At 42.9% G+C, this 117,519-nt stretch overlaps 5 protein-coding genes across 12 annotated transcripts; 1 reads left to right on the top strand and 4 right to left on the bottom strand.

Annotated features, from left to right (window-relative positions):
- Positions 1 to 30,846: 30,846 nt before the first annotated feature.
- On the top strand, positions 30,847 to 33,193 carry hdac12 (histone deacetylase 12). The gene is made up of 8 exons (XM_070970931.1): positions 30,847 to 31,072; positions 31,166 to 31,309; positions 31,536 to 31,695; positions 31,783 to 31,973; positions 32,073 to 32,223; positions 32,380 to 32,496; positions 32,567 to 32,709; positions 32,814 to 33,193. Exons 1-8 carry the CDS (start codon positions 30,971 to 30,973, stop codon positions 32,835 to 32,837), a joined length of 1,032 nt encoding a protein of 343 aa, XP_070827032.1. The 5' UTR covers positions 30,847 to 30,970; the 3' UTR covers positions 32,838 to 33,193.
- A 78-nt stretch (positions 33,194 to 33,271) lies between these two features.
- trmt9b (tRNA methyltransferase 9B) lies at positions 33,272 to 39,933 on the bottom strand. Of its 2 annotated transcripts, none has more exons than XM_070970929.1 (4): positions 39,641 to 39,933; positions 36,051 to 36,250; positions 35,713 to 35,886; positions 33,272 to 35,311 (listed from the first exon to the last, which is right to left on the bottom strand). In XM_070970929.1, exons 2-4 carry the CDS (start codon positions 36,205 to 36,207, stop codon positions 34,359 to 34,361), a joined length of 1,284 nt encoding a protein of 427 aa, XP_070827030.1. In that variant the 5' UTR covers positions 36,208 to 36,250; positions 39,641 to 39,933; the 3' UTR covers positions 33,272 to 34,358. The 2 variants fall into 2 exon arrangements, with proteins under 2 accessions (XP_070827030.1, XP_070827031.1); XM_070970930.1 differs by lacking the exon at positions 39,641 to 39,933 and adding an exon at positions 38,489 to 38,745.
- Positions 39,934 to 44,185: 4,252 nt separating this feature from the next.
- On the bottom strand, positions 44,186 to 47,902 carry n4bp2l2 (NEDD4 binding protein 2-like 2). Its single transcript, XM_070970642.1, has 6 exons — positions 47,795 to 47,902; positions 46,505 to 47,505; positions 46,287 to 46,411; positions 45,485 to 45,573; positions 45,310 to 45,386; positions 44,186 to 45,220 (listed from the first exon to the last, which is right to left on the bottom strand). Exons 1-6 carry the CDS (start codon positions 47,801 to 47,803, stop codon positions 45,061 to 45,063), a joined length of 1,461 nt encoding a protein of 486 aa, XP_070826743.1. The 5' UTR covers positions 47,804 to 47,902; the 3' UTR covers positions 44,186 to 45,060.
- A 646-nt stretch (positions 47,903 to 48,548) lies between these two features.
- brca2 (BRCA2 DNA repair associated) lies at positions 48,549 to 61,399 on the bottom strand. Its single transcript, XM_070971259.1, has 27 exons — positions 61,197 to 61,399; positions 60,805 to 60,903; positions 60,371 to 60,604; positions 60,096 to 60,159; positions 59,908 to 59,960; positions 59,770 to 59,798; positions 59,532 to 59,643; positions 59,393 to 59,448; positions 59,078 to 59,168; positions 58,267 to 58,920; positions 53,929 to 58,143; positions 53,601 to 53,699; positions 53,445 to 53,514; positions 52,893 to 53,356; positions 52,621 to 52,802; positions 52,325 to 52,512; positions 51,985 to 52,155; positions 51,429 to 51,798; positions 51,192 to 51,347; positions 50,912 to 51,059; positions 50,730 to 50,839; positions 50,450 to 50,648; positions 50,194 to 50,360; positions 49,937 to 50,075; positions 49,602 to 49,858; positions 49,154 to 49,297; positions 48,549 to 49,053 (listed from the first exon to the last, which is right to left on the bottom strand). Exons 2-27 carry the CDS (start codon positions 60,857 to 60,859, stop codon positions 48,697 to 48,699), a joined length of 8,784 nt encoding a protein of 2,927 aa, XP_070827360.1. The 5' UTR covers positions 60,860 to 60,903; positions 61,197 to 61,399; the 3' UTR covers positions 48,549 to 48,696.
- Positions 61,400 to 61,871: 472 nt separating this feature from the next.
- Positions 61,872 to 107,814, bottom strand: frya (furry homolog a (Drosophila)). Of its 7 annotated transcripts, none has more exons than XM_070969786.1 (62): positions 107,541 to 107,814; positions 97,910 to 98,109; positions 93,569 to 93,622; positions 92,530 to 92,669; positions 92,310 to 92,400; positions 92,043 to 92,122; positions 91,877 to 91,957; positions 90,741 to 90,909; positions 90,244 to 90,336; positions 90,052 to 90,150; positions 89,314 to 89,415; positions 88,889 to 88,992; positions 88,195 to 88,303; positions 87,984 to 88,070; positions 87,628 to 87,799; positions 87,386 to 87,518; positions 87,143 to 87,250; positions 86,203 to 86,458; positions 85,657 to 85,839; positions 85,491 to 85,577; positions 84,626 to 84,885; positions 84,269 to 84,458; positions 83,882 to 84,006; positions 83,305 to 83,362; positions 83,031 to 83,122; positions 82,654 to 82,826; positions 81,798 to 81,958; positions 81,403 to 81,513; positions 80,757 to 80,911; positions 80,255 to 80,357; positions 79,991 to 80,162; positions 79,380 to 79,636; positions 79,144 to 79,290; positions 78,876 to 79,044; positions 78,546 to 78,636; positions 78,375 to 78,457; positions 77,791 to 77,941; positions 77,466 to 77,569; positions 76,893 to 77,078; positions 75,806 to 76,007; positions 75,249 to 75,370; positions 74,945 to 75,132; positions 74,359 to 74,453; positions 73,696 to 74,276; positions 73,374 to 73,471; positions 73,121 to 73,291; positions 72,886 to 73,026; positions 72,208 to 72,387; positions 71,232 to 71,396; positions 70,910 to 70,984; positions 70,630 to 70,800; positions 68,625 to 68,825; positions 67,303 to 67,443; positions 66,315 to 66,466; positions 66,024 to 66,231; positions 65,532 to 65,681; positions 65,348 to 65,446; positions 65,166 to 65,249; positions 64,049 to 64,066; positions 63,692 to 63,802; positions 63,387 to 63,592; positions 61,872 to 63,311 (listed from the first exon to the last, which is right to left on the bottom strand). In XM_070969786.1, the coding sequence occupies exons 1-62, from the start codon at positions 107,755 to 107,757 to the stop codon at positions 63,053 to 63,055; spliced, it is 9,171 nt and encodes a 3,056-aa protein (XP_070825887.1). In that variant the 5' UTR covers positions 107,758 to 107,814; the 3' UTR covers positions 61,872 to 63,052. The 7 variants fall into 7 exon arrangements, with proteins under 7 accessions (XP_070825887.1, XP_070825890.1, XP_070825893.1 ...); XM_070969789.1 differs by lacking the exon at positions 107,541 to 107,814 and adding an exon at positions 103,133 to 103,478 and having other exon boundaries at positions 80,255 to 80,360; XM_070969792.1 differs by lacking the exons at positions 64,049 to 64,066; positions 107,541 to 107,814 and adding exons at positions 70,413 to 70,421; positions 103,133 to 103,478.
- Positions 107,815 to 117,519: the final 9,705 nt, after the last annotated feature.

The following is a 117,519-nucleotide window of genomic DNA, read 5'->3' as shown; positions in this document are numbered from 1 at the left end:
TGGTGCAGGGTCCTGAAGGAGTGTGGCCCTTCCTGGCTCATTACTTCCTAAATCTTGTTTCTGCCTTTCTTCTCAGTTGGCAGCTGAGTGCTGGACCAACCTGTTAGCTTTTGTGTTGCGCTACACGCACACACACACGCACACACACACACACACTGAGGGCCTGTCCTCAAGCGACTGGCCTGCATCCTGACACGGCTGCCCACGTCTCCTTCCACTTACTTTACAAAACCCAGGCCTAAATTCCTCAAGACACACACTCACAGCACACACAGAAAGACTCTCACCTTGGTCATTTTCAGGATGTTGTTCTCCAAAGGATTTACTGACTGTTTCTTTTCTAATTGGCAGTGTGGATATAATTGAGAATCAGAGCAATAAACCTGTTTCCTCTCACTGAAGAACATAAAACTGCCAGATGATACAGTTTCTGTTCAAACACCTCTGTGAACACACACACACTGCACAAAATGACAGGATCAAAGAGGATATTTGGCAATAAATAATTCCAAAACATGATGGGAATCGTTGAACATGATGATCTCATTCAGCACAAGGGCCTTGAAGGCATTGTTAAATGATATTATGTGCTATTTTATGTATGATAGCTGCAATAATTGTAATGAAAATGGTGAAATTGCAATAAAAACGTTAAAAGATTTCAGAGCGGGTTAACCAAATAGTTTCTCTAATGTTTTCACAACCTTGACAAATTACTGTATATACAAGGAAAAGTCCAGAAATACTACCAGGCTTTTTTTCCCCTCTGGTTCCTTGTCAAACAGCCGAGCTGGCCTCTGCACTCAGGAAACCACAAGTCATTTTCCATCTTTCCATGTGTGGAATTTTTCATGCTCTCGTCATGCCAGCAGCACCCTTTATAGTCTGAGCTGGATCTGCAAATGACGACTTGCTTATAAATTTAGCGCATGATGTCACTGATTTGGCACCTGTCAGGCAACGGATAGACGGGGAGCAAAAATAACGGTACAATCTCATGAAAATGGATTTTCCTGCAGCATTTAGAAGCCTGCATGTGCTTTAAATCAAGACGTTTCACAATGTCCAGGTTTGTCTTTAAATAGTCACAGAGCAGATGAAAATGCTTCGCCATATTCAAACTCCGCTGTGGAAAAAATGTGCTACGTTGCCTTTTCTTCTCAATAGCGAAGCCACTTCTAACACACCACACATTTTCTTTGAGGCGACACAGAGGTAGTATGGATTAATTGATACGTCTCCTTTTTCACCAAGTTTAAAAAGTCCTGTGTTGTGATGACTACATGTCACAGCTCTTGTTGTATTCCCTTCTCCATCAGTACATTCAAGCTAATCCACATTGTTTTCTAGGCCTTCAAAGATTCATTGCTTCTTGTCATGTTTCCATGTCTATCAAGAATTATACAGACCTGTTAATGTCTTATTGATGTATTTGCATTGGAGTACAAGTAAAGAAGTATTTGGCCTGGAAGAAGCCACAGAGCCCTGAAGTTCAAACCCCATCCAGCACCTCTGGGATTAACTGGAACACTGACCGCAAGCCAGACCTTATCGCTCAACATCAGCGGCCGACCTCACCTCGCTTGCAGCTAAATGGGCACAAATCCCAGCAGACAAGCTCAAAAATCTGTTGGAAAGTCTTCCCAGAAGAGTGGAGGGCTGATAATTCTAGACAAATAGGAAAGATGGTACAATTCTTCTGAAATGATCTATTCCTAAAAATCCCCATGGCCTCCCCTTGGGAACTACAGTATGTGACTTTTAGCTAAGTTTGGATCTTTTCTGTCACAACAAAAAAGATTTCATAATAATAACAGTGCTGAGGTCACAATCCAATAGAGGCAAGTTTATAACAACGGAGTTAATGATCCTGCTTGCAGCTCAAAACATCTAAAGTCACATATGATTTCAATATTCAGCCTGCCAGCCCTGGTCACTAGTCGCACATGTTCTGATTACAACCAAATGGCTATTTCATACTATGTCCTCATTTGTTGCTGTAAAGTTCTTGTAATGTGTATATTATGGTCCCTAACAGTGAGTTAGAAGGAGAGGGGGTGCAGCTGTCTGAGGTCACAGTCAGCCTGCACCAGCAGGGTGACCCTGGGTGAGACTGAAGGCCTGGGCTCAGGGAACAGCTGAGGAACATGCAGGGGTCAAAAACAAATAAGACAACCCTGCTGTAATGCATTAGCAGCATCAGGCATTATATAATCGTACTGGTGCTTCATCTATAGCTGGACAGATGATTTATATAGCAGCGTGTATTCACCGGGGACCCACAGAGGAGTCATTTGACACTAAGATGGATGCTGGCCAGTCTCATGTTGTGGGAGGCACAAGTAAAAGGCTGGTAAATGATTGTAGCTCTGTGAGGATGTTTCACACAAATGAATAAATGTTTTACTTCCCGATTAAAACACCTGAGGAAAAATCCTCAAGATGAGCTGTGGTTTGAGTTTCTGGAAGCAGCAACAGCAGAAAGCCTGACCTGGGACACCCACTGTGGGTAAACACAACACAAAGAAACACAGCTCTTACAGACGCGCTAACTTCATCAACAGGTAGTTCAAGGAAAAGTACGTCACAGCACTGTTGACACCATCCAACTGACCTCTGATATGCACAGCACATGCCAAAACACTACTGCCCAGATTACTGCTCAAAACAAAAATCTCACCAATCATTTTTATATAATTAGAAACATTTGCTGCCAAAGAGTTGTAGATTAATACATTTCCTTAGCTTTACAATGGCAACGTTTACTAGTCTAGAGCACAAAGACATTTTCCCAGTCTGCAGCTTGATCAGACGACCCTGAAATCAGAATCAATGAAAGCAGCAAAGGCTGCGTTTTGCAATCCATCACCAGGTGACATTTAACACCACCGATAAAGGAAAACTGGCCAGACTGAAATGCTCAAAACATCCTTTTCCCCTCTTTTCTGCAGCTTTTCTCTGGGAGTCATTCACACCAACGTGTGAGGGACACAGGGCTGTACGTTACTTTCCCTACAAATAAGAGAAGTCTCCAAGGGATTCACAAAGTTTCCTCTTTGTTGGTTCTTATAATCAGTAGCAGGAGATTTCCACATTGAAAGTAGATTAGCATACTCATTCAGAGAGAGGATCTGTGTAAATGCACAGAGTCTGTGTGAGTGGGAAGCTTCGGACTGACAGCTCTGCACCAGAAAGTGTTGTTTAAGCCTCACTTGTCATTTTACTGGCGTTTGGAAAGGTGGTGTTTATCATAACAAAGTACATGGCCAGTTATTTATACAAGTTAAAAGTCACTGAGTTCTGCATAACTGCTTCTCCTTGGACCCTGTCAATCTTTGTGTTTGTCTACTTTCTCCAATGCAATCTTTATTTTTCGGTTAAACACAAATATGTTTGCAAAATATATATATGTAAATTACCTGTGCACAAAATCATAACCCTATCCATTACAAAATCTCATGTCTGCCCCCTAAATACATGTTTGAGGCTAGACAGATAATTGCAGCTTCATCCTCCTTATCTGTATTGTATCTCTGACAGAAACCTGGCTGGATATGGAGCTCTCAGCTTGCAGTGTCACTGCAGATTCATTAATTCCATGATTAACGTCAGTTAAGGCAGCGGGGGTTTAGAGGATGAACATAGTTGCCTCCTCTCACCAGAGGAAGCCATTAATATCCACAGTGCAATTAAAGAGACTGTAGGGAATAGATTTCCATACAAATTACGCTGTGTGAGAGGGAATAAGGCACTTTTGGCCCATCATCTACTCAAGACTTGAAAAATGCTCTATAAACGTTGAGTAATGCCTTCAGAAAATAAACATTTGAGAAGGATTACGTTTTTTTTCTCTCCATAGACCAAATGTTCTCTGAGCACATCCATATGCAGTTTAAGGATGGAGCTCTGGGTTTTGTTTTTTTGCCTCAGGAAAAACAAAACAAGTCAAGAGGGCTAAAAGACCCAGTGTGTTTTTTTTCTCCATAAATACATGTACATAAATAAATATAAACAAGTAGGAAATATGAAATTCCCTAAACTATTTTGAGCATCTCTGGTCACTATCTCGATCTTGAATCCTCTTATTATCAGTGTTGACCATGATAAACAAGCCGGCCATTGTTCAATAGAATTCAAGTCTGTTAACAGCACTTAAGAGATGAGTGAAATGTAAACGAATGACAGTTAGAAAAAATCCACTGGCAGCTCCTGCAAGCTGCTCCTTGAATGTTTAATGATGGGCTGCTCGCCTTTGTGACTGCATAACCAACATTCATAGAGCTCTCGCTAGAAGGATTCAAGTGCTACATAATGTGGGAAATCCTCTATAAATGTTCCATAACGTCATTGCAATTATTTAATAAAGATGACACAATAAAGTGATCAAAACAAGCCCATAATACTTTGACAATAATGCAAAGTGCATGCAACACTGTGCATGTTTGCAGTAGATGGATGTAATCATGCAAACATTTCAAACATGTTTCCAGATGCAAAACATCACTTATCTTAAAGACAAATTGGAGGCTTCTGTTTTTGGTTTTATGAATATATGATCGACTTATTACACAGCTTCCTTAATAGCTTGTTATTTATAACCGCAATGTTTTGGTTACATGCAGCTATTGTCGAAAGTGGCAAACATATTGACTGTGTTGATCATGTGCATATGAGAGCAATAAAAAGACACACTTAGAACACAAATGCCAACTGTTTTCTCATTGCTGCTTTGCTATTTTGGATGTGGACCCAAAGAATGTGCTTTCCTCTCCTGCACAATGTCATTTTAATGAGGTGGACAGTGTTGTTCTGGTCGATTCTGAGAACCATCTGGCCACCTCGTATCCGTGTCATAAAAAAGGTCTCCTCAACCCAGCTGTAAAATACAAACAGGGAATATCGCACCTAATGTGTCTGACTCTCTGCCAGCTTTGTCCTTTTTACAACATTATCATTTTACAAGTGGTTTTATCATTAGATTCCAAGTGAAACCATGTGTTGACTTCATTTGCTTGATGACTAAATAGAGCTGACAGGGACGCTGTCTCTGGGATGGTTTATTTCAGTCAAGATTAGCACCTACAAGAGAAAGGCTAAATGCACAGCTTGAAAATCACATGCTGGAAAAATATAATGATAAATGCATTTGAAGAGAACCTCAGAGCCGTGTTGACAAAATTGTTGATGTTATTCACGGTGGTCTCACACTCAGGTTTCATGGAGTTACAGTTCAGAATGACCAGCGATCGGTCACAGTGCATATCTCATACGCAGCAGCAGACCACACATTAGTTAACTGCTGCATAAAAGTGACATGGAATTTTTCCAGACCATAATGTCCACTTGTGCGGTTCCATCATGGACAACAGAGGTCATGTGAGAGTGCAACCTGAGCCTAAAATGGCATCTACCCAAATCCTGCAGCTGCCCCCCAAGGGCCACATCACACCGGGCCAAATATTTCCCCTCAGCAAAACAGCAACAATGATCTGGCATGCTGCCTAATTTTAACTGCATCCCGCCAAGTGACCAATATATAGAAGACTTTTAAAATAAGGGGCATTGCTCTTGGACATTCTCGAGACACCGGCTGGGGGGGAGCCTGCAGACACCTGTGGCCGTCAGTCTTATTAACATTGTCTGAGTCCTGAGCGATGCCACCGTGCAAGCCAGGACACAGTGCAGGATCAACTTGCAGGGGGATTTTCCTGATGTGCCAGACAGCAGTGCAGCACTGTTTCAACAGCAGCACAGTAGTGAGTGTGGAGTGAGACTGAACAGATTCCCTGACAGATCTGATTCAGACATAAACTTCTGCCATGAACACAGAGAATGCTTTGACTTGCTTTCTGCAATACATATAAGTATTCACCCATTTAGTCAATACTGTTAACATATTGACTTTGACTGCTTAACCTTTATGGGGTCACTGGGTGCTATCCCAGCATGCACAGCCAAACAAACAAACGCCCTGCACGGGTTGTCAGTCCATCACAGGCTCAAGATGGGCAGAAAGACACACACACATCTTAGTCTGTCCTCTCTACCTGAAATACATGTTTGAGGAAATAATTTCTTACCTGCCCCTGCTGCAGTGGTCATCTTATTGAGCATCTACAAGACAAAAGAAACAAGGAACGATCAGTCACTGCAGCACAGTAAATTTCTACATGTCATGATTGAACTCTGAGAGGAGGCTTCTCAAAAAAGTCATGATTTTAGCTTTGCTTGAATTAGCTCCATACTGAAAGCCAAGACAAGCATTTCACACAATTTGGCTGTGAAAACCATCACAGACACACACATAGAGGCTGTCTCCCTGCATTTTTCGATTACTGCCGTAATGACAAGGTCAATAAAGAGTATTGAGAGTACCCCAATTATGTGATGACAGTGCAGTGCTGACAAGTCAGGAAATGAAAAAAGAAAAGAAAGGAAGCACCAGAAGCTTTAAAGTTTTAGCTAAAGATTGAGAGGAATTTTATTGAGCCGTATACTGTTTCCCATGAATGCCGTTACATTGTTCATATTGGAAAAGCGTTGTTGAATGGAAATGGAAAGAGGAGATGATATGTGTTACCTTGGAGTAGGAGTGTCCCTTAAAACATTGGGTGATACAGATCCAGAGAGTGATGACAAAATGACTGCCAAAGGCCAGAGGACTCAGAGCGCCTTCCTGATCAGGACCAGTCAGGATTGCTTCCTCTCTCTTGCCAAACTCTCTCCTCCATTTCCCCTCTGTGCCCCACTGGTCTGATTTACACTCTTGTTTGCTTGCCCCGTTTTCACATTTCTCCCCTGACAGAGACAAAACGCTGCAAAAACTCCCAGCCTGCCTGTTTGCCATACTGTTGATTCTCAGTCGTGACAGTCAGTTGGCAATCAGCCCACATGGTGCCGATTCAAACTTCTTTCAACATATCTGCAAAGGTTTTAATGTTAAGTTGAGCTCGACACAATAAGTCAGCCGTGTATTGCATGTTTCATGAAGCCACGTCCCCCCGATGTTGTCATGGCAGCAGAAACGCTCACAGTGTATGGAAGCAGTTAGCTGGATGGGCGACCTATATGGTTGTCACTTTGCTGTGACAACAAAAAAGACCAAACTAGCTGGATTAACCAGGACAGGTGGTTTTGTTTGTGCACTATCTGTCTTCGTTACATGGTCTTTGACACTTTTAGGCCACAGTGCAAATGAGGTCGGAGGACAGCGGGCACCTGGCAGTCCATTTTTTGATTCTACTGAGAACAAGAGGAAGATTTAAAGCAAAGAGAGTCACAGCCAAGAAATTGCTGGCAAGTGTCTGCCCTGAACCACCAGGGGTGTCCATGTGGCTCCAGGGTTATCTACGGGCACAAAATCCCGAATCTCTGGCTCTTACACCACAAAGAAACAAGAAAAGAGAAAAGCAGGTCATAAAAGTATGACTCATACACACATGTATGTATCTTTACCTCTGTTTACACACAAGAGGAGAGAGGGGCCTCTGAGAGCTCTGAGGTGCAGCCACTGATGTATCCCTCATTATTGACTGTGAGATTTGGCACAGTCTGGCAGAATTCCATCACATATCTGAACGCAGTTCAAAGGCTGGTTTTGATGGACAGAAACACGGAGGATCATTATCTCTGCACTCTCAAAGTGACATACTATATGTGCCTTTGAAAGGAGGGAGATAGGATTGTCTTCTGTAAATGAGATGGACCTGAGAAGTTAGTCTCCAAGGACGAGCTTTAGACCCAGTTTCAGAAATAAATGCCTGAAAATTAGCACTCCAAAAACCAGATGCTGGGCCCCAGCGGAGATGTGCCGATTTGACAAGGCTTCAAAGCCTTGAACGCATCACTCTCTCTTTTTCAACAGCCAAGAGAAAGTATTTCATTCTGGCATATCTCGAGTGCTGACCCACTTTAAACACACGCCGCCCCAGTTCAGTCCAGTCGCAGTCAGATGGTGGACACATGTCAGGTCAGGAAAAGTGACATCGTCCACGCAGGAGCAGCACGGAGTCCCTTTCAGAGCTGTTGTCAGAGGGAAAACTTTCCTTTGCTTACACCAACAAGGATGTTTATATGGAGTGACAGCTCTGTGTGGGTGAATGATGGCTGCTGTCCCAGCACAAATGACACCCAGGCTGAGAGTCAACAGGGCAGTTACAGGACCGGTCAGTCTGAAGCAGCGCGTCCTCTGTTCTGCCCGTCTCTGTCAACACCAATTAAAAGTAGGAATCCTCAACCCAAATACGTCTCCATCCACCAATAATAGAGCATAGAGCATGCAGCTGGTCTCAACCAGACTTTGTGCTGAACAGCAAGGTCAAGAGAACTTCTTCAAACATAAATACAATTAGGGCTGCTACCAGCAACTACATTATCAATTAATCACTTAATTCTATTAGTTAGTTAATTGTTTAGTCTGTAACATGCTAGAAAATATGGGAAATACATTTTCCAGAGTCCAGGATTATATTTTCTTTTATTTGTCTGGTTCAACAAACAGCTCAAAACTCAAAGGTCTTTAATTTATAGTGATAAAGAACAAAGAAAAGCAGCAAATCCTCACATTTGAGAGACTCTAAACTGTGAACGCTGAGCATTGTTGCTTGATAAATGACTCAATATAATTGTTTTGGATTATTTTCCTATCAGTCAACAATTCAATTAATCAACAAATCACTTCTGCTGTACAGAGTATGAGACTGGTTCTGAAAAAAATTAAAACACTTGATAAATAAGACGAAGTAGCATTTTTAGACCAACGTTTGAACTAATTGAAGTGGTCAAATCTTCTCCTGCAAGACTTTGAATAACTTCTTTTATTTCCACAGGAAAAGAGCAAAGCTGGACAGACAGGTAAAGTTTATCTCTGCTGCTTTAATATGAACTTAAATATTAAAGATTAAGACTATGAACCTAAAGGCTGGAGATTAAAAATCAGCACTAATCAGTAGATTTTTTGACATTATAAATTGTATAATTGAAGAACTTTCCTGAAATTATCATAATTACAAATACTGGCTTGTTTACTGTTGTGTTTAGAAACCTTTCTGATATAAATCAACCTTTATAGCCTCAGATAACTTGAGTCAGACTCATCTCATGTCAGTCTGCATTAAAAGTCAGGTCTGGGAATGAATTTTGGGCACAGTAGAGTCAGAAAAAGGCTTTCATCATGTACGACAGAGCAGTCGGTAGCTTTAGGAGGTTAATAGTTAAAAATCTGGAAATTCCTTACTCGGCTCTTTGCTATTGGAAGGACTTTTTAGGTCAATGGCTGTTATGAATTCTGCTGACAAAAGGTGCATACCATCTTCTGATAGTCATTGTGTTAAAAATGATATGAAGGATAAGCAAGAAAATAATAAATATTATCCCTCACTCCCGAAATCTTAGTCAACACCCGACACATTCCAGCCAAGATTAGCTCTGCCTGCATGATGTGCACAAGATTGAGCGAGATATGAGATGCATTCCAGCTTCTAGAGATCATACAGAGGCAGGGGGGAGTCAAAGGTTGTCAGGTAGGTGCCAAAACCCTTTACCAGATGCTCCTATAAAACATCTCTCAGTAAAGCAGTAACTGTCTATTCGAGCAAGGTGTGCCGGCTCACACGTTCGGCCTGTTTATATTGACACAGAGAGTCTGTATCCCATTCTCGCTCGCTGCTGTCAGAAGTTTCATATTGACTCCAGAGCTCTTATGTAAGACTCAGAGGGGACCGAGGAGGTGGAATCTCTCTGCATGTGCGATGCTGCTGAGATGTCATCTAGTTTGTTCTTGGAGGCTTTGGGAAGTCACACTTAAGCCAGTGGACAAACTTAAAGGAATAGTTGGAGAGTTAGAGTTGCTGGTTGGGGGGTTTTGCTCCCTTTGGACAGAGCCAGATGAGCCATTTCCCACTGTTTCCAAGCTAATTTAACTGACTGCTGGCTGTAGCCTTATATTTACAGTAGAGACATGTAAGTGGTATCTATCTTCTCATATGCAGTAATTATCTGCCAGAAGTGTATTTCCCAAAATGTCAAACTATAAACTTTAAACTTCAACTTTTCTTAAGCTGATAAGCTGATAAGATGCTATTTCACTCTCCTAATGTTCAACCTTCAGAGCACACAGTTCTCCAAGCAGAAAACGGTCAGTTTTCAGACATCACCTGCCAGTCTTATTGACAATAGCTGTGTAGTATACATGAAAGTCATTCTTTTATTCAGAAAAATGATCATTTACATACATACCCTAAAACATGTCACTGAAGACATACTGAAGGTTTCACTGCAGCCAAAACACTCTTGTGCTTTAACACATGCGGACATTCTCAGCTGTCCTCAAGCTGAGTTTTAACCCACGCTGCTGTCATTTTCAAGAGGCAGATTTGGCTTTCACAAAAAAAGGCCAGGTGGCAACACCTCTGAGAACTAAACTTCATCTCATTTCAAGTACCAAGACTGCAGACAAAACAATCTTTCTGGATCCTCCACTCTGTCTCACCCTCTCTTTCCATCAAGTCCACAAATCATACTGATAACTCTCATATCGCAAGGTAACGTGGTGCCATAAGTGATATTGTTGAATGAAACTGGAAAGTGTTGGCCACAGTTTGCTCTTATAAGCAGGTTGCTTGCCATCATGTTGCAGCAGAGCCATCAAGACAGCACAAAGCACAAGCTGAAAGGCTTTGAATTTAAACCCGCCCCGCAGTCTGCAAATCTCTCACTTGTCTGTTCCTTTTAGGGTCGCTGAATAGTGACATTTATATACTTTGTCCAGCAGAAGTGAGTCCTGCTTGTTTAAGAATGCCTAAGCTGACCTTATTCTCAACGCAAACCTCAAATATTTACAGATGTAGAGGGAAGAGCAGCTGTGCAGAAGGGAATGCCAGAATTTCAGCTGACTGGTGATGGATTCATCTTAAAAAAAGTCCACTTCAGCAGTGTTATTTGTGTTTTCTTTCTTTTTTTTATTGCTTCTGTCAACACAGTGATCATGACATCGGGTTCAAATATGTGATTGTGAAATGTAGGTTTCAAAGAGTGCGATTTTATTCATGAAGGAAACTGATAAGAAAGCTTATGAAAATATTTTTGTAAGAGGATAAATCACTTCTTTCCCTGCAGTCGTTTTGATTTTTCACCCTCACTTTATTATTATTAAAAAAACACACACACACACACACACACACACACACACACACACACATATCCTATGAATAAAACTAGAACATCTTTCCAGGAGCATAAACCACTATTGCTAAAACAGGACTGACAGCTCAGTTCAACAACAAAGACTAAAAGGTCCAATGGAGTTTCATTTGATTTGTTTTAGATAAAATAATCCAGACGGACAAGCGCTTTGAATTATCAGAGAGATACTTGATGCAGCGCAGGAACTAAACAGATCATGGCAGTCACCCAAAAATTCAAAAGCCAGATTTGAGCGGAAAAAACCAAAACATATGCAACCGGTTGTGGAGACTCAAAGCTGTTTAGTTGCCCATAGCCTTAAATATGAGGAGTGGACAGCAGTACTTTATGTAGCAGGTTTGCATGAACACTGCCTGCATGATTTCTCACTGGCTCAGACAAACAGAGGGACGCCTGCAGGAAGCTGTCCTCCTCAGAGAAACTTACCGTCCTCTTGGTCACTGCTCTTGAGGCACTGCGAGGGGATGAAGACCTGTCCCGGCTTGGACATTCCCCTCCGTCTGGTCTTTGGAGATCGTCGTTCCGTTGGTTTAACGTGGACTTTGAAAGAGCGCCCCACTGCAAAAACATCACAACAACAATCAAGACTTTGGTCCGTCTCTGTGTGGCCGAATGAGCTAGGACAGGATGGTCTCAACGGTGGCCAGGGGAAAAGAAAACAAGAGGCTGAGGTCAACTGCCGGGGAAGTGAAATCTCCACTCTCAATTCAGCTTGACAGAGGTACACAAAGGAGCCTGTATGTGTGGATCTTCTTTTGAGAGAACAGAGATTATGACCTTGTCAAATATCCCAGTAAAGATGTCTTGTCTTGCCCAGTCGCCTGTCATTAGTTAAAGCAAGTAATAGTGAATGCCTGGAATGGTTATGCAGATGCCTGGGAGGCATGTGAGCCTCTCTCAACCATTCCTAATGGACCAAATCATACAAACTCCCTTCAATACAATAGCTCCTCTGTGCAGTACATACATATGGACCCCGAAAGAGCACTTTTGTTCCTGAATGCTAACTCTAGTGGGATATTTCATGAAACATGCCACCATGAGAGGAGCCCTTTTTAGGAACAGACTTGCATGGTCCCAGTCGCAACCTCAAAAGCACAATAGCTGTCTGTTCCTGCCACACCATTCTGACCCCACTAAAGCACTGTACGCTGCAGTATCACATCTAAGGGCTGCAGACGTTCAAGTCAGACGGACACTATAAGACGGCCTGACAAAGCCCATAGTATCGCAACTATATCTCACAAGTCAGAGACACAGTTAGGACTTGCAGGAGATCAACACACTGAATCTCATAGATCACAGCTGCTTGATTTGAGAGAGTTTGTTTGAATTTAGACTGAATTAAAAAAAAAAACTGACCGGTACATAATGCTGATGCTGATGAGCACCTGTTGCTCACAGGTCTGAATAATCCACTGGCATTTTCTCTCCACAGAGCAAAGTAAATTGATTTAAGGGACTTTACAGGCATGACCAAGTATGCAGCATACGCTTGACAGGAATGTGTACAGTATCGAGCGTGACAGTGCCCCATGCTGCAATGCTGCTTTATAAGGAGCACATACGGATAATTCAGTGTTTGTATCTTAGTGTGTGGGACAAAACTGCTGTCAAACACACTCACCTGTTTCTTGCGGGTGGTGCTGGGTGTGTTGGAGGGGGAGGAGCTCGCACTCAGAGCCTCCTCTATGTCTTGATTAAGCTGGTCCAGTTTCCTCATCAGCTGGCTCATGGACTCGGACCAGGGAGACTCGACCTGCAGAGGTTCCTGTGGGTGAAAAGGGAAGTCGTGGTATTAGAGAATCGAATCAAAGACTGAGCCAATATCAGCATGTTGATACACGGCTTCATCTGGATTTTCTGGGTTTTGTTTGCTAGATTTGTGTATTTGAGCAGCTGTGTTTTTTTTTTAAGCATTTTGACAGAACTTTTCTATTTTATTTTAACCAAAACTTTTCATTTTCTGCCCCAGTTGTGTCTAATTTTACCTTGGTTTGCAGATATGTTGTGAAATGTTTGTATTTTTAACAGAATTTCTGCACTGTTCTATGCACATTTCTAGATTTTTTCTGCATTTTTCCACATAATTTTTCCAGTAATCAAACAAGAAAAATGACTTCCTTCTTCAACCACATCAGCTACATATGGCGCACACACATATTTTCACACAGGCTACATACATTCACCGTATTAAACCCAGAAGTTTTCAGGCATTAATTTGAGGTTAATGTCAAGTTGAGCTGCTGACACTTCATCAAAACTGCCTGGTATCTTAATTATACGCTCCAGCTAAACTTCATCAAAATCAAAAATAATGTGACTTTCAAACCTGCACTAAAAGTAATTGAAATCAGGAGTAAAATCAGGTTCATTAGTTAGTCAAGTAATTGCCTGTCATCTTTGCCAGACTTATTTAACACATGAGAGCTTTTTCGGGTAAGGTGAGAGCATCTGTCAATTTACCACACCGCCCTAAACTCAAAAGGAGTTACAAGCAAACCCAAAAAAGTATCCTGTAAATCGCAGACGCTACATCAGTGGACTGCACTGCTGCCACACATGGAAATGTGATCTCCTCGTCCATGGCTCAGGGTGAAAGAGCAAAGGAGGAGGACTCCAGACATGTGTGCCATACAGAGCATGAAGGAATTCCCTGCAATGGCTTTCACTACTCCCCAGACACAGCGTGAATATAAATAGACCATCCTCACGCAGACAGGAGCTGTGTCTGAGGATCTGGAGGTCTGGCCTCATAAATCAGCAGGATACACCTCAGCCACTAAAGCATAAATTAACATTGTTGTTCTGCAATCTGAGCGGTATGTCGGGCTGATGGAGGGGAGAGATATCCGTGTGTGTTTCATGCCTGGTCCTGGAGAGGGTCACATACACTACATGCTCAGCATCACTCTGGACCCTTTTCAAGAATCCCAGTATGAAATCCCAGAACCACAGAGTGGACTTTCTGGAGGATTTCCCTTGTGGATCGTTCATCGTAACATCATGTTCTTCTTCGGAGGCTCCTCCTGGAATATGGTTGATTTTTATTGCTTAGCAGTGAGAGCCAAAGGAGAAATCTGGCCAAAATAGGTTTGACTCTTTGGATTAATAGAGATTCATCCTCAGTTCATCCAACAAGTTAAAGGACAGTAACACTTTCCCCTTTATAACACACTGTAATGTAGTTGTATGCAGATATAGGGACATTTTAAAGTCTTTATTAATATACAGTTCATGCTAATTATAATTTCTATGAGGAAACACTTTACTTTATTACAACTGTGTCTTATTATAATCATTATGTGTTTATACACCAATTATATCTACTTGAAGCCGCATTACATTTTGCTATAAACCATTTATTAAATGTTTATGAAGGCTAAGTAAGTGTCTAGCTTAAGAAGAAGATTGCATCAGAAGACAAAGTGTACAATATTTCTGATCCTCCTTTTGATCACAAGATCAAAATATAAAAAAAAAAGTATGTGAGCACAAAACGAAAGAGCTGCAGGACAGAGATAACAGCACAACATAACAGTCTCAATGTTCCTGAGCGCTGTTTGCTGCCGTCACTTCTAAATCAAGCCATGTTTCCATTTATAACATTAAGTCTCTCAACGCACAATCATTTCATTGAAGGGACTCGTCAATAAAGGCTCTGATGGGAAACCCCCACAGCGTTGGACAGGGCGTGGTTTTTGCATTTTGGAAAATAACTTGTTTGGTAGTTCCACTGATTCGCTGTGGTGAAAAATATTCTGAGAGAGAAAAGAGAAAGTGGACAGCAGAACATATTTTGAGTGTTTGTACATTTATATTTATCACAATACTCAAAGCGCTTCAGTGAAGGGGGAAACTCATCTGGACCACCACCAATGTGTGGCACGGCAGCCATATTTCCTCACCAAGCATTAGCTTGAGGTGGAGAGGGAAGGAAACATTGAGCCAAGTACACAGAGGGATGATTAGGTGGCAGGATGGAGACAGCCAGCAGAAAATCAGCTACTCGTTGTGATAAGTGCAATGGGATCTTTAACGCACCCCAGGACTGTGGTTTAATGTCTCACCCGAAGGACAGAGACTCCTACAGCACAGCATCCTCATCATTACACAGAGGGTATTTTAATTTTATTAGGACCAGGGGGAAGACTGCCCCCTACTGGCCCACCACTGCCAACTAAGTTTTATTGTCAACTAAGTTTTCCCTCAGGGGTCTCCCATCCACATCCTCACCAAGCCCACACCTGCTAAGCTTGTCATTCAGCAGGAACAGGGTACACGCTGATGTGGGAAGCAGGACTTTCTCCTCCTCTATTTTGAGTGTTTACAATCATTGCAGCTCATATTAAGCGTTCAAAATAACAGCTCAGATCAAGAAATCACGAACAGACTTTGCCATAATTTGGCATGTCAGTAAAATGCCTTTCGACACCTTCCCACAGGCTGCAAAATCTGAAGTATTCTTACAAATAAAGGCACTGACGAACTGATGTAGCATTCCACCTAATTTGTGAGGAATTACGGGACCAGACACCGGATGGTCCATTCACCCTGCTGACCACCCAGTGTCAGCTGACTGACCCAGCAGTGGGAGAAAGTGCCTTTTTCCACTCAATCCCAAAGGAATGACCTAAATCTGGCCAATCCCCTGCTGACCCCTGAGGCCAGAGGGGTCACCTGGGGTCACAGAGAGGAAAAAATAAAACTACTGACCAGGGATTATAAAAGGATCACTATGTTTAGACAGCTCAATCTTCAGTGTCTGCTCAACAAATACAAGGCCTTTACATACATTTATACCTTACTGGTGTAAAGACAGAGAACATGATCCAGACATCACAAACTCCATCCTGTAATGGAAAGCTGATGCGACATGAAAGTAATAAGTGAGACAAGAATAATGTCGATGAACCTTTGCTCAAACTTCCCTCCCTGTGTAGGTTTTATAATATGATGTCAGTTCAAAGAAATGAGCAGTTTCTTGTAGTTTCTGTCTCCATCTTTATCAGAGGGTGCATCAGAGTGTCATCACAGATTAGAGACGAGATGCTCTCCTGTACTCAGGGGCATAAAGTTTAAATAGTTTGAACATTCATCTGATTTGGACGAGGCTCAGAGTGAAATGCATTTTATATTCTACTCTCCAGCCTGTCGTCTTTGAGTTAAGCTCACTTTTTTATTAAAGCCTTATCATTAAAAGAGGAGAGAAAACATGGAAAGCTTCCTGTTGTTTTCTCCGGCCTCTGTTGTAATGTAAGTAGTGTCTTTGGGCGTATAACACTTGAATGGAATATTCATTCATTCATGCTGTTATTTTAAAACGTGTGGTTCACTAAATGAGTATTTAATTGGGATACATGTATTCATTTCTCTTGATTGAGACTGACATTAAGGTTTCAGTCAGAATACGTGATGGAGCTGCGGAGACTCTAAGCTGTAATTTGATGTTTTTTTGGAAATCACAACAAGACTATTTCCTCACTTATGATATTTAACATACTCCAGCTAAAGATAAGACCAAACTGACCAAACTGCTCTGAAGTGAATCTATGGATTAAGCTGTTATGATGACACCAATCCTGCAGAAATGTCCATGAGCAATAAGCTGACTTCAGTCGTCGGTGTGTTTGTGTGTGACAAGAAGATTATACTTCAAAGAGCAAAAAGTTCGACTTCAATAGCCTTTAAAGATAATTTTTTTGGGGGGGGGGAAGCCAAATGCTGAAAAGTGTATTCTGTACGAGAAAAGGAAATGAAAGAAGATGAAGATCTTGTGAGCTCGACTAATTAACCCCAGGAGTCAGACAAACACAAATGCAAGAAACAGATGCCTCATTCTGGCACATGCTCGAGCCAAATGTGGAACACATTCACACTGTCTCCTTTCAGTGGCATCCCCACAAGGTGCTGTGTAGGAATGTGGGCACTTCTACTTAGAATGAGACAAATTCCAGAGAGGGCCTGACGCTCGAGCGAGACACTACCCTTGATTCATCTCTTCGTGCCTTTCCCCTCGATCCGGCCCCGGCAATTGTGTGAAGTCCTCACACCATGGCAACTGAGCTGGTATGAGTCAATCCTTTAGATAAATGCATTAATGTTATCTTCTGGGGACAGCAAAATGTGAGCTGACTATAACTTTATCAGCGCAAATTGGCCACATTGTGAACCCCAACACAGCGGCTTTGACATGGAAATGAGGAGTTAAGTGTGCGAGCTCTGGGCTTGGTGCCTAGTCTGCGCCACCCACAGAGAGTGCCAGAGATCACCATGGAGGTGTCCAAATGCAGCAGCCGGTCATGTGAAAGGGCAACGGCTACCTGGCTACTTGGAGGAATAAATTACATTCTTAATATCCTGCTTTGCAAAACACCAAGTGAACACAGCCACCGCCATGTATGCAGAGGAAGAAGGATCGGCGAAGAAATGTGTATTTTTGGAGGTTTTTAGTCACAGCTGAGCTAAATGATGCCAGCAGGGGAGCCATGAGATGACACAGAGAGGAAACACTATGCATACAGTGCCCTCATATGGTTAATGTTAACAACTGCATCTATGTGCTATTCCAGCAACTTTACGTCCTCTTTCCATATTTTAGCTCAGGTATGTATATGTGCAACAAGTCCAACATGATGGCAAACAGTTGGATGTCTGAAATATCAGGTAATATCATGGTCATATTCACAGTTACCTTTTAGTGGTTGCTCCATTAACAATAAAACCACATGCATGCATTACAGGTTTGGATATTGGTCTTAATGTTGTCCTTATTTTGCCTTTTTTAGAAATGTTTGACTTTTGAACAGTGTGGGTTTGTTATTTGGATGCAGTTCAAGAGTTATTTTTATGCAAATAAGACTCCCATTCATGATATTGATTTTGGCATTTTGCTCTGATATAGCCTTTGGCTGTTTTGAAGCATTTGTCGTAATGTAGTTTCTAAGAGAAGAATCCTTTTTGACCTTTTTAAGTGGATGGTTATTTTAGTTCTTTCATGCACCAATTGGCCTAATTTAGTTTAAAAAGCAGCTTGTTTTCACTCCAGGCTTTTTTCTTCCCAGCCTGTTGTGGCCTGACAGCACGAGAAGCGGTGACCTGCCATCCTTCCACTCTTCTCATTCTGCTCGTAAAGCTGGTGTTACCTCAACATCCTACCTGACCAACAGACAGAGAAGGGAATCTCTACATAGCCGTGCACTCTGGCCTGTTTTACATGTGTGCTGTGATCTGAAGGCTGTTTGGAAAAGGGAGACGGTTATGTCATATCTTTATGAATGTCCATATGAGACTTTAAAAGGGCAATAAAAAAGCAGGGATGAGGGGTTATGGGATAGTTACAACCAAGGTCAGGGAAGAGGTTGTGTGAAAAAAGAGACTCCAATGTGCCTTGACTTGTTAAAGATAAAGAGAGCTGTTAAGTGATGGAAGGCTAAGTTCAGTGCTAATACAGCCTGCTATGGGCTCTGTCAAAACACCGCTGCCCGCTGAGGGAGTGGAGAGAAAGCAGAAGCTGTTTGCGTTCCTTCACAATCTGCATTTCACAAATGTGAAGTCAGTGTACTCCTACACACTTAAACCAACTATGCATTATCTCACAGTGTAATGATGTCAGCTGCTGGGATCTGACACTGTGGCCTTTTCCTTGAATGGGCCGACAAAATGAAGCAAGCGAGACATCACGTGAAAAAATCAGCTTCACATGTAATAAATTGCTGTGTTGTGTGCATATTTGTTGTTCTGAATAATTTACATCTATAACTGTGGCATCATGTATTGTGGTGTTGATGAATTATTATACTTTTTCTTCTCTCTGTTGATCAATAAACACTGTTCTGTTAAATAACCAATCCTGTCAACGTAACCTGGAGCACCTAACATCTCTTCCAAATTCTTAGTTAATATTTGATTTACACTACAATGCAAGGTCAACCCTGAACACTTGTGGGTGATTTTAAACCAATGGCAGCATACCTCCTTACTGCTGCTTTCCCCCTCCACTTCAGAACCACAGTTCCTGGCCGTGTGATCCTTCTCTGCTCGGACAATCACAGCGCTTCTCCTCTTCTGTTTGTCTTTGCTCCTTTGTCTCTGATTGACAAGGTGATCTCTGTTCTGAGGCAGCTCTGGGAACACATCATCGTCGTCATCATCATCATCATCATCATCATCATCATCATCATCACTATCGTCCTGATCGCCATCCTCCTTCTCCTCCCCCAGTGAAGACTCTCCATCATCAGAGCTCTCATTGATAAATGTATGGCCGTCGGCTCTGAGGGGACAGGTGTAGTGTGAGAAGGTGATGGAGCTCAGTTTGTGCTTCACGATGCGTGGGAGATCCAGCACTCTGCAGCAGGAAGCATGAACAGTTGTAGGGACGATGAGGGTGGTACTGGAGTCCAGAATGAGGGTGGGACACTGGTACTCAGGAGGATTAAAGACATCACCATTTGAGATTGGCTCTGACCTTTCAAAGTCTGGTTTTCCACAGTCCACTGTCTGACCTGCATGATTCAGAACCACCTGGTCTGACTGGCTTTCTGCGACAGGAACGGGAAGTGAACTGCTATCACAGCAGTCGTCATTTGACACAGGTAATGTTGAGACAATGCCTGCTTCAGGAAGCTGAGCTGAGGCCAGCTGGCTCGGGTCCAGGTGCGCTTCACCAGGAATGACTGACACTTGTTCAGGCTCCTGTAAGCACACAGCTTCCAAGAATTCAGTGTTGTTTTGATTGACAAAAACAAAACTCTTCTTCAGCTTGTGCATGCCGTCAGCTGGCTCCAACAGCGAGCTTTGGGTTTCAGGGAGACAGTCATCCCCTCTGTGATCTGCTGAGCCGTCAGAACTCTCTGAAGTCAACTCCTGTGTTGAGAAGGCTAATTTTTGTAATCCTGAAGCTGTCCAAGATTGATGTTCCTCCCTCTCCATTATTCCTTTATTCTACAGTTTCTCATAATTCAGAACATAAATCCACAGGTATTTGTGCTTGATGTATCGGATGGCCATTTTTTATCCAAGATGCTCAGTCAAACCACAGAGCAGACCACCTGAAAAAGCAGAAGTGAAAACACATGAATGGCACGTAACACATCTGACAAGCACAGAAGGATATTTCCAAAGGCAGGTACAACAAGCTGGACTACACGCACTTCTGGGAGTGTCTCTGTTCTGTGATGATCAAAGTCTCAGTATACAACCCAAAGCTTTTAAATGCAGCTCTGAACAACTCTGACTACGTGCCATCCAGCAAGACGTTCGCTGTGAAATTCAACATCTGGCTCAGGCTGGGCTGTTCAAGTCTGGATCTGTTTCACACACGATCGTAGTGACATCACTGCACAGAGGAATCCGGCTGCTCTTCCCCAGTCAGTGATTTACTACACACTACACCATTCATCAGGGCAGAAGATGCCCCTGGTCGACCGTGGTTAACGTCCCGCTCACCCCGTCATTAAGCTCTTCTTTAAAACGCACCTTGGACAGGTTTGAGACATCTGAAGTACACACGGAAAAACAAACAATTGCATAATTATAGACTTTCCTCAGAAGACACTTTTTTTAAGATGGGATTACCAGGAAGCTTCCAAAAGAAACATAACCCGCACAAGACCTCAACATGGTTTTCCTCTCATGTTTTAACAGTAAAACATTTAAGTGGAAAGGAGAAAGGAGATTTTTCTACAAAACAATCAGTTAGTTCAGTGGATTTTCTAGATGCAGACCCTTTGCAGCTGCACAAAGTTAACTTATGTAAATTGTGCACACATGGGTCTCTGCTGTTTCTGTGAGAAAGCTGCAGTTGCCAGTGCCTTTACCGTGGCCTTGAGACACTTAACACACACCCACACACACACACACACACACACACACACACACACACACACACACACACACACACACACACACACACACACACACACACAGAAATATGCATCGTCGCTCTTTTGTTTTTTGGACACAAGCAGATAAAGCAACCCCAGACAAGGACAAAATCCAACTCTGAAAATACTTTTTATGAATCAGGCACAACGGTGGAAAAGTGGGAAATCCTGCGATTCCATCCAGCAACATTAAATACTAAGTCAATCAAATGCTGAATAGTGCCTCCTGAAAAACCTGTCCCTACATGGCGAATGTGAAGTGAGTGTACAGGAGATTAGGGTTCCTTCCAAGAAACCCCTCTTTAAAAAACACTATGCAAGGGGGTCTCATTATTCTCAAATGAATGCAGAGCAGATTTAAATAGAGGGAAGAAGTCATAGAGTGAAATGAACTGGGAGGGTTGACTGGCAAGGCAAGACCACAACTTATTTAGAAGTCAGCATTGGACAATTTTCAAGAAAAAGGTCCCGAACAAGTCCTCTCACGTAGAGACATCCTTGGCCTATATCATAAGTTTCTCAACTCAGCCTAGGAGGATTTGTGAGGAGGGAAATTGACTTGTCAAGCTGTTATTTGTTTCTCCATCATGAGCAGATGCCCGTCATCAGAGTTAGATTCAGAGCAAAACAGAAAACAAAAGACTCACCTGCTGCATGGAAAAAAGATCCTGTGTTGCCTAAACAGTGTCACTGAGATCATGGCAAAGCAGTGGCACTGAGCCGTGTTCCTGTAAGAGCAGCGAGGGTTGGACAGCCCCTCGCAGAGCCACACTTGTGTCCCCATAGGCTTATTCTGCTAAAAGGCAAGCTTGTCATCACAACTATCACCCCCTACTCCTCCTCCTTGTGTTTCCCTGGGGGGCTGCAGGAGTGTTCAGTTAGCAGCAGCTAAACCATTCAGAATATGCCTAAACGCAAGGAGAATGTGTACTTGTTGGGAGATGGAAAGAGGGAGGGAAGGGGGTGGGGGTGGCTTAAAAGAGGGAGGGAGGGAGAGGGGGTGCGGTGGAGGGAGCAGCATGGGTTGGCACTGGAAAAGAACAAGGTGAAATGGGTTTTTAGCCCTCACAAACAGGCTGTGAGGAATGGCTAACTTCGCTGGCTCGAGCTGTGCAGGAGCAAGATGTACCGCAGCCGTGACCTATGGCTTCAAAACACCGGGCTGAGGAATGCTTTCAAGTCAAAGGGGAGAGCTGCGAAGCGCCATGACTTACTGGAGCATATTGTACATTAGATTAGGACGATATCTCCATGAGAGGATTTGATGCTGATCTGAAACCAAAAGCGTGTTTCCTCAAGTTTGTATTTGACACTTGATGCAGAGAAACTGCCAGTTAGGTGTCTGTATAAGACAATTAGTGGTGTGGGACTCATTATAAATCATGATGTGACAGGATGCCTGATTGTATGTAAGGGCAAAGCACTCAAACTATTCATACTGTTGTTGATTCACATTTCACAAGCGTCTAAACAAGCAAAAATTTACTTCAACAACCAGGTAATATCAAAATAATCGAAGCCACACATTGTACTCTTCATACTCACATATTGCATTAATCTGTCAATATCTTTGCAGCAATTACATACTTTCTATTTCATGTTTAGTGCTCATTATTAATGAAATGTGGAGTGGAAGCTACAAGTGAATCCCGTTTGACTTGTGTGATAAATAAAAGCAAAACCCCAGTGCACAAAATTGAGCCAAGGCATTCCTGAGTAAACAGTAATCCTCCTGAGATTCAGAATGAGTTAAAAACGCATGTAGGGAGTGACCACATATAGGAATTGTGGGTGAAAGCGAGTGAAAGTGAGAGATGAGCATAGAGAGTAAACATGGAAGGGGCATGTCTGAGCGTTTGCTTGTTCACTGGCTGAGGACCTGTTGTTTATACTGCTCTTGGGCTCCCTGATAGGACGGGAGCGTTGCAGAAAGAATGCCTGAGCTCACACTCAGGGAGCGCTCCTTGACTTTATGCCATTCATTTGTTTATTTACCCATTCATTCAGTGTCCTGGCCAGGAGTGAGGAGGTGAACCCACGGCCACAAATCAACACTTGGACTCAGTTTGACCTCTGGCCGGTGGTGGTGGTGGTGATGGTGGTGGTGGGGGGGGGGGGGGTGGGGGGGGGGGGGGGGTTGAGCACTGACTGACTTCCCTCATTCATAAAATACTTTACAATTTGCAGGTGGCTGTCATTCTCTCTCAAAGGTTCCTCCTGTTTTCCTTTTTTTTGTTGTTTTTTACAGGTCTTCAGCCTCTGCCCTCTGTGGTGAATGGAGGCCTTGTCTCTCTTTAAACTGTACTGACTTATGTACTCAACAATGTCCAGAAATGAGAGTATTTTGCTGACTAAATATTTATATTCATATACATTCATATTTAAGTCATGAAAGACAAAAGTAGATATATTCTGTTCTACACCTGGGAATATGTAACAAGCTATGCTCGACACAGCAGCCATGAAACAGCACAAAATCCACTGTTTGAGCGGTGAGATAAGGTATGTGTGCAAACTTTGAATGTTTCCTGATCTTTTGCTCACAGTGAGTGACATTCCTGGTGTCCTTGTTGGGTATCTGTATTTGCATTGCCTCTACTGTCTGAACAGTTACACAGAAAGGTTACAGGAAGTACACAAGAGGTTTGGCTTTTTCCAACTAACCAGAAAAGTAAAGTGGCAAAACTCAATCAGAGTCATTCCTGAAAACAACTCTCCTTCAGTCTGGATGTCTGGGTTGTGTGCACATTGATACAGACCAGGCGTGGCAGACAATGTGCTGTGGTCTCGCTTACCCTGTCTGAGTTTGCATATGTGTGCAGGTGCATGCGAACGAGAGAAAAAGAGCAGGAGAGAGACATAAAGAGCGAAACAGGGACAGGAAGAAAATGCATCTGCTCACTCCGTCGACGTACAGTATGAAACATTTAGGAAACACCAACTTGATTAACAGCCGCCTTTTCTCTGTCTGGTCTATCAGAGCTGTGGAGGTGAACAGTCCAAGGCCAGTGGGAGTGAGAACAGCTGGGCTCAAACACAGCTGGATGTTCTCACAAGCTAACCTGGGAGGCCCTGTCTGCCCGTGGCTGAAGTGGAAATAAGAAGAAAAAAACAGCCTTGTTTGTAGCGCTGCGAGAAAAACACTGACTTTGCCTCCGCGGGGGACGATAAGCAGAATCAGCACCTGGAGCAGGAGGGAAGAAATAAAAGAGAGCAAAGTCTCTGTGTATTTAACATGGTTTGCACTGGCCAAACACCAGCCACTGTCTCTGTGATTGCTAAAATCGCTGCAGCTGTGACTTTTAAAGATTTGCTTGAGACAACTTGGCCACTAACAAGGATAAGAGTCTACAACCATGCAAGTGGCTCTGTGAGGCTGAACTTGGACAGAGGGCGCAGCAGTGCTTTGAGATGAATGCTAATGTCAGCATGCTAACAGGCTCACAATGACAATCATGTTCACCATCTAGCATGTTAGCGCGCTAGTTTTCTGTCTGCTGTGTTTATATAATATCTGTTGAATGTCTGTCTGCCTGGGAAGAAGGATCCAAGGGGGATCTTTTGATTGAGGGTGTAAGGAAAGAGGCTGTTGTATGTTGAAGCATATTTGTGATTTGTAATTTTGAGGCATACATATAAAACTGACTTGACATGACATCCACTATAAAGTATGTTCAGATTTAAATTGCGTTACCCTAAAAAGTCCTAGAATAACATGTTGGGTCCCTCATGCCCATTTAGCTTGCGTTTTCTTCATTCTAGTGGTTGAAATGAAAACTCACACCTCGTCAGTATCAAAGCTAAATGTACCTTTTAACTACATGTAAAGCTGTGCTGAATTAAAGGAAACAAGACAAGACTTCCTGCTGCAGATCACCGCTATGACAGCTATGTCAGACAGCACTGGGGGGACGTGGACTGGCTGCCAAAGCAAACTGCCAGAGATGGCAGGCATACCAAGGGCCGGATGCAAATCCTGAGCAGGCAGAGCAGCTCAGTGCCAAACCCTCCAGAAAGAAGCAAATGCGAGTGTAAGAGGATATTACTGTTTGTTTTTTTACTGATTTACAGAGCAGTAAGAATGATGGTTTCCCAGTCTGTTCACCAGCCACTTCAGCTGGAAGAGTGAAAGAGACTGACACTGACAGAGTTCAAGACCCATTCACTAAAGAACTGTAACACCCGAGGGTACGAAATACATCAATGAAATATTAATCTCAAACCACACTAGAAATGTACTCTTTTTAAAGTAAGACTTGAACATATTAGACACATTTGTTTTTCTTAGCGTCATGGATGAAAGGTTTATCTTTTAGTCTCAAACCTGACTGTGTTAAATTGACTTTTGAAGACATTATGCTTCAATAATATTTACTCCAAGTAATTAATATAAAAATATATTATTTGAACATCCAGTATAATTTAACAGCCAGCCAATATATCTATTTTTTAAGTGTAATAAAGTATAGGTGAGCGATTCAATAGCTCTCGGATAAATGTGTAAATCACAGCGTTCACGGGGCACAGAGGTGCCAAAATATTTCATTCTTGAGCATTAAGTTACCTGAAACTTTCTTTTTCACTCAAAGCAGTTAATGTACATGCAGCCTTGTTTGTGAGCAAGTCTTAGTGTCTGAGGAAAAACACATTCTGCACTGTCATTTCACTTGCTGTCTCCTCTCTCCCTCTTCCCCTTATCAGCGGTATCAACACGGCTGTCAAGACGGGGCAGACGTTCTGAAGTACCTGTGGTCTCCTCATGGCATAGCGAGATGAAAGTGGGCGGGAATGGAGCCAGCCGTGTTGATGAAACATGTGACTGTTTGGTCGCAGGTTTGCCTGCCAGCAGTGCAGCATGTTACTGCTGCACAGAGCAGGAGCGAGTCTGTCAAGACAGCAGAGACTGACGGGGTTGAACCACATCTACAGTATGAAGAACGATCACATTTCACCTGCTCTGATAACAGTCACATCACGCTGCGTTTACATCTACAGACAGCATGTGTAGACGCAAAAAAATCTATTGGAGTGTTTTTTTATGCTGTTGCACGCCGCACTTATGTAACATGAGTCATATCCAGCTGTGGAAGACAGACGAGTACAACACTAAAGGTAAACAGCATTAGAAAACATTCCAGCAATGCCACAGTCTGACTCAATATCTCTGCAGCTTTTCGACTCCCCTACGGATTCCCAGCATACCACAGATCACGGGCAGATGTTCTGCATTATCACTTCTCTCTGCAGTCTCGCTTGTCTTTATCCCAAGAGCCGATCAAATCACCACAGGGTTGTTGTGCATGCAAAGATAATGTCCCTCTGTTCCCACCGCATCAGAGGCTGTTAGGGTTTAAATTCAGTTTTTGTCACAAACAAACATTCATTTAATGCTTGAAACATTTTTTTCATGTAACCAAATGTAGAACTTCTTTAGGGTATGGGTGTGATCTCACACTTTGGTCTGGCATATAAACACAGTGAGCATATTTTCCCTCATCATAAGTAGTGGTTAATAATTAGAAAAATAGAATGAATAATTAAGCAGTCCCCTGCACATCATCCTGTTTTTCAGAGCAGCTGCTAGATAAAAAAAACAAAACAAAAACAAAAACGAAAAAACAACTTAGGCTGATAAAACAAGCAACTTGAGGAAAAAAGGTGAAGAAATGAGACAATCTGTCAGATGAGAAAAGTATGTTTTCACTCAGCGAGTGACGACACCCATGACGAAGCCGAGATTTCACCTCCGAACAATTACGAGCACATTAGTGTGAAAACTTTCCTGGAAAATGTCTAATTTGGGTATTTGTATGTAATGAAAGTTACATGTGCAAAAGCAGTGACTAAATCATTAGCGTTGACGTGCTATAGTCTTGAAAATGCTGGTTTACTACTTTATTTCAAACACTAATTAAGTGGTTTTCTTCCATTATCCATTTATTCAGACAGAATTCTCTCAAACTTGAGCTGAAATGCTGATTAAAAACTAAACTTTATAACTTCTAAACTTCTAAACTACAGTGGTACATTTGTTATATTGTGAGGAAATATCTGATTGGCTTCATTGACTCACACCTTAAACCAAGACTTTGTTAGATGCGAGCTACAGTGAAATCACTGGAAGTAAACATGGACTAAAATGATGGCAAATTAAACTGCTGCCCAGTGATTTCACAGCGCCAGCATGCGTGTGATTATAGGAGGACAGGGATGCATGAGAGGTGAATCAGCTCTGCCTTTCATGTGACCGGGGGGATTGCCTTGGAGGGATGAGGCGGCGGGCCGTCACCATCGCACAAAGAGAGCAGCTACAAATTAATTCACTCCAACAACAACCCCTGTCCACACCTGCTGCAACACGCTCTGCCAGCACTCGCAATCAACCAGCGAATTCCTTCCGCTCTGAGTTGTCGAGGTGGAGGTGAAAGACGGGGGGTTGTGATTGTGATGTTGTGTAATTGACAGGTATGTTTGGATCCAGTATCTGATGCAAACATCGCACCGCCCACTCCCCTGCTGGGGTCGGACAACAAACACGTCTGCCTCCAGGAACGTGAAAATACATGCCAAGATGACAGGGCTATTCAGAAATGATGGGGTTATTCATTTGGTTAAACACACATTGCGTGCAGCAAATCATTGATCCCATCCATGTGTGAACAAGACAATATGCATAGTCCAAGTGCTTTCAGCCAAGTCTGTGTGGCTTCTTTGGTTGAAAAAACTTAAGCACTCTCTTCACAGCAAGGAAACAACTTGGTAAACCCTGAAATAATATGCCTGCAATTTATGAAAACACAATGCTGAGAGTAAGAAAAACTGGATGCAGACTGAAGTTGGCCTGCTATTTTTTTGGCCGATGAGAGAAGACAAAATGAGATGAAGGCTGTGCAGTTGTCGGCTTCTCCTTCTGTCTCTGCCAGCAATGAGAGGCAGAGCTGCAGGCCTGACAACAGCTGCCCTGAAGCAGCCTGCTGCTCGCTCACAGCTGACTGTCAGCTGTGCTTTCTATCAGCGCAAAATATTAAAGAAGCATGCCAGCGTGTTTGCAGGTTTGAACTCTAACTTCAAATCATGTATACTTTACACTTTGTTGACCAAATGGGTTGTATTATTTCCATCACGTCTGCATCACTGCATGGTTAGTTTACACGTGGACTGGTTAGAAGGGTCTGCAGTAGAGCTGAAACAATGAGTTGATTAATCCATCAGGCAATCATTGGAAAATAACTCAGCTATTTCGATAAGTGTGAATATTTACTGATTTTATGCAGATAGATGGTGATGGCTGTTTAACAGTTCATAGATGAAATTGATCAGTTTAGCAAAAACATAGATTCACCTTGAAAAATTGAATATTTGTTAGTTGGACCATATATCGGACCTCACAACAATGGAAGTCTGACAATGAAGAATGCAGATTTGACGTCCTTTGTGGCAGATTATACAACTCAGACATGTTTTGAGAGCCTGCTGATAGATTTCCACACTGCGTGGAAATGAATGGAACCCAGTGGATGCCCGCAAGAGCAGAAATATACATTTCTATTAAGCAGAATGGTGACTTGCAAAATGATTACCTGTCACATAAATTCAAAATGATTTGTAGTAAATGAGCGGTGTGGTCGTTTAAAAAGGCTAGATTGAAATTAAGAGAAACACCTTCGCTGGGGCAGAAAATCTATATGTTAATGAATTAATATAACCTTTATCTGCTGCACAAAGCAGACAGTCTTTCTCTCAGGATATTGCAAAGTCTTTGGAAAGAGAGTCCCTTCTCCTCTTTCCTTTCTCCCTATTTGAAACGCCTGTTAACAAGGCTGAACTCAGTAATTGATTTTACCTCTCTAATCTCCTCTCTCTATTATGAGGAGATCTCTCCTCTGCACCTGGGGCCAGGGCTCTGTCTTTTTTCTTATCTGGCGAGAGTACACTAGCCCCTCCCAGTGGGGGCTGTACTAATCCCCATCCACCAGGCTCTTCATGCACACGCACGCACACATGCACGCACACACACACAAACACACACACACAGTCTCATGGGAGAAGCCCACAGCCGACAGTATGCCAGACAGTGCCTTGAGCAGCCTGCTAGCAATGTAAAACAGAGACAGATGCAGAAGCAGAACCAGACACAAAAGCAGCAAATCAAAGGCCGTTTTAGTACAGTGATAAGGAAACTATGGTGTTCTCCGGCCAAAGAAACATGATTTTCATCTATGAAAAGCACCAGCATGTGAAAATGCAAACGCTTTAAATAACAGACATTGTGAAATGCATTATTCAATTATTTGCACCACATGACTTACCCTCCCAGAGTCCTCTGTCACCTTAAACTGTAACACATGGGAGTGAAGACAGCAAACCTTTCAGGCTCTGAGTCTGACACAATTTCAGTGTGACACCATAAATTATCCTCTGCCACTGTGATTAACCACCTTGGCCACAGTGTGCTTTGGCTTGACAGGAGGGTGGCTGACTGTGAGGGCTGCAGAGAGGACAAAGGACGAGAGGGTAAAAATGGCCACAGACAAACATCGAAGAGCAAATCTGGCAAAAGCAGAGAAAAGCAACTGAAAATACACCAGAAAGGATGAGTCATTTGTCACAGGTTGAAAGTCAAGAACTTTACATTTAAAAGGAGCTTTGATCATCTGATGAATCGAGGGTAAAAGACCTGAAAGAGTGCCGAATGAAAAGAGCCTCATGAATCATAAATTCAGCTCATTTACATGAGGTCTCCACTCATGTCGACTTTTGTTCTCTCAGAGAGAAATCAGTTTGAATGCAGAAAAACTGTCTTCAGATACGATATGATAGGCTAGGATGGACTCTAAGTCAAACTGGCCACCATTTTTTAATGTTAATATCAACAAAGGATCACAATTTAATGTTTTGCCCACTCAAAAAATATCAACTATATTCTGAAATATCTTAAATTAGACTCCAATTTATTGTTTAGCATCGAATCGATGCAGAGTACTTTACATATGTATAGTGGTATTATATAGAATAGGTTGATATGAATACACTAAGATATACACAGTTTGAACTGCATTAACATTATAAAACAAATGACAAACATTATATGCTGAATAAGCAGCTGGAGGTATGATACCGTGTATACACACTATAGGTCAGATATATACAGTAATATGAATACACTACAGGTCAGATGCAAAACTTCTTTCTACATATTGATAGATTTCATTTGATTGCATACGTTGTTTGCCTATATTAAGTTGTGATGGAAAAAGCACTCAGATCTTTTACTTAAGTAAAATACAACAGTGTAGAAATACTCAAGTTATACTCATTATGCAGAATGGCCCAGAATAATAAATAGACTATGATATTACTAGATTATAATTACTGCTGCATTACTGCGTTAATCATTTTCATGATGCAGGTGGTAAAAGTAATTTCAATCACTTACATACATCATAATTTATTAGTCGATTTATGTTTTTTGTTAATAATTTGAATCTGCAAAGTCATTTAATGTCAGATATATATAGTGGAGTAAAAAGTACAATATTGGCTAAAAAATACAATTCTACTTGAGTAAAAATACTCAAAGAGACATCTGACGCATTTATAGGGAGATGAAAGCACAACTGATGAAGCTTTTTGACAATCATCACGCTGCATATCTGCAGTACTCGGTCAAAACCGGTAGGTGGTGGTATTGAGTCGTGTAACCTTCACACGCTGTTATTCTCCCTCCATGGCAGCAGGTGGCAGTGTGAGAGAGGACAAACTCAGCCGCACATCCGTCAACAAGCAGGACACCTTCAGCATGCTTATGAAGCCGTTTCATAACATCCAACAGCTCAACACTCTTCTAAACGAGCCATTTAGCCTTAAAACCAGCCAGAGAAATGACCTGCATCAAACAAATCCTCTCCAAAAGACCGCGCGTTAAAGACGGACGGCTGCTCGCGGCAGCTTTCACCTCCTGCAGGTGTTTCCATGCGGAACAGGTGAGAACTTTTCATGAAGTGGATTTTACTGAACAGGACAAACTGGTGTATTTATTACCACTGACCTCACGGTGAACTCTTCTCACCTCGCAGGTGAGACATGAAGCCGGCGGACTTCCGATAGTTCATCACAGCCGGTATGTGTGCGAGCTCCCAGCCAATCACAGGTTCCCAATGGGGAAGTTCCCCCGGGTTCTCTACTCTTTAATCAAGGATCAGGTCATCACAGAGAAACAGGTGAGCGACCTATTCATGTTTCATGTCATTCGGCTGCAAAAATACACTGCTTTCATCACAACTGACAAAATTTTGTTATTTGGTTATGGACTGTTGTTAGGGCAAAACATTTAAAGATGCTACCATGAGTGGTGTCATTTAATTGCAATAGCAATTAATCAATGAGAAAGATGGAATCCAGTGTCTCACATTTTCCTGTTAACGTGAATTCCCTTCTTCGCAGTAGGTGTGGGTCCCTGAAATTGCCTCTAAAGAGTTGCTGAGCTGCGTGCACACGGAGGAATACTTGAACAACTTCATAAATGGGAAAGTAAATGAGCAGGAACAAAGGAGGACAGGTTTCCCCTGGAGTGAAGGCATAGTGAGACGCTGCCGATACGAAACAGGTGAGAAGGACGTCTGAAGCCTTTAACAGCTGAATGGCGTGGAAAGATGACGCCACATTGTCTGCTCGCCCTCTCTCTGGTTGACAGGTGGGACGCTGCTTGCTGCTGAAGTGGCCCTGCAGAGGGGCATGGCCTGCAGCACGGCGGGAGGAACCCACCACGCTTTCCCAAGCTACGGCTCAGGCTTTTGTCTCCTCAATGACTTGGCCGTTGCAGCCAAGCACCTGATCTCCTCGCCCAAAAGGAAGGTTCTGATCGTGGATCTAGACGTGCATCAGGTGGCGTTAGCTGCTTTTAATGTTGTGTTTTATGTCGGTGTGTCATAAATGCAGCATGTGAATGTCATGAGCAAAACTTCCCTTGTTTGCGTTCAACAGGGTGACGGCACCGCTTTCATTTTTAAAGAAGAGCCGCGTGTGTTTACGTTCTCAGTGCACTGTGGGAAAAACTTCCCCCTCCGGAAACAACAGAGTGACCTGGATGTCAGCGTGGAGGACGGGCTGGAAGACAAGGACTACCTGTCCACAGGCACGTTTTGTGTTGCAGTCACTAGGTCTCAGTCTGATTTAGTTTTCTTTTTGCTGGTTTCAGAAGAAGCTAAAGCTCAGTGAAAATCACAATGTAAAACTGTTGCAATCAGTCGAATGTTTCCATGAACTGAACAACCTGCCCGATGATCCACAGTGGAGGCCCACCTCCCCTGGCTGCTGGAGACTTTTCGCCCAGACCTGGTTCTGTATGACGCGGGTGTCGACCCTCATTGGGAGGACGAACTCGGGAGGCTCCGTCTGACTGACCGAGGTGAGTGATGACTCTGACACACAAGTTTCTCCACTGAGACCGTTTACCAATGACTGTGGGCGTCTCCCAGGGCTGTACCAGAGAGATCTGTACGTGATGAAGACCGTGGTGAGCCGAGGTGTTCCTGTCGCTGCTGTTATCGGAGGAGGATACTCGAGAGACATTGACAAACTGGCCCTCAGACACTCCATCGTCCACAGAGCGGCCACGCAGGTACAGGACTCATACACGATGTTGGATGAGCCTTTTCGATCCAGAAGCATTTACTTAAACAGTGAAAATGAATAGATATTGAATTCATATCCTTCATATTTCAGGTTTGGAGGGACTGTGGAGTGTAAAACCTTAACGCTGTAAAACAAGAGGACCCTAACTTCATCTTTAAGAGCTAATAAATCTGGTAATGCTCAATAAATCAGTGCAGAAGCAAAAGTTATTACTGTGTAATCTGCTGGACAGATTACATAATAATAACTCCTGTTTCTGAAGTGTGAACATTTTTTTGTATGTTGGACTGGAGATTTGCAGCTGACAACATGCTGTATGTGAATATAATCATCCAGCCAATGTATGAAGTAAGCACTAGTCAGGATTTCTAAGACGTTCAACTTGCTGTTTACCTCATCAAGATACTGTATCGGTGCTACTATAATCACAACTGTTTGTGTAATTATTAAATATTGTTACTGGACAATACAATTTGTCGACATCACTGATTGAAAATCTGCCAAATAATCCCACGTGTCATACGGGACAGTGAACGCAACACAACACATCATGAACAAAATATTTAATAAGGAAAAACAAAATTCAAACATATTTCCATCAGACCACGTAAGACATTAAGGTACCATGTCACTTCAGAACAAAAACAGTTGATCCACGCACGTACTGCACTGATCGGGATGTGTACCGTCCTTGGCACAATGGGTACAGATAACCAGCATGTTTCAAGTTTTACCTATTTTTATGTCATTCACTGACTTCAAGCAGCGACATACTTACGGTACAGTGCAATGTTTATTCACAGTTTGAGGCAGCTGATCTGCTGAGACGCACTAGCGGCGTAGTTCAGCTTGTTACGTCAACATGAGACAGTAAACAACTACGAAAAACATCAAGCACACACACACTCACACTGGCAACATGTTCACAAATGCTTTGGAAGATAATTCTGCACAACTCAGAGCTGCTTTAATGGTAGTGTTATGACGGATGACACGAGCGGGCTCCAGAAAGAAGTCCAGATACAGATACTCGCTCCAAGAGTTAAAGAACGTGCACACAAAGAAGAATTTTCCACTGTGATCAGTGCATTAAAACATTTAAGAACAGATGGAAGAGTATAATGTAGTCTCACAAACCCCTCTTTGGTTAATATTAAAAGTCCAAAGAGAGAAACAGTGCATTTCTTCACGTGGCCTTTGCAGAAATGCTCTTTTAAAAGAGTTCAAATTGTTAGCAGCACTGCAGCTCGCCGAGGTTTGGTGATAAAAACAAAAGGGCACTAAAAGAGAGCACACACTGGATGTCTGGATACTACTTGTTGGTTTCATGTACTGAAATAGAATAAATACTTTAAAAACATGGTATAATCTACAGTGATAGCCACTGTTGACCGTCATCCTCTGTGCATCCTCCCCTGCTGCTGCAAACCAATACAGTGATACCATCTAAAATAACATTTAATGCTCCATGTGGACAGGTCTGTCACACAGCTGCAGCAGCTGAGTGGTTTAGTGTATCTTCAGCGATGGCTAAATCTCTATAGTTCTACACTTTTCACTTACAAGAGTGTAATAATCATCAGTGCTAAAACTTGAGGCAGAGTCGATGCGAAATAAGAGCAAACGAGTTAAAAATCAGATCTTCCATAGCTGAACTTTCTCCGCCACCACGCACCAGTTGGCATGATCAAAGTAAGTGTGTTTGACATGAAGCTCTTCAACATGACTCTCTATCAGCTCTGCCAGTTCTCCCTCCCTGAAGACGTGATAGTACCTCAGGCAGGAGCCCTCCACCTGGCCCTCGCTCCCCTGAGGACTCCTTGTGCTTTCCTGCTGCGGCCCTCCTTCGCTCTCATCTCCGGACTGCTTCAGGTGCTCCTTCTGGAAAGGTACCAGATCCGGCAGGGCCAGAGAGCCGCACTCCTGGGCTAACGATACTGAGACGTTCTGGTTCTCTTTGACGTTGTTGTTGGTGGTGGTGTTGCTGTCGCCTCCAGGATCATTTTGTCCCTTGTGTAGGTCTGTGACCGAGTCAAAGACATCTTCCTCTGATCCGATCACAGACGGCGGGGAGAAGAAGCTGGAGACCTGCTTGATGAGGCCCCGTCCTCTCCCACGCTGGCTGGCCTTGTTCCCCTCGTTCTCCCCGGTGGGTGAAGATAAAGTGCTCAGGTCTCTGGAGGACGACCGGGAGATGGCTAAGCTTCCAAAGTCGAACACGGAATCCAGAGACCTGGAGAAGAACCATAGTCTCTGGGTCCTCTGCTGTGGCGTAGCACAGGTCAGATCTTCTTCGTCTGCCACGGAGGATGTGCTTCGAACCTTCCTGTGCTTGTCACTGTCGTCTATGACTTCGCTGACGCTCTGAGCTGTGACCCTCTGTCTGGGCTTGGCATGCTCCCTGTTGAAGCCGGAGGGCGAATGAAGGTTGGGGTTCCAGGGAACAAAGATGTCCTGTTTCTCAAACTTGCGCCGTTTCTGCTCCATGGCCCAAACGTAGATCATGATGCGCCCACCCACTCGCAGCGTGCGAGCCATCTCCTTTATTGCTCGAATACGACGCTCTTTGGTGGACAAATGATGGATGACTGTGACAAAAACAATAATTTGTCAGAACCAAGTAGGATGATGAGTGGGCATTTATTTCATTAAGATGTGTCACATTCAGTGCTTGCAGTCAACAAAACACATTATGTGCTGTACCCTGCATATGGTGCACAACATTAATTAATAGTGTGGGTGGCTGCTGTCGTCTTCGGTCCTAATTACACTCTTTTGTTGGAGGAGACAAATGAATTATTTCACACTGTTGGCTAGGCAACACAAGCCTGTGGCAAACTGATGTTTGTCATTGTTATGAGTTCATTTGATCTGAGGCAAACGGCAGCTGCAGCGCTTGAGCTTCATGCATATAAGGGGAGTGATTTGTTACTGAGTGGGAGGAATCAGCATCCAAACCGGCCTTTATCTGTGTGCATTTGTCCATTACCTGCAATGGAGAGCACAGCGTCGAAGCAGCCGTCCCTGTAAGGCAAATGCAAGCTGTCACACATCTGGACCTCGTGTCCTTGGCTCCAGGCGAAGTCCACCAGGGGGCGACAAACATCGCATCCCAGCTTGAACACCTCCTTGTTGATGTGGAGATACTTGCCATTGCCACAACCTGCCAAGGTCAAGAAAGTCAACTACAACACCTGTGACTGATCAGGAAAGATAAAAAGTCTGATTAGACTGAAAAAACATTAAAAAAAGTTATCCAAAAAAAAAACCCAAAACAGCGCGTTAGTGATCAAATGTCAAGTATTTGCCGTTGGAGGTGACACCCACCAATGTCAGCAACGATGCTCCCGGGCTGCAGGTCCAGCAGGAACTGTCGTACCTTCGGCCAGGCTTTGTAGCGGCTGTCGTTGAAATATGGAGCAATCTTGTCATAGACGCTGTGCACGTGGTCTCTCTCGAGCTGACTGGCAGCCTCCTCCATCATGTCCGTCCAGGCTGCCTCAAGCAGCGGCCTCACAGTATCATGTCTGCAGGGACAAACAAATGATAAATGGATCAAACAGTTACCCTTTTGCAGTAGGAGAATAAAAAATAACATCGTGGACCCCTGAAGGGAACAGCGCAGTGGTGTTCCTCTCTACATGCTTGTTAAGGTCCAACAAGGTCAGCTGGGAGCCTTAATCAGCAGACACACTCGAACATCTGTCAGGCAGCGTGGTAATTTAACACCAAACCCTCCTTGCTTTGTACTTGAAGAACCAGCTGCGCTCACGAGCCTGCCGCCTCGCATCCACCCCGCAGTCCTCCAGAAGGACAGAGTGATGATAGGCACTTAAAGTCATCAGCTTTAATTTGTCATCAATCGTCTGCAACTGTGAAAAAACCAGAGCCGGGAACAAAAATGAACTGAGGAGGTAACGGCGGGGAAGCAGTCGCCATCTCACTCAGCGCTCAGCAGGTCCTTTTCCACAGCAGCCGTGTCAAATTGTGGGTTTTTTTTCAGTAACACAGAGGCAAAAGGTCAGCACATTAATCATTATTGTTGCAACAAGATGTAAAACGAACGACATCATCGTGTTTGAGTGAAAAGCTCCTTTGCAAAAGCCCTTCATGGTCTCTGCAGGCAGACACCCGGCGGCTGCTGGGTTTTACACACCGTGCTATAACATCTGATTGAGTGTCAAGATTTCAGCCTGAGCTCATGTTCTGTGAATCTCTTTCTCCTGAGATGACCCTCACAGATTCTGAGTAGGACTTTTAATATCCCTGGAAATATAAGGCTAATCTGTACACACAGGATTGTCAGTCTGATCCCATTATTATCCATCATCTGACTGCAGTGCATGACTGAACATCACTTAGCTGTGTTACAGCTTCAGTTAAGGTTGTTACTGCAGGCGTCAAAGGTTGGTACATGATTGTGGCTCCTTGTAGACCTTTCACTGTTTTTTTAATGACAATGAGAGGTGCGTTACAGAATTTCAGAACTGACTGCAAATTTTGGGATTATGTAATCGGGATGTTTGTGTTATGTCTGGTTTTCACAGCTCCCACTGCAGTCAGCTCTGTTTATTAGGATGCGGCCCACAGCTCCTGCAGTGCTGCTGCGGCTCCCTCAAGCACTTTATGTACAAAGAGTTTTTCAGCGTTATCATGCAGGGTGACATTGTTATTTTAGTCAAAGAGAGATCTGAATATGCACGGCTCTCATTGGACCTCTGCGCTTAGCTTTCATGACATATTCGCATGTGGTTGAATTAATTTAATGCAATGCAAGCCCACACACAGGCACAATTCTCATCGCATGTTGAGCCCGAGGAGATTTTAAAAGCAGGTTTTTGCAAAGCTTACGATGGGGGACATTCATCGCATGCTTTCCTGCAGCACAGCATGAGCGGAAATACTGTAGGAAAATTCTGTTTTAAATGTGATAATACCAAAAAAAGGATGCTTTCTAACAACTGCATAAAGCCAGCAGAGAAGTCTGTCTTCTTCATCTGCATTCAACATCTGATGTTAAGCAACAAATCACCATTAAATCAGTGCACAATTCAATCCGCTGAAATCGCTGACAGGGATGCGGCCAGAGCTGCAGCACACGTCAACTTTTCTCCCCATCTCGAGCAAAGCGACAGGGATTTTCCTGCCGTGTGATGATTGGATCATTTGCTCTTCTGGATCACGAGTGATGGATGAAAGCTGCCAGTGCCGACTCGCACCAGCATCCATCACATATCACTGCTTTCATGCAGCTGCTGTAAATATAACACGATTTAGTCAAATCTACCCACAGATGCTCGAGAAAAGTTCAACTCCGGCTGCACTGCGTTACATTTAATCACAGTCCACTTAATCCACTGAGTGAAAATGAAGGTTTTAGTGTTCTATTAGATCACACTGAATCTGGAAATTTACCAGTTAGACTGTCCCTCCACTTTTAGAGACGCTCAACATTCACATCTACCTTTAAGTACATCTGCCTGTAATGAAATTCACAATAACGAATCTAAAAGAGAGCAATGCAATGAACCATGTGCACCACAGAGTGCACTTTGCTGATGAGGTAAACCAGATGGGAAGCTATCAGACATTTCTCCTCCACCTCTCTAAAAAGACATTAGGCTGATATGTCCTTGAATGTAATACTGTCTGGTGCCTATTGCGTGCACACTGAACATTAACCACAGGAAATTAGTAATAAACGCCAACCTGTGCTACATCAAATGCAAGTACTGCCCTCTATAAACTGATTGTCACAGCCGTACCCTCACTGTGCATCGCCAGGCTGGTCTGTGTACTCCTCTGCTGGTAAACACATTGTGTGCAGCATCCCGTCTTCCTTCACTCAGACCTATTTCTGGACCACCATCATCTGCATCATCCCAGCCAAGTGGAAGGAAAACATCCCTTATGTAACATTGTAATTTGGCCTCCTTCAGTATTCTCTGGGCTCAATTTCGCCTGAGTTTCCCCCCCTCTGCTCACTAAACAGTCCCCGGCTGACATTATGTAACCGGCAGCTGGGGAGGCTGGGAGCACTGCCTCTGACTGACAATGGGAACTAAAATTAAATCAGTGGACAGAGGGGACGTCTGGCATGCAGATTTGTCTGAGGTGTAGGACATTCACTGGATAAAGACAAAATCATCCATAAATTATGATCTTTGTGCTTGAATTTAGCTGGTTAATCTCCAAGTAAGTTCTACAACAACATGCATTGCTCACAATCTGAGCATCTTACCTTTAAACTTTAGAAAAAGGTACAATCCTGAATCTGACTTTCTGACTTTTACGTGGACCCCGCTGATAACCGAGCCCTCAGGTTAGACCTCAGCGGTGCTTCGATGACATTAGTGGTGTTATTATGAACACACAGGGCTGCCACTAACCGCTGGATGAACACAAAGGGAACCACAGAGAACAGGTTTCCCCATCCAGTAAACCAGCAGTTAATGAGTCAGCATCAACATGTGGTGAGGGGTGGTGTGCTGAACTTAGGCTCCCCTCACTGCTGCATGCATGCATTGTTGTCACACTGCAATCTATAGTCTGTAGCATGTGTTTTAAATAGATTAAAATAATGTATTCAAAGGCTATAGATATGGAGCACAATCAAGATGCAACTCTTTTTTTATGTACATTGGATGTGCTTTACGTTTTCCAAGGCACAGACACATTTATTTAAATTTAATAATGGATATTGGTGTGCAGACTTACCCTGCATAAGGGCAACTACTCTGTGTCCCATTAAAGTTTTTTTAATGTATTAATCAAAATGTAAATTTATAAAAAAAAATCCCAAGGTCATATTTAATATACTTAAGCAACCAGAATAAAATGTGCACACCTGCGATAACAGCCCTGATCGCGTTAACTGCTCGTCCTCTCCCGCATGAGATCCACGAACTGCCACTTACCGTGGGGCTACAACGTGTGGACCGCCGCGCAATTATCCGCCTCAGGTCGCTGGAGGTAAACTTCCCCTCTCCGCACATGCGATTGATCTACATGATCGACCTGCCATGCCGATCGGAGGCACGCGCTCGACGCAGCGGCACCGGGCACGTTATCAACGACATCGCGAGGACGGATTCGTGAGCCGAAGGAAACACCTGCCGTGTCCGCGGCCGCCACCAGCGTCCTGCCCGCGGGACGGTATCACACCAATACCATGTTGCGCCCTACACCTGTCAAGGTAGCCAGGGAGTACAGCGAGACTTCCGATGAGATGTTTCAAAATTAGAGCCTGAGCGGCGAAAGCGTAAAAGACCGTACGAACCCAAATATTTTAAGCAAACTTTATTATAGCTCTTTAACACGAAAGGTATAATTCTTGGATAGGGTAAAATTAAATCAATCACAAGCAAAGTCCTGTGATTTCCTGGATGAGGTGGTTTCTCTATTAAAAAGACACACTTTCATTTCAGATATAATAGGCAGTTATAATGACTGGAAACATGTCCAGCATTTACTTCATATATATACATTTGTATGCTGTGCTGATTAAATGCTCTTATTTTGAAAAATAAATGACTTTGTGTCCTGTTTTATTGTGAATAACTTGACTCCGCTGATTGGTCGCCGGTGAGTTAAAAAAAAAAAAGAAAAGAAAAGAAAAAAAAGATGACACGCTGTTCTATTGCAGAACACGATTGTCATTGGCTGTCGGCCTCACGTGACAACCACAGTAAACAACGTGAAGTGTGTAACAACCCCTCCTGGTCCTTAAAGAGGAGTTTTACAGGGAACATTTAAAAAACGGCTAGTGCTTATGCTTTCAGTTGAAAAAACAAAAACAATCATTATTCACACGCCTGCGTTTTAGCCTCCATCTCTTGTAAGGCTAAATGGCTTTTAACCTTTATTAAATCCCTGTGTGCAACCAAGGGCTGCACCAAGAGGAAACAGAATAAAATCATCTAATCAGGTGATTTTTAAGGCTGACAACAAACTAATGGATATAAATTTACAGAACAGCCTGCATGATGGCAAGTAGACTTACTCTGTTCATGTCAGATATGACCCATGTTTATGAAAAACAAAATAACCTAATGCATTGTTTAAAGCCCTTCAGGAACCATTTCCCCTCTTTAGCAGCAGTCATAAAGGATATAATGAGCGAGTCACTTCACAGTTTCCTGTTTCTGCTCCTGAACAGCCATTTGCAAAGACATATAAATGAAAGGAAAGGTTATGATGAGGCAACAACTGCATACACAGTTCAAATGAAACAAACCGAGGAGAGCTTTGAGTTCTACAACATTAAGCTTTGCTTGGTGGGGTGTTAATTAGCACACATTAGCCTGTCGTACCTAGTTCATGTTGTCCTCTGATTGCCTCGCATGTGGGTGTCAGCTCTGATTTCATCTGCCCTTTCTGTCTCGGGGACGGTTTAATGGCAGTGACTTAATTGTGGCTCATCACTGCCATTCAGGGAGCACAAAACGCTGATGACATCTCCCTCACATCATCATCATCATCATCATCATCATCATCACCTTTCAAAGCACACATGCTCTTTTTCTGCTGCTGTCTGCCTCACATTACAATTACACACCTTCCCACCTGGGAAGCACGCTGTACAAACACAGTGTTACACCGCTGGCCAGTGAACAGGATGAGATGTTGAAAACACGTGTCCCCTCAAGGTGAAGTTTAGAGGGTGATAAACAACAGGAACCTTGCAATTCCCCACCTCCACATTGCTACCAGTTTCTGTTCCATTGCTCTGTTTAATCAGTTCAATCATGAATTCAGATAGAAGTCAGGCTCCATCCTTCATAAAGTTTGTGTTTCAAGGACTCTTACTAGCCCCGGTCTGGAGATTGGTATTTTTATACTGATGGAAATGTTCTGCAGAGGCAGAAGTATTCTCACAGGTTGAGGAAAATCGGAAAAACTAGAGAGTCTGTGGAAACTAAAGCAGTAAATCCATGAGAAAGAATGTATGAGCCTATAGCAGAAACATATCATTTTGTTGATTTAAGCTTTTTACAGCAGATTGGTCAATGTCTTTTCTCTGTTGAGAGCGTGTAGGAAAGCTTTGCCGTAGCTTGAAAAAATGGTACAAATCTAGTGAGTATACGGAGTGCAGAAATAAAACTTAGCTTAACTAAACCCACATTACAGGAAGGTACAATTTTAATCATCATAATCATAGTTGAAACCCTAATCAGATAAAAGCATATTGGAGGAACTGGAGCTAAAACTCAATGTACAGTGTAAAGACAGGAGGAACATTTACATTTTTCTTATAATTGGAAGATCATTTCTAAGAATACTTAAAGGGGGTCACTGGCTGAAAGCTTGCCTCAGATCTCAGCAACTATACCCGCAGACTGTAAATCACAAGCGAAGCCCTCTGGTTTCCTATGTGAGGTGTGAGGAATGAGAACTGGCCATCTGTTTCAGGAGCTCTGTGTTAACTACGAGCGTTTCTGTGGAAGTGAGACGTTTATTTCCTCGAGCAGTTTAATTCACCCTGTCAGAGCGTTCAGTGCTGCACAGACCGTGATGTACAGATCCCACCTTCATCAAGGTTTTTCTGGACTTCAAAGGTCAAAGCTTTCACTTTATAGAAGGTAGCTAACACGTTGCTTCTTGCTGAGAATATGAGGGTGTTATTAATTTGATTTGCAAAGAGATTATTTCATTCTACATTAAATTTTTGGGACCATCAAAGCCTCTTGGATGTCTTTGAAGGGCACAGTTTTATGCAGAAGCAAATATAAACCACATCATCTCCAAAATGTGTCACTGTCAAAGAAGAATGGGACTGGATAGTTAGAGGAAGATCGTCTATAAATTGTTGAAGGTAAATTTGCAGTCGACATATTTCCCCCATCTGTGAGCAGCTGTGCTTTAGAAAAAAGATTATGTTCAACAATTCAAACTGCTAACTAAAATGGGAACCCATTTGAAAGCTTATACAAGGTCATCGTTATCTCAGGGAGACTCGGCTAAACATCTTAGCCTTTTTATCTGCTAAACGTCAGGGATGTGGGATCACTTCTACGTCCTGTTGATCAAGATCTGAGCAGCTTTTTATTTCTTGTATTAAAAATTAATTTGGAAACATTCATGAAATAGATGCCAAGCTTCTTTCATGTGTTATTTCCTTTTTTTTTTTTTTTTTTCATCAAGCCCACATCTCTTTTTAATGTGCCATTGATACTCTTTTGCGATTAGGTGCTTTAAAACCCTTTAAACAAGTCATTTACATGAATTAATCAGTTACATAGAATTCCTTCATGACATTTTATGAAAGACTAATTTGATGAGGAATCATGATGATTTCATATTTCTGAGGAGCATGGAGCCCAAAGTCAGAAAAATAACAGGTTATCATTATTATTATTGTTGTTGTAGCTAAAGTGAAAATGCCTCTTTCTTTGTTTCAGTTTTGTATTTCCTTTCTTGTTCGTGTTGCAGTTTAGGTTACTGTAATCCCAAATCATGCATGTCCTTTTGTTTGAACATTGTTGAGGCTCTAACACATTTTCCTAAATGAACTATCCAGCTTGGCACGTCTTAAATACACTGCAGAAAAGACTGTGACTCATATTATTTACTTAACTGCTAAGCGCTGACTTGCATATCAATGATCAAGGCCAGTGCCGTGTTAATAAACCTCCAGAGAAAAGGCAGGAAGCTGCAGACAACAGTACAATCCAGTCAACAGGCAACCTTGAAACTCCAAGAGGCAGCAAATAATTTACTGTTTTTATTCATGCTCGCACTGACTGAAGATGACCAAACATTAACAGCACTTTCACTGTCATCATAATGAAAACCCTCGGCTGGCAGAGGAATCGCTCCTCAGCAAATCACAGCTTCTGGGTTGGTGTAACACTTTCAAAACCAATTGGACAAAGGCAGAGTGAAAAATGCACGGCTGTCAAGATGAGAGCGCAGCTGAGAGCTGGGTGATGTTTGGGGGGGGGGGGGGGGGGGGGCAAATGAATGGAAATGTCATACAATACAAAACAGTGTAACAACAGGAAGCATCACTTTCACTGGTGGGAGCAGCAGTAGTCTGAAACACTGCTGTGGAATGAGGTAATGTGGCCACGGGAGTCTTAAAAATCACAATAAGTCACTAAATTCACTTCACCAAATCGACTGCAGTTGGCTGCTTACTGATGTAAAACCCCAGCCTCCAAAGAGCATTTCTTCAGCAAATACGTACTTGGTTAAAAAATTATAATTTTATGTGCATAGGATTTTCAGTATTCTTCTCCCATTTGCCATTTTCAGATACAAAAAAGTGGACTTTGCATTATGTGAAGTGAAGTCCAGCAAAAAAAGAATTTCAGCCAACTACATTTGTTATGTAAAATAAAAAACTAACTGGATCAAATTTTATGTTCAAATGTGTTTGAGAAGAAACAGCCTGAGGTCTGCAGAAAAATAATTCCTGGCTCTCCACAAGATTTCACTGATTGGAAAAACAACAACACAAAGCTGACAAAACAGCACCTCTGTGTGCCGCTTTAATGAAAACCAGAGGGAATACAAAGGCCAAATGTGATTTCCTGTGAGACAGCCTCTCCACACTCTGCTGTTCTGCTCTGAGGTCTCTATCATTATTTTCCCTCAGTAATTTACCAAGACACAAGTCTATGAATGCTTGTATACTCGTATATTTACCATCACTTTACCCTATAGCCCATACTTTAAAGGTGCCCAATGTTGTTTTCTTGTAAACAAAGTGATGTTTACTTTCAGCATTACTCAGGAGAACACACTGTGTGTATCCTTGATATGTAGCAATTGCAATGACTACATTTGCTTTATCATTTTTATTTTTTTAAACCTGCATTGCTTACATCCATGTTTATTAGCCAGCAGTCTTCTTCTCTGCCGTAGTCCATGCATTGCAGACACATATCTTGGCTGTTACTGCCTCCTGTTGATCAGTGTAATACCGAACTCGGCACAAATGTGTCACTTCAGCCCACATGTGCACACGTGTTCACATGAGACAAACAGAACAGCTCAAAGCTCTGCAGGGGATCTATCCTTTAAGGACAGGCTCATGACATGAGGCAGACAGGGGCAAACTTTTGGCTTTTCTTGTCGTGCAGAACACATAGGCTGCAAAATGTCTGAAATATCAGTCATTTGATACAAAATGCAGATTTCCTGTTGATTTTACACACGACAGTTCAATGTTGAAAACTTATTTATATAAGAAATTCTTCTCAGTATACAAATTTTCAGTGTACAAAATTATGTCTTAAAAAATTATGCAGAAACAGCAGTTAGAAATATTTACACAAAAGTGTCGTTCTTCAAGGCAAATTATCATTTTAAATTAATTATTAATTATTTCAAACTAATATTTTCTATTCATCATCTGTGGCTGCTCCGGTCGTCGCCTCTGGTTCACGTGATGCGGCTCTTGTGAACTCATGACGATGTCTATGGACACGGGAAAAGAGAAACGATCCATCATCTGTGCGATCTTCTCCTGGGAAACGCCGTGCTTGTTTCTCCTGCAGGGAAAACAGCGCAGTGTGGTAACGTGAGTTTCCAAAAGTTTTTCACAGTCTGTGAATATCATGTGATAATTCAGAACTCATACTTCTCCAGCTCATAAGGATCAAACTTCCAGCTGGTGTCAGGTTCACAGAAGTCCACTTTGTATCCTCTGTCTAAGGCCTGTTAGAAAAGTCAGGTATTTTTATAATTAGGAGGTATGAAGGTGGTGTGGAACACCACGACTAAACACTCAATTATATTAAAAACCCAGTACCCACCATTTTGACGTATGGCTTCATTTCCCAGACTTGAATGTTTGTATTATCAATAATAATGGGAGATCGGCCATCATGCATAGCATCTTTTGCTGAAAGAGGATTGAACACATACACAAAAAAAGTTGAAATTAAAAAAAGGAAGAAAGAAAGAAGATATTTCATCAAATCACATCAAAGTCAGGGAACTTGTTGCTTTCATAATGAATCCATTTTATTAGCTAAAGGGGCACCAAATGTTAGTTTCTGTGGGTCAGGATGGCAGAAATTATCCATTATCCTAAACCAAAAAACCTCTTTTCATCTATGTCTGAAAATCTCCTCAATGTGAAGACTACCTGACTGAAGCCTGACAGAAGCGCCTTCACAGTGACGCGTGAGAATTATTTCATGACACTGAAATAACTTCCATCCACCCATCCATTTTCTATGCCGCTTATCCCTTTCGGGGTCGCGGGGGGGCCGGAGCCTAACTCGGCTGTCAACGGGCGAGAGGCGGGGTACACCCTGGACCGGTCGCCAGCCGATCACAGGGCACATACACACAACCATTCACACTCACACTCAGGGGCAATTTAGAGTCACCAATCAACCTAATGAGCATGTTTTTGGTCTGTGGGAGGAAGCCGGAGTGCCCAGAGAAAACCCATGCATGCACGGGAAGAACATGCAAACTTCACACAGAAAGGCCCGACCCGGGAATCGAAACTGCGACCTTCTTGCTGTGAGGCACGCGCACTACCTGCTGTGCCACCGTGCAGCCCACTGAAATAACTTGTACAAAACATAGGCCGAGTCACGATACCTCTGCTCTGGTTCCATTCGTGTGCTGCTCCAAGAAGGCCTGGTTCATAGCGGTAACCATCTCTGTGAGCAAAGTAGTCATCTGTGCTTAGTATTAGCCCACTGGGAGCAGTGGAGAGCAGCTCTCTGTGACAAAGACGGGACACAAATGTACAATGAAAAAGGCTGGAAACTGTGACAATGCACTCATTTATGAGACTCAAGATTACACAGCCGTACCTGGCCATAGTTGATTTCCCAGATCCTGGTAATCCCCTCATCAAGATCAGCACCAGGGAAGAATGGCATGCATTATTGTTCTCACGGGGTTGGCAGTGACGCTCCCACGCTTCACTTTCTGAATCATATCTTTGGCATCTGTCATAATCGTCACCCAACTGACGCCATTCTTCTTTTCTATCTCTCGACCATTCAGCATTTCTATTATCTGAGTATGTGTCATGGCTGCCGCCCCTTTCATCCCTGTCAAAGTGGTGTGGAGAATCCCCATAAAAGCCCTGAGAGGGGTGACTGCATACATTCGGAGGTAGGAAGTTAGAAAATGTCGGAAAATGCGACTCCTTTTGATACTGGTTTGTCATGCCCGGACCACTCCAGTTGTGATTCACGTGTGATGGCGGGTTTTGTGGATGTGGGAATGCGTGTGGAGGTGGTGGGTGATGGAATGGCGGTCTGTCGAATCTTGGGTTTGGTAGTCTGCTTGGTGGTTGAGGATAATGCCATCGATTTGGAGGCGGAGCAGCTTCACCAGAGTTCAGGTCCATGGCTGGCTTCGGTCTTCTGGGGTAATATGGCTCATTGTGATACCAGTGTGGCCAGGATGGCTGTTTCTGTCTGCTGCTTTTCTGGTAGCCATCTGTTTCTGTGTATTTACCATTTTTCTCTTCCCTTACATCCTGAGCATCTTTGCAGGCAGATGTTTTTTGAGGTACAGGTGGTCTAACAAAGCCTGCATCTTGTTCCCCTGGATTATCACTGGCATCATCCAGTGTATCGATCCTCTCGAGCTCTTTGTAAAACTCACTCAGTGACTCTTCAATGTCCGGCTGGACTGTGGTTGTTTTTTGAGGAAAGGACGGACCAATGAAGGTGGTGCTGGTGAGTCCTACCTCCTTCAACACACGCTGCCTCGCGCTCCTGTCTGGACTGCTCGAGGCATCACTTCTTTCACGCACACCTACACAAGGGGTTTCTATACCAGAGGAGGAGGACTCCGACATCTACACAAGAAACGTAAACAGGTTAAAACATCGACACATTACTCAAGAAACATGATTTTAAATTATTAATCTGTGCACATATATCTGGGGGGTAAATCAGTACATATGTCGGTTTGTTTTACAATTCGTTGCGTCCATAAACTTAAGTCGGTCAACTTCACGTGAAGCTAAAAACAAAGCTAACGTCACCTCACGCTATACAGAAAATGCTGGAAAACATTCAAATAACTCACTAACGTAAACTTAACACAACAACATAAAGTAAATGTCGTTAGTCGTTAATGCTTACCGTATGCATTCAGGATACATAAATGAAAGAAATGACATTAGCGCAGAACACCCGGCACACAGTTTCGACATTACAGGTGCCTTATTTACGGAAGTGACGCAATTCTTCTTCGTCTTTCTCATTAACGGTTCATGAGCGCGTCAGCGCCACCAGCAGGACTGGCTTGTAACACAGTAGCGGGTCATTACCAAAAATAAAGTTTGGCTTCATCGTGCCTTGGAACAAAATATGACGGATTTGTGGGCTTGATTATGAGGAAACCAATATATTTCCAAATAAATCTGGCTAGTTTTAAGATATACTTTTGCTGCTATGTACCCTATAAAATGAATCTTCCTATAAAAATGAATTTATTGTGTCATACTTGACCCATCAAACATGCCCTCGTTAACTGTTTTAGTTAGACAGTAGTAGATTAATATGATGGAGAATTCCCTTTTTGTTTTCAAAGTAGCACTTTTGTTTTAAAATATCACGAGCCTCATTTTTTTCAATATTGCACCATACAGGATATGCATGTTTTTTAGTATTCACTCACAAAAAATTACAATATATGCCTCCATCTACAGGTGTGACAATTTATTCCCTGATCAGTCCTCAGTTCTTTGTCCTCAACAAAGCACAAATAGAGGATCATTTAGAGCTAAACTGCAGGGATGCAATTCTAAATTTGTGTTCACCTGATTTAACTTTACAGACAAAGCAGTAAACTAATGCAAAGAATGGAGAGGAGTATTCAGTGATGACATGATTTCACTGTTGTGAAGTGGTTTAACCTTTTAATGAGTGCAGTGAACAACCACAGAATATGTGCCTTAAACAGCCTTTAACCATCAGTCATTTGTAGTTTTTTTTTTTTTTTTTAAGTTGCAGCACACTTGCCAACACGCAGTGTCACGTACCTACATTAAATCACCAACAAGCAATGCCTGAGTATCAATCATAGCCAGTTCCTCGTCATTCACCCATTCATCCTCCACGGGTGAACGGACAGGTTTGCGAGCTGGAGTCTGTGCTGTTTTTAAAGTGCTTGGGGTCCCAGACCTCCGAGGCGGGTTGAACGTCTTCTTTACACAAGGAGAAGCCACTGAGCCAAGATGAGAGAGAGGTGGTGGAGACGGGATACGAGACAGATACTCCAGAGCTCTCCTCCTCTTAAGGCTCGTAGGGTCTTTCTCTGTTGGACGGTTTGTTGCAAGAGCTTTCCTGCTGACAGGTGTGAGGGATCCAAGGCTTCTGACTGGCTGCTGAGATGTCACCTGCATAAAAAGGACACATTCCTAGTTCCTTCAATGTGAACTGTCATGAGAGTGAACCCATCAAACAGCCCCAAATACCAGAGCAAGTACATGAACTCACGCTCGTCTTTGTGTCTTGTGTTCTGTCCGTTGCAGAAGCTGAAGTTCGTGTGAGCAGAGCTGGAGATGAGATGGAGGTCAGGCCATCAGATTTAACCAAATGTGAAAGCTTCTCCTCAGCAGTTAGAAAGAAGTTCTCCTGACCCTGAAAACAGGATGAGAATTGAAGACAAATGAAATATAAAACACTTGTTGGAGGTCAATAAGAGCGAGTAAAGTCAGTGAGCAGGACAAAAATGACTTGATAGTTGCAAACACTGCTGTTCCTAATCAGCATTTTAATCCAACTTCATCTACCATAATATGCACCTGAACTTTGATACTCAGCAGTACCCAATGCAACTGTGATCTTAATCTCTTCAGAACATGAGGCATTTTGGCTGTGAAAGAAACCAGCCTTTGACCAAAATGACATGAAATGAGTGAATGTTAGTGTTTAAGCACTGTACCTGGACCTGGTTTCTGAGTTGGCTGCGGGATTCCTGTAGATGACCTTCCTTGGGGTTTGTAGAGAAGACGGTCAGATCTCCAGCGTACACAACAGGAGTGGGAGATGTGGACTGACCTCTCAGCTGCAGGTTGCTCAGAGCCAGCAGGACATGTGGTTTTACCACATCCTCCAGGCCAGACTGAGCTAAGCTGCTGAAACAACGCACTTTAACAAAGTTCAGTTTCCCATCGGCCAGGTAAAAGGCAGGAGAGAAACCTGTGTTCAAGAGAACAAATGATCATTTAGTAAACAATATAGTCCTGGTGGAAACAGTTAAGAAATAAAATTACCCACCCTGTCCGTCTATGATACTGATAACGTATCCTGTGAGGTCAACCTCTCCACACAGCGGCTGGAATTCTGGGTTCTGAAGATCCACAAAATTGGTTGAGACCCTCGACTGAAAACGTGTTGACAGCCATTCCAGAGAAGCCTGAATGATACAAGAAATCAAGTTTTGTAAATTATTTCCATCATCTATCTAAATATATAACTGTGTCTACAACTCCACATGTGCACTGAGTGAGCTCAAGATCATTTCTAACTCCAACCTGGAGGTCCTGAAACTGTGTTTTCTTTGTCCCACTCAGCTGAACAGTTGTCCTCCCGCCATGTTTCTTTCCATCTGAAGTGGTGAGGTTATAGACTTTGTATCGACAGCCTTCTTTCAGTAGAGACTGCAGATCCGAGGGAGGTCGCCAGAGGTTCAACTGGTAAACTAGAACAACATAATTCTAAATCAGTATTTCAATTAGCAGTAGTAGGTACATTAAAGAGCACCTAAAATGACTGAAAATAAAGACTCACCACTGCCGGGTTGTTCCATGGAGTCAGCAACACAGAGTCTCCACACAGGCGTAACATCTCGCTTGGGACAGCTACCTTCACGGTCCTCTGCACTGTCTAAAGCTCGTCTGTACCGATCCTGCAGCTCAGCCTGCTGCTTCTCCATCAGAGAACGCCTGTAGGTTTGTAGAGTCTCCAGCTGCTGTTCACTCAAATGAGCCTTGGACATGGAAGTCAAATTGGTGTGTAATTAAAACCTGATTCGTAAGAGAAATTAAGTCAATCTGTTAGTGAATTTCACCTCCAGGTAAGCTGGGTCGTCCCCCACTGCGTCATAGAGCTCCTCTCCATCTTGGAGATTTGCAACATCCTGACGACTGATAGTCCGTCGTCTACGCTGAGGTTTGTTACCTGAAGATGACAACTGGTTAACACTTACTTCACTTCATCCTGTACTTAATGTGCTGCAAGCATGATCCCCACCTTTCTCCTCCTTTTCAAATTCAGCTTGAATCTTAGCAAACAGGATCTCCATGGCTTTTTGTTTGTGGTTGTTGTATCGTCTCGCCTCCTTCTCTTCTGCACGAACAGAACGGAACACGACACCTCCATCTGGTCTCCTCTCCATCCACTGGGAAATGTGACAAGTGCACAAATATATAGGAACTTCCAGGTGAAACTGTGCAAAACTGCACAGATGAAACAACCGCCAAGAAAATCAACTGGTCCTCAACCATCACTAACATTCTTACAATTTTCTTACCTGTATGGGGTAGCTTCTCAGTATGACAATGTCCACACATCCCACTGGTCCTCCATTGCCGTACAAACAGGAAACAGGAAGCAGGAATGGCCGTGGATCTCTGTGAAATCCCAGTTTAACATCCCATCGTGTGGGCCTGCTGCTATTCGCGCAAATCTAAAACATATAAAAAAATTAATAAGCCATTTGTTATGTGGTTGCCTTGTGGAAAGAGTAAATACCTTCCTGTTAAAGTACCTTTAACATGAGAGAATCAGGTGCCTCTAGAGGAGAGCAGGCATCCTGTGATCCCACCAGCTGAGCCCCGTGGATGATCAACTTCCCGCCGACAGCCAGGCGACCTTTGTGAAGCGTGGCAGTCAAAGCTTCATCCAGCTGGGCTCTGATGGCATACCAGCCATCTGTCAGCCAAACAACTGCAGATGGGTTTTCAACCTTGGCATCAGCACCTGGAGTCTTGATGTCACTGAAGCTGTGTCTTTTTGGGGACTGACCCTTGGAGACAACCCCACAAACACAGAGGACCAGGGTTTTGGCTGCTGTGTCGTCCTTTTCCATTATCTTTCTCAGTGCCGGCCTACGGCTGTGATCCACCTCCACATCATATCTGATATAAAGGTACAGTACATATAAATACATATTTCTGGCCCCAAATTAAATGAAATAACATCAAGCCTTTAAAGGGCAATGTGTAATACCATTGTTAGGTTAGAGAAACATATACATATGTTTTGCTACAAGCTGTGTGTGGTCTTGTTAAGTGCACGATGAAATAAGTTATAATCTTATGTACCTGTACTTGAGCTGAAGGAGAACCTGCTCTGGGGTGAGACAGATGCTGCCCATCGTTTCTGGAAATGATCTTTCCATGGAGGCCTGCTTCCATACAATCCATCGGTAGTGATTGTACACCCACTCCTCACTGATCAGTTTAGGATCCACGCCCGGGGTGTCACATAATGCTCTGCGGACAGAGTAGAACAAGATGACGTTCAGCACAATCAGCCTGCAGTCTGCATGTGAACATACAAAGATACACCTGGTTTCTTAAACATGACAACAGATGCAAAAATTATGAATATTATATTCAATTTCTGCCATATTCTGTCAGCTCAACTAAAATTTTATAGTACCTATAAAACTCTTCTTTCCCTGCAGTTCCATCATTACTAGGGATCAGCCATCCTCCATCAGCAAGCTGAACACCACCTCTGTCTATCAATGCCTCCCGTTTGATGAACTGCTGTAAACTGAAGCGAAAAGCTTCTGCAGTCTCACTGGTGACCTCATACACATGCTGATGAACTCCATGGCTATAGAGCTGTAAAACAAGAACATAAACACGTCAAAAAGCTGCATGTCATGTGAGAGTGATCTTGTTTTTAACTGAATAAAACAAAATCCTCTGATGAAGCTGTTCTGGCCTTGCCTGTGTTTTGGTGTATCTGGCAGGATGCCTTCCTCTGACGGCAGCTTTCAGTGGGATCCTCGACACTCCTGAGGTTTTGGTCAGAAACAAACTGCCCGGCAAAGCTCGAATGGTTTGCCGCTTCTTTTTCCTGATCCTCATGTCTTGCATGTCTCGCGCCAGCTGTACGTTCTGAAACATGTCTGTCGACCATAAACGCATCATTATTTCACCTATATTGCGCAGAAGATTAATGACATATAAACTAACTTCAGCCAAAAAGGTTACTGCACCTTGGCTTCTGGACAATGTGTCCTCCACATGAGACGCCTCTGCAGCATCCTCTGATCCACAATCAACAGGAGGGTTCTGATTATTCATCAGATTATCATTTGTTGTGTCAGCCAAGGCCACCGTCTGAACGTCGTCTTTCCTTTTGTTGCCAGTTAAATCTGTAGTGCTTTGTGTTTTTTCAGTGGGCGGCACAAAAGTGTTGCTGTTAAAGGGTGTTACAACGAGGTGGTGATGTTTATCTTCCTCATCCCGTGGCTTAGAGGAGCTCTCTTGGACAATAGTTCTTTGTTTTTTGAAAGGAGGAACAAAGGCAGAAGGTGTTCTTATGTTGTCCTTGAGCACTGCACTCCTGCGGCTCTCTGTCGTTGCGTTCTTGAGGAACGGGGGAATAAACGTGGGCTTCTTGGAATATTGTGCCGGTGTTGTCCTTTGCAAACTGGTTTCTACATTGTTTTTTCCAGTGCTGTATGACAAAAAAAAAGACATGACAAAGAGCTGATGATCTGTGACAGCTGCTTTAAAACATGGCCAACAATTCACAGTCAACTTACCCGTGTGGCCTTGTGATGTTTGCATGAAGAGAGGCGCTGTACCTGAAAACTCTCCTGTCTTTCATTATACCTTAATAAAGAAAAAAATACAGATCAAGAGTTATCGAATTCATAACACAAAATATGCATTCTTTATTTCATTTTTTAGTGATTTACCGTTTGGACTGCTTTTTTCAGGATGGAGTGTTGAGCCTCTTGAATCACAAACATTCTTGTTGAATTCCTCCAGTAATCGTCTCTTCAGGGGAGGCTGGCCTAGAATATTTCAGAGCAGTCGTTTAGAGTGAACAGCTTGTAACAGATAAGAAGCAGCTGAAGGTTAGTAATATACAAGCAGTTAGTTAATTTCAAAATAATGGTTTGAATGCAATATGGGATCAGTTTATTTAACTTGGACAAAGAAGGTAAAATAGTTAAGACTCTGGCCGAAGTTGCAAAACCTGCAATGAAATTATAATTTTCCTCAAATAATTCAGACACTAACCGCTCATATCTGCGTCCTCTACACGTCTTTTCCCTGCTCCTTTTTGTTCCTCTGCAGGTCTGTTGCTGGACTTTGGGTTATCCTGCTGGGGCACACTTTCTAAAGTCGCTGACAGTCTTCGGCCAGACAGATTTTCATCCTCTAACAAGGCTTTAGTGCAGTCCAGAGCTTCCTGGGCAACAAACTTCTGCTGGGCCTCAGTGCAGCCTCTTAGGTTGAGTGACAGAACTGAAGACTCGTTTGTCCTTTTGATCGCAGATTCCTCGCTGCTCCTTGTCTGATTTATTTCATCGTCAAACACGCTTGACATTTCCTCCCCAGGGCTGTCATGGAGGTTTCCCTCGGCTGATTGGGTCACTTTTCCTTCTTTGAACTTGAATGTATCTGCAGGTGCCTTGTCTTTGATAAAAATGTAACCACTTGAATATTGAAGAGTTTCATTTTCACGGTCAGTTGTGTTGAAAGAGGTTAAAGATTTGACTACCCGAGGGACACTTTCCTTCGTGGGCATGTCTCCGTCACCGGCTTTTGATAGATCTGATTTATGGGTGTCATGTAGGCTTGTCGAGTATACGTTTAAATCATGACTTTCCCCATCAGCGAAGTCTCTCAAAAGGTTCTTTGCCTTCAACAGATTTTTCTGTGATACGTGCACTTTGGCTCTGTTTGCAGTTGTGAAACCACAATCTATTTTTTCTGTATCACTCAGAGCATCTTTGTGTTCACTGTTCCTTGTGTGTGAAACAGCTGGGATCTCTGCATCGACGCTGATGTCACTGAAGAGAGTTTTTGCCCTCTGGAGGGCCTCAGATGAAAATGCCACTGTCTTACCACTGGCTGCAAGAAATCCCCGATTCCTGGGTGGTGAACCAGGAACTGGCGTCTTTATTTTATCCTCAACTCCCTCACATTCACTCAACAGAGTTTTTGCTTTCTTCAGAGCTGCAGATGAAATAGCAACTCCTTTGCCACTGGCTGTCTGAAATCCACTGTTCTGTGGTGCCAAAGTGTCTACATTCACTTTCAGCTGTTTCTTTGTGTCCTCAAGTGTAGCATTTCCATTCAACAGAGACTTTGCGTTTGTCATTGCGTCGTCCATCACAGACGCTTTTCTGCTGCCTGTACAGAATCCATCACTGCGACGAACGCTCTTAAAAACCCCTTCGTGAATCTCCACATCACCATGCAGCATCTTTTCATGTCCCAGAGTCACATTTTCAAACTCAGTGCGTCCAGGCTCTTCAGAAATGTTTATCATCACACTTTGATCTTGGTTCAGTTTTGAAAGGTTTTCCTTCTTGCTGCCACTTCCACTCACAGGTACGATACCTTCCCTGTCCCTTACTGGCACGCCATCTTTATCATCCATTACATCGCAGTCCTTGGTGAAAGCATCTGCTTCTTGCATTGTTCTTGCCGATGTGGAACCATCATCAAATTCTTTCAAAAGTTTTCTTGCTTTCAGGAGGCTTTTCTGTGAAACCTGGACTTTTGCTCCCCCTGCAGTTGAGAAACCACATTGTATTTTCAGATTTTCAGCACTGTCTTGGGTCTTGTCACCGCTCCTTGTGTGTGAACCAGCTGGGATCTCTGCATTGAAGCTGATGTCACTGAAGAGAGTTTTTGCCCTCTGGAGGGCCTCAGATGAAAATGCCACTGGCTTGCCACTGGCTGCAAGAAATCCCTGACTCCTGGGACCAGGACCTGGCATCTTGGAATGTGTTGACTTTACACAGATTTTATCCTCAGTTTCATCACATTCACTCAACAACGATTTTGCTTTCTTGAGAGCTGCTGATGAAATCGCAATTCCTTTGCCACCAGCTGTCTGAAAACCACCAGTCTTGGGTGGTGAAACCTGGATTTTACTGACGAGATGACCTGTTCTTAAGGCATCTTCCTTTAGTTTCAGTTGTTCATTTGCATCCTCAGTTGTATCACCGTCATTCAAAAGACACTTGGCTTTTTTCATCGCGTCAGCGGATATGAATACTTTCTTCCCACTGGCTGTACAGAATCCAGCACCACTGCTCGATTCGTTGACGGCAGAGGAGTCGATATTCTTTGATATTGTGCATGAGAGAGATGAAAGTGCCTTTGCATTCAAAGACGGGGTTCCATGGGAGGAAGCTGCGTTTGCTGAAGCGGGTGTTTTCTCAAAGCCAATGCTGTGAATCTCCACATTATGCTGCATGTCCCCTGTGTGGTGCGGAGTTGGTCCAACATTCACATTTTCAAACTCATTGATTTGTTCTTCAGAAAAGTTTTCTTTCATCTCTTTAGCATTTTTACATTTCGGAGGGTTTTTCTCAAGACCGACGCTTGCAGACACGGGTCCTGTGCTCCTGTTATGTTTTACTGATTTGCCAGCCTGAGTGTCCATAACGTCACAGTCTTTGAAGAAAGCCTCTGCCTCTCGCATGGCGTCCGCCGAAACAGAAATCCCTTTTCCACTTGCCATTTGGAACCCACCTTGACACTTGGCTGTGTCCATTTTGCTGTTTTTGAAACTTTTATCTTTTTCTTCATGGCTCATGCCCATTTTCCCGCGATCCTCTTTATGTTGCAAAAAGCTACTGGTGTGACTATCCACACTGCGCCGTGTTTGAGCATCAGTTTCACCAGTGTGTTTGCCTGGGCGTATCTGACTTGTCACAAGATTCTCCTCTAAATCTGCAAACAAAGCTTGAGCTTTGCTCAGACACTTTTTTGAAACTCTCAAAACATTTCCTCCTGCAGTCTTAAATCCCACGCCAAGCATCAAAGGATTTTTGCTCTCCAGATTGCTTGTTTCAGTGTGCTCTGCTCTGTCAAGACTTTTGGTTTCAGCCAACATATTACCACTGCTGCCTGCACAGAAGCGCTTTGAAGAGGGAGACACATCTTCAGTAGAACTTTCCTTTGTCGTAGCACTCGACAATGACAAACCTGAGGATTTACTTGAGATGTTGGATGTTTCACAATTCGTTTTACCATCTGAAAGTACAGTCATTTTGTCAGGCATCACTGTTGGTGCCATGTGCTTTTCAGCATCTGAATTGAAACTGTCATCAAAATCTATATCTTTAAGAAAATCGGGGTCAAGTTCTTTGTCAGCGTTTTCGGGAGAGTCGGTATCATCTTGACAGTGTTGTTTCAGCTTTGCAGTTTTGAACTGTGTGAATTCAAACTGGCTATCTGCTTCTTCCAAGAGAGTGCACAGCTCAGTCACATCAGCTTTTTGTGAAGCTGTTAGCTGGCAACTGTTACCCACAAATTTATCGCTTGAAGAAAGTGGCTGGTTTGAGGCTTCATTTTTCACTGATCCACAACTTATGCCAAGTTCATCCTTAGTGCCATGGGTACATCTGATGTGCTGATGACTTACAGTTCTTTCCCCTTCAGTCTCCTCAAAGAGACGCTTGGCTCTCTCGAGGTTGGCTGAGGAAATCTGTATACCCTTATTTGAAGCGGTTTTGAACCCTGATCCATGGATGGGGGGAAGAGAAACTGTTGTTTTCTCTGGCCAATTAATGCTATGAACAGTTCCTTTTGCACTACTGGATAGCTGTGTTGATGTGCTCTCCATGCAAAACTCACTCTCCCTGCCAGGGCCCAGTGTCTGTCTTCCCTTGACTGCGCTGGACAGCGTGGTATCAGTTTCAGGTTCTTGTAAAGTATCATCCAAATGTGCGTTTCCATTTCCGTTATTTGTAGATGGAAAAGGAGTAGCCTCGAGGATATCAGTTTTAAAGTCTGTCCACTGTTGACATTCACCATTGTTCTCCGAGCTGGGAGGAACAAATGATGATGCAGTCACAACAGCAGACTGGAATCCACTGTCACTGACTGTTCCCTCGCTGATGAAGTTATTTTGATTAGTGGAAGAAACAGATCTTCTGTTACTGACGCCATCACAGTCCTGGTAAAGGCGTGCCTTCCTTGCTTTCTGATTAGCTTGTTTCATGGCTGACAGACAAGCTGATGGACAGAAGCCATTTCGAGGAGGATCCTCTGCTACTTTACTCAGTTTACCGGGGTCTGGCATTTGACTGAAGTCTTGTGCGAAATCTCTGGAAAGCTGGGATATGTCAAAATCCTGGACTTTTGCTTGTACAGAGGGAGGTAGTTTTTCTTCAGTGAGGTTTCCCTGTTTTTGCATCACCTCCTTCCTGAGACCACAACAGTCTGCTTCATCTGGGGCTTTCATCAGCTGCTTCACATTCACTCCCAGCCCTGAAATTCAGCATGATGATAAAAAAGGATAAATTTAGTGATTACAAAAAAACGGCTTTTTCTACATCAACATCAACAATATCGTAGCATTTCCACACTTAACATGCATAAGAAATGTCTTACCAGAATCTGTAATCCCTTGTGATGAGTCAATCTTCTGAGACTGCGTGTCTTCTCTTTGAATGTGCGGTTTCAAAGTCTCAATGGTGTAAACAAATTTTCTCTTTTTCTTAGTAAATCCAGACTGTGTGAGTTTCATAGGTGGCCTGACTGGCTGGCCAGAATCAAAGTCGCTTCGCCGTTGTTCTGTTAAAATACTGTTTCCCACTTGTGTAGCTGGACTATTGTCATGGCAAGACGTATCCAGAGTACAAGGTGGGATTTCAGACAAACTCAGTGGAGACCACTGGGTGATTCCAATATCCCCAGTTTTCACAGGTGAGTGTGAGGGAAGTCTCCCAGGCTCCTGATCAGCTGTTCTCTGTTCACTGGATGCAGCATTGTTTGTTGTTGACATGTCCACAGAGCTGCAGCCATGCTCTTTAGTTGGAACGATTTGCTTTCTTTTGGTCCTGTCAGTTTTCACTTTCCTCAGTGCTGAACCGCTGTTGGTGAAAAATATAGAAAGCACTTCTTCAGCTCCATCAAGAACACTTGCAACAGTGCTGCGAATTTCTCTATCCTCAATAGCATCGGGTAGCTTCTGTCTCCAGACACAGTCACTCTGAGGGGAGTCGTGGGGCTCTGGATTGTCACCAGCCAAAGGGGAGACAGCATCTGCTGTTAACAGAACAGCAATTAGGATAGTTTTGCATTTTGAATCTTAAAGCATTTGCAACACAAAATAAGTAAATCTGTTGCAGCGCATAGCTATGTTACTCAAAGTGCACCATCTTGGATGTTAGCAAATTGTAAACAAGAAGCACTTCTGTACCTTGGTGAACGGCCGACACGTCATTGTTTTTGGGTGACACCACTCCAACTCTGGATGCATTTGAAAGAGAAGGGAAAAGCTTGCGTACAAACTGAGAAAGATAAGACACAGAAAGAGTTTTGTGTTACTGTGATAGCATGTTTCCTCTGTCTTACACCTTAGACATCTCAAATAAATAAATGAATAAATAAAAGCTCTTTTGTCACTGACATGAAATCAACACTGAGATGCACATACAGCAGAACCAGAAACTTCACATTCAGTAGTATTACAGAGACATGTTTCTTGCGTGTTTGGGCTTTGCAGAGTACTCACAACAGCAGTTCTGTCTGCAGACAAACTCACTGGGCAGGGACTCTCATCAGGTTTGGCTATAAAATTGAGAGGACACACTAATTAGTTATCAAATCATATACAGAGGTTTAGAAAATGACCAACTGTGTCATTTGCTTACTTAAAATCAAGGTGGATGGTATTACTGGTGGTGTATTCAGAGAACTGGTCCATGACATATCATGATGAATCTGTGCACCAAGACTTTCAGAGATATGCTGGGCATAGCTGACCTGCTTCATTCAAAAATACAACACAAAGGGGAAACCTTAGTGTTGTCCATTGCACCACATTGAAATTTGGCAATAAAAATGTTTAAAAGTTTAAAAAAAATCACTTTTAAACTTTAATACACTTACTGGGGATTTTTGTGGGGTCTCAAGCAAATCTGTGCAAATGACAAAAGCAAAGCAAACAAACAAATTAGCCGGTGATGGTTAAATCTGTTTTTCAAATGTAATCGAAACAGATGAAATACGAAGAGATTTGCTGCCCACCAAAACTGTCCTGAGCCTGAGGCTGAACACCTCCACATTTTGCACCTGAGACCCTAAAAATAACAAGACAGGAATCAAAAACTGCCAATAGCAGTGACCACATGAGTAACTTTTTACAGAATTATCTTGCAAATGGCTCCATAAACACTGAAGCACAGACATTAAGGGCTCAGAGTTGTTGCACTCACCTCTCTTTTGACACCTGAAACAAACATGGGCTTTGTGTTGCCGTCCATGGCGATGTTTCTTTTTCTAGGACGTACAACAACGTATTTTTAGACGCGACCTCCAGAAAGCTCATCAATGCAGACAATAGTAGGCTACAACAACTCACACTGAATTTAAAATGCACTCTGCACACATCCACATTCCTGTCAGGCATTTGTTTATGTAACAGGCTAGAAATGTTTAACCTTCATTACTGCATAAATATATCAAGAGTCAAACTTTTATCAAATATTACCTCGTTCAGCAGTGAAGGACTGCTCATCCTCAGTTTCAGGTGACACAATGCGTCTCTGTCTGAAAACTTTTGGGGTTGAAAACAGCTGACTGTCTACTGCAAATTTGTCAAAAGGTGTTTTAAAAGTTCCCTCCTGGTTAGCACCCAGGTCATCTTGATCAGAGACATTTCCCTCATGAGTGAGCGCCTGAGCCGTCAGTGTGTCGAACCAGTCTGGGTCCAGTGGCTCCAGCTCTAAAATGGGACATTAAAATGGTTTATAGTTTAGTAATAAGTACACAATCTCCTTTTGTGATTATGCAGCTGGATTTAAAGGGTTAGACACAAGATCATGAAAACCTGTAAACAGTAAACATCACAACAGTCCTGCAGCACGAACAGATGTGCACCTTAAAAGCTTTTATTGCGACGTAGACAGAGAAGTCTTATCTTACCTTTCCAGATGTCATCTTTGAATGTGTCGTACATGGTTTTGGATGGTAAATCCATTTCAGGCGACTTGAGTAATGCCTAAAATGTATTATGTGGCACACCTGAGAAGACAGAGTTTTCATGAAGTCAAAAAGCAAACAGGTATGTAGCTAAGCTAGTTAGCTCAACGATGAGATGCATCTTTTAGGGAGGACACTGCCAGCCTTTAAGTTATCACACAACGTGTGGTCGACACGTTATGTGATTACTTCATAACTTAGCTAAGCAGGTTATGGCAAATTGTCAGGTGTTTAGAAAACATACATTTAGGCTACCTTACACGGACTGCTACTACTTCTCAGAAATAAAGCAGAAGGCAAAAGGAGATTTAGCTTTGAAGTTAACTGAAGCTTACCATGGCGGCGTACGAGTGTTGTTTTTCATTTCGCGACCAAACTCCTCACAAAATGTTAAACCTACAAACCACGGGATAAAGAGAAAAAGTCTTAAAAAACAGTTTAGAGGCGATTAATGTTATTTCTTTGGTTTTATTACTAGTGAACCATCCAGCTAACGTTACTTCCTCTCTGCTACGAAAACAAACCTCGCGCGCCGGGCACCGGAAATCAGTCCGACTTCAAAATAAGAGTCTGTTTAAATCAAACTATGTTCAGGCAGCAGATTAATTATTTTGACACGCGTTCAGTTGTTTACAACAATATAGTATACTTAGTGCATCAATATTATCATGACTCTGTAAATAATCGGTGAATCAATCAAAAAAGGAGAACATGAGTGAAACTTATTCATGCCCAAGTTAAACCTATCAGATAGGACTTCCTGGCTGTTCAAGGCAGAGCAGGACGCCATCTGTCCTTCTACCTGGTGTGTTCTGATGCATCTGACAGGTAGAATTTTATGAGTGGTGCACAGCTTTAAAGTGATGTCTGAGAGGTGCAACCCACAGAACAATAGTGGCCAAATTTAAGAGGCAAAAAACCCCCAAAACCTCAAAAAAACAATACTGCTACCACTACTTCTACTAAAACCACCACCAATAAGAATACTATTGCACAAATCACAAAATGAAACCAGTTAACAAATGTAAGTTTTATTTTTCTTGTTACATAAGTGTACAGAACACCAAAGTACAGTACATTGCAAAGGCAGTAGTATTTACAAGGCGAGAAGCTACACCAACAGTTCTTGTGGAAGCTTTACAAATATGTAGCTATCTCTTTCTCTCTACATGCAACTCAAATTGTAAGTTCAGAAAAATACAATCTTATGAGTCTGAACAAAGCCCCCACTGTAGTATGTACAATTATTCAGTTAAAATAGTTTCTGTATTTGTTCATAAACATTACTATTACACTTTATAGTACATAGGATTTGCAAGCTTGGCTGGTTTAACAGATGAAACAATTTTTTTTTTCTATAAATCTAGTCTGATAAAAGCACGTTTTTCTCTTGCAAATAATATAAATAATTTACCTAATTGCTAAAAGCTGCACAGTTAAAAGGTACAATAAGATGTTTTGAGTAACAGTTAACCCACACAGCAGCATGTAGTGTAGGTTTGGGAGACATTACAGTAGTTTTGCAGCATGTCAATATAGTTAAATGTGAACAATTTATATAAATCAGTATCCATAATTCCATCTGTGATGGTCGTCAGGTTTTTTATCACACACTCAAGCACCCACACACAAACACACATACACACACACACACACACACACACACACAAAAAGACCAAGTAATGAAGCCTCCCTTTTCTGTACTCACAATGTTCATGTTTTCCAATGTTATGATATTCAAATACATTCTTTCAGGACACAGTAAAAGTCTTCCACTTCTGTGGAGGATTGCACATTTTCCCTTGAACATTAAAACAACATAACTGAAAGAGAATCACTTAGCTTTGGTATGTCATTTGTTAAATGTGAAAATTGTTGACCTCAGTAGCAAGTGGTTGCTTTGTGACATTTTCTATCATTAGTGCAATAAAAGCCAAAGTTTCTTTGCAACAGCACAGTCGCTCATCTTTCTAAAAAAACACAACAGTATTGCTGCACATCTGAAGATCTGATTTTATGACATTCTGATGTGCTCTGAGTAAGAAAAGGAAAGATGGTTTGGTTATTCCCAGCAGAGAGCAGAGGGCTTGTTAACCACTGAGATGATAGCAGCAGCCCCATACAGGACCAGAGGCGAGGCATGGGACAGGGTGCTGTGCAGGAATGGGTGTCGCTTGCTGCCGGACCACCATCAAAGAGTTGAGCCTGAAATCCTGGAGTCCGGGAGGAAAGCTGTGATGGCTCGGTAGCCTTGGGCTCGCCGGATCATGTCCCGAATCTCTCCGTTAAGTTCCATCAACTTGACAGAGATTTCTGTCAGGTCCTGTTTGGAGCCCACCAGAGCAAAAGTTCCCGTCTGACCCAAGGTTTGATGTCTGAAGTAGATGTTGAGTAAGGTGTGGACCTCATCCTCGGAGGGGCTGCCAAAGATGTCTTTTGGCCACATTCTTCTGCAATAAAAAAAGAAAATGTCACACATCTGACTGGGGGCATTTTTTAACAGCAAAGGCTTGCATTTTTCTTACCTGCACTCACGAATGTAGCGGATGGCCGTCGGAAACTCGCTGTTCCTCAGGCACTCCAGGATGGCCTGCACAGCGGCCTCAGAGGAGCTGAAGGTGGGCTCAGGGCAGGAGCTCTCACGGACAGCAATCTCATCATTTGTCACTGAAGCTGCTGCTACCCTCAGGTTGCTCTTCAACTCATTTAGCTCTCTGGACATATTTGTCAGCTAAAGGTTGAGAGGGATTAACATTATTAAACAAGAACAAGGATTATAAGGTGTCATGGTTCCAGAAAGAGGGGACAAGCAAATGCATGATGTACCTACCTCAGGAATAGAGCTTATTGCATGGACCTGTTCAATCAGCTTACAGTAGGACTGAAAAAGCAGCAGCAGCTGAAAGTGGAGTTTGTAGAGTCTTTGACAGAGCTCCAGTTGCTGAAAGTAAGAGAAAAATGGTAGTTAGCAAAGTGCCCTTTTACTGGCCAAGGTTTCTCTTTCTTAGGTATTACTTTGCCAGGTACTTTCAGTTCTGCATTTGATGGAAAATAAACTCACACATAACTACTGTAGAACTACTTGTAAACGGATGTCAAACCAGCTGCAGTTACGCAGATGAAGGTTTGCTTCTAAAAGCAGAAAAAGACCATTTCACACAAAGAAGAACAAGTCTTTCCAACTTACAGCCAGAGATTCCATTGGCTACAAAGTAAGCATGTTACAGGACAGAAAAGAAGTAAGGAAAAGAGAGAATCAAAAGAAGGGCATGCAATTCCTTTTCATTTCCATTTAAGAGGGGGTGAAAAGTATTAGCACGGGTCATTTTATTGGCATGCACAGAGGAAGAAACGTGAGGGTCAATGTATGTGTAAGTTAGAACTGAAAAGAGGGCTGGACGTTGCCATGAATTAAAGGTTCCCTGTGGAGGTCTTGACCTCTAGTGTTGCTATGGAGCTGTTTTTTATAGGAGTGGGTCCCTGTTTTGTTGTTATGCACATGCACGCGCACGTATGTGATATCACTGGTAGGACCGCGTATCAGTTGATAAAAAAGACATTTAAAATGAGCACGGCAGACCCATCACACTTCAATTACATCCACCATTGGATAATTACTGTACATAGCCTAGACTAGGAACTGTCTTCTCCGAAGCTTTTTATCGGAGGAAATGCACGCAACACGTTTGTTAGCGCTCAAGAACGTTTGGTGATTAGCACTGAATGTAAACTTCAGTTTACAAGAAATCTCCACAGGACCCCTTTAATTAAAAAGCCAAGTGAAACAAGCCAAGCTCAGTTTTGCCTGTTAATAAGCACAAACGCATTCACTCCGGTGGAAATCCTTTAGCTGTATATGTACAAAGTTTTAACAGCAAAACTTTCCATTTTGCTGTTTCCTCTCCTCAGTTATGAAGTGAGCGTAACTATTTACTGCTAGATAAAATGCAACTTAAGAGAACTTGCTCCCATGCCCAGCAGAGCTGAAAATAATCACAATGCACATTGGAATGAGATAATCAATGTGACGTGCTGCAAGTCAAGGCTGTCAGAATTTAATACAGCGTGAGAAAATTAGAGGTAACACTCACAGAGCTACAGTACCACACAGTAACCGTAATGCAGAAAGCACAGTATAGAAGGTCAGTTGAAGTGGAATCTTTAGTATTTTCTTACAGAATGAACAACTTCTTTCTTTAAAACCATATAGGCTTTTGTGTGTTTGCACACTGGCTGAATGCATTAGCTAAACCGCAGAAAACTGATATGAACATGTAACAAGAGTTATGTTCTGAGGGTTTTACCTTTTCCTCGTGCTCTGCTGGCTGACATGTTATCACCGCGCCCCCAGGACTTCTGGGAAAGGTAGCTTTGCAGTTGCTCAACCACTGTGGGAGACAGAGACAACATAACAAAGATGAGAACAACTTTGTGTCAATATACAGGTGACATTCAGACGGCAAAGCAAGATATGTAATCCTCTTACAGAGAGAGCCGCCTCCTTTCTGTTGTTGTAAGTATCCAGATACTCTTGAAGTTCCAACACGCTGAATTTCATTTTTTCCAGGAGCCCATAAGACATAATCTGTAAAAAGAGTTTTGTTGTTGAATTTGTTCGACTACTACCAACATGTCATACTACTAAAAACATAAACCCTCAGGTTACTCACTGTGTCTGCATCAATAAATAGCGTTGGGCACTCTGAGCATGATGTCAGCATCTGAGATGACCTCAAAAGCTTTGATCCTAATCCTCTCAGGCCATCACCCAGGAAACTCACAGCGTCGCAGGTCAAGGAGCAAAATTTGGTCTGAATACTCTGCAATGCAAACAAAAAAGTCTGGCTGTGATACTGTCAAAGTCACTCCTACATCATGAAGGTACTTACATTCTGCTATTATGTCTGTTTTTTTCTGAGATTCTTCCCTGTCAGCTTTGGTCAGTGAAGTGAACAACATCTGGTTAATGAACCTCTGAAGACTTTCAAGCTGAAAGCATCTACAGAGTGCTTACTATTTGTAATTAATCGGACCTCTTCTGAAACGAAGCCTCTGTCTCTCAAGGTTAATCAGCCAGATAACTAATCCTATTACCCTTTCAGTTTAATTACTATGGCACATTGTTTTAGGTGTATGCTGGCTATAAGGCCACGGTGTAATACCTGGAATAGTGAAGAAAACACGTGAAAAGTGTAGACGGCGCAGGATCCATCCGAGTCAGACACAAGCTGGTTGATGTGACTCCGCCAAGCCTCCTCTGCGTCATCGCACACGACTGGTTGGAAAGCTGCGAGGATGGCGGAGAAGAAGGGAGACGGTGGCGGTGATGAACGGGACTCCAGCATGTCATCTCTCTCTTCCTCGGCAAGACTGGATGGACGTAAAGCCGTGTTATTAAGGATTTCATTTCTATATAGGTTTATTTATTATTGAGAAAAGTTGTGAGGACGTACCTGGGTAAGCAGCAGTCAATGTCCAACTCTCCTCTGTAATCAACAGGAAGCATGTCCATTGTCAAACTATCACCGCAGTGAAATTCAGGGGGTAGCTCGCTGATGGAGAGAGAGAGGTCGTCCTCATGGACATTGGTGCCTTCATCTTCTTGCTAAAAGAGAGCAAGAGGGACACATGCTTCCTCAGCAGTTGGCACAATTAACTAGACTCATGAACAAATACTGAGGCGACATGCAGTAAAAGGGCATAATGAACTGAAATGTGTTCCCTCTGTTATGCTTAATCATCAAAATGGATAATTCTGTGGTTAAAATGAATTCACTAACCTTGGCAAGGGACCCTATGGACACTCCTTGTGGTGTTTTCTTTTATTTGGTAAATTTAGTGTGCAAAAAGTGCCAATTAAATAGATTATAAAATAATTGAATTCAGCCAGCACTGTGGCTGCACACTCGTGTTTTAGGACAGGCAATGTGTAAACCTTTCTTGACCTCCCACATGCCATAAGATTTTAGTTTTTGCTGAGAGCCACCCACACAGAAGCAACAGGTATACACATTGCCTTTAACGGACAGACACAGAAAGAAAGAGCCTTTGTTTTTTCTAATGCTGGCTACAACCCCCTGCTATCCCCAGACAACCTCTGTCACAATTAAAATAAGGGACAAACTAGCCAATAGCCCAAAGCATTATTGATTGCCTGCTTGCAGGTTTTAGTTCATTCAAATTTAGCATGCAATTACTGAAATATCAAGAAAAGACCCCCTCATGCTCTACTCTGAAAGAAGAAAATGTAGAAAAGTCACAGCACCACGAAATACTTAACATAGACTGAACCCAAAGCACATAAAACATCCAAGACATTTCGCAAGAGAGGATGCAACAGAATAGCTCCTATTTGGCAAAATTAGTAAAGAACTCTAGGATGGAATTGCGATAGGAATTAGTAGTTCCCAGTATCTCAGACACTCTGAAGCCCTTATTCACCCGCTGCTTCGAGTCCTCTGGCAGTTGGACATCGAAACTAGGATTTTTGGTGTTCAGAGGAGTTGAATCAGCTGAAGTTGTATCATAAAAGGCGGAGGGAGAGTCCAGACTGATCTCTGCTGTTGGAGAGAGGCTGACGGTCTGCGAAAAGACAAAGTCAAAGTTGTTGGAATCTATCAGTTCACTAAACATCAAAGTTTTTTTTAGAAACAGTGAAAAAATAGAGCTCGAGACCCGGCAAACTCTAAAACATTCCCGGACTGCTCGTAAGCTCTGACAGTGGTAGAGTGGCTGACAAATGAGGAGCAGGAGAGGAGTGGGATGACAGCTGCGTGGACGCATGGGCTTTCCGTCTGCCACCACAGTTTCCACCAACTTTGTCTAATACTGCATGAGGAGCAGAAGTCATGGAATAACAGAAAGATGATGCAAACAAGACAAAAGATGATGCAAAAGGCTTAAGCCCTGCTCGCAGCCCCTGGACACTGCGGTGCTCATTACACCCTGTAATTTATGCTGAAGGGTCCACATGGGAGTATTTTTAGAGCTTTTGAAATTTGGTCCTGCGGTTGACACCAGAGGAAAAGATAAACAATCATTAAAATTAAATCTCATTGGGATCTAATTATCTAACTTGAGGGCAAAAGGAATACTCATGATGAAAGAAGATGGAAATAATTTATCCTCCGAATGCCCCAAACACATACATTTCAACTGGATTTTATTAGTTCTTGTTAGGATTGTAGATGAAATCAATACCATGATGCTGACAAAGGGCTGATGCACACAGAATGCAATTTAATACTTGTTTCACGATCCCATCAGCAAAAATATGAAAGTATGACCTGCAATCATTTATTATTACATCATCCTCATCATCATCTGGTTTTTCAGTTCTTTCAGTATAATTAAATTAACATGACCTGGACATGGATAAGTGACAGAAAACAGATGGTTTAACCGACAAAAATTCAATTAAATTTAAGTTTCTGCTAGAAACAACACTTGCCCATTATGATATGACGAGCTTCTCGGTAACAGTCTTTGCTGTATGTCTGATGGTGACTGAAACTCCACAGGAAAGGACTGAACAGCTGTTTAGTCAGCATATTGCATCTCCTGACAGGAGATGAAATTTAAGATTTTTTAATATCTTCTAAGCTGTTTCTTGAGGGAACATGTTGCAAAGCTTTTTAAGACATTTTGCACCCTGCAGATACTCTGCAGTAAGGATAATTTTCTAATGAGAGTGGGCTTCACCACCTACGCTTTCCCTTCATTTTGACATTAATTTATTGGCGTACAAACAAAGGTGAACTTACAAGCTGTGAGTGGGAGAGTATCTGGCTGGCGGTGAGGGAATCTTCCTCAGATGACTCGTCTGAGTCTTCATGGGTGATCTTGCTGAGGCTGGGCATGCTGATGGACAGCTGACTCTCCTCCAGGGGCAGCAAGTCACTCCGGTCCAGACTGTCCATGGAGCGTCTGCGCACCCCCCAGTTGAAGTTGTCCACAGTCTCTCCCTGCAACAGAGAATGGCTTTGAGTTACCAAGTGCCACAAAGTAAAGCACAATCTCTTCTCTAACACAAGCACATGCACACACACATACTGTATACCCACATTCACACAACAGTGCTGTGCAGGTTCAGGCAGGGGGCAGTTTTTCCCCTTAGTGCAAAGGATGCTGTTTGACGCAGTGTTGAGAGCCCTTCACAGTGTATCCTCACATAACGAACTACTGCCAAAACACCCAAGATGCTGGTGACACTAGCAAAAAAGTTGGAGTTTGAGGACATCTTGATATTGTCAGACTTTAAATATTTACAGGTTTAATACTCCTGAGTCTGGCTGCTTCTTGTTTAAATTGCAGAGTTACTTTCCAACTGGACACGACTCTGGAGATGTCGGCCAACTTCCACATTCCACCAAAGCTCCACATCAACAGATCAAACAGAGACTTCCTGTGGTGACAATCTTAATACCAAGCATTGACAGGAAGCAAAGGCCTGGACTTCTTTTGAAAGCAAACTACAACTGAGATTTTATGTGGTCAGAAGGCTTTCACCACACCTTACCATACTGTTTATAATGTGCCATCATTAGCTTATAAACCTGTCTGTGCTGCACTTCTGTTGACCACTGCAGTTGTTATTCAGTATGTGGGGAATATTAGCAAGCACAGGGAGAACAGCTGACACCATGTTCCAGGGCTTCCAGAGTTAAATGTCATGTTAAATTTAACCAGTTAACAAAAGCAACAATGTTATTGCTGCAACAAGGTGAACAACAATGTGTGTGTATCGTCACCATTTGGGCATCAGTGTATTTTGACAGAACTGACTGGAGCAAAGTGTGATTTTCTTCTTCTCAAAGTAAATCAACAGAAAATTTCACTGCATGAACTTACCAAATAGTTGACTGTACACAGGGCAAAGATATACGTGTACAAGAAAAGCTGAAAACTAAGCACAGTTTCTACTTCTGTGTCTCTAGATGGAGATAAAGTCCCATCTGAGGAGAACAGCTGAGACATTATGACTGAGGAATGTTTAAAATCCCATCATGCTGGTCAGATTTGGGAAGTATCAGTGAAAGTAAAATTAAGCTCTACTATAGGTTAGATGCTATATAGATGTTTAATTTGTATAGAGGAAAACTGCACAAAGACTACTGGATCATATCTTGGTTAAATACTGTACACATGCACAGAAGCATTGAGTATATAATTGCACGTCAAAGGGGAGTTGTGTGTAAAATATTATGATTAACACTTCTCTTGACAACCAGGAAAAGTGATTAAACACTAAAGATACAATTATATATCAGTAATCACCAATCCTGGTTAAAGACACCTTATGCTGACATGCATTCACTGGCAGACTAAAAGCCTACTAGTCTGATGTCTATGAAAAACACTAATAGTGTGTCCAATTCTTAAGAACTGAGTGAATGTCTCTCTTGCACTACATGAACGCTGCAGGATCTGTTTACAAGGCATGCACACACATTTGCTACCGCCATCAGTGTGGCTGTTCACTAAACGATCTGCATAAGCAAACACGCTTTTGAAGAACACAGCAAGTACAAATGGAACATGACTAAACTTACCTGTAGCTCCTAGATAGCACAGACAAGAAAAACAGAAAAAAGAAACCCCATTACACAGAGCAGGTAGACCTGATCCAACACAGTATGAGTGCTCTTTGGTGGAAAATACTCTGCTTTCGCTTTACAAGTTTGACAACGTTGATGTCCATCAAATGTGAGAGGAAGCAACAAGGAGGATGAATCATTTCTTCACCACTTTTGAGGGCCTGAGACTCACCTCTCCGTCTTCTAGCTCCACATCCAGGAAGTCAAAGTCTCTGAAGACTCTGAACTGCTGCTCTGAGGTGGTGTCGTCCATGTTTTCTGGTTCCCGGGTCCCATCGTCGGAGGACACCAGGCTAGGCTGGTGCTCCATGAGGTCCAGCTCCCCACAGCTGGAGAAGATCACCTGTACAGAGAAACAAATGGAGAAAAAAAAATAAAAAGAATGCACAATAATAAAAAGTGGCCTGAGCATGAAGGGTGTCATCGCACAGATAAAATGAAGTGTATCTTACCGAAGGATTTTTTGTGAGGCCCACTTCTTGCCCACACAAAGACAATACATTCACCAGTTTTTCCCGTGTTCTTTTCTGCAGAGGGCAAGAGAAACAAAACTTGGATGTCACATTTTAATTTCACTTGAACCACAACACCCATTGGGGCCCATTGGTGTTAAAATCCACATCTGGACACATTATCTGGATAATCACACCCGCTTGACGGGTCTTTGCATTCACAGCTGGTATTAAGATGATTTCTCGTTATCTTGACTGTGATCAGATCTCAATATGAAAATTATGAGCATACTTCTGAGACAGAATGGGAAGAAGCGCACACCTGTGAAGACTGAGGCCTCTTCCAGCTGACTGGCACCAGGACGTTGTTGGATGTGGATCCAGAGGAGGTAGAGGAGGTGCTGCGGGTCACCGTAGTGGTCCTGCTCTTCACATCTTGGCCTGGAGAGCGCTGCAGGTCATCATAACGCCGACCAATCACCGGTGTCTAACAGCACAGACACAAACAAACAGACACGTGCAGACAGAAACCTTGATGAGTCAGGGAAAGTCCACAGAAGAGAAAGTCCATCTCTGCTTCGTCAATCCATGACTCAGGCTCCAGAGCAGCTCCTGCTTCTTCAGGACTTTGACTTTGCTCCAAGATGTCCATAAAGAGATCAGTCTTTCAACATAAGCTGGCACTTATTTTTTTTTGTCTATGTTCACAGTTTTTATTCCACTTGGCATTCCGAATGTGTGATGCAGCTGCAGACAAATGACCCTACTATTCCTCTGCGTTATCCTTCAGTCTAAAAATATCTGGGTATTTTAAGAAATATCAGTGGTTTGTCCAGCGTGTCTCAAGTTTAAATACACAAGCTCTTGGCTATCCACTGAAACTCTGATTCACATACAAAGGACGGCAGCAAAGAGCTGACATCATTTCCTGCCATTCATGAACTACACAAATAGCTCCCTGTTCAGTTCCCACACATACACCACTCTGTCTCTATCTTTGACATCACTCTCCAGCTCTGCACTGCTTGGCTAATTGTGTTTACCTTTTGAGCTTTCAAGCTAATCTCAAGGGGTTTGTTGAAAAAGAAATATCAGCATTAAGGAAGGGGAAGAAATGTTTCCTTTCCAAAAAGCATTACAAAATTCCACCGAACCTCAACAAGCACCACACCCTGGAAAATACAGGAAAAAATACAGGGGAAAGCATACAAGCATTACGCTCTCCTCATGCTACAGGGACTTTCAAATCACGAACTTTCACACACAGTGAAAAGAAAGTCGGACAAATAGTCTCTAACCTCAGATATGTCAAAGTGGAAATCCAGCGTTTTCCCAGGCAAGGCCTTGGAGGAGCGGTCCCAGACCCGGCTGATGTCCTCATAGGAGAGGTCACTTTGTGGGAATGAAGGCTGCACCAAACTGGCTGATCGAGAAACGACCAGCTTCAGGATATTCAGCGCTTCCCCCCAATGGACAGTCTACGCAGACATGCACACATCAATTCACCCAGACACACAGACAGAGAACAACACAATCCCACGTTCAGAGAGAAACAACTGCACATATCTCACTGTGTGGTTTAATGCAGCTCTATTTTTAGTGTCCTGAAAGTTGGCTTACAGTAGGAAGCTAAAGGAAAATGGATATGGCGTATGAGAATAAGCAGAGGCCTGGTCAGTGGCTGAAAGGCAGACTGTTTATAGTTTGGGTGTGTCTACAAATTTACTGCACTGACACAAGACAGCTTTTTTCCTTTTTTTCCCCCATAGAAAAGGAGCAGGGAACACAAGACTCTGACTCAGAACCTCAAGATTTCCAGTGATCACATCTGATGTGGGTGATGTGAATGTTGTCACCTTCTGAGCACATACATTATATCTCACTCAAAGATACCACAGAAATATCCTAAAATATAAACAAATCAAAAACCGAGATCTGCAGTTGGACACACATCCAGGTGTTTTACTTGAACTCACCTGGACAAATTTCTCAATTGTCTTGAGCACCTCCATGTTGAAGGGTTTGGCTTGAATCACACTCAGGTCCATGTGACTCAGGAGGCTGTAGATGATTTGTAAAAGGGTCTGCTGCATACTGGGAAGACCTTTCTCCAACAGCTGTTAGAGCAGAATTAAATGCCATTAGTTTATTTAGCATCTTTGGGGAAGCTGCAATAACAAAAACATGATCAGCTGATACGGCTGCACAAACCTCTGCCATGTAAGTGACCAGGTTGAGGGTGATATCGGAGAAAGCTTCGTGAAGATACCGACACACCACATTGACCCAGGAGAAGCAGTCTCTTGTGTAGGAGTGTGTTTTGTACAGAGTCATGACATGAGCAAGGTTGGAGAGCTTGGTGTTCTTCTCCTCGAGGCATACCTACACACACAAAGTGCAGTAGCTTTAAAACACATAATTCTGTTTGAGCCAAACTGAGGATATGAATGTTAACAGAGCAAACCTGAGCAATCCTCTCAGCAACATCCCGACAGAACTGCGTGGGGCCATCAAAGTTCTGCACGAGATGTGAAAGCAGGCAGAGAACATTCAAGGGAAAACCTGAAGGAGGAAACAGATAAACTATTTTTCACGTGAAAAAACTCACTTTGAAAAGTTCACTGTAAATCTGTGTAAAATTATATGGATACAAGATTACAGCAATTTTTCTTTGCTTCATCAAGGAATTTTATGAAATTTCACAAAATTGGCACAAAAGATGAAGAATTTCAACATTAAAACCATCCGTCTTCAAAACCTCACACCCATCAATCCCTGCAGTGTACCTATGGCTTGTGAAGTGTCCACTACAGGCACTCGTGACACAGGTGTGAGCTGGCAGAAGAGCTGGAGCGTGAGGTCAGTGGTGGACACGGAGGTGAAGCCCTTCAGCAGCAGCTGCTGGAGCCCAGTGAAGCTGCTCCACTGAAGCTGGCTCTGCAGCTTCTCCAGCTTCTCCCTGTTCTCCGCTTTGTCAAGCGACATGTGGCCCAGCAGCTTATTCAACAGTCTCAAAGACATTTGATACTCAAACTCAAAGTCTGACTCCATCAGTGACACCGCCACCCAGAAGATGGTGGCCAGCAGGTTGCTGGGGTGGTTGATGTTGGTTGGGTCGGTCATGTTGTCTTTAGATGAGGACGAGCTGCGGGTCTTGGCTAACAACGCCTGCTGCTCAGAGGCTTGGATGCGGTCCAGTGTAGCGCTGCGAGGTGGATCAGACCACCTGTCCGCCTCTCCAAACTTCTTGGGGACAGAAGAGCTCCTCTGATGTCGACTCCTCTCTTCTCTTCGAAGATTGAGCTGCCCTGTGCTCTTCCTGTTGGACATCAGCTTGAAGCTGGTGAGGAAATCTGGAGATGAGGCTCTGCAATCAAACAAACGATAAATTAATTTGAACAAAAAAAAAACCTTCTTTCAACATAAATACATGCAGAGGAGACACAAACCTCGTCAAGATAGCCATGAGGTCATTGTTCTTGAGACATTCAGCCAAGTTGTCCACCACAGATTCCAGTGTAAGTAATACTTCCATCACATAGCCCTGCAAGAGAGAAAAAGACTGCAGAGCTGTGGAGGATTTTCTCGTATCCTTGTATCATTCAATTATTACACAGCACTTAACTATTTAATTGCTGACAAAAATAGATCTGATGAAATTGAAGGAGGTTTGGTTTCCGGATGGATTTGGATTTGATGGACAGCCTCAGAATCAGCTGATGGACTATGATGATGTAAGATTTCTGCCATTAGATGATTATTAGTTTTAATGCTGCGTTCATGTGCTTGTAAGAGGATCAAACATCTGGCACACCCAAGTAATTTGCTTAACAGCACTCAACGTGTGAGCTACTTCCTTTAAAAGAAACGAGTATAGATGATACAGTAAATAAATATATAATGTTATCAAGGCAGTTAATCAGTTTGTAGTTCACCAATAAGTCCTACTATAAATTATACTGCTGATGGGCATTTGACAATCATAAAGACCTTCCTTTGCCTTTAACAGGCATGATGTTCACACAGAGCACTAACCTGCACTTCTTCTCCATGTTCACCGACGACTTCCACCAGCCTTGAGAGCAGGTCGGAGACGGCATGGGCAGAGATGGGCTGGCGGAGGGCTCGAAACACCTGGAAGGAGCGGCCGGCGTAGTGACGCGATGAACTACACAAAGCTGTCTGCAGCGCCACGTCGCTGAGCTGCTGCTCCAGGTGGAAATCTAACAGAGACAGAGACAGAGAGAAAATCAAGATCATGAGAATTACTGAGTGTACAGATACGGTTCTGCAGAATAATTGATCACTAATTACTATTCAGGATATGTTGAAGGGTTACCTGACTTGGACTCTTTGAACACAGACACAACATGACGCAGGAAGTTGGTGAGCTGCCCGGTGCTTTTTGAAATTTGGTTCTTTGGTGAAATGTCTTCATGGCACCACAGTGGACCATATGCTCTACAAAAGAGATTTCTTAATTAGTACAATCTGACTGTGTGGAGGTCTGCTCCAGTAAGATGTAGGACAAGTAGCTGATTATTCTGAATCACCTGTACAAAGCACATCTGTTTAGCACATTAAATATTCTGTGGAATTTCCTTTTAATCTTTCGATTAATCTTGGCAAATGACAGCTGCACTATCCTAATTTAAATCTCAAATCTAATCTACTCCTATGAGACTCTATTGCACTATGCATACAGCACCACTAGGTGGTAATCTACAGCAAGAAATATGAGCGAGTGTAACAGTGTATGAGAAGGATATTTCAGCTGTATGACATGCATTTATTGTGTGAAATGCCTCCAGCCTTCTGTTACGACCTGTTAGTAAAACCACTTAACATTCTCAGCTCCTGCCCTCGCTGGCTCTAACAGCACATCGACATCAATACCTTGTGGTTAAAAACTCGATGAGCTTGTTAGTCTTCTCGTCCATTTTACTGGAGGCCACTAGCTCCTCCACCTCGTGTGAGATCTCAGGCAGGTTGTTGCTGCTGCCTCCCAGACTCAGGCTAGACGATGTAGAAGAAGAACTAAGACCGGAGTCTGGCACAGGAGACGCCTGGCACTCCCGCAGGAAGTCAAAACATCCTCCTGAACGCAACAGAGGAGCAGGTGCGTGATGAGAAACAGGTTATGGTGGTGCTTTTGCACGTTTGATTTTGTCTGTAACTGTAGCTTGCAGGTGGATACGGCACGGGCTAGAGTAAGAAGAGGACATGACAGCAGCAGCATGACCTGCGTCTCAACATGTCTGGAATTTGAATCCAATTAGCCTCGTCTACTGACGGCACGTATTCAATGTAGGTCAGCTGTCAAGTTTAACCACTAAGATGTTACATACCTAATCTGCTTGTTCATTTACAAACTACTTACTCCTGCAAGATATGACACATTATATACAAACACAATAAACACGGGATCACTGAGAAGAAAACTGGATGTTGTCTTTGGATCTCAATGGCAGCGTTATCATTGTGTGTTATCAGTGTGGGGAAGAAATATCACAGTTTTTAGCAGTGAAGTTGCAGTCGACCAGTCAAATGGACAAAACATACCGTAGTAATTTCAAAATGTCTAGACATTTGCAAAACAAATTAGTGACAGGGTGAGGAGGGGAGCCAAAGCAGCCTATCCAGGCCTGAGCAGATGGCCCCAGTTTGGGCAAGAGGATAAAAATAACAGAAAGGAATGCTTTAATGAAGACCTTTGATGTCCTCTGTGCTCAATATTGCTTTTGGCACAGCGTCCAAATATTTCCTCCCCAGATAAGAAACGTATCTATCCTCTGAAAGGAATGTTAGTCATTCCCTCCTGATGTTCAAGTTTATATTAGCCGGACAGACGAGCAATGTGTCAAATGCCAAGCTGCTCTGTCAACTGGACCAAGGACGACTCCAACCCTCTGGTAGAGTGAGAATAAATTTCAAGTTGAGAAAACTCTAACAGGTGAGCATTACTGAAGGCCTTTATTTTTACCTGCAGGTAAAAACTCCGGCTGAACGCTTGGTTTGCAGGTGAGGGTCTTGGTGCTGTTGATCTCACGTGTCTGCAGCAGGACTGAGGCAATGGCCTGGAAGTTGTTGTTACAGGACAACGTGATGAGCAGGTGGAGGAGGAGACGTTTGCTGTGCTCAAACACCTCTGGACGGTAGTGATCCATGGCTAAAAAAAGGAACAGAGCCTGTGTCAGAGCAGTGACTCTAAGATGAGAGCTGTTGTTTGTTATAGCGAGAACTATTTCTGTTTCAAGTTCCCTTTTCCTGGTTTCACAACCCCCCAAAAAATGACATCAGCTTGTCTCGAATCAACTGAATACAAGATTTCTGCAAGAGGAGAATTCTCCAACTCGTCGTACTTAAAATACAATGGTGATATATCATATTGGCCTCAAAATATTTGGAAAAATATCATTTCAAAATCTTCACTCAACCATAGTCCTTAAACACTAAGTCAGCCATGAGATTTATACTGTATTACATCAAATATGTGCATATCATGTAATTACATAGATGGGTTTCAGAGAGCTAACTGATTATAGCGTGAACTCACCCAAAAACAAGGCATGGAGCAGCAAAGGCAAGTGCATGGCCCAGTCCTCTCTCACACTGTGGTCTACCACCATCTCAGTCATAAAGATGACTGCTATATTACACCTATAACAAACGAAAAAACAGACTGTAATGTTTTCCAATGAAAAGAATTATAATTCTTAAAAATCCACAAAAACATGACCTTGAAGTGCATCAAAATTAAAAAATAAGTGGTGTTGGCTCAAGGTCAAAGATCAGTTTGATGCTGATCTCAATGACACTGAGAGTTCTGACATTTTGAGCTGGCGTAGCACATGTTACATGGATGCATGTAGCAGTCTAACCTGTGCAGTGGTCCTCTGGGAGCGATGGTCTCTGGCAAAAAGTCCACCAGCGGAGCCCAACATCCTCCGTTCAGAGGCATGGGCAGAGGATGGGGCTGGTTGGTCTCAATGACAACCATCAGCCAATCAGCATAAGGAGGCAGAGGTTCACCTGAATGGTTACGGAAAAAGACACTGCTGGCATTTATTGCACACACACACACGGCACATTTCAATCAAAAATGAGACTTTGTGGATTCTCCACAGCTGAACATGGGAGGCATGTGTTTAAATGACCAATAATTACTTAATTATTCTAACTCACATTAATCTGCAGGACTAATTCAGACCGCAAGGGTATAACAAAGCTGTTTTTTGGGTCACTGGCAGCAGTGTAGAGGCCCTGGGCTTGACTACTTTTATTTCAGTGCCAGTTCTCACAGAAGCCTTTTAAAAACCCCAGGCGACTCTGCACTGCTCATGCATTATCAATGACACCATGCCGGTCACCATCTTAGGCTCCAACCCAGCCTGTGTATTCCACACTCACCAGACCATGACAACCACATTTTTTCATGAGGTGGCCGGTGCAGAAATACACTCACTCTTATCTTCATCGTACGATCCTCCTGAGCTGTTGCTGTAGCGTGATTCCAGGCGGTTGTGGGCTCGCATTATGTGGCTTAGCCTGAGGTCAGGAAGAAAAAAAAAGTCATGATGGGTTTTGTTAGGACTGTAATTAATCTAATGACAAGCTTCCAGATATCGTTGTTTACCTCTCCTCATTCTCCTTTACAGTCTTGGTATCATCTGTGTCAGGGAAGCTCTCCTGGCCTGCAACAACAGTGTTGCTGCTCGATGTGGTGCCTAGAAATTAACCAAAAAAGAGGTAAATACTTGTGTTTCACAGCAGGTTCAAGTCAACAGAGCACAATCTTCAAGCCCAGCACCACTTCACATTCACCACTGAGATCAAGAGGAAACAGTTTTCTATGGTTGGCCACAAAGCAGATTTCCTGGTTGGCTGATTCTTTCCATTAAAAACACACAAATTTCAGCTGGTGTTCATTCAGTTCAGAGGCTGAGAGTGCTGTCAAAAGATGCACCTGAAGCTGCTGTGGAGGCCTTGCTTGTGGCAGTGAAGCGATAGAAAGGAGGGCTATCACAGTGCTGCACCACAGGGTTAACTGGATCCGTCTGCTGCAACTCAAATATCAACTCCTCCATAGTTTGCATGGTGTTGTTCCGGCACAGATAGATCACCACCTTCTTGATCTGAACAAAAATGTCACACAATATCCGTGAGAAACTGGAATGAGCTAAAAAAAAATAGCTACATAATATTTTCCAGTTGGTCTAAATGATATATCTTACATATGGCAGGAGGGTGGTGTCACTGCTCACACCACATAAGCTGATGAGAAACTGCAGTGTGGTTCTCAGATTGTTGCTCCACTTCTCATTGCTGACTAAAGCATTCCAGGCGTTTTCCATCTCTGGTCCAGGTAGGTCATCTCCGTACTGACCAGAGAGGTTAAAAACACAGTGGCATGTTAGTGCATTGAACTTGGTTAACCCTATTTCATTACATTGCTCCAATGTGACTTTACCTTGGCAGTCATGAACATGAGGTTATTGAGCACCATAGAAGTGGCCTGTAAGGAGCCCCAGCCAGTGCCCCTCAGCTGGTGGGATGAAGCTGTGCTGGTCGTCCGGCTGGAAGCGTCATAATCTGAGGTGCACGGCGTGAAGACCGGGAGCAGCAGGCCACTATCCACCAGCTCGATGTTACCGAGCCAGGGCAGGAGGTAGGTTAGCATGATCTGCCTCCCATTGGGATGAGTGGTGGGGAACCTCTGGCTAACCTCTGAAGCAAGCAGGGAAAAGGCAGTACTAACATCAGAATAACATCAGCGGGGACTGCAGTGTTTATTCTACATGGAAATAAGATACATACCATGTACTCAGTTTTAACCATAATTGCCAGTTTAACCCCGATCTACATATGAATTCAACTTAAATCTGGGAGTCCCTTAATCGACTTTCATTCTCAGTGTTTCTGTGGTCGGTGGGAGCCTCCATAGATACAGGAAGTGTCTTTGGGAGATGAGCGACCAGCATTTAGTGGGAAGCCATAAGAAGATGACAAGCCTGTGAGAGCTTTACAGCTGGCTGAAATACCACTGCGGCCACACACATGTTGCTTGACATAAACAGCTACCTGAGAATAGAGGAAGTGTGAGTTCAGGGTACATCCGGGCCAGCTGGCTGGAGAGCTGAGGCAGGGAGACACTGTAAAGAGGTGGCAGTGGACCATGGGTGCCGTAAAGGATGCTGTTTGGCTTCTGCTCTGCAATCCTCTTAGAGTACACAAACAACTTAGCCTCAAGAATCTGTACAAAGAGAGAGAGAAGAAACATGTAAGACATTAAAGCACAGAAAACTACACAGAAGTACAAAAGGCACCAGTGCTTGTGTTTCTCACCTGCATTAGCTGCATCGAAATCTCATAGATTTCTCTGTTGGTGTCTGACGCCTTGAAGAGCACCAGATTCAGCAGGGTTACTATATCACTTGGGTAGTTTCTGCTACTAAGGAAAGAGAGAGAGAGAAAATACAACTATGAAGTCATGTTTCAGTACAAAGAACTCAATGCTTAGTGTTTGAGTTCATGTTTTTGAGATAAAGCAAGAGGGGAAGACTGACTACAGACGAATATTGAGTCGTTTAAGAGGATTAGCTGAGGCGACGCTTTGGGCTGTAAGCTAATTTGCCAGTGGTTTCCTCACTAGGACAAGGAATCTTGGTGATCCAGAGAATAAAGAATTTAAACTTCACTGCATCTCAAAAAAGTGGCACACCAATAAACATAACATGGGAATAAAGAAAATAAAGATGAGAACATAAGTGCTTTTATTAAACGCTACGTGTACAGGCAGCTGACCTCAGCGAGCTGAACAGATGACAGAGAGTGTGAGATTTTGTACCTGCTGCCACAGACAGTCGCAATGGCTTTGAAGCAGCCTGAGGCGAGCTGGTAGGAGCCTGTGTAGCAGCGATCCACAGCCCAGTTGAAGAGGTTGACCTGGTCGGCATTGAGCTCCAGCAGCAGGATGACGACTTCGCAGCCAAGCTGGTGGACCTGAGCCAAGAGGGGATACAGTACCAACGCAGACTCTCCTGAATTTCACGTCTTTTTGAGGGATTCACTGTATCCCTGATTTTATCATGACCTGAAATATCAGAGGCTTTTGTATTTTGTATTTTTCTACTCCTGTCACACAAAAAAGACGATAAATCAAATGTCCTTGGCTGCCTGCCCAGTGAATGCTACTCCTCAAGCCATGTAATGAAAACATGAGCGATCAAATTCAATTTTGAGGCAGAATGTGTAAAACAAACATGCTTTATCTTGTGTCTCAGTAAACTGAAATAAAGACAATACCAGACAAATTTATTTTGAAACAAAACTCTCCTTCACCACTTGCCAGGGCTCCCGCAAGATAATGGTGAGCACTTGGCAAGGTCCAGTGTTGGGTTTTTACAAAGCAGGCTTCGGTAAACTATCAGAGGGGCTTTCTGGGTCAGCTCTTTGTTTAAATGCACTGCAGTGGTGAAGTATTGGCCACATACCCGCTGATCCTGGCAGGCTAGTATATTATCCAGCCACTTATAGAGGTATCCGTCTGGAGAGAGGCCAACGTTATCAAACACAGGCCCACAGCACAGCACAGCAGACATGGCCTGGAAGAGCAAACAGTCACCAATAGTCACATTATAGATTTTAATAGAGATTTACATTTAAACAAAATATGTTAAAGTGCATATTTCACTGCATCATTCTACAATAGAGAGAAGAAATGCATGGATTTCAAATGTATGCTTTCTAATTGGATAAACCAATCTACTGCCAAGACCTGTTTCTTTTCCTATTAAGTATCAGCATCATTAACATTAATGAACATTAATGTTACAAATCAACATTTGTAAGTGGTTGTGGAACAGTATATTGCAGAAAGCATGTTTACCTTTAGGGCACAGTATTGATATCTTGTGATCTGGTGATTCCTGTCACTGTAGCGGTCCAGAGGCGTGAACATGATGCTGAAAGGGCCGGCCCACTGACTGAAGAGGATGAAGAGGTGATGCCGCAGGCTCTGTTGTGGAAACAGGAAGCGCCTGTGGTGCACTGGGGGGGAGACAAGAAAGCCTGTTATAGGTCTGCTCATTGAGAGAGTGAAGAGTCAGCAAAAACACTCCAGCATCTTAATTAACTACTAAAAGCGCATTTTCTGACGTGATAATAAGGTATTGTTGTCCCTTGACGGATCATTAGCCACTCAGCGGGGACTTGTGAATGCTTAGCAACCCATGACTCATCACCTGTCCTGGCCTGCTATGTCCTTAAGCGGCTCTATTTTTGCAGCTCCCCCTGGGCTACATCCAAATCAAGATCAATGTCAAGAGTCTCGTGCTCCACGTGCTGTGCTAACCTCAGCCAAACGGAAGCCTGTTATGTAATTAACAATCCACAAATTGATGACGAAGACAGATGGATTGCATTTAGGGGTCTGTCATATCATGTTGTTCATGACAATATCTGTATTATTTTTAATATGACTAAAAAACATCATGGTACCATGGTATACTGTTACAAGTAGCAACATGGTTGAAAGCGAATGAAACACTGCCGCCGACGGCACGGTGGAGGAGTTCGTTCCAAAAAGGGGAGCAACCTCAGCAGTGTGGAAGTAGTTGTACAACAAACCATGCTAATGTGTGCTAAGTGCAAAAAGACTGCAACAACAAAAGGGGGCAATACAACAACGTATTTCACCACTTCAAGCAGGAGAGGCCTTTTCAAGCTGAATCTTTTCTGAGTACCTGGTACACATTGGATGAGGTTGGCGACCATGGCGCTGAAGTGAGCTCGGATGTCCTTGAGGATCTCTGCATCTTTGTCATTCTCAGCTTCCAGGAGCATCCGCGTTAGATCCACATACTCCAGGAACAGAGCGCCCAGGGCGAGGGTGTCACGTTCCAGAGCTCCGTTTGTACTGTGGACGCCCAGTGAAAAGAAATCTCAAACCAAGCAGTGAGAGCAATATTTCAAGTGCTTTTTCAGCTACAGCATTTTATTATAAGGACTTGTCTGGTAAAAAGCCAAGGTTATATATTGATCCTGTTGTGTTATTTTACTTATGCACTCCTGTGATATTGTGTAGTGTGGGGCTGTAATGTGTCACATTTGCCATACTAACCAGTCACTGATGACACCTGCATCAGCCAGCAGCTCAAAGATCCGCAGCAGCTGCAGCCTCAGCAGGTCTCGTCGCTCACGCCGCTTCTTGTTCTGCAAATAATAATTAATGACAGAATAATATCATTTATCTACATTTTGGTGAATGAGACTTTCTGATACACGCAAGCTCTCTGGTGGCATTACAGCCCATTGTTGAGTTCACTAACAAATGAAATCCAACAGTAAATATCGTGCTTGATTCGAGTAGTGTGCCATAAATACAACCAACCAACCTCAGGTCTTCTTTCTAATGCTTCTTTCATAAGGGGATGTAGCTCTTCCACAAGTTCCCTGTGTGCACATGGTGAAAAGTCATGTGGTTAAACATAAAATGCTTTAAAATTCAATCAGTTAAACAGACAAAATGAAACTGCAGTGAGACTATGTTGGGTTTTTTTTTCAAGGACAAAAGATTTGAGCAATAAAATGTTTGATTTTTAGCGAACAATTGAGATGCAGCCATAAATGGCAACAAGGCACCACTCAGCTATAATCCCCTGTTTATCTCCACTTTAAATCCACACAAATACAGGTCAACGTGCACTTTAACGAAATAATGGATTGTGCTCTAACTTCCATTTGACTGGGATCGTCCTGTTAAAAGAGACAAAAACAAAGCCACGGCCATAAGCGGCAGCTAAAATATTATGATGCTGTGCTGCTATCCATCTTAAAGCCAGTGAGTCAATAACATGCAAAAATGTAAGAGAACAAGGCATCACTTCTAAGAGGATATCTGAAGTGAAATTGGTTTGTTAGAGCCAAGCAAATTCTCCTGATTAGAACAGCTAAAACAGTTTTTTGATATACCTGAACACAAGGGAATTGGTGCGACCAAAGCCCAGAACTAATGACTCTGTCAGCTCGATGCTCTCTGCCCTCATCAGTGGAACCAACTGTTTCAGAAGCCAAGCCACAGATGGGCTCCCAATAACCTGAAACATCAAACACAGGTGGTTCAGTGAGACAAATAAACCTCCAACGCTGCTTGCACACCACTAATTACACGGGACCGCATTGAGATAAGTGTCTGCACAATTGAGAAACTATCGGCTTCCTGGTCCATTCATGTAAGGCAGCCACTGTGTTATTCGATGCTTCGAGTTTGAATGTCAACAAGCTCCGTATGAACACCTGATCCTGGAGAGACAAAGCACTGAGGGAATTAATAAGGCCAGGGGGCGAGGAGGCAGCTACCTTGTTATCGTAGCTGACGCCGCTGTCAGGCGTGGCGGCCGAGATCTCGGGTGTCGATGCTCTCAGATGGCCGGGGCTCATGATACTGGGCTTGGCCACCCCAAAGCAAAGGATCAGGTAGTTTCTCCACAGGGTTACGTAACTGTCCCCGCTGCCCGATGTGCTGGTCTTCTTCGCATACACTGGGTTACTGGTGAATCAGACAAAGATCCTTATTTTTATCTGAGCTGTTTTTAACAGGGGGATGAGGAACTGGTGTCAGGTGGCTATACTTTAAACAGCAAAATATAAATAGGGATGCACAGAAAGTGTTTCACAGTTCCCCCTGAACTCACTGTAGTGTTTGAAGGCACTTACTTTGGGTCTACCAGGGGCATGAGCATCTGCATTCGAGTGAAGGCGTAGGGCCAGGCGTAGCTCAGAGCTGTGGGGCAGTGCTTGGGCAGGTTGTCCTGTCGGAGGAGGCTGTATACGCACAGCACCCAGGGGTCCTTCACAGACTGGGCAAAGATCCACACGTGTGAGGGGCTCCGAATGTCATAATGACTGTTGACAAGCAAAGCGTTCCACTCCACCAGCCACTGAAGGTCCACATGGTGGCCAGATGGCAGGGCGGCCTGCAAACAAGCAAGAGGCATGGGGGGGGCAAAGGTCAGGGGTCGTGAGGGAATTAGATGAGCAACGTTTCTTCGCGATTCATCCTCATGCTTAAAACTAATTTAAATGTGAATAGGGCAGATATTAAGACAAATATAGTGTATTTAGATGCAATTAAATATGCAAATAAGGACATTTACTGTATTATCCCATTCTCAATCATTCTGTATTCTCAGCATCGTGATGAAGTCAAGAAAGTTTTATCTGTACTAGTGTAAAGCAGATAGTGAAGTCTGTCTATCAGTAACAGATAGCAGAAGTCTACTGAGTCTGAGGCTACTTTCCATACAGAGCAGGTCTAGACCGTACTCTTTGTAATACCATTTACAGGGACCCAACAATTTCCATGAAACCTTGATGATTACACAAATGAGAGTGAAAAGGCCAACAGCTGCTCTGTTCCAGCTGTTCATTTCGTTTTCACATGTCAGATAACGGAATTGAGCCTCTGTCTTCCAGTCAACGTAACAAGGATTTACTGAATTGTCGTGTTTGAATGACACCTGATCTTTAATGGAAGCATCTTGCCTGAGACAATCACAGAGTTAAGCTACCAGCGACTCACTGTGTCAGAGACGGCAACGTTGACGAAACTTTCCAGGATTACAGGGCTGAGCTGGTCCATAATCTCTATCATTGGTTTGTCATCATCCTGCAGGGGACATAAAACAGTCTGTAAACTCAAATCAAAGCGTAATCTGTCACCTGCGTTTAACTTTGCCTCGTTTTACCTCGGACTGTCCGATGGTCATGAAGAGACTTCGTATCTCTTTGAGGATGGCGATGGCGAGTCTACGGGTGCTCAGCTGACAGGAGCAGAGCAGCACGAGCGCCAGTCCCTCCACGGCATGCAGGACGGTGGAGTGAGGACCTCGCTCTGCAGGTATCTTGAGACTTGAGCTTGTCTGCAGCAGCTGCGACGCCAAATGAAACAAAAGCTAATGAGTAAAGCTGATCACCCATCTGTCCAGACTTTGAAGGCTTTATGGCATTTAATAATGGCCAGAAAAGTGTTTCTGCAGAGCATTATGATGTCACAGTGACCTTGAACTTTGACCTCTGACCACCAAAGGCCATGTCTCTGACCACAGCTGGCATAATAACACCTTGTTACATTAGATTTCTATTTCTACAACGGGTATTTGTCAGTAGTGTTAGCAGTATCAGAAGGGCAAACAGCAAAAACAAAACACTGATGAGATAAACAGTAATTGGGCTATTCCACTAATTAGAGGCACAAAAATATGTATATGTATAATTGGCAGAAAGGTGTGTACCTCAGCAGTGTGCACTTTAGCTGTGTCACTGCTCTTCCCTGAGGCAGCCAGGGTTAGTTTCCACTGAGTGAGCAGCTGCAGCAGTAATTTGAGGGATGTATCTAACAGTCCCTGGTGAGTGTCTTGGACCTCACGTAACAGGAAGTTAGTGAATCCAAACAGGACGTCGTCACGCCAGTCGGAGAAATCCACCAACAGACTCTGCAAGGAATTCTGGGCTATGAGTCGCAGCTCGTCATCCATATGGATCGTCAATCTGACACACAAGGCAAAGAAAAACAAATGAAGCAGGTGTCGTCATGGGAATAAAATTAAGTCCCTTATCTTCTACCAATGATTAGGTTTCACTGCAGATAAATTTAGCCTGGCAGGAAGAATTTTCACAGCGCAAAAAAATCCAACCAGTCTCATCTATGATACAAATCTGACATGCACAAATAAGCCCCACTGAGGCACTTGTTTACTGTAATTCAACCACCTTGAACCTGCCCGCTGCTTAAAATAAGCTGTCAGGCTTCCAATTAAACCGTGAAACATAAGAAAATGAATTAAAAGTGCTGATGAGAGCTGAGACTATGGCACTCTTTATGGATTTAAAGTGCATTTTTTATCAGTCAAGGAGTTTGTACAGTGCTTTTTAGGTTTAATATAGTCCCTGATTCTGAGTCTGCAAACACAGAAAAACAATCATGAAACTTTAATACGAGACTGTAGCTTGAGAAAATATTATTATAGTCTGCTGCAAATAATAAAAGGCTAGGTTGGACACACAAACAGGGGTAGCAGGAAATTCAGGTTCTTAGCCTGCTTGGTATGTTCCTCCAAACAAACATTAATAAGACTTGATTGTCCAGTTAATTATCTCGTCAGACAGTCAGAGTGTGAAGCCAGTGCTTTGTCTACCTTATAAAGGGACTTTAGTCCAACAGAGGGGACTCACCGAGAGAGCAGGTCTATGAGCTCTGACTTTGACATCCCGTCAGGCAGCATGCGAGGAATGGCGGCGACGCACGTCCTGAACAAGTCAATCTTGGGCTTCCTTTCACCTCTGAAAATGTCAGATTTAAAGTTCAACTGCAGAAACTGCTTTCCACATTTCACACTCCTCTACTGAGTCACTCTGGAGTTTTGCCAACTTGAAATGTTTTGGCAGTTTGGATGACAGGGCGCTGCGTGCACTTACGTGATCATGTCCTCAGGCTCCTTGTTCAACATCTGAGCGTTAGTCATCATCATGCAGCGTCCCACCTCCTTGTCCAGGTGTCTGAGGATGTTGTCAATAGCCTTCCTGACATGAAAATAATACTGGGACATCCCTGGAGAAAATGACAGAGGGAAAAGTTGCAAATGTCAAATTTGATGCTAAAGCCGTCACGGCTCAGTGAGTGATTTCTAACATCCCAGACCACAATGCGTCGCACTCACCGATAACTTTGGCCTCTTCATCTGTCAGTGTTTTGCTCAGGTATGTCTTCTTCACTCGGAGTGTGTGCCCAGAGGGTAAAGTGCAACCAGTGTTAGGCATGGGAGGCTCGCCGTCCTTCTGCTGCAGTTTATCGGCTATGACCAGGAATGCTCTCAGACCAATATTCATTCTCTGCACAGAAAAGAAACTTAAAGTTCAGCTGTTTGTTCTCAGTTTCCCATATGGCATTATTACCCCTGCCGGGAAACTGACACTGAAACACAGAGAAAAACAGTATCAGCAGTTACAGGAAGTTACCTAGCAACAGTAGGCTATTATAGGCATATTTTCATATAAGTGAATGTTGACTGCGTACCTCTGGATTAAGACTAAAGGCTTTTGCGGGTTTGCCAACACAAAGAAGGTCAAAGATAATCTCTTTCATGGCAAAATCAAGTCTTTCCTGTGATGACAAAAGAAGAAAAAAATGTTTTTAATTGGATGTCAGCATATTATCTTAAAAGTTTCAATATATTGCTTTTAACTTGTGTCATTTCTGTATTGTGCAGTATAACGCATGTGTTCACCTGTGCAATAAACTGGATGATTTTGACAAAGATATTGAGAGGCATGTCTCTTGGGACCACACTGCGGGATCCTTTGGGGAAAAGCGTTGTTACGATGGTGTTGAGGCGACTGCGGACGCAGAGAAAAGAAACCGTTATGAGGATACCTTTGACAAGCATTTAAAGTTTTAAAAAGTTGTGTAAAGCTACAAAGAAAACTGTTTTAAAATGTTTGCACAGTACTCCCACTGCTTGAAAGGAGGGTTATTTTTAGGACAAGTTTATTTTGGGTCCAATTAACACGTTTAAAAAGTCTGGCCTGAGCAGTCTGGGACTTCTCATGGTGGCTCAGGCTCATAATAACGCCTGCAAGTTGTAGGACTGACCCAAGGCCTGTTCTCCTGTACATGCACATAAAAACCAGAGCATTCCTCTTTCTCCAAATGGCAATAAAATCAGTAAGGATAGATGGTTTGGTTTGAAATATTCTCATAAATATTTTAGTACCAAATGTGATTCAGCCCATGACCTTGATCGGCTCCTCAAAATGATTTACTGCTACGTAACAACACTGTAAAAAGACAGTAAAAATACAGAAATTCTCATTCTCGCCAACTGCAAACAAACATCCGAGGAAAACAATTTCACATCCAATCCATACATCTCCCTCTTTGGCTGGCTCACCACATTACACAAGGAGCAACAAGAGATTTACCCCTGCGTTGCAGTGTTGCTCTCACACTTGATTCTGATCATGTAGACCCACAACAGTCGGTACAGGGACTCCAGTGCAACACGAGCCATTTTAGGGTCTCGACTCTGCAATGAAATTACAATATCAAAGAAAGTCAGAGACAGAGCCACTTTGCAACAGCTTAAAAGTGAATAGGTTATGATTATGACAACAAAATGACTGAGCTGATTACTGTAATCACACTCTGCTCTGATGTATTGCATATAATCACATAGCAAATAACAGCGTAGATTAACATGCCTCTGTTTGACAGCTGAAGCGATGACAAATATTTTGTGTAACAGCAGTGTACACTAGAGCAACCTTTACGTATCAGACACTTCACAGCCATAAACAAAGACCACTGCAGTGACAATGAAAGGCTGCTGGTGTCCAAGTTACATTACCTTCAGATTTGAGAGGCAGTTGTTGAGGAAGACATGCCATCTGTTGAGGAAGAACTGTTTCTGGCTGACACACAGCAGACACGTCACCAGCGGGTAAAAAGCCTGTGTACAGAACATTTAGCCCTCAGCTTCACGGTGTCTTAAATAGATTGAACACATATAAAACCTGAAGTTGTCCTTCGAGTGGATAAAATGGGAAATTATAAATTATCTCTGAACCATATCTGCATAAGTGCAATTTAAGATGCGTTCTTTTGAAGACATAATGAGGTTTCGTGCCTCTGTTATGCTTTTTGCTGACGATGCATCGCTCATAAAATGTGGCTTTGAGCCATAATCGCTGCCTCAGGGGAATGCAGACCTTCTGTAAGAGCAAACCGCTGCTCCATGAGGGTTGTTGTCTTTCCATTTCACTGTGAGCTGCTGTGGTGAATGCTTTTTTTGAAGACACTTTAGAGGCATTGCATACGCTTCTGTGTACTGCATTGCTTTCATGCTTGTTTTTTATGCTCTGAAAAGGCAGCCTGTCTCCCTTCATAAATTATTTCTAGTGTGGACAATGACGTTGTAAGAGAACATTACACAAGAGTGACCTTGAAATGCCTGAGGATTCACAGAAACCACAGGCATCCAGGCAGTCTAAGCATGCAGCAGAGGGTGTCAGAGTGAAAACAGAGGTGTATGAAAACAAACAGGGCCAACCATCAGTGGCAGTTTGTTTTCTGCAGGGCAACTAACCAGCGAGTGCTTCTTCCTAGAGGACAAGTCCAGGGTTGTGTCATACAAGCTGTCCACAAAGTTCCTCAGGCAGGGTACGTTCACCTCATTCTTCACGGCCTAGGACAACATCGAACACAAGTTCTCTCTTTTCCTATTTCAATTAAAATATTGTGCAATGCATGCAAAATGTAATCAAGGAAAAAAACTTACTGCTGCAACAGGAACCAGAATCTCGACAAAGAGACCAGCCAGGGCATGCTTAATGTCCTTGTCCTTGACTTCCAGGAAATAGTGGGCACATTCCTGCAGACGAGAGGAGTGAATGGTTCCACATGCAATCAAAAGTTCTATCACTTTAAATCTACTATACATGTAGAGAGTGAAAAGATTTACCCAAGAGATAAACAGACTTGATATTGTATGGTCAAAACTGTGTGCAATCCACAAACTGCATGCCAAAGCTAATAGGAAACAAAATCAGGGTCAAAGGGCAGCAAATCCTGACAATCCTGAAGACTGCTTTTTACAATTTCCACACAATGGGCAGATATATCTGGGCCAAGTTTTAAAACACAAATATCTAAATAATTCAAATAAATGAGCGAAAAAAGGAGAGTGTGAATGAGTATCTTATAACACAGAATCTGTTTATACTGTGGCCTGTTCATCTTAAGTATTTGGGACCGATTCGAAGGAGTCTGTTGTACCTGCATGAACTGAAAAGAGGCTTCAAAATCCTCGACAGGATACATCTTAATTCGGAAGAACTTCACCCCCATGATGAGGCTAATGGTACTCTGGACTACGTATGGACTTTGCTCTTTCTGCCGCAGCTCCTTCAGCTCAGTCATAAACTTCTTCTTCACAGCAGGAAACCTGAGAGAGCGAGAGAGAAAAAAACAAAATGAGATTCTAAATAAAGATAGGCCTGCATAGCTCAGGCAGACAAATCCCAAATCAGCACTTCCACAAAAAAGAACCTCGACTTGGAGTCGTGACGCAGAGAGAACAGAGTGGCAAGATTCAGGGAGCACGCCTCTCAAAAATAAAGAATCATCCCTTCGTCTTGTCCTCAAAACACAGAGTTCAAAACTGTGCCCTGAGATGAACTCCTCAACTAGCACCTGATCTCATGCCCAAATTGAACCAGAGATGGGATTTTTCAGCTGGTCTAAATATAGAAGATAATTCATCATGGGAGCTCATATGAGCATCTCTTAACCTCTTCACTGGTGCTAGCAGGGTAGTGGAGCCACTGAATATAGCTGTTTCTGCAGCTTGGTCATGTGGATTAGTACACAAACAGTGACTAAGAAACCACATTTAAGGGTAATTAAAAAAGCATCAATCTCTCTGAAGATACTCCAAATCCAGCTATGAATTACATCCGAATCGTTTCAGTTTACAGCAATATTCTCGACCTCTTTCTTTCTGACCTCTGAGAAAAGTAAAGATGGCTATAAAAAGCCTCTCAGTGAAGCATCTCCTTCAGGAAATTAAGCAGAGTGCACTTTGGAAAGGAGGCATGCAGTGTGCTCACCAACCATATCTCTATTTTAAGGGTTTGCTCCTTACTGCAATGATCTGAAAACTTCAAACAAACAGACATCCATTTCCAGTCCTAGTTTGGTGTGAAGGGGACCTGTCCGAAAGTGTGTCGTCCCCACAGTATGTTCCTGTCTCTTGAACCGGGAAATGTTTTGCAGGAAGGCATTGGGAACGGTAACACACCATTACGATGTGGCACGATCCCAAAACCCAACAGAGCAGAGAACGAAGATTTAACAGCCAATGAAGACAGAAAAAAAGAAAAACAATAATATTCAATTATATCGGTGCTTACTTGGACTGGGCTAGTACTCCTATGATTTCAGCATAGAGGTCTGCTACAGTGTGCATGTTGCCAGTGTTAGGACCATGATACCTGCGGGAAATATAACAAAGTCAAACAAACCTCAGAGAAATGTGAAAGAGAGAAGGTATGGAGCTCTAAAAGGACAAGAGCTTACCCCTCTTTGTATCTAAAGTGCTTAAAGGCTAAGTTAATGACTTCATTGACCAAGCTGTCAAGGACCGGGTGGAGCGGCATCTAGTTAAGAATCAGAAGACGTAAGAATGAGTGCTGGAAAACAACATATTCACAAACCATCGATCATAAGCTCATTCTTTTAGCAGCAGCAGCAGATCATAACAACTCTACTTACTTGAGATTTATATCGCAAAACAATGAGATAAACTCAGGAGCTTTTGTGTACTAAAGAGTTAAGCCAGGTCACCTGTTTCAAAACTTCTATAAGCACAAGAGAGAAGATGAAGTCAATGGCCAAATCCCTCCTTTCAAGTAGATAATCCCTCTGCTGCTCATCGCTGATAGAGAGAGAAAAAGCAGGAGCAACAGGTTTGTTACAATCACACAGCACATGAGAGCTTCAGCACTGTTTGTTTTTCACATTTCCTGCAGATGACACAAGCAGACATCAATTCAGTGATGCTCACTTTTTGGATTTGGTGTTGGCTCTGGGTCGGTATTCGTGCAGCTCCTCCTCTAGTCCGTTTTGACGTTTGTACCAGTCAAACAAAGTGCGCAGGATGGAGGGGAGACAGTACTCAGCCAAAGAGCTCATGGTGCTTATCAACTGGAAGAACAAGACATACATCGTTCATGTTTGTGTTTGGTAGCTACATACCAAAGTAAGAGAGAGCAATCAGTGCTTCCTTTGTTTATTTGCACAGCAATTTAAACAAGAATTGAGACAGCGCAGGAGGATTCATTAACATTTCATCACATTTCCTACATTTGAAAGAGAGTAGAACTAAATGAGGCGGCTTTCAAGTTAAGCTACATTAAGGGAGAGAGGTGAGACTGAAGGGTCAGCTGGTCCTCACTGGGACTATGCACAGAGACAAGGTGCCCATGGGGCAGCCTCCCTCAGGCTTGGGGGAGGGAGAGGGAAAGGAAGGAACGGGTGGGATGGGCTGGGCACACAGGAAGGGAGGAGAGTCTGGTCGGGCCAGGGGAACACAGCGAGCCCTTCATTCAGCACGAGGCTGGAGAAGAATCCTGGCTCTGTGTGGCTGCTGAATGGCCTCGCACAAGCAGCACAAACACACCCCTGTGGCTGTGAAAGGGCCTTCTCTGCAGAGCCACAGACCTGCTGGACACACCTAGAGCAGAGCCAGCGCCAGCTCTCAAGGTAAACACTCCTGCCCTTGACTGGCTCTGAAAGACCTTTTTGGGATGTGAGCAGGGCTTTCACCCACCTTTCGTTACAGTGCATCGTACCAGAGCACTGCTGAAGACTGACTGGCCTAGGTGCTGGTAGAACAGTTAAATGTTTGTCTTTTATGTGATCGCCTGCAGGTTATAATGTAAAATATGCAGGGATTGAAAATACAACCTTTAAATGTCCTCTTATAATCACAAGATGGGGATATGCTTACAGTAGGTTTAGTAAACATTAGCTCAATGCATTACTTTTACATCAGTTTCAGCTTCAGCTAGCTGGCCCTGTAACCAGCATTTCACAGCACTTACTTGGTCAAACTGAGGATCTTCGCCCCTCTGCAGTGACTTTGTTAATGGCTTCTCCTGAAAACAAAGAAAAGAAGGCAAGTCATTTCACAACTTTTGTACATTCTGCACTGGCAAAGTTCTCTGAAGTTTGCCCTGAAGCTCATAACTCTGTCCGCCCTGTCGGAAAAGAGTGCGCAGAGTATTTTTGAAACAGGGACTCATTACAGCCCAGCTAATGAGAGAGCCATCAATCAGTCTGACGCCAGGCAGGAGCAGCAGGGTCAGATATTAGAGATGGGACATTCGTGACAGCTCCCATTATTACAGTCTTCTATCATCTGAGATAAAGGCCTTCATGGGGGACTTGGGCTGAGCACAGTCTTTTCTTGCTCTAAGAAAAGACCTGCAGGTGATTTCTTGACTTCTGTTCATAGCAGCACATCCTATTTGTTAGTAAATGAAGGCTGAACTGGATTGTAATGGCTGAGTAAAACATTAGCTTCTATTTGTTTTTTGGACCTCAAGATATCTTTAAGTGATTCAATGAATGCATGTACTGATCAGTAAATCTTCAGTGGATAATCACAGAAAAATGGCCCATGTACAATGAAGCTCATCATGGAAAAGCCTCTTTATTTTTTAAATGTTTTCAAAGAATTTGAATCATATTCTGCTACTAATGAAGGTCTGAGCCACAGTGTGAAACAGTAAATGAAAGTGTCATGAATTGGCTACATAGCTTTAATTAAGCACATTCAGGCTTCATAAAGTGCGATCTGCTTTCATTTGTGTGCAAATGAAACACCTCGCAGGAACACTTACCTCGTAATTTTCCAGTAAATGTTAACAAATCAAAATTAAGATATAAGGCTTCATTATAGCTGTTAAGCTTTAGCAGCCGGACACTCCATTCACCTAAAACACACACAGCAGTAATAAGAGTGTGTTTATGTCCACACTTAACCCACAATTACCACCTAATCTGTCCTGGCACAACTCAAAGCATCTGCTGTCCTTTACCGTTTTTGCTCTCGGCGCTGACAGATACGCCCCTCTGCTGTCTCGTTAGCCAGACAGCAAATCACAGCACATCACTTACTTGATGATTAATCCAAAATAGCTACAGTAACTGTCTGATGGGCCTGACATTGACATGGCGTGGGCCGATGGTTACGTTTGCTCTCTCTCCTTCTGTTGCAGCTGGATTGCCAGCTAAGCCGAACGCTCTGTTGGACCTTTTAGTTTTTGGACAAATAGTTGCACCTGAAGAGCCCATTTATGCTACAGTGACAGCAAGCCTCCTGCACTGTGGAGCTTTGAAGCATTTTACTGCCCTTTATTGCAGGTTGATACAGATTTAAAGCATATTTAGTCACCCTTCGAGTAAAGACTTTTAACACTTTCTTCCGGATTTGACTGATTAATCCTGACTACAGATCACAAAACACAATGGGTTCAGTTAAACACATTCACCTGAAGGATGCGAAGGGCAGGAGGGGCGGCTGTATGCCAATACGTACGCACCAGAGATTAAACAAATGACTCAGTTCTCCACTGAGAGGAAAAACAGAGACACATCCTCCCCACAGTTCACTAGAGGTAGTTAGACTGAAACGAGGGGTTGCACACTTTGATAATTAACACTTCCCTGCAGACCGAGGCCGATGACTAACAGCTTCCTTTAAAGCACAGTCCCTAAAACTGGAGACTGCCTGTCCATAGCAGCCAACAGTAGCATGGCATTAAATCGGACGTGTGCAACCAAATGAAATTACTGTAAATTGAAGTCATTACTTATCCAATTAATGTAAAATGTAATGATAGTATTGTACCATCCCTACAGTCTGGTTTCTCTAGTTGTTCTAAGGTTTAGGGAAGATATTTGTCTTGGTGAGAAGTAATTATTACGAGGGCTGTAATGTTGCAGGTGGTTCTCAGGAGACTCATTTTCATGCTGCACCTCCACCTCAGCCTGGGTATAACAACAGGTTAACTCCATCAATACATCCATTTTCTTCCACAGTGTGTCATGGCAAGCTAAGCAGGGTATTCCAGCCAGTTTTCCAGCTCCTCCTTGGGGATCCCGAGGTGCTCCCAGACCAGTTAAGATCCATTTTCTAATCCCTCCAGTGAGTTCTGGGTGTACCCCGGGTTTTCCTCCCAGTTGGATGCGCTTGGAAAACCTCCAAAGGAAGGCTCCCAGGAGGCATCCTATCCTGAACCACCTCAGCTGGCTGCTTTCAACGTAAAGGTTTAACTATTCGTGTGAAGACATAAAGCAAAAGATATTGTGATTACTGCTAAATGTATTCCAGCTGGAGTCTGAGGCTCTGCTCGGTAATGCGGATCAGCTGGTCATTTTTAGCTGACTTTCACTTGTAAGATATTAATGTGGTCCTCGGAGCAGGTGGTGAGTGGTGCCCACATTAACACACAGTGGCTCTTCCCCGTCTGCCTGACTGTCTGTCCACAGAATTATTTACGACAGCTGCTGTTGACTCTACTCAGCTTCAACCTCCACTGGACAGAAACACTCCCAAAGATCATATTGGCAGCTTTCTGCTTCATCTCATCTTCCAGAAAGCTCATCTTAACTCACAATATAAAGACATACCCCGCCACAATAGAGAGAAGAAATCAGGTTACTGTTCACTGATTAATATTCAAGCCTGAAGTGCATTCCTAATCAAAATATCTGGCATACAGCTTGCATACACTGTGGCTCTTGTCCAGGCCCCTTTTCCCTTCAACTTCTTAAAAGCCAAAATGCCTCCATCCACTGATAAGCTGTTAAGCCAGGGGCTGCCGGTCAGACTGTATCCATCTGTGGTTGCTCACGTTCAGCCGTCCTCACCAACACTCAAGAAGCAGCTTAGCTTAGAACATAAACACGACACAGATGTTTACATCCTTTACGTTTGACCATCCAGTTGGTTCAGGTGCAAGGAACACTAAGCCAGGTTAACACACTGTTACAGGCGATAATAAATGTTGAGAATTGGGTTTTAAATTTAATTACTGTCTTTTCTGCAACGAGCACAATAATTATTACTAATTTTCTGATTACAGCCTCGCCAAAGACAAAATTTGCTGCTTTTTTTGTCATATATCCTTTTAAACTGAATATTTGGGGGGTTTGGACACTCGGTCAACCAAAAGAAGACATTTAAAGATATTTTTCATTCTGTGGACTAAATGATTGGTTGAATAATCAAAAAAACAAAACAAAACAAAAAAAACAGCAAATTAGTCAATCAGTAATGAAAATAAATGTTAGTTGCAGCCCTAACAGGTAAACAATAGCGCAATAGGCTGATATTAAAGTATACAGTGTATGTAATGTATACAGGATATCTCACATAAATCACACAGCATTAAAGAGGACATGCGTATATCTTCTCTCAGGGCTTATTATAGCATTACATTTCAAGTGCCAAACTCAGCTGAGGCTTGTAAACACTGAAGAATGCACTATGAAGCTGGCTAAAAATTCCACATTTTGTCCACAGGCTGCTGCCGTCTTTGTTCTGATGAGGCTGCTGCTTCACACAAAACTATCAGGTCTTCAGCTGACAGCAATTAAACATGACAAGGTAGTTAACGTCCCCGCCTCTGTGTGTGAGAGACTCAGCTGCGTGCCCACGGCCTTGACAGTAATATATCACTGCAAAGCGTAAACTGTTAAGGGCTTCATTGGCAGGAGTCACGCTGCCTGTTGTCACAGAAAACACAGCAGCATATACTGTACATACGTAGCCATAATTTTAAAGTACATTAAGCATTTCCACTTAATACCATTTGACTTCACTTTAAATGCATTTTTCTAACAAGACTTATTACACTTTAACTTAAGAGGGATTTTGATTACTTTTATTTGTACTGGAGTAATTATAAAATGTTGTATTGGTACTTTTACTTCAGCAAAGACTCTAAATTCTTCCTCCACCACTGTTTGTAAGTCATTACTGTCTAACCAGCTGTTGTAGACCTATCCATGAGGCTTCCTGTCTGACCCTGTTATAGTGGTTCACAACCTGGGGGTCGGGACACCCAAGAGGGGTCACGAGATGATTAACAGGGCAGCAACAAGAAAAAATGTAATACAGCTGATTTTTTAATCAGATGAAGCAAAATCATTCAAGCTTTGACTTAACTTCATACAACTTCGATGGTTGGTTGCATGCACTTCTGCACAGTAGACATGGCTTTGTATGAAGGCTTTACAAGCTAGAAATAGTTAAGAGGCCCAATGTCATGACCTCACTTCCCCTGACAATGCCGACAGCCAAGTTCCTGATTTTGTCTCAGCATCTGAAGCAAAATACACATAACAATCTCCACACATCTTTAATGCGGACTCACCAGCGGCTCAGCCATGATGATGCGGATCTTTCGCTCTGACACGGTGGTGAAATTGGCGAACAGGCTCTTGAGGACGTACTCGCCCGGCTTGCTCTCCGGGTCGACGCTGATGGGCATCATGGCCGGGGGACCCTTCTCTCCCTGAGGACAGCAGACTGGAGGGATGGGGGGTTTACTGTATCCGTTCCCCACAGGCGAGGCTGCAGAAAAGACACAAAACGCACGAGATGGGAAACATTAGCAATTCAAGCGCAAATGTGCGGGACAGGATCAGCCACAGATCTGTTTACAAAGAGAGATCACCAAATAGAGTATTACTGAGAAGTTTCCAAACATGGACATAAAGTTCCCAACATGTTGAGCATTCCTGAGGGAGACTGTCCAAAGGGCACCGGCTTGCCCCAAGTCTGCTCTCTTTCCTAGAGTGAACAGAGCGCATATGGAAATTAAAACACCACGGCCAGCAGCTGGTGTTTTCATTTTGTACCGCGGGTGTCATTGCCCTTTGAGGGAAGCAAAAATTTGTGCATGTGACCATCCTTCAGCCAGTGTTATGGTGTGGCCCACGTTTAATTATGGATGTCTTGGCATAGGCCATGAAACCCTACAAACTAACACTCAAGTTAAAATTTACCTCAGTGTTACACTCTGCTGCCTCCACACACAAAAGTTCTAAATATAGTAAAGAACAGCATACAAACATCTCATTACAACTGTGAAATTTATATTTGGCCTGAAAGTCTACAACCTTTACTGCGCTTCCACCTCACGAACTGCCATAAATCTGAAGTGTTTGGGAAGGACAGAAAAGACTTGCTGCCTCACGTATTTTCTACTGCATTCTGACAGTGTAAAGTGTGTGTTTGTGTGTGTGTGTGTGTGTGTGTGTGTGTGTGTGTGTGTGTGTGTGTGTGCATGTATTAAATATGACTGCGGTGAAGTACTCTACAGTCTGCACTATACATCTGTCAGCATCACATATCAAACACCAGACTTCATGTTCAGCATGAGTTTTGGTTTCTTTGCTACTAAATTCTGGATCAAAATGACCAAAGAGTTTAAAATTCTTGTTAAAAAACAGTCGAGCTTATTGTTAGAAAACCCAGCATATAAAAACACCTCAGTCATGCTACATATTTGTGCAAGATGCAACTGTCATACTGAGCAATTTCTCTCAGACCACTATGTGAAATCATGTTTAATTTAAGTAATTTATGTTCTCGTAGTCAAGTTGTGACAAGAAAAAAACCTACAGCATGTATTAAATACAGAGGATCAGATGATAATTTGGTTTAATGACTGTGGTTGGCCAAAAGCGGAATCAAAAGCAGAAACAGCAATTTTCTTGCAGATCAAAGGTGGTGAGGATAAGGCAGCTCTAATTAATTGCCTAAACTGCTTTACTCCACACTATTACGCCTTTATAGGAAGTGGAAGGAAACAGCAAACAAATGCACACAAATGAATGTTGTGCAGTGCAGAAAAAGAGAGGCTATGATATTGTTTACAGGCTGTACATTAAGAGTACACAGCTCCGACAAAGACGCTGGAGAAACACTGTGGCACCAGCAAACAGCTCCTCTTCTCCAGACACTTACAGGACATGAAGCGTTTGGATATCTGACAAGGAATGCCCAGCCTGGTGTGGCTTTCAGAACATGCTCCCCTCACTCGTGGCAACTCAGCACCTACCCAGGCCCTTGATGAAGCTGATGACGCTGGCCTTACTCCAGCACACAGCCGTCCCGTCCATAGTGGGGAAGGAGGGTACGGTATCCAGGGTTGTCCTGAATCAAGACAAATGCTTGCTAGTAAAATCCACCAACGTCCATGTCTTGTGTGTCAGCTGGCTCTGTCCTGCTGGGCATAGTTTCCATGGCACACAGAGCCAACGGCGGGTGTGTTTTAAAAAGTGGGAGTAGTGTTTGGTACGGGAGACCACGCAGTCTCTAGATCTCTCTCTCTCTCTCTCTCTCTCTCTCTCTGAGCTGCTTCTGCTATGGCTTCCTCTACCCTTGTGACCAACCGGTGCCGTCCAAGAGTGAAGGTCAGGCAGGAATTTTTAGCTGAGGCACAGCACAGTGATGAGGTCCAACATGCTATGGTGGCATAGTTGTGACTATATTTATCCCGGGGTACACACTATACTGACAGAGCAGCCCTCCCCTTTCCTCCACCTCTGTGATCCTAAAGCACGAGACACAGACCGCCCGAGTGTAAACACCATTCTTGTTGAGGCACTGCTTCTGCACAGTTCACTTCAAGCAAGTTTTTAAAGAATTAAGGGCTTTTTCAAACACTACAGGTCAATCAGTAAAATATCTGACTTTTAGGCAACTTCCCAGCAGCAGAAAGACTGGATGCAAAGACATATAATCATACAAACATTCAACAAAAACTATGCAAATTCTCCAGACAGAAACTGGAGATGAGAGGTGGAGAAAGCCACCAGTGTGCACATCAAGCCCTTTCTGTTGCTTCGGGTGCTGCGTGAAGACTCAGACGTGACATGTGACTCTGCAAACAAGGAGCTCGGACACAGTGTGCATTACATCATCGCCATGCTGGAAACACCCTGAGCATGGTGGTGCGCCCTGGAGGACAATGCAAACAGACTAACAAGTGTCTGTTTTCCACACACACACACATGCGCGCACACGCACAAAGAATGCAGCTGCCTATATGCATCCACAGAGACCACTAAGTAAACAACCACTTTAGCAGCCGTCTGTGAACAGAGTGGGTGGATATTTAGATACCACTGACCTCGTTAACTGGACCAGAAATTCCAATGTCAACATAGACCTTTGGGAGCACTTTGTCCAGCCGCTGTGAGAAACATTGACTCTGCATTTCTGCGACAGAGTAGTGGGTAATAGAGGCTTCGAAATAGCAAAAAGTTACTATATAAACCTCTCCTCCACCGCTGCACAGTATTTATAACATTCTTCCAGGCTGGGAATAAAGGAGCACTGTTCCGAAGCGCTCCACTAAAGGTGGGTGTTAATAAAGAAGTTTGCGTCATGTGACGTAATAAGTGGGAAAACTTTACCTGCTGCTTTAGATCATAAAGTTTTAGGTCAAAGGAAACAACCAGAGTCTCTGTTAACAGCCAGATGTGCCACACTGACTATATTTCCATGATAAAATGAAACTGAGTAAATCACTAGAGCTTATGGCTTCATACAAGAAAAATAAAACCCGGTAACATTTCCACAATAATTGCTGCAAATCTCCTGGAATTCAGTCTGGAGTTGAAGCTGTTTTGGCTGAATTATTTATCAAAGAGGAGGCAACAGCTGGAGCAACAACATCCTTATACTTTTACATTATCGCAAGTTCACAAAAATTTTGCAGAGTGAAGAGAGTGAGAGAGTGTGAGAGTGATTACAGACGTCTGTGAAAAGCAGATTAAAACGCTGGTCTCAAAATATTGACCATCAGCCCTGTTGAAGCAAGCGGACATCATTCTGAAAACGGCTGCCTGCTGCGTGAGTGTTTCAGGCCATTTATATAAGTCCCAGTTAAAACGCCTGCATCTGTCTCTTCCTGCTAAATGGAAGGGATTCGACCATGTACAGCTGCAGTTTTATTCATTGTTGAAATACTAGTTTTAGCTTTAGAGTACTGCACTGCACAAAGCTCAAACACTGATGGAGAATTATTCAAACAATTGGTCAAATGTGACACGGATTATCAAACTGAAAATGCATTCCATAACAAAGAAATAAATGGCAACTGAACCGAACAACATGTTTGACAGCCCAGATTCTCAGAAGAGCACCACTGTGCTCGGCTCACGGCAGCCCAGCTCCTGCTCTGATTGGCTGATGGTGGACCGGCCTTCAGGCTGTTTGAACACCAGACCTGACGCCGCTGCTGCACAATGCTAGTTCTGTGCTGCTGGTTGTCACTGTTTTATTTAAGCTGGACACACTAATTTATGAGAGAGTCAGTGTCTAAAGGGCCTTGACTTTGTTTACCTTGCGGTCACGGCACAAACCGCGTCTGATCTGGGAACCGTACTGCTGGTTCCGGGCACGCTATCAATTCTTCTATACTCAAAACTTAAATGCTGATGAACTATTTTGTGAATCAACAGCAAATGTGTCAGGAATCCCGCTCTTCCTAGAACAGTTTTCATGAACTACACTGTCTCTGCTGCTCTAGTGATTCATTACATAACAGCTCGTGTAAATGGGAGCAGAGAGATGAGATTAGGAGATCACATATTTAATGAAAATGTTAACTGCATAGCTGTTGCATTTGCTGATACAATACAATGAGTGCCTGTGCCTTTATCAGCAAAGTGACCCACTCTGAGGATTATGCAACATCATCAGGAGATGGCTAAATGTTGTGTGTGTAGACAGGGACAGCATGTTCTATGATATCCCTTTACATTCAGGTTCAGCAGATATATACAAGCTTGCACGCTACCTGAGAGGTGCAGCTGACTTGCCAGCATTACTCACTTTAGATTTTAAGGCTTTAGTTACTGTACAAAATTGTAATTGGGAACCTATGCTGCAAGTGTTTCACTGACTAAGGTGCCATTTCCTGGTTTGGCTGCTGCCTATTTTTCCACTTCTCAGTTTGTTTCAATCCAAAAGGAGTCCATCTTTAAGATCCACCTCTCTCATATCTTACATAAAACAGAATTATGCCATGATCAGATGCTGAAAAGCATCCTATCTCATCCTCATGGGCACGATGGAGGCAGTGGAGCTGTGAGCTCTGGACAGAATATGCAACCGAGCTGAACCTTCTCTAATCCTATTACGGTGTCCTCGCACTTAATAAGAGCTACTTAGACTCCGCCAGAGACTCACAGACTACACTCAAATAAGGCTAGAATTTAAACAGAAGCAGAGATGCTGAATCACCATCAGCAGAACTTATGGTGCACAGTTTAATCAGCGTAATGTTAGCTGTACCACAGTACTGTCTGCCTGTGTCCCTGGCTGTTGCTATGAGACAACTGAAAGCCTTTTTGAGTGTGTTGCTAGAAGTATGATGCTTCCAAGTTTGCAGAAACTGACTGAACAATGAAATCACACTCAGCTCAATCTACAGCAAGCAACAGCCCATCCTCATCACGGACCACAACAGGACAACAAGGCTGTAAAGTCAGGCTCCCAGCAGAGCTGCAGCCAGTCAGTCAGCTCTGTCAGCTGAGCACAAAAAAAACCCCACAACAACAAGGGACAAAATGCTACTCACTGCCGCTCCACGATTTCAGCAAAGACTTGATGCTGATTTCAAAGAAGCCTGAGTCCTGCTGGCTGGCCATGGCTGCAGCTTCCTGTTGAGTGTCCCCCCTGTACTTGTGTTTCCCTCCAGTAGCAGCAGCAGCAGCAGCAGCAGCTGAGCTGGGACCAGCAGGTAGCGCCTGCTGTCACCTCTCTGTGACGCACACAATGCTGTGCTGAAAAGACCCTGAGAAAACACACTAGCACTGCTTTACTCCTCCTCTTGTGTCCTGTCCTTGGCTGTCAGCCCTCTCGCTCTCTCTCTTCACACTCTCTTAACATCTCTCTCTCTCTCTCTCTCTCTCTAAAGCTGTGGCAGGCAGTGGGCGGCAATGCAAGCTCCCTTTAAATAACTGCGCGGAGGCTGAGAGTGCAGGAAGCAATCCTCTTAGCAGAGTGCAGTTAATAATAACTACTGTTTGTCTGCGTGCGGGGCCTGATAATGATGACAGCGCCGGGCTTGTGCGTCTTTCAGCGTGACTGGGAGCATCTGACAGGTCGCCACCACTGACGGAGGAGATGGAGAACGCGGGAAGTATGACACATTACAGGGAACATCTGGGCGAGCACTGGAAAGAGGAAGACACTAAAGTGATCAGCAAGCAGACGGGATTAACTGCACACAAGGGATCTGCATGGGAGCAGGGGCTGACTGTTGGCTTTTAACCCTTTTATTTCTTAAATGCACTTTAAACAGCTGTCAAATAAAAAGCTAGTCAAAGCGAGTCAAATATTGTGCTATCCTTATTTGTTTTTACACATTTTCTTATCATTATCATTAGGGGAAGTAACATATTCAACTTGCTTATTTTGGCTGAAAAACAGTCCAAATTTTAAATTTTAAAATGAAAATTGCATTTCTACTCATCTACTTTTTTATATTAATCGATTAAATGACTTGTGCAATAGTTTTAAGACTATTATCGTTTGTCATCTCTTAAATCCTGCAGAAGATGTAAAACACATTTACACTTAAATACTTTGATATTTGAATTTTCAGCCTCTAAGCCTCAAATAACAGAACCTGAGGGGTTGATCAATGTGTTGCCAAACCAGCAGAATTCCCTCCTTTTTATCCTGCTGCTTTTCCTGGAAATGTGACAATTAAATCCAATATTCGCAGCATTTCACAATGTAAAAGCAGATGCATGTCGTCAACCATATGGACTATAAAACACATGCTCCAATCCCCCTTGCTCTACTGCCTCTCAGCGCTCTTAGTGTAATCCTATCAGAACTCTGTCTGTCCATCAAGCGACAGCCACTTGACCTTCATTACATAATACACTCTGTGATGGAGACGCCATCACTGGTTGCAGTGTTTGGTAAACACAGGTATCCCGACAATGTCCAAGACAGCACCGCCCGGCTGCTGCTGTGCTGATCAGAGGTTGTTTCTCGTCATTTTTTATTCTATTTAACAGCATTTGAATTTCAAAGACAACTTGATCACAGTTAAATGCAATGACCAGAACAAACTAACACATTACGCAGAAACTCACTTTTCATGTCAGCAGCACATATGAAGCAAATGAAGGATGCTTTTTCCACAGTGACACCAGGGGGCGCTAAAACACCATGGCCATTTTGCCTATGCAGGCAGATACCTCCAGCCGATGCAACTTTACAGAATTAGACAATTACTTTTACAATGAACTCCTGCTGCTACTGAACCTCTCTCGACCTCCTTGGATGCCACTTAGTCACAGCGTAACATCAGCTGTCGCTTGCTGGTATGAGTATATCGGTACTTATCAGTATTACTCGCTTATCTTTCATCCCCAAATGCATCAATCCCCTTGCCTCATCTTGCCATCATCATCATCAACCGCATCATAATTATTGGGCTTTCTAAAGAAACTTTGGACACTCAGCTGTTGTGACGCATTGCGATAGCTGGGCTATGTACAGAGCTGCAACGATTAGTTGATTAATTGATTAATCGATCACAAGAAAATTTATCACCTACTATTTTGAAAATCGCTTAATCGTTTTAGAGTTCACATGAGAGCAAAGAGAAGACGAGACTACAGCTAATCAATGTACAAACGTGCCACCAAGTGGACAGACGATATATCATGTACCAACAGTACGATAGATGGCCTTCAGCGTTCTGAAGACTGGTCGTCAAAATGACGACCAGTCTTCAGATTTTTTCGTTGCTAAAAAAATTCAGCCAATTACGGCAAATAGTTGGTTAATGCGACCTCTGGTGCAAATCTGGTGTCTGTACAGGACATTTCTGTTTTGACAGCATGTTTGTGTATAATCCCACTCTCCTTCCCACCACAGCAGCGGCTTTTCATTTTGGCACCACCAAATAAGCCACCTTGAACAAAAGTGCTCTTGTGACTTGTGCCATCATTTGTGAGGGTTGCATTTCCAACATATTCACTCATCCCGTCACGCCATCGCAGATTGTTCTTTAGTGCATCAGTTAGCGTTTAATAGTGTGACAGAGCAATAAACAATGAAGGCGGACACTGAAGAAGCACTATGTGGCTGCGAGGTTGCTACTGATACTGTGATTTAAGAAAGCAGCACTCATCACACTTCACGTGGTGATGATGTATTTGCTGAAAATCTTGCACTCATATTGCTACTATTCACACATGTCCATATTTCCTTTGTATTATCGTTTAGCTCATCTACGGTGTCTTTTAACATACCTACATAATAAAATGAAGAGAGTGAAGGCACAGCTGCCTCATGAACTTAATAGCCTCTTCTGTTTTTGCGTCGATATTTTTGTTTCGTAAATCTTCAGATGTTGGCAGTATCTTTGCCCTATCAGCAAACCTCTCCTCACCCTAGAGTAACCATTAAGTCGTCACATTAACAACAAGCAGCGATAAGGACTATGCAATAGTCGAGTCAGAGCAAATTTGACTAATTATGGGCAATTGCTTGGGCTATTATGGTCACAGCAAAACACTTGATAACAAGCAGAGATCAGCCCAAACACTTCGTTTGCTTTCCTGAGTTATCCACCAGTTGTAATCTAGTCAGCCTGACTTGCCTCGTAAGAGGCCCTCTGAAGGGTAAGCAGTTATGTAATTCCCATGTTGAATAATTGTAGAATTGTAGAAAAAGGCTGCTAAACACGAAAAAGCCAAAATAAAGGCAGAGCGATTGAGACACCAACCACACTGTTGGTTTCATTTATGAGACCAAAATATGAAAATGAAACTCTAAAATCATAACACCCTCATGCAGCTGAAGCTATGTGTACTTTCAGGCGGAGGATAAACTTGTTTTGCATCAACGCTGTAAAACTTGCATAGACAGTTTACATGAGGCACGGACTCGACAGTGAGGTTTACAGGTTGCTCCCGTCCTGACAGCCCAAACTTTAGAGAGGCAGCGATAAAAACTTGTCTAATGGACCTGTCTCTCACAGAGATCTGAGGTGACTGCTCGAGGGAGCCCAAAGCAGACTGTACTTTTACAGGTGTCAAAACTGTCAAAGCAGATCAGAAGAATATGCAACGAACACGCCAGAAAAGACAACTGGATGCTTGTATCACAGCTCATCATAACAGCCAGGAGAGGATATCATGAAGCAATCAGACCTAATGCCACTCTGAAGAAACTTAGATACGGTGTTTACGGTATAACACCTTATCTGGATATCTTAAAACTTGCTGGCATAACTGCTGCCAAACATTTAGATGTAAAGCACTGACAGTCTGCTGGCAGCCTGGATAGGATCAGTGTTGCTGCTTATGGAGGAAACCGCTTCAGTAATACTCTCCGAATCTTCAGGTTTGCAGTTCTGTTTATTGGCAGCTTATTGGCAACGTGTGTAAAAGACAAATAAATCAGATGGCAAAACATTTTGCTTAATTAGGCTTTCAGTGGGTGAAGGCTCTGACACATTAAGCACTTATTAAAAGCATTATCGGGCTCTGATGAAGGTTAGGAATGTGAGGTATGTCTGTCCAGCTCAGCCATCTTTGTGGTTATCAAGCTCAAACACTTGACTCCCTCTTACTCTTACTCCCTGCCCCTGGCGCCCCTACTTTATTCAGCTTCTCCTCTTTTCTGCTCACATATTCTGACCTTAAATATCTCAGTTTATTTCGAATCATTACTGTTTCCTCTGTGCTCGTTTCGCTGAAGACATGAGGAGTACAGAAATGTTGGAAAGTGAGGTCAGTTCTACAACATAATATCAAAAATTGTGTTGTTGTACTCTCCCACAGCCTGACTCATTCTCAACAAGACACTAGATTCCTGGGTAACGATGATAAATACAGTGGGCAGGTGAGGCATTTCACAGCGATGTAGCAGCAGCAGAAATACCACATTTCTCCAAAATTCAGATTAAAAATCTTGAGGTGCTCACCACAGCTTCAGAGAGTCAAAGCAGTACCTACTTTCAAGAATGGTGGGCCTCTTCTTATGGCGCATCTTTTTAAACTTCCCTCTGAAGTCCCTGGGTGGGAATGGATCCAGAGGTAAGCTGGCAATGCACCCCAAGACAACCTCATCCCGTCCCTCAGAGCAATCCGTCTCACTCTCAGCCATGTCTCTCACAGCACTCTCCTCTAAAGACATGTTGGATGGCGGGGAGCCCACAGCTACTTCTATCATTCTTCCAAAAGAGTCATTTGAAGCTGTGCCAGGTTTTCCCCTTCTTTCTTTCTGAAGTGTAGTGTTTAATATTTCTCTTCCTTTTCCTTCCTTAAAAACTTTCCCTTGGTCGTGCAGAGATGCAGCCAGAGCCGTCAGCCTCGGTCTGCTAATGTGTTTTAACCCCTGCACTTGTCAGGGCAGTTCAGCAAGTTACAGTAACATTCAAGAATTGGGCAGGTATTGGATTACTCAGACAGTCCCTCCTCTTTTCAGCAAAAAGGCAAGAGGCAGAGAAGAGAGGGGCAATGTCATAACTAAAGAGGGAGGGCAAGGGGGAGAGAGGCCGCTCTGACAGCTACAACATCCCCGCCTACCGTATGCCCACGAGGCATTCCTGAATAAATATCCTGTATTTGTCTTGGAGTCAGCACATCAAAGTCTAAACAGACACATTTTGCCACTGGCAGCGTTAATGAGACGCAAACTAATTTCTTACACAATCGTGCACTCACGAGCAGCACGACAATATTTAAAAGCTGCACATTCAGAGATGTTTGACCGAGAAGCACATCCTCCACATGCACCCCTGGAAGTCCTGACCAGTTCCATCATTTCAACACAAAACACCTGGACGCTCCCCACGCTTCCCTCTGCATCCAGTCCTCTGTGATGTTGTTGTTGGAGTCATCAAAGAAATAAGTGAAAGGCGTAAATCCAGAGAAACTTTCACACAGCTTGCAGCTCTTTTCAGTCTTTTTCAACCACTGAAGTGAACACAAACTGGACACACCTACCACATGAACCAGTTTTTCCGAGTCTGACCTACATGAGCAATACAAACACCCTGTATGTACATGAAGTGAAGGCGTTTTCTGTTTTATGAAGAAACCGCAGTTAGAACATGGAACAACTAGCCTATACACCCCTTTTTCATGTCATTAATATGTTTTTTTGGGGATCTGTGTTGCAGAACAGGACAATGTGGCTAAAATGAACATGACAAACATGATGTCTAAACATTAGTAACTTCTTTCATGACATAGAAAGCTGAATTCACAGAGAAGAGCTGCACAACAGGGAGCCCCTGGAGCAGGTTTTTCTTCAGTCTAATGAGTCCAACAGTAATTTCACTTTTCATCCACCTGTCAAAGAAAAAGGTAGCCTAAAGAAAACTGCTTCAGAGGAATGACTGCAGCAGCACACCTGAGAAAACTGTCAAAAACAACTCAGTGCATTCATCATGTTTCCACCAGTCTGAATTACAATTACCTAAGAGCCTGCTCCTGCCCTACTTAATAAGGTCCTTCAGGACAAGAATTATCATGTTGTCATAGTAAATAACAAGCAGAGCAAAGACATGTCTTCACAACATCTAAAGACGTGCTTTCTGTTTGGGGTTGAACAACATCATCCCAAATCAATGATGAAATCATTAGTAATTCATACATTTGGATATCCACTAAAACCCAAACAAAACACACCTGCCTTCTCTCACGCTGGTCCACTTACACATGAGCCTGACCAGTTTTTCAAACGTCTAAATATGCTCATTTAATGGTTTTAACATTTAAATTTGAACTTTTCTTCCATCAGACTGTCTCCTTTCTCAGGGTCCCATTCGGCACTGCATCATGTCCCACTGACTCTTCATTCCTCTGCACATTCGGGTTTAGTTTGTATTCACAACAATAAAAAACTAACATGAAAAGAAATCTGAAAATTCAAGAGGCTACTGGAACGTCATAATACCAGAGAGGACACGAACGAGCAAAGCATGTTGTAGTAACAGTGCACCCTCTAGTGTTCAACCAAAACCTTCTGACAAGTGATACCTTCAGTCCAGTTCATGTTCAGTCAAGGGTTACTGTACCGGAGCCTCTGATAGCATTAGTCACTTTCATCAGTTTAAACACATACACACACATGCAAAATGTGCACAGTTGACTTGCTGAGTCAGTTAATGACCATGACATCATATTTCAGTAGGACATACATTCATGTATAGTGTGTTTTTATTTATTTCTCTTTTCCCCGCCATTCTGTCTACTGACCGATACAACTGGGGCTGGTACAACCTTCTAAATCTAATGAACTATAATGCTTCTACATGTCTCACCTTGACATGAGATACACAACAATCTCAATTTTGAGAGTTTTTTTTGTAAATGTTCTAACTTACCTCCTCATTGTGAACTGTTTGAACTATATGAACAAGACGCTGCAGGTTGTAATGTGACAATCAAATGACAAAATGTCCTTTACACCTTCTGTACTTGTAAATGACTGTAAATGACAGTGAATATAAAAACTACAACTTAGTCTCTACGCAGAATACTGAAGATAAAAAAAAATCAACACAAAGAGCCAATCGAAGTACTCAATCTACGACTAAATAAATCTGTATCTGTATATAAACTATATAAGCTATATAAACTTGTATTGACTGTATTGAAAACAAACTGAGCCACTAACATGACAGGACAACGTTCAAATAAATGCATGCATGTATCAGAACGTGGAGCAGAGCAGGACCGCCTGCACTGAGAAACGACTCAGAAACTCAGTTGGCATGGCCGCTGAAACCAACACCCTCCGGCGGAGGCCGAAGGCTGTTTCCATGGTGAGACACATTTAGATTTGCACAGGCAGAGCAGAACATGATGAATAATTGATAGATATCAGGCCCTGATGCTAGCAGAAACCAGCTGAAGGTTAATTTCAGCTATTCTCATGGCCTCTCATGCAACAAGTAGACAAACGCACAAAGCGCACTGAGGGAAGTGATGCTGGACACAGGCGGCCGTTACGTAACACACCTGACAACTTAAGTTTTAAAACATCGGTGTGTATGAAAGTGACCCGAGAGTGCATTCCTCTTAAGTGTTTCCTTGAAACAGTCGGAGAAGAAGCAACTGCACAGAGTGCTGTTTAAACATTTAGAAATCTCTTGAACAGCAAGTGGAAGGACTTTGCATAATTACAAATAATTGATCTCATGTGGTATTAAGATACCGAAGCTTTCAACCTTCTACAGCTGTTACAAACTTTCAGTAGTTTTCCAGGGCAGCCATGCCGCAGTCTCCTGATCTTGGCCATTTGATTCTTCATGTCCACATTTTACATGTTTAACTTCACATGACAAAGACCAGACAAAGCATCTGCAGCGAGCCATTATTCAACAGGTCGCCTGTTCTCTACACAGTTCTGGGTCTGGGTTGAGTCAACACACATTAGAACCATTCAAGCGCTGTAAACAAGTCTGCAGCTGCACCTGTTCCCTGCTCTGCCTCCCTATTATCTACCTGGGGCAGGAGGGGCTTCATTCTGAACACACGCAGCCACTGTGGAGACCAGGTGAGGTGAACACCGTGCAGATCCCGTTACAGTGAGGTGATTATGTTCTAAAGCTTGGAGCATCAATGGGATTGTGTCACTTTTCAGAGACATAAACTGACTTATTTATTGCTCCCGATGGATATTTGAGGGTTTGCACAATGTCAGCATGGCACAAACACTAACTGTAATAAGGCTTTATTGAATAGAGGTAAAAACTTTTTATTTACACCTCAATATAAATTTTAAATGGCTGCAGATGAAATAATGATGAAACCGATATGAAACCCAAAAGAGCTTCACTTTTTTATTGATGATGAACTATTTTCCAGTTGTATCGCTTGTATTTAACATCAGCATATGTATTTATTTATTTACTGTTTTATTATATTTCTTATTCCCTTTAGCCATCTCTACCTGTCTGTCAAATTTCCTACAATGTAGAACAATAAAGTCAGTCTTGAATCTTGTATATGGTCATTATTGATTCAGTCTTTTTTGCCAGGCAGCCCACATGCTTCTCTGAGTAACTGCTAAGCTATGCTAAGCTACATTGTTAAGGCATTCATTACATCCACTGCCTGCAGCCATTCACAGACTCTCTCATGAGGGAGGGATGAAAATCTTTAAAACTGCTCTTCTTCTCTGCTAAAGACACCTCGATAATTCTAGTACCAACGGAGTAGGCCTGTGTTTTTATTGATTACTCTACTAGCCGGCTTAAAGACAAAAAATCTTTGATCCCATCTAAGTGCTGCCACTGAATTCTAAATTTTCAGTCTCATTTTACAGTATTATAGATGTCAGGCAGTAGTGATGGAAATGATTATTGAAGCTACGACAGAGTTTCCATGTGAGAGACGTTTTTAGTTCACATTTACATGCGCAGAAATTGAGCAGTATGAGTTCCACCAGAGTGACAATAGTGTCAAGTCAGTGCAAGTCAACTTTATTTATGGAGCGCCTCTGCACAAACAAGTTTGTTCTGTTTGCTTTGCAGAAATAGCAACAAACAAAGCAACAGCGTCAACTAAATCTATGTGCAGGATGACGCTGGAAAATCCTCATTTATGCATCTAAAAGTCAGAGTTTGAGAATGAAACTGACTGTGACGTTCTGGTGATGATGGATCTGTAGAGACAAACAGACACACGTCTTCAAACTTCTCACTGACCTATGTAATACATGCAAGGTAGACTTTATCCTGTCCTTTGATTTAGAAGAAGCTTTTTTAGTTCAATGCGAAGTAGATTCTGATGTACAAGGAGACAACACTAGAAATGCTTTGGATAATCTCCGTTAGTCCTAACTGCTGTTACATCCACGACTTGTTTTTATGCTTTGACGTGTTGTTCTGGAGACTGAACTCAGAGGGTCACCACTAAGGCTGGGTATCATTTAAACACTACAATACCACTAAGGACACCAGCACCATTTGACTGCTATCGATAGTAATAGAGTACTCCATTTGATACCTTCTGTTTTCTACTTCATTCAGTAGCCATTGTGAATGTAAGCATTCAGTTGCGTGAAAAGCCGTCACCACTCCTCCCCATCCGAACGATTTTTACACAAACACATTCTGAAACTGTGTACAAATTAGGAAAAACTGATAAAATAACCGTGCAGTGTCGTATTATTTGTAGTTCATCTTTAATTTGGCCGTTACCTGAGGTAATGTAGTCAGCACCAATATCCAGCCCAACCCACTGACTTCCATTGAAAAGTGCACATATGCCAAACAAAATGCTGCTCCAACAACAGAAATAAGAAAACTTAGCACCAACCACACATCCATCAAGTGTGGCCAGGGGGCTGGAGCCCGTCCCAGCATGCATCAGGCTGGAGGGTACATCCTGGGCAAGTAGTCTATCACACTGCTACAGTGAAGTTTTGGACAGACAGATTTTCAGTAAAACTCCACAGAGAAAAACTCCTACCTGCCTGGCAGTGTTCAAACCCAGGACCTTCTTCACACCTGCCCAACACCTTGAGATGGGGTTTTATTTTAACTGCTCAGCCTGTGATAAAATGAGTACTTTTCCTTACTTGTTGTAAAGTTTGATATCTTTTTTTTATTATTATTATTGTTCTAGCTCAAGGAATGAAGGTTTGATCATTTATGGATGCTGGGAAAAAGTGTGCATAAGCAGTAAATGGATCCATTTGATGATGGTGTACTATAATGTCTGGATCAACATTTTCTTTCATCTAAACTCTTGTCCCCAAAACAACACATTACGGACACTTAGCCGAAAGAAAGGGGTTTATAAGCAGACTTCGAAATGCAGCATTTCAGCGAAATGCAGCATGCTTTAAGATGAGCCTTTCTGTAGCTCTGGTTTTTAGACATCACATGTCACACAAATGGACTTTGAAACAAAAAGCTTTAAGATGACGCAAGTTGCGCTCGATCTCATCTCCAGTAAGGACTCCGTCTACCAACACTTTAACGGTCAACTGAGAGCACTTAGATCTCAAGGTTAAGAAAGGCCTCATGTTGCTGAAAATCCACAGAGACAAGCAGAAGTTTGGATCACAGTTTCCCTCAAACAAGACTGCAGTTACTGCGCCGAAAGATGAAGCGCAGAGAAAGCAGAAAGTGCAGGAGACTTGTCCACATTGGAAAAGATGATAAATACCTTCAGCTGCTGCAGGTGCGTTTTATTTTGCTTTCTCCATCTGCACTTGGGAAGTGAGTCCAAGTTTCGGCCTCAGTGTCCCTGCAGGCGATCCACTTGTTCTGATGCACTTCTCCCTCTCGGTCTCCCTCCATCAGCTCTGCAGGGACAGACTCCGCCTCCAGCAGCCCCGCTCATGTCCTCCTGAATAATGAAAAACATGCAAGGCTTTGGCTTTCTGCAGCCTGCACCGTGACCTGGCCCAGGGCCATTCCAGCGGCTTCCTAACACACCTGCTGCCCGGTGCTGGGTTTCACAGGGAAACCTCCACACGTAGATCACAGAGTTTTACAGAGGAGGCCATAGCTACAATACAGTGGGTTAAAAAAAGGCATTAAGTATGATACACATGACTGTGGCATTCACACAGTCACTAATGAAGACATTTATATGGAATAAAATATGTCCGAGGTGTGTTTACAATACATAATATGATGAATTCCCGCAGGAATGTTCAAATAAACCTGAAAAATGTAAAATCTTAATCAAATCTAATTAAAATAAATATCGTAAATCAATACCACACAGCATTTATAGCATGGTCATTTACACAAAATGTGACATCAGTACAAAACACAAATAATATTGTAATAAAGATACCATAAAAGCTTTAAAAAAAAGCAAACTGGTCATGACTACAACCCTCTTTAAAAACTGCTTAAAAAATGTTCCAGTTTGTCCACATACTGCCTCGACGTATTTGTGTGCATACAGTATAGTAGAGAGTATACAGTACAGTAGAGAGCTGCAACTACAGAGCAGGTGTTCATTGAGATTTTGGCTTATTGGCTTAATGAGCATCTGCCTTGTACATTTGAAGACTCTTTGATGGTTGCACAACAAATATGAATAAGAAAGGAACATGAAATGATAAAGATAACCCTGGTGCCAACATAGTTCTGCCTCAAGCAATACATCATGGAAGAGTTACCTGTTTTCTGTAAATACACGTACAGTAAGGAGAGGAACTGCTGCTTTTAAGTTTCAGTGAAATTAATTTAATGAGGATCCAGCAGATGGCGTCAAAGAACATGATAAGAGAGGAAATATCTTTGAAGAAGAGGCTGTGAAGAGCAGCGCCACTGGCATGCGTGGTTAGAAAAGAATAAGCTTGAGAAGTGAGAATGGTTTTCAGAGAGATGATTTAAGTGCACACATTACAGTTTGACAACACCTGATGTTTTCTTTCTTTTACAGTGGAGCTTCAAATGGCCACATTTCTCGAGAAAATACCTCAAATATCTGTCTTGCTCTAATAGATGTGTCAGAAGTGAAAATTTGAAGTCCGTGTTGCTTTTTGAAAAAAGTGTTTCTAATATGTGAGTCCATAGACTCAGCAACACTCAGCTGTTGTTGATGAGAGCTGAAACCCTGACAGGGATGGACAGAGTTCAATGGTTGGCCATCAACCTCTCAGACATCACTGTTTTAGCACTCAGGGAAAGCGTGCTACTGATTCAAGATGATAGCATGCCCAAGAGCTCTGTCCAGACCAGAACAACAAAATTGCTTTGTCAGCTATATGCACACACCACGGCTTGTCATGATGACAGCAGAGCTCCACAGTGCTGGCAAGTCATAGGGCAGCAGGTGCACCACAAGCCGGGACATTAAAAATATATTTTTGACAAAATAAACAGACATGTGCATGAAAATAACAGTGCTGTTTCCATAAAACCAGCATGCATTCAGTTCTGAATTATAATCAAGCTTTGGAAAATGTTTTCATTCGTGTTTTTTTCACCGAAAGTGAGCCAGATGTTATTGGCTGGGGCATACTGGCTGTAGTGATAATTCTGCTACGCTACCCATCAATGGAATAACACATCAGTGCCACAGCACAAAAGAAAGACAGTTGCATAACTGAGCACAGCAGCTTTGACCTGATCCAAGTGCCCCTTTTTGAATTCTTCAAGGAATAGAGAAAACCCAGGATAAAGGAGGATGTGGATGATTGTCACAGCGCGGCGCCTTGATGCACATGCAGGTAGTTTTCAGCTCAGATGAAAGTCTGCAAACCAATTAAAAAGAGATTCCATAAACCGCCTGTGAAAGCTATGACCCACACAGACATGCATGAAATCATATTAGTCACATCTTCTTCAAAGTAAGCCGTCTTTTACTTTCCACTTGGGGGGTGCAGGTTCAATGCCGCCTTACATTTTTCAGGGGTATTCTGTAGCTGCTGATGCTCCTGCAGTAACTCCATTTTAGGGGATTTCTTGCTATAATATGAAAGTTTTCAGCTTGGAACCTGCCCCACAGCTGAAACTCTGAGGCACGATGACCCCTGATTCACACTTTGGCTCTTTTAATGGAGAACTGAAACCTTTGACTAAGAGCACAAGAGATCAGTCCACCACAGAGGCGGCTGAATGCACTGAAGCGGCAGGTCAGGAGCGTGGATCAAAGCTCTCATGTCTTGCAGGGATGCTTTGCCTGCATGGATGGGGCTATGCTGCACAATTCCCACAAACAATATTGATGAGGCCGCAGATGAGCTGTGCAGCGTCAGTGAGCTCTGTTAAGTATTTGAACAAGGACACACTGTGACGTTCTGTAATGGATGAACAGATGGATGATGTGTCAGGGCTGTATGTATTTTAGGAACATGATCTAGATTCAAACAGGAATTAGAAAGCTTCACAGATCTTCCTCAGCCTCATAACAGCGAGTAACAAAAAATATCATTAACACATGTTGAGATAATTGGTATTTGTACCTTTTACTGAAGAGAAACTTGGCACAATTAGCAGTGGTTTCGTGGAGAGAAGCTTGAAAGCAGCAGGTGATGTTGTTACAGGAGACGAGGAAAATGAGGTGAGAGTGGATATGTGAAGCTTAAGAACTTCAAGGCTGTCTGGTTTAAACTCTGACAAACAACAGGTCAATGCAACTAATGGTTGTCAGACAGGTGAGAGGTGTTATGAGATTCCACATCGGCATACCGGACCTGCTGTGGTGTAAAGACACCACCTTCCACTACTCATGTTTTTGTACCAACATCTTAAAGGCTAAAAACCCAAGCAAACCTTTCAATCGCTGATTTTTCAACCCCCTTCAAGGCCTCTCTTGGCAAGCTGACAACTCCACATGGCAGCAAGAAGTAACTGTTTATACCCAGAATTCATGTATCATCAGTAAACTGCACACAGCACACTCATGTTTACTAACCCAGGCTCTGATTGCTTTATGCCAAAGGATACCAAAGGGATGTGAGGGGAAAATAATCTAATGAGTCCAGGCTGAATGGAGCTTGTCACTTGCTTGCTGTTTGTATTTTGCTTTTAAATTTGGTTACTTTCTGTGAGCTGACAAGTGTTCAGAGTCTCACTTAACAGAGGTTTGATGCCCTTGTCCACTGCACAGCCCCTTTCTTAAGTGTATGCTGCTAAAACAGGTGTATTTTTCCATGAATATCATGCCTACTGTGCCATTAAAGCTGGTCCACTACCCTCATTATGGGGTCTAATGCCACCACAGCAGAGGTATGTTTAATGTGCATATCAAAATCAAGAGTATTTGCACATGAGCAGAAATAATCAGTGCAAAAACAGTGAAATTACAGTGCATTCTGCAGCAACCAAACCTGAAGCCCAGTAATACTTGCCCTCCACATAAATGCATTCTCCTTCACGTTAGTGGTCAGAGACAAATTCTCAGTCAGTGACGGAGCTGGAATTTACATAGAGAGATCAAGGAGGGACAAAGGACGGCATGAAATAGAGACAATGTATTATATTATTATATTATATCATATCACTCT

This window comes from Chaetodon trifascialis, chromosome 9 (assembly GCF_039877785.1).
Source record: "Chaetodon trifascialis isolate fChaTrf1 chromosome 9, fChaTrf1.hap1, whole genome shotgun sequence".
Taxonomy (NCBI): Eukaryota; Metazoa; Chordata; class Actinopteri; order Chaetodontiformes; family Chaetodontidae; genus Chaetodon; species Chaetodon trifascialis.
This window is presented reverse-complemented; position numbering and strand designations above follow the sequence as displayed.

What these genes read in the sequence shown, in the direction of transcription:
- n4bp2l2 (XM_070970642.1), bottom strand. An exon ending in GGGAAATCAACTATGGCCAG is followed by an intron (nt 46,412 to 46,504) that starts GTACGGCTGTGT and finishes TCTTTGTCACAG; the next exon opens with AGAGCTGCTCTCCACTGCTC. An exon ending in TGAAGCCATACGTCAAAATG is followed by an intron (nt 45,387 to 45,484) that starts GTGGGTACTGGG and finishes CTTTTCTAACAG; the next exon opens with GCCTTAGACAGAGGATACAA.
- trmt9b (XM_070970929.1), bottom strand. Translation starts at nt 36,207, where the DNA reads ATGATGGAGGAGGCTGCCAGTCAGCTCGAGAGAGACCACGTGCACAGC. An exon ending in GAGCATCGTTGCTGACATTG is followed by an intron (nt 35,887 to 36,050) that starts GTGGGTGTCACC and finishes TGACCTTGGCAG; the next exon opens with GTTGTGGCAATGGCAAGTAT. An exon ending in CGCTGTGCTCTCCATTGCAG is followed by an intron (nt 35,312 to 35,712) that starts GTAATGGACAAA and finishes TTTTTGTCACAG; the next exon opens with TCATCCATCATTTGTCCACC.
- brca2 (XM_070971259.1), bottom strand. Translation starts at nt 60,859, where the DNA reads ATGGATTTACCATCCAAAACCATGTACGACACATTCAAAGATGACATC. An exon ending in CGTGTCGGCCGTTCACCAAG is followed by an intron (nt 58,921 to 59,077) that starts GTACAGAAGTGC and finishes TGTTAACAGCAG; the next exon opens with ATGCTGTCTCCCCTTTGGCT. An exon ending in CCAGATACACCAAAACACAG is followed by an intron (nt 52,513 to 52,620) that starts GCAAGGCCAGAA and finishes CTTGTTTTACAG; the next exon opens with CTCTATAGCCATGGAGTTCA.
- hdac12 (XM_070970931.1), top strand. Translation starts at nt 30,971, where the DNA reads ATGACCTGCATCAAACAAATCCTCTCCAAAAGACCGCGCGTTAAAGAC. An exon ending in ACGCTGCCGATACGAAACAG is followed by an intron (nt 31,696 to 31,782) that starts GTGAGAAGGACG and finishes TCTGGTTGACAG; the next exon opens with GTGGGACGCTGCTTGCTGCT. An exon ending in TCCACAGAGCGGCCACGCAG is followed by an intron (nt 32,710 to 32,813) that starts GTACAGGACTCA and finishes TTCATATTTCAG; the next exon opens with GTTTGGAGGGACTGTGGAGT.
- frya (XM_070969786.1), bottom strand. Translation starts at nt 107,757, where the DNA reads ATGATAGAAGTAGCTGTGGGCTCCCCGCCATCCAACATGTCTTTAGAG. An exon ending in TGAAGAGGCCAAAGTTATCG is followed by an intron (nt 87,519 to 87,627) that starts GTGAGTGCGACG and finishes CATTTTCTCCAG; the next exon opens with GGATGTCCCAGTATTATTTT. An exon ending in ATTGACTGCTGCTTACCCAG is followed by an intron (nt 66,232 to 66,314) that starts GTACGTCCTCAC and finishes ACGTCCATCCAG; the next exon opens with TCTTGCCGAGGAAGAGAGAG.